Consider the following 110,000-nt stretch of genomic DNA (forward strand, 5'->3'; position numbering starts at 1 on the left):
GGGCACATTTCATCAGTCTGTGCATATGTGTGTGTGGCCTGGAATAACAGCCTTTCATATAACCTTGCCACTGCTCTAGGTGACTGAATAACTGGTCTGGCTCAGCACTGTCTAGTCTCAAATGTGTGTACATGTGTGTCCTTGATGTTATTTCTAGACGAAGGCCACAAATACCCTCTAGGCCAAAGTATGTACTCATTATTCTGGACCATTGTGTGTGTATGTGTGTGTTTGTGTGTTCTGCGGCGTAGACCCTCTATGCTGACACGCCCCTAATTGTTATTATCTCTATAATCTGTCCTACGATGAATCACACAGCTCATCTGCAATTATTCAAACCCTGTGAATGAAAACAAAGCAGCAACAGAAGTGTGTACCGGGGACGTTTGATGGGATCACCTGATGACTCAGGTAGCGACACTGATTGCGGAAATGTTGGATTTGTTTCAGTATCCGCACGAGGGTTGTGACTTCTTCACCTCAGAGGTGGGAGGAAGACACTACGGCAGCAATAGTAAAGAAGCGATAGACAGGAATGAATCCTGTAATAATAATGACGAAAAAGGGGAAAAAAATCTTTAAAGCTGAAATGTTTTTTTTAAACCTCCTCCAAAACTCCCAAAGATACCATGATTAATCATGCCGCCGAACAGTGGGAGTGTGTAAGTGTGCATATGTACACATGTGTCAGTGCGTCTGAGTTCTGTCGCCAGGTCTCTGACGATCCGCATCCCACACACACGCCGCGTGGCACCACCACGCAGCAGCAGTGAGCTTCCCCCATATGTACAGTATGTGATATGTTTGTGATGCATCAGTGTAGGTTTGTTTGTTGCTCATAGCATTAAATATAAAGAAATAAGTCACACAAGAACTCGCTGTGTAGTAATTCAAGAAGAAGGATGATGGACATTCAAAGAATAGTTCAAGATTTTGGGAAATATGCAATCACTTAGTACCAGCATCTTTTTTTTTAAATTTTGTTCCGGATGTGGAGAGAACCTATAGAAAAAGCGCTGCACCCACCATGTTTTTTTCAGAGGGCTCCGCCGCTCCGAGCACTTCTAGTTGAACATTTTAGAACTTTTCAGAAATAAACAATAGGCGCTGGTGTTGTCAGTGTTGCTTCATTTCAGGGAACAGATCATATATATTCGATGGGACGGGACTTGTCACCCTGGTAAGACAGACTATGGGGGAGAGACTTTTTCTGCCTGTGTCTATCTACACAAAGCTGTGTGATATGTCAGACACAACACCTAAGACAGAAAAGCCCATCAGATCGTCTGTTGCTGCCCTGTGCTTTTATCCCCATACATACGCCATAGAAGCAACACCCATGCAAGTTGCTTCAGCGCCTTATAGATGAAGCACTGTTTCTGTTTCATGTGTGTTTCATCACGGCCCCACCTATTTAGGAGACAAGTGGCAAGTCTTAAGGCTATTGATTCCAATGGGAGAGGTAAACGTGAACACGGATTATGACATATACCTTCACCCAATAATCACTGAAGTCAATGCTGGACCTGTTTTTCATAAACCACATATCTCCTGGACATTCTGACATTAAAATGACCTTCTTTCAGACGGACGGATTAGGAGAAAATTAACTTAGTTTGAGACATGTTTCCGTCTCAAATAAGTCTTGAGAGATCTTACCTTCACCAATGCCTCATATAAATGAGTTTTGTACTGCTAAATATGGCTGTTAGCTGTGAAAATATCTATTGTAAGCAAAAGAAAAAATAAATAATGTACATATAACCTATCATCCATCCACATGACGCCCATTTAGGAGACCAGCAAACCATTTAATTCCATTGGCGCTGCCTGAAATGCAATATCTTTTGTATAGTGATAGGGATATTTTGTTACCTTTGGACAGGTATAGCTGTTTCCCAGTGTCCAGTTTTAATGCTAAGCTAAGCCAGCCAGCTTCAATGCAAAGATGTGAAACAAATTTACGCGGCGGAGTGAACACGACATAGTGTCAACAAAACTATTCCTTTACAAAAACAATTTCAAAAGTTATGAAATTATACAATGCAAATGAATAACAATGCATTTAAGAACATCAAGTATAAGTCACTAGCATTTACTACAAAAATAAGTATAGCATTCGTATTTTCAAGGATCAACTTTTTTTTTTTTTTAACATCACAATTCAAACAAGAATACCAGATTCCCCTCTTGGTTTCCTCGTACGAGGCTCAAAGGTCCTTTTGAGACATCTCTATCATGCAGAATGGATCTCTGTTATGACGTCATCACACACTACAGGTGTTTTTCAAAGTCTTAAGTATAGCTGACAACTGAAGTGGAGTGAACCAATAGACAATTTTTATTTTGAGGAAATGAATCAGTTCCCTCCGCCGGCTGGTTCCACTGGCTCTTACCAAGCGAAACTGATTTCATAGAAACAATTTAGCCAAGGCCCAGAGATAACACCTTGACCTGAATTCATTAGAGCACATCCCTTTCAGAGCGTCACCATTACACAGGCTTTAGAAGTCAAACCACTCCATCTGGGCTCTTTCCTGAGAGAAACCAAAAAGTGTGTCTGTGAGAAAGAAGAGCATTTTCAACCCCAAAAAGATTTTCCATATGAATAAAAGATAAACAATTGAAGAGAAAAAAAAAGAATAGAATATAGAAGTTGAAAAAAAAAAGTCACTTTTGAAATGCAGATGAAGCTGACCTCTGAAATAGTCTTGCAGAAAATGAATGCAGGGAAAGATGTCTTTCAAAGTGAGGGGTGGAGGCTGAGATTGCATGGAACTGAAAAATATATAAAAAAGCAAAAAAACAATTTAAACCCTCCAAATACCCTAGCATTGTTTCAATGACTTGGTGAAGTATGTAACTATTGATTAGCCCTTTTAGACCAAAACGGTGATGAGGGCTAAACCCATATAGGAAACCCTCCTTTCTGTCTTGCTTTGAATGCACGTCAGACACTTTTATGGGGAGGATGTCTGTTAAGTTACCTAACCTACAGTATGTACTCAAAGAAAGGTCCAAGTTCTTACCATGTTATTGGTTATATTATGGAAGAGTGTTTACTTCTATGAGAAGATGAAGTGAACTTTCATAAAAAGAAAAAAAAGAAAATCATGAGAGTGAATTGCGGGAACAGCAATCAGGTGAACTTGTGTTCTCTACTCTCCAAGTTTGATGTCAGCGAATAACAGCAACATTAAATTGAGGCGCTAACGTTAGCTCGCAGCACATCTCTTTCTAGTTGTTTTTTTTTTACCTTTATTAATTGAGGGGGAGTACACTGAGAGAAATGCTGAACACCCTGATCACACTCACACAGTTACACATTGTGGAAGCTGCTCAGTACAACCAAAGTCTGATCTACTGGCCACTGAGCGGCTCCGGCTCTGAGTAAGGTTGGGTCTTGCTCAAGGGAACCTCAGTGGTGGAGATGAGGGAGGGCAAGCGCTATTTATTCACCCCCCCCCCCCCCCAGATTTATCCCGCCGACCCTCCAGTCACAAGCGTGCTTCTCTAACCTTTAAATGTAAGCATGAGCGTCCACAAAATACAACTCGCACATTTAAAACAAGACAACGATTATCTAGTTTTCAGTTATGGTTTAGTTATAAGTCTAGTCTAATGCAAGATGGAAAGAAATGGACTGACATTGATTACTGATTAAGTATTCAATTCAAAATGAATCAAGTTAATAAGGTGGGCATACTGAGAAATATGGATGCACATCCCTCACTTAATACTACAGTATTCAGCAAAGCCACAGTATAAATAGTATTTTATACTTGAAAAGGTATAAAAGGACACACAGCTGTATATTTTATTACACATTACGCAGCAGACACATCCTAAAGGCGTATGTTTACATCATAGGCCAAATCTAACCGTATAATACTGTGGCTGGGTTACTTGCCAGGCAGCAGAACCAAAGATCAGGGTTATATTTTCTTTTTCATGTTAATTTAAATATTAACTTATCTTAAGATTCTGTAGAAAATATTCCATTCAATAAATATTGTTTGTTTTACCTCATTCTGTTAGTAAATATGTCATAACTATGAGTCATGTTTCTATTATTATTGCTGCTACTATTCATATCATCCTAGCATATCCACTGCCATACTTATTATTAGTCATATTTCTGTTATTATCATAGTTGTTAATGTTATTGTGGTTGCTGTGCATTTCTGGGTCCCTCACTCTCTATCCTCTGTATGCGGTCAGGTAGCAGGGCCACTTTAGCAGAATTTTGCTTTGGGCCCCAAGGAGGGAAGGACCGGTTCTGCCTTTGGCTCATTCTCCTTTAATCACTAGGTTATTATGGGGCCAGAAATCTGCAGGTACTCAAAGCATGTGTGGCAAGCATGTAAAACCTCCTCTACACAGAAGCAAGATACATTTTATAGCTGTTTTGCCTCTTTTTGTGGTCAGTTTTGGTCTCTTTGTAGTCGTTTTGTTTCATTTTGTATTTATTTTGAGTCTCTGTAGTTTTTTTGTGTCTCTGTGTAATCGTGTAATGTTTCTCCTCTCTTCCTGGTTCTGTATGTGTCTCTTCGAGGGACATTTTCGCAGGTAAATGCCAGGGGGGCCCCTGTCCCTTTTGGCCCCTCACACTGTGCCCAGTAGGCCCGCTCAGAAATCCGTCCATGCATTAAAACACAACTGCAGCTGATTTCACCGTGTGCCCACCTGTAACCAGAAAATGTAACTCATAAGTGTGAACAGCTGTTGTGGTTCTACCGGATGACGACTTGAGAGCTTGTGGCCTTTTGTGCTCTGCTGTACGCTGCCACTGCCTCCAGGATAATCATAGCTGGCATCCTTCTGGGAAAGTGGCCCTGATTGGATAATAACATTAAAATACCATACCATTTCTGTACATTGTTATACAAAGAGCCTCACAGTACAATCAGCGTGGGTGACTGTGGAAATGTTAGGGCTATGGCTCTAGCCATTGAGCTATACTGAGAATAAAATCCTTGTTATTTTTCTGACAATACCATACTAAACCCATTCAACCGTAGAGAAAAGGGAACATATAACCATGCTAAGTGTGAGTGTCTTGCTTTGCCTACTGAGCTATACGCAGAGATGAACAGTACTTGTCCGGGGAGTGTTAAATAACAGTATTCCATTCAGTGGAGAATTGTTAAGTCCAATATCAACAGATTTCCGTCTCTTCGCCATGCTTTGTTTCCTTCTGCTCTTTCCCTTTCCTCGCAGAGTGAGTGCCCTCGCAGAAAACATGCCATCTCTGTGCCGATAACTCCAAATCTTGTCTGGGTCTCTGTGGAAATCCCATTTACCTGACAGTCTTGAAACAGTGCTGGTCCGTTTGTGCTTTTCTCTGCGATAAAGATTCCCATCTGGGGACTGGCCTTTGCTTTGATAGACAGAGGTGGGGAGGAGGGAGTGAAAGGGAAGGGGGGGTGACAGGGTTGGAACACTCAGAAAAAACCCAGAGTAAGCAGTCAGAGTGATGAAAACATATTGAATGCTAACGGAGGAAAATTACCTAGAGTCAAATTGAATTCCAGTCAGAGTTGCAGAAAAATGCACAGAAAGGAGAGAGGAGGCCCCTCCAATATGCCACTGTGTTTTCTTTATATTTTTATTTTCAAATGCTGCAGCCATTTGAGTCGTAATTGCTGGATTTGTTTGAATATTCTGAAACACCGTTGCTATTTAAATGCTAATAGCGCTCGCTAATGTAGACCACAGAATAAAGGAATAAAAGAAGTAAAGAAACGTCCGTCCGCATCAAATCATGTTTGAAGTCTGCGCTTCTTCCTTCAATCCGCCCTCCCCTTTTTTGCTTTCCTGCTCTCCATCAGCTCCCTTTCATCTCTTGGTCACTGATTTTGCCGGCTACGAGATTGGATTTGCTAATTGGAAGCTAAGTTTCTATCTCGACACTAAACCCTCCCCCAATCAGTGATTACCTCTAAGGGAGGCCATTTCCCTTTAGACCTTTCCTCCTTTTTTCCCCCTTCTCCGTCTTTCTCTTAGACACAAACTCTCAATGCAGTTTTGAACAAAGCTGTCATCTGTACATCTGTGAGAGCGGGCTGCGTAGGAGTGAACATGTAATGCGTGTGCTCGTATAGAAGGAGCGGTTGTCATTAAAGAGCAGGTCTAGGAAATAATTCATCATGAAATGGTTGGCTGTTGATAATTTGCATGACAGAGGGATACAAAATGATGGCAGCATGCGGCCCCGGCTCCCCATAAATCACTCTGAGCCATCAGTCACCAAGCATGTCATCTATCCCTCTGAGAAACATGCACGCCTTTTGGCCATTTGGTACCCAACATGGTACCAAATCATCCTGAATTCACCAAGCTATGATCCTTATGTTTCTCTATGGATGACAGTATTGAGGGGAAACCTAGGGAAAGGGCCCTCAAAAAGCCTTAAGTTAAATGTTTCTTTTGTATCTGCAAATTCTACATTGTTAGCAATAAAGAAACACTATTCATCATGAAAACATTCTAAACACTTTTTTGCTTTATTCCACATTGTTCACACAGGAGTGTAGGTGCAACCGGCGCCCAAAGATGATTGTTCATTTTCTGGATTAACTCGAACTGTCAGTTTGATTAAACGTAGAAAATGCAGCCTGCTGGAAGCAGAGACCTCAAAATGCCTTCACCCCCACAACAGGTCACACCCAGGTGTGAATCCTCCAAGGCACCCAAACTGTTCATTGGCTGAATTGACCCCCAGGTGATGACATCATCCGGGCCTATATAAAGTGGAGCCCCCCATCTCTCGCTCTCTTTCTACTGAATCTTTTCTACTGGATCTTTCGACTGGATCCTCCTGCTCTTCTCCAACTCTACGCGTCCCTGCGGATCCAGGAGACCAGCTGCCCGCTGTCCCCTCGGCCCTGGACCTGGCCTATGGCGTGGGATCACCACGAAGGTTAACCAACCGGTTATCCTCAACTGAGCACAGCACAGACGATCCGAATCCTCTTTTGCCTAAGAGCCACAATCAGACAAGAACTACCACGGAGCTTCCTTTCTTCACCCAACCACTGGCATCAAGCAATGCGCAACATCTCCTATCTCATGGACTGGTAACTAATCACCAACTGGGCATTACTACATGTTATAGGACATTATGGACGATTAGATACCATTGTAACTTTGTCATACGAACTGAGAGATCAGGCTTCCGGCCTTGTGTAACAAAGAGAATGTTCACACCTTCTCTGAGCCCCACCTCTTCTCTTTGTCTCTCTCTCTCACACACACACACACGCACACACACACACACACATACACACAAACATACGTTTGCTGTTAGCTTTAGTTAGTTTATTGTGTTTTGTTTGTTGCATTTATTAATTTGTTAATAAATGTTTGTGTTTACCATATGTCTGATTATTTAATATTACACAAAGATGAATGAGCCAGCTTCTACTAAGAAAAGAACTTCTTAAATCCTTCAACTAATTAAACTATTATATTTATCGGTGTTTAACCCTTAATTAGTAGTTTAATATATTTTTATGAGACTTTAATATTAGTTATCACTCCGTCTATGACGGTGGTGCCCCGAGGAACTCTGGTTTGACTAGAGTCATTTTTATTATTATCTTTGATAATTATTGGTGATAACTAATATTTCCTTGATTAACGGTAAGTTTATTGAGAGTACTCAATCTCATAATCTGAACGTGAGTCAAGGCACTATATTTGATTGGTTCTCCGTGTGACGTTTTTAATAAATTGAAGTTATTAATTTTTAGTAATTTTTCTTTATTAATTTTCCTTATCAAATATTTCATTTGATAGTCACTATTGATCCAATTAAACCCAAAGTACCTACATTGGTGCCCCGTGTGAGGGTTAGTTATGTTGGCTTGGCAATAATTCATAATTGTGTGATATTAATATTCGTCATATTTTTGGACATTTTACAATTTTTGGATTTTTCATCCAAAATTTTCCAAAGTCGTTCCATTTAACCCCACTTGTCTTCCACAGGAGTAGATATCCAGCTGTACTTACAAACAAGTACAAAGTGGTGTTATTTGATTAATTCCAAATTTAGCTAAAGCGGTTTGAGAATATTGATAACCTCTGTAAGCCTGATAGTTACCCTTAAGATTTTGCTATTGCTGCTAGCTATTGAAGTTTGGTTTTGCATTTGAATATCACATATTCAATGCAATCTAATGAGTCTTGTCATAAGTTGTTGCTAAATTAAGTGCTCCTTCCCCTTAACTCATAGCGTGCCCCCGGCCCTATGAACCCGAGAGTTTGAACTGTTGGAACTGCCTTGCATTTCAACCTGAGTGGAGATAGATAGAGCCACAGTGTGCTACCAGCCCCTGTGAAATAAAGTTACATGCCCAGCTGTTTCTTCCACGTGTCTCAGCTTGAGTAGTACTTTATAGATATTATTCCCTGACTGACTGCCCTGCATCTCAGTTAGTGTAAATTCTGGTCCCAGAACCACATGGTGCTGTAGTTGCCCCTCCCCGCGCAGGAAGCAAGCTACCCACAAAGTGTAGATCAGAGGAACTGTTGTTTTAGGCTAGTGTACTACCCAATTTACATCACAAGGTGTCTGCCAAGCAACACCAGAGCCAAAACAATTGCATTGTTGTACTAGACAACACGTTTTTATCTCACCTTCCATTTTAACACAATGGAGAACCCAAGTGTAGAGAATTTCATTTCTTCCCTAGCACAGGGCCTTAAACCTGGCTACCCTGAGTTCATTAACACATTGAACTTAAGTGAGTGCAGTAAAGAAATAGACTCCCTTCTCAGCGACACATCTAAAGGGTCAGTGTTGAGATGTTTGCTCCTGAACTTTCACCGGCAAATTAACATTGTCTGTCAGAGCAAAATAGCATTAGAAAAGGAGATAGAATCCCTTAAAGCTCAAAATGCTAATCTCATCAGTGAAGTTCAGATAGCAAATCACAAAGTCCTGCGTTATTTAGAAGATTTGCACTCAGCAGAGTCACAGCTCTTCTCCCACAAAAAGGAATTGTTAGGGCTTAGATCAGAAACTCTTGCCCCACCAAAGTCGTTCAGCCTTGCTGATTCTGGCTTTTCAAATTCAAATTCCTCCCTCAATGAGAGATTAACGCCCTCTCCAGAGCAGACCAAGGAAGTTCAGTCCTGCTCTACCTCCTCACAGCATCACTTTGAGAGTGATGACAGAGCTAGCATAGTCTTGCCTTCACAAACGGTGACCTCACAATGTCCCCGCCTTGAAGAGCTTGAGCTTCTAGCTAAAGATATGGACGTGTTTGATCCAGACAACTGCGATCATAACATTGAGGACCATTTTAGGGAATTAGATCAAAATCTAATTGACCTGCCCAATGCAACACAGAGAGAGAAAGTTAAACTTGTGTGGAAAACCAGCTCAAAAGCTGTCCGCAAAGTTATACAGTCTCAACCTGCCAGAGTCAGAAATGACTACAATGAGCTCCGTCATGCACTGACAGAAGAATTTGCTTCTACTGCAGACGAAATCGCTTCTTTGGTTGCAGCTAGTCAAATAAAACATTCCCGTCAAGAGAGTCCCAGAGACTATTACAGACGTTTGAGACACGTATACTTCCAAGGAAGGAATGCACCAGGCTTAGAAGAGAACCCAACTTTTAAGTCCCTGTACTTGCAGAATCTTCATCCTTGTATACGTACACACGTTATTCTTGAGACAAGAAAAGATAACCTCTCTCTTAACGAGGTTAGGAAAATAGCACAGGTGGCTTGGGAAACTGTTGTCAATTGCAAAGCAAGGGAAACAACATCTGCTTCCAGCAGCTCAAACACCGTGAGGTCACACAGACCTTCTGTCTCAGAACCCCATCCTCAGAACAGATCGAAAGGGGGGGACAAAACACAGCATAGGGACGCAGAGCGTAAACGCCATGTCCGCCAGCTGCCACGGGATAGTCATGCCCAGAGCAGGAGCTGTAGAAGGCCATACTCTGAGATCCTGGCCCAGCATAATGACCTGCCAAACCACTGCTCAGATGATGACCACAGCATCTCTGACCGCAGCTCAGAATCCGACAGTGACAGCGCCTCTGAGTGTCTTTCTGTACACGGCTACAGGCAGCGTTACAGCCCTGAGCCACGAGTTAAGAAGAACTTCAAACAACAGAGCTCCAGAGTCCGCTCCTCTCGGTTTTGTAGGTAACAGTCCTTCTGCACTGATAGTAAGATTAATGCAATCTCAGCAGCCTTACTTTTCTTACAGTTAAATTGGTAAACTTTGATTTGTTAGCAGCCGCAGCAAACTCAATAAGACCCAAATTGTAATTGGACTTAACACCTTGTACAAACTTTGCAAATACTTTTGGATCAACTCCTTGTATTTTGTAATAAGCTCACTGGTAAACACTAGTTTAGGACACATCTTGGATTGACACACCAATCATACAACTGTCCTCATGCAACTGACAGCTGCATCTCATCTGTATCTCACCCCAAGTCATTTACATAACTAACACTTCTGTTCTCACTAACCTGAAGAGTAGCTGAGAAACAATGTTTATTATGTATTTCGTATAGTGCCATTGTCATGTTTAGATTTAGTTTTGTAGCTTTTGTTCTTGCCTAGTCGAGATATTAGTAGTGTTTAGCCAATTCCCAGTTGGTGAAATAACTGCCCAAAACGTTGCAAACACTAAATGAACTGACAAATGAACTCTGTACATCTATGGACTGTGAAAGATGCCCTTAAAACCGCACATCGGGTGCAGTCTCAAGGACATCGGGGGGATATGTAGGTGCAACCGGCGCCCAAAGATGATTGTTCATTTTCTGGATTAACTCGAACTGTCAGTTTGATTAAACGTAGAAAATGCAGCCTGCTGGAAGCAGAGACCTCAAAATGCCTTCACCCCCACAACAGGTCACACCCAGGTGTGAATCCTCCAAGGCACCCAAACTGTTCATTGGCTGAATTGACCCCCAGGTGATGACATCATCCGGGCCTATATAAAGTGGAGCCCCCCATCTCTCGCTCTCTTTCTACTGAATCTTTTCTACTGGATCTTTCGACTGGATCCTCCTGCTCTTCTCCAACTCTACGCGTCCCTGCGGATCCAGGAGACCAGCTGCCCGCTGTCCCCTCGGCCCTGGACCTGGCCTATGGCGTGGGATCACCACGAAGGTTAACCAACCGGTTATCCTCAACTGAGCACAGCACAGACGATCCGAATCCTCTTTTGCCTAAGAGCCACAATCAGACAAGAACTACCACGGAGCTTCCTTTCTTCACCCAACCACTGGCATCAAGCAATGCGCAACATCTCCTATCTCATGGACTGGTAACTAATCACCAACTGGGCATTACTACATGTTATAGGACATTATGGACGATTAGATACCATTGTAACTTTGTCATACGAACTGAGAGATCAGGCTTCCGGCCTTGTGTAACAAAGAGAATGTTCACACCTTCTCTGAGCCCCACCTCTTCTCTTTGTCTCTCTCTCTCACACACACACACACGCACACACACACACACACATACACACAAACATACGTTTGCTGTTAGCTTTAGTTAGTTTATTGTGTTTTGTTTGTTGCATTTATTAATTTGTTAATAAATGTTTGTGTTTACCATATGTCTGATTATTTAATATTACACAAAGATGAATGAGCCAGCTTCTACTAAGAAAAGAACTTCTTAAATCCTTCAACTAATTAAACTATTATATTTATCGGTGTTTAACCCTTAATTAGTAGTTTAATATATTTTTATGAGACTTTAATATTAGTTATCACTCCGTCTATGACGGTGGTGCCCCGAGGAACTCTGGTTTGACTAGAGTCATTTTTATTATTATCTTTGATAATTATTGGTGATAACTAATATTTCCTTGATTAACGGTAAGTTTATTGAGAGTACTCAATCTCATAATCTGAACGTGAGTCAAGGCACTATATTTGATTGGTTCTCCGTGTGACGTTTTTAATAAATTGAAGTTATTAATTTTTAGTAATTTTTCTTTATTAATTTTCCTTATCAAATATTTCATTTGATAGTCACTATTGATCCAATTAAACCCAAAGTACCTACAGGAGACATAGCAAAAAGCAGCATCTGAGCAAAGCAGCAGCTTCGGGCTTCCAACAGTGTCTACGAAGGAGGCGTTCGGGCACAGCGCTGAGCGTAGGTCAACTACGTTTTGGCAGCGCTCACAGCCCATAACATAATGGCTGTAGATATGAGAGTAAAATACCTTGAGGCACCACTTAAACCGCAGCGGGGGAGGAATTGTGAGGTGAGTGGAGTTGAGATGTTCCTGCATCGAGATAACGACAGAACTGCCAATGATGGCGTGGACTTTGAAGGAGTCTGGGAAGTTGTAGCCGCTCAGAAGTAGAACTAAAACTTAATGCCTACATTTAGATTGACCGCAATACACCAACATTAAAAGAGTTAGCCAGTGAAGGAACGCTTAATACTCAAGCAGTAGTGGAAGTATTAAAGTAAAAGTAGCAATACTACAGTGTAAAAGTCTTGCATTCCAAAACGTACCTGAGTAGAACTAACAGTACAGTTAAATACTTTAATATGTCATTGTTAGGATTGCGGCTGGTCAGTACAGCAAAAGAATACCCAGGCCGGATTGTCGAGTGTGTCATTTTTGGCAACCTGGCAAGCACTCTCCACTCTCGCCTTATATATTGTGGCCGACCAATGAGGAAGAGCCCATTCCCCATGCTGACATGCTCTCCTTTTAACAAACACTTCTTTTCTTTCTCCATTATCCCCACAATATTCTACCTATATAAACACACATCCATTCACAACACAACCCCAACAAAAACACACTACAACAATAAAACACCCCAACCCTTCAGCACACCCATTAACCACCACTTGGATTCCCCCGGAACTATAAATATCGTGCCTGTTTCCTGGGGAGGGCTTATACCCGAACATCCTGGAGAGAAGAGACTGGTGAGTACATTTCACAACCACTTTACTGCTCCAAATACACACACACACACACACACACACACACGCACGCGCACGCGCACGCAAACGCACACGCACACGCACACGCACGCACACGCACACGCACATGCAAACGCATACACACGTACACAAAAACATATATTAGATTAGTCACATCATGTCATCTTAGGGTTCATTTACCACACAAATGCACATTAATTCTCATGTCCCTCTTTCTTATTTAAGTGTGCAAAACATGCAATGGGCAAATCCAATAAAGTGCAACTGCTTTACAAAAGTGCCTTTGCAATTATTAAAGTGCATGTATCCTGGTTAAAGTGCATTGTGCAATATTACCCCCACCCAAACTCAGGCTCCAGGGAACGAAGTCCTCTTCGTTACAGTCATACTTCTATTCAGAACTTTATATGGAATGTACAAAACACGTCAAGGACGGAATATGCAAAAGTTCAAGATATAAAATAAAGAGATGGAAAAAATGAAATTGCAGCAAACCATATAAACATGAAATGATAAGAGAGACACACTGAAAATCAAAAATGGATAAACAAAAATGAAAAGACAAAAATAAATAAACACAATGGTAGCACAAAGGTGCCAGGTAAGAGACATTAAAAGAGCAAGGACCTTGAGGAAGATGTCAGCATTTATTTTATTTTTTTTTAACTTTTCTGTTCTTTTTTCCACGACCTTCAGTGACCAGAAATAGTTGGCAAACTGTCAATGTGAAAGAGGGAGAGCTTCCATTCAATTTATATCATAGTTTATTAGTTTATTTATATAAAATATAATAATCTGAATATGCCAATTAACTGGTAATTTAAGTTATAATAACTATAGTAGAGTTAAAAGTACAAAATATGGTTCTGAGATGTAGTGGAGCAGATGTATAAAGTTGCATAAAATGGAAACACTCAAACATAGTACAAGTACCTCAAAATAGTAGGCAACTTGGCAAGGCAAGGCAACTTTATTTGTATAGCACTTTTCATACACAAGGCAGACTCAAAGTGCTTCACAGCACAACATGTCATGAATTCAAATGCATTACGGAAAGACAAAGAGAATAAAACCACAGAGAATAATCAAAACAGTGCGGACGTTAAAAGTGCAAAGATTTAGCACAAAGGCAAGGTGAACATAAAAGTTTTCAGTCTAGTTTTAAAAGTGGTCAGAGTGGGTGAAAGTCTCACATCTTCAGGAAGTTTATTCCAGCTGTTTGTTGCATAATGACTGAAAGATGCTTTCCCTTGATTTGAGTTTACTCTGCGAACCACTAACAGATTGGTCTCAGAGGATCTTAGTGATCTAGAGGGCTTATGTAGTGGGAGCATATCAGTGATATACTTCGGCCCTAGACCATGTAGTGATTTATATGTGAGCAGGAGGATTTTGAAATCAATTCTCTGATGTACAGGAAGCCAGTGTAATGATTTAAGAATTGGTGTAATGTGCTCACATTTTTTGGTCTTTGTTAGAACTCTAGCAGCAGCGTTCTGAACAAGCTGTAGCTGCCTGACAGTTTTTTTTGGGAAGACCTGCAAGGAGACCATTACAGTAGTCTAGGCTACTGGTTACAAAGACATGGACAAGTTTTTCTAAGTCTTGAGCTGACATGAGCCCTCTAAGTCTTGTTACCTTTTTGAGGTGATAGTAGGCCGATTTTGTTACTGATTTGATGTGACTGTCAAAATGTAAATCAGAATCCATAATAACCCCAAGATTTCTGGCTTTATTTGAGGTTTTCAGGGACAGTGATTGAAGGTGTTGGATGACTTTAAACATCCAGTGTTTGACCTGCTCAATGCACTGCCACAGTAGATCTATGGGGCGATAGTCATTTGGTGATAGCGCTACATAGATTTTGGTGTCATCGGCATAGCAATGGTGGTCAATGTTATTATTTTGCATGATTTGTCCTAGTGGGAGCATATAGATGTTAAATAAAGTCGGCCCCAAGATTGAACCTTGGGGGACTCCACAAGTTACGTTGGTTTGTTCTGATACAAAGTCGCCAATGGAAACAAAATAGTTCCTATCTTGTAGATATGACTTGAAACAGTTTAAGACTGTGCCTGAGAGCCCCAGCCAGTTTTCCAACCAGTCCAAAAGTATTGAAGTAGTAAATTTAGTATGCGTAAATTTAGTATGCGTACTTCATTATTTTCCGCCACTGCACTTGCACTTTTTAATTTTCTTATACTTCCTACTTCATTGTAGTGGATAATATTGTACTTTATAATCCACTACGTTTATCTGACAGCTACAGTTAGTTAGTGTGCAGATTAAGATTAAACATCTGATGAGATTTATAAAATGTAATGTAAGCCATTAAACATTTACCTGCCCACCACACAGATATTATAGTGGAATAGAGTAGTTAAAATGAGCTCATTTTTGAAAAGTTACAGCATTATATTGCTGCTTTCATTTCAACGGATGAGAAATATTAATACAATAATAAAAAAAACATTATGAAACTCTGAGAAGGGCCTTTCTGCTGCATGGTAAGTACATAAACAAGAGGAATGTAGTCATACGCATCTATGGTTACCCATTAAATCTTAATGACTTTCAACTCGCTGCAGAAGAAGAAAGCGCCAGAATCAACAGTTCACTCGATAAAACAGTAACATTGAACAGGAAGTGTTGATTGCTCCATGGATATCTTCCACTCTAACAGTCCGGACTGTTTGAAGCATGAAGACATTATGTATCAGTACACTAAGGCTGCATTCAGACAGACTTTAGACATGTGAGGCCTAATTCATTTCAATGAGGCCAATGCTTTGCAACCAACACAGAGGACTGGCAAAACAAGGTCAGACCCGGCTTAACTTTTGCTGCAACCAAATGCAACCTCCAAAAAGGTACTACACTGGCCAATGAAATATGTGCAAGTACAAATTCCTGGTCATTATTGGGTAAGATTTGTAAGGTTATGTTAGCTTTAATATTAATTTGGTGATCGGTTTAATGAAGGATAAGTGCAACAGTCACAAAAGCGAAATCCATCCTCATAATGTTACAGTGTGTACGCTCAGCGACTAATGAGCCTTCAAGCTCCAATACATTATTCAAACTGGCCTTGCTGGTTCGTATCATCTCTACCTTAACATCAACACACCCCAACCAACCCCTCTTTTTGCCCACCCTCACCTTTGGTTGCGGTACAAAGAGAGGGGGCGAGCCAAAGAAATAGACAGAATACAAGAAAGCAAAAAGTGTTATTCAGCCTCATCATTAAAACAATGGGGTTAAAGGCTTAACCATGGCCTCTTATCAAATACCCAGTGGGTGATAAATGTGTCTTCGCTTTTGAGCAGAGGAGGACCCTTGCTGATAAAGACAACCGGGGGCAAGAGAGAGCGCAAGAGAGAGAAAAAGAAAGAGTGAGAGACGGGGAGGGAAAGATGGAGAGACTATGCAGAGCGGCGCACGGCTTATCTTCGCCTCTAATTAGCTACTGTATGTACAACTCTACAGCCGCCAGCCATGTTGGGAATTCCAACGAATTTCTCAACTGCACTCTTGTTTTTGTTTTTTTCCCCATACATACACAGGGTATGGAGGGAGTGGGAAGTGTGTGGCTGTTTGTATTTTTGTGCGTGTGAATCCTTCGGCCTTGTTTGTATGTGCACTGAAGGTATTCTAAATGTAGGGTATAAACCTTGGGGGGGGGGGAGGAGGAAGAGGAGGTGGAAAGAAATCTAATTACAGTACTCCATCTATGAGGGGAGGAGATGCGGAGCACGCTGCTGGGGTTTCTGCTGCTCTACTCGCCTCTCGGATAGGAGACACCGGTCTCCAGCCGTGGGAATTCAATCTTCTCTGAAGAGATTCGATGTGCGTGAAAAACCTGTTCTCTCTAAATTCAACATCCTAAATGAGCAAATGACCCACATGTCTTTCTTCCTCTGCTTGCAGCAACTAAATGATGGCACAGTTGCACTCATGCGTTGAAAAATTGGCATATGTAGGGGCAAAGAGAGCCTTATTTACTATGATTTTGAGTATGACAGTGATGAGGTGCACAGGAGTAGCCATTATATGAGTAAAGAACTTCCTTCAGGGTGTTTAGGGATTTGTGTGATTGTTACCAACAAACTGACTGTATTGTACTGATTGAAAAGTCTTCTACCAAGTAGTACCACAAAGAAGTAAATTCAAGTTATCTTGTCCTTTTGTTGACCTGTTATAAAAGCTCTTTACAAAACAACCAATAAATCACAAACTTATTTGAGCATTTATTACATGCATTTTTGTAATATGTTTGTAACAATAATAATATTAAACACAAGCAAGTGCACAACTAAAGGCAATACTTAATATCAAACAAATCACTGTCAGATCAGAAACCATAGTAATTGCTTGCGCAATTAAAAAAGGGAGAACCCAATAGTGAAGTCGCCCGAGAGGGGGTCATCACGCAGAGTCAGTGTATCATTAATATGAGCTGGAATGAAGTCAACAGTTCCCAGGGTGGAACTGCTCGCTCTGATGAGCCCCAGAAAGACTAATTGGTGTCGCACCTTTCCCGTGTGCGGCTGTACTGCTGAGATAACATATAGATACTTACTGTCTAATATATCATGCATAGAAAAATGCATCAATGCGTCGCGATTTATATGCAAAGTGCTAACGCACACACAAAAACCAAAATAAACACAATTACTCAAATATCTCCCGACACACATTCATCCTACAAGAAAAAGCAGCAGGGAGAAAAATGAGAAATACCTCAGTGAGGAAAAATCAATTAAATGTATTTCTATGTCTGCAGGGGACTGTATTATGTGTCTCCATCATATGTCCCCGGAGTGGTGGGGGGGCTGCTGAAAACAGGAATCATAACCTCACCAGTGAGCTGAGCCGAATCCCCCCCAGCTGCTGTAAGTCGACTGACGCCACAAAAAGATACCTTTGGAGTGGTCAGTCACACATGTTGGTGTGCACTTACTTATGAGGATTGATCTGATGCCAAAGACACATTTGTATAACACAGCGATTCCAATTACAGACAGCTTTTCTGTAGAATGTTGAATAACAAAGACTGTGGTAAGCCGTCCAATTTTACATCTTTGTTATTGTCAGACTGCTGTTTTGTTTTGCTAAAATAAGAACCAATAAGAACTCCGCGGCAGCCAATGAAGTAGAATATCCTTGAAGAGTTTTTTGAACAATGTCCATATGTTATTGGTACAAAGAAACACTGTTAGTTCATTACAAAGGGCTTCCTGCTTTCCTTTAAGGGCTCTTGAAACCCTTTTTACACTATAAAACACGTAATCCCTCAACCGTTTCTATAACTACATTTGTCTTCCAAGGAAAAATAATATGAGAGCTGGCAGCACAAAGAGACTTATCCTTGTCAACTGCTTACTTTATGAAAATCTCAGTAGAAAATGACATTCATGTTTCATCTATGCCAATGCCGAACTGTTTTGGTTGTGGACTTTAATCTTTTTGAGACAGGAAACAGAAGTGTCTATGTGTGTGAGGTTAATGACGCTACCCATTACTGTAATGACAGTAATAATCACCAGAGTATAAGAGCACATCTGGAGGCTTCATATCACAGGGTGCAGCGGTGAGGACAGACCAACACAGGAGGGAGATGATGTGTGAATAATGCAATGCAAAGAGGGGGGAAAGAATTACCATAACCAATGTATGTCCAGAGCAGACATGATTTACCACGGATGAGAGGAAACACAGCCCCTCACTGCGCTGACAGTAAGACAAACAACATACTCGCCCTGGTGTTCTTTATTTCTTCAATATGCAGTAAATAACAAATCCTAGTTTTCTGCAATTCCTTCCTTGTTTTGATGGTTTTCTCATTTAAAAAGTCGGGATATTTTCTTTTACAAGGCTCTCATTTGCCCTGCAGGGAACTCCTACTTTATGGAACTTCCTTCCATTCCTTCATGTTGCAGCTAACATGTTAAAAACAAACAAACAAATGAGTGAATCAGTGTTTTGTGAAAAACAGAAGTGAAGTTTAGGTTTAAGTTAGAAAAATATGTATGTGCTTTTTCACGTGTGTAAAAATGTAAAAAAATAAATAAAAACTTCTGTTGCTATTTATAATGTAGTTGATTATGTATTGTGTGGACAGTCAACATTAAACATGTGAGTAAGTGCTAATCCTGTGAAGATATAGAAATTATCGGAATTTTACATATTAAAATTCCCATATTCTGATGATTTTAGGCTAATCTTTTAAAATCTTTAAAAAACACATATATTTTTTAAAAACAACAAAAGAGTCTGTAGCTATGCTTATCATAAACCTATAAAAGTGTTGGCAGAGCCAGCCCTAGACTTTTGGGGGCCCTAAGCAGAATTCGGTCCCCCCTCCACAATGTAACATGTTACCACTTCACATGGATTGAAGTTGTGTATTGTAAATATCACTTTAGGTATACAGAAAGCACAAATAGGCCCGTTAAGACTAAAGGGAGTAACAACACTATATCTAAATAGACCCTATGAATGGTCCCTCTCATTTTAGTGTTACATTTTCATTGGAAAGGGCTGAATTCTTCGTCTTCATCCGTCAGATGACACAACCACAACCACAAATATATCCAGATTGCGCTGTGCTAGTGGCAGCCTATCGTAGCAGCTCCCGGTACTTTGCAGTTTTTATTGTGTTTTTAGCGTATTTATTTATTATCTGTACCCCGCGCTGTGGATACACACTGTCCACACATCAAGATGTTTATCCACCGGTTTGGATATCTCTTAGTTAGTTTTTTCGTGCTTTGGTCTCTCCTGGTGACTGGAAGCCGTGCTTGCCCTACAGCCGGCAGTGTTTACAGTCGCGACCAGCTGATCGCCCTGTGGCCCCAAAACCCCTTCGTCGGGGAGAGACCCACAGTACCGAAGGAGCTAAGGAGGAGACAGCGAGGCTGCAGAGCAGGAGCTAAATGGAGGAGGAAGTTTAAACCCTGCATCCCTGCAGTTATTACTGGAAACGTAAGGTCCCTGGCAAATAAGATGGACGAACTGGAAGCGCTCGTAAGGACGCAGCGGGAATACAGAGAGTCCAGTATCATGTGTTTCACGGAAACGTGGCTACACCAGATACCGGACTCAAACGCCACCATCCCCGGATTCCATACAGTCCGAGCCGACAGAGACACCACCGCAAGCGGCGAGAAGAAAGGAGGAGGACTCGCCGTGCTCGTTAACAACAGGTGGTGTCACCCCGCGCACATCTCCGTGAAAGACCGGTTTTGCAGCCCGGACATTGAGATCATCGCCATCGAACTGCGTCCATATTATCTGCCACGGGAGTTTAACAGCGCCATCGCCATTACTGTTTACATTCCGCCGTCTGGCCGACGCAGCGTGTGACGCCATTAGCGCTGCGACCGCGGCACTACAGAAGAAACACCCCGGAGCATTCGTCATCATCACAGGTGACTTCAATCACGTCTCTCTCTCATCCACTCTCCCAACGTTTTACCAGTTTGTCAAATGCACAACAACGGACAATAAAACCATAGATCTGCTGTATGCAAACGTTAAAGAGGCATACAGCTCCACTGCCCTCCCTCCCCTGGGAAGGTCAGACCACAACCTCGTCCTGCTCTCCTCATCATACACGCCTGTGGTTAAGCAGCAACCAGTGACAGTAAGAACTGTGAAGAAATGGTCTCCTGAGGCCATGGAGTGCCCTAGAAGCCACCGACTGGGATGCATTTTACAAACCACACAGCGAGGACATTGATGGCATCACTGATTGCGTCTCTGATTACATTGGGTTCTGCATAGACAACACCATCCCCAGTAAAGAGGTCCGCTGATACCCAAATAACAAACCCTTGGTTACCAGCGACCTGAAGGCCCTACTCAACGAGAAAAAAGAGGGCCTTCATGTCAGGGGACCGTGCAGAGCTCAAGCGTGTTCAGAGAGAACTTAAACACAGCATCAGGGAGAGTAAGGGAAACTACAGGAGAAAGCTGGAATCCAAACTGGAAAACAATAACACCAGGGATGTATGGAGGGGGATGAGTGAGATCACCGGCTTCCAGAGGAGAGGAGGAGGAACAGCAGAGGGAAATGAACAACGTGCGAACGAGTTTAACCTGTTTTTCAACAGGTTTGACCCCAGCTCCCCCAGCAGCCCCCCTGCTGCTCCTTCGAGCAACTACCCCTTTACACAACTCCCCCACAGCTCCTCACCAGCCCAACAACCCCATCCCAACCCCCACAGCAGACACAAGGTTCCACCACCTCCTTGTGTGCCCATCACAGGACCCCCCTACAATTTGCATATCAGCCCCATGTTGGGGCTCATGATGCACTCATCTACCTGCTACAGGAAGCCAGCTCCTCCCTGGATAGACCCAACACCGCTGTCCGCACCATGTTCTTCGACTTCTCTAACGCCTTCAACACCATCCAGCCCAAGCTGCTGAAGGCCAAACTGGAGAACATGCAGGTGGATTCTCCTCTCGTCACATGGGTCAATGACTATCTGACGGGCAGGCCGCAGTATGTGAGATTACGAAACTGTGTGTCTGACCGCCTGATCAGTAACATCGGCACCCCCCAGGGAACTGGCTGTCGCCCTTCCTCTTCACCACCTACACCGCAGATTTTAAGTACCGCACTGAGTCGTGTCATCTGCAGAAATTCTCGGATGACACGGCCATTGTGGGGCGTGTAGAGGTTGGGAGGGAGTATGAGTATAGGGACCTGGTCGGCAATTTTGTCAAGTGGTGTGAGGAGAACCACCTGCAGCTGAACGTGGCAAAGACGAAAGAGATGGGGGTGGACTTTAGGAGGAACAAGCCCCCGCCCTCTGCAGTCTGCATTGGTGGGACGAACATAAACATTGTGGACTCCTACAAGTACCTGGGTGTGGTGCTGGACAACAAACTGGAGTGGACCACAAACACACAGGCAGTCTACAAGAAGGGCCTGAGCCGGCTTTACTTCCTGAGGAGGCTCAGGTCCTTCAATGTCTGCAACCGGATGCTTCAGATGTTTTATCAGTCTGCTGTCGCGAGCACCATCTTCTTCGCTGTGGTGTCCTGGGGTGCAGGCATCGAAGCAAAAGACGCGAACACACTGAACAAACTCATAAAGAAGGCAGGGTCTGTTGTTGGCTCTAAGCTTGTCACCCTGGAAGAGGTTGTGGAGCACAGGATGCTGGCAAAACTGCTGGTGATCATGGACAATGTCTCCCATCCCCTCCATTACACCCTGGACAAGCTTCAGAGCAGCGTCAGCAGCAGACTCATCCAACCCCGCTGCCTTAAAGAACGGCACAGGAAATCATTCCTACCTGCTGCCATCAGACTTTACAACGCAGCACAACAACACTGAGCAACGCTCAGGGAAATAACTCACACTACTCAAAGTGACCTATCACTGACATGCACCTTTCTCTCTCTTGCACATTAAAATCCACAATGCATATTGTAATATAGTGTTTATCTGCGATACTGTACTTTTATTTTATTTTATTGTTGTTCATATTTTGTATTTTATATTTTATCTTATTTTAGTACTTCTGATTGCTCTGTACCGCTGCTACGATGACCTAATTTCCCCTCGGGGATAAATAAAGTTATCTATCTATCTATCTATCTATCTATCTATCTATCTATCTATCTATCTATCTATCTATCTATCTATCTATCTATCTATCTATCTATCTATCTATATATATATATATATATATATCTATCTATCTATCTATCTATCTATATGATGCAGAAGGCAACCACATGGTGAATAATTGATTAGGGTTAGGAAGAAAGTTGGACTCCATTTCACCTCACCTTTGTTAATTTTCCTTTTTACACGACGGCAATCCTTCTCTATATGGTTGTGTGTTCACAATTCTCAGAAAGTGTTTGAGATTCACTTGTTCAAAGATCGTTTGTGAAATTGTTTGGGAAGAGGCTACACTCCTAATGGGGAAAAAAAACAAAAAAATGAAACTTATCAGAGATCCTTTATTATTTTGTGAGAGAAGATGATTCACTCCTACGAAAAACAACTAAAACAGAATGAACTGAAATTCTTTTTTTATTCTTCTTTTATTGTGCTTGAAACCGAAAAGGGATTTTTTAATTTAACTATGGACTGCTTCTGTTGGAGAACATTATTTGGACCTTTTGGACAATGATTTAAAAGACATTTTCTGATGCCACGTGTGGCTCATTGTGCAATACACTGCAATAAGTTTTTGAAACATATTCGAAAACAATACTTTACTCTTATTTCTGTCAGGCCCAAAATCAGAGAACGCAGCTCTGGAAGTTGCCGCAAAGAAGCAAGACACAGCAAAAAACAAGTTTACCTGATTGCTGGTACCTAACTCACTCTCATGGTATGTTTTTTAATTGAATCCCAAATTCTCCCTGTGCTGTGCATGGGTTTGGGAGTGTGGTGTAAATGGTAAAATTAGGTTAGATGGTCAGTATGCAGTATGAGTGTAAACAGTGTAAATCACCTGGAGTAGTCAGAAGATTAAAAAGGTGCCGTACAAGCCCATTTACCATTTAATGAAGTGCAAGACAAAAAGTTATTTAATGTCAGTATGCATTTTCATTGCAATTTTTCAAGGCATCACCAAAGTAATTAAGATACATCCCGTGGAAACCATGAATATCTGTGCCAATCTGTCAAGTAGATGTTTCACTGCATAGGTAAAAACTCTGACCTCATGGTGGCGCTACAGGAAAAGTCTGGAGAAAAGTCATTAAGATTCATCTTCTGGGTACCAAGACTATCTTTACCAATGGCATGGCAATCCATCCAATAGTTGCCACAGCATATAACTAAAAACAAAAAAGGCCAACCTTATGGTTAAGCTACAATCTGGAGCAAAGCAGTGGGCCGATAGCCTCGCGAGCTCTATTGTTTTTTACTTGCAGATCGGTCTGGTAACTTGCAGCAGATAAAATTTGGAGAAGTTTGCCTAAGATCAATCAGCGTTGGTTTTGAGGCGAGTCAAAGTGTGACGCATCGGGAAGCGACTGTTCAGTGTAAGCATGCCGGCTTCCATGGATGAGATGAGTGCAGCTATCTGCTTAGCAACGCTTTTTTCTCTTGTGTCCTTCTGGTGGAATATGGACCGGGCACCCGAAATTGTGCCTTTTATCAGTAAATTCACATTTCACAAACGGCAAATATCCTTTACGAACATGTTGTTTACTTTGCCTTGACGCTCTGTTAGTATGTCATACGCTTTGTTGATCTGATTGGTTGATTTGGCCTGTCCATCACTAACATAGGTGGTGATAGACAGATGGTTTATTTCCACCTCTTCCCAAAAGATCTTCAACCGATAGTTCCCAGATGGAAATGCAAATTATGCGAATCAATCCATCTGGCAGTCAGGTTAGTGGACCAAACCATCAACCAACAAACCAACAAACCTGTATGTCTCTCAATATAGCCATGTTGCTAGCATACCTCTATCCATTTTTTATCTGCTTACCCTGGGCTGGGTCACAGGGGCAGCAAAGAATTCCACATGTATCTCTTTGCAGCAACATTCTCCAGCTCTTCCTTGGGAACCCCGAGGCATTCCAAGGCCAGACAACATATATAATCTCTCCAGCCCGTTCTAGGCCTAGCCTGGGGCCTCTCACCAGTTTGAAAACCTTTAATTGGAGGCACTCAGGAAACATCCTCATCAGATGTCCGTACCACCCCAACTGACTACTTTCGATGCCGAGGACAAGCAAGTTCCCTCCGAATGTATGAGCTCCTCTATACGGCTGAGCCTAGCCACCCGATGGAGAAAACTCATTTCGAACTTGTATCCATGATCTCATTCTGCCGATCACTACCCAAAGCTCATGACCACAGGCGATGGTCAGAACGTAGATGGGCCTGTAAATTGAGAGCTTTCCCTTACGGCTCAGCTCCCTCTTCGCCAAAGCGGTTCTCTACTGCAACTGCTCTATGCCTGAAGTCTGGGATAGTGCCTGAAAACTTTAAGCCATGGATTCAGAGTGTAGACTGTACAGCATCAGTAACCAAGACACTCCTAGTAGGAGATATTAGAGAGCAGAAGGAACATGAAAGAGATACTGAGGGATCAGAGGAGAGCAAAAACAACACACAGACAGAGGTTGTTTTATTCAATAATAACTGCTTTGATTCCTTCTGTTAATTCATCAATTTTTTTGTTTTAGATTTAGTACATTTAACTGACTCATCAAGAGCTGCTAACAATGACCAAACTGCGCTGAACTTCATCGCCTTTTTTGTCATTTTCATATGAAACGTTGGATTTCCAATTATGTTAATCACTACAATTGTTATAAACACGCCAAAATGAAGGATAACTTTACAGTAACACTGTAATTCAGTAGAATCCAGTAGACATTTCCGGATGTTATGTATGGGACAGTACTGGGCTGAGAAGCTGCATGAATGTGATGGGTAAAATACAACATGACATGATAAATCACAGGCCGCATCAAATCACATCCCTTCTCTTGCTGCAATCTGAAGTACCGCATAATGCACTTACATATATGAACATGCAAACATGAGAAAGTCATGTAGTGTACGCAGCTTTAAAGCAAGCTTAGCGTGTCTGTCATCAATTATTAATAACCACGCACATGTATGTATATAGTTCATACAGTATGTGCCCTGTATGTCGTCTGAATTTATAATTGCCGGCAGGACGAGTGTGAACAAGAGCGTGGATGAGAAAGGACACTTGCTCATATCGTGTTCTGCTCATACAGTAATACCCTCTATCCCTGCATATAAAAAGCCTGTACGGATTGCCCTTTAAATCTTTAACCAGTGTTCCCTGAGAGGAGCAATCAATTATGAGGGAGAAGGTTCATCAGACCAAAACGGGCCAACATGGTTAAATACATGCTGGAATAATGGCTCGATAATGGGATTAAAATCATTCCTCAACAGTCACCTTGATGCATGATTGAGAAGCATGTCTGTATGAGTGGTTCTGTCAATCAGAAGTGGCCGGATAGTGTGTGTGTGTGTGTGTGTGTGTGTGTGTGTGTGTGTGTGTGTGCGCTCCCTTAAAGACGTATTGTCCTTGTGAGAGTATCCCAGTCTGATACCCTTGTATCAGACTCTTATAAGCTGACAACAATGGATTTTGATTAAGGAATTATTCTTCTTAAAAGAGAGCGAATGCATTAATGAATTCAATTATGTGTGTGCCAGGAGCTGCTCCTGCAGTTCTGGCTAGCGGCACATTAATCCTCTGGGCTGGGATCTTAACTGTGCTTTGGTTAGATATGCTAGAAATGAACAGGTTTTATAGGAATATTAGCGCAGAGGAATTAAGACAAGACAATTTTATACTACTTCACAATGGCCTTAATCCATCATTACGGAAAATACTGCAGATATTTTAGGGGTTTAGAAGATGCTCGACTTTAAAAACATTAAAGCTCTACTTTATCTCTTCTTTGACTTCTTACTTAAAGTTAGGACATTGCAGATAAACAGAAATATACACAAATCTGGTTTGAGAAGACATGGTAGTTGGAAGAGACAATGCATACTCTGTCATGTTGAAGTGCCCTTGAGCTGATACTGGACAGAAACCTGCTTAGTCATTGTGATTTGGTCTGCATAAAAACACAGTAACTAGAGGAAAAAAAATTTGATATTAAGCTCTGCTGTCTTACCTGCCTTCTTGAACTTGTCCAACAGATTTTGTCTGACTACCCTCTGGAGGTTGAAGTAGTCGTCTTCCTCATCCGGACTCTTTAGGTAGAGAGGGATGTGCTGGAACACCAGGAGGTGTTTGGGTTTGGGTTCCTGAACAGAGACAGATTTGAGGGGGTTGGGTTCATCATCGATCTCCAAAGACAAAATTCAATTGTTGCGTCAAATGGCTTCAGACGGCAGTTATTATCCTAACGTCCAGACATGGCAAAGGAAGACATTATCTAGCCGAATGTCCTCATAAATCAGACAAGAATAGAAACGTGTGAGTGATGCCATTCTACCGTTGCGGCTCTGCTCAGCTGCTCCTCCAGCCACGTCTCCTGGGCCTCCTGTAGATGAGGGCAGGCCGAGGCGTCATAGAAGAACTGGGAGTTCAGAACCAGGCAGAGGACTCCACCCACCTGAGACAACACGAGAAAGAAGAGACAGAGAGGTTACCTTAACCTCATTCATTTTTCAAACAATAACAAAAACTTGGCTAAAGCTATCTCAAAGATAATGTATTTTGTTTTGCTGTATGGTCATATCTGTAACTGCACTACATTCAATTCTCATGTGTCTTCTTTTACTGTTTGCAGGGCGAGGTTTGATAACGGCATTGTTACTTATTTTGATCCCCAAAGGGGATTTTACACATGATCGGTCCTACTGTCGGCAGTTTGCGTAACGCAAATTTACGGATAAAAGGCACACTTTTCAGATGCCTGGTCCATATTCAAACAGAAGGATCCAAGAGAAAAAAAGCGCTAGCGGGCAGCTTGCTCAAAAGCTGCACTCATCTCATTCGTGGAAGCCATTTTGTTTACGCTTCTTGTTGCGTAACACTTCAAGCCACCTCAAAACCACTGCTGATTGGACGCCTCCACATTTTCGATATTGTATGTTACCAGACTGATCTGCGAGTAAAATACAATGGAGCTTGCAAGATCAAGATGGTCTCACGAGGCAAGCGCCAAACATAATTTTGTCTATATCCATTGCAAACGATCGGTTCCCTCCACAACTGAACAGCATGCTACATGACAACACTAGCAACATGGGATGGAACTGCCAGCCTTGATTTATATAAACCATGTGCAACTGCACTGCACCTTTTTGTACTGCTACTAATTACACATTCTGAGATGTCTGCTTACCCAAAAGCTGAAATAGTCATTTCCCCAAGCACTGCAGTACTGCTCCAGCGTCCTGGGAGTGGGGGTGTTGCCCAAGTCATGGTTCCCACTGACAAACACCAGCGGGATAGAGGGATCTGTCCCCTTCAAGGCCGCCTTCAGGTCTCGCTCCTGACCTTCTCTGAATGGAGTGTCTGGGGAGAAAAGGGGAACTCATTGTCACAAGGTGAACATCGGCTCAATTCAATATCCTTGAGGCAAATTAGGTAGCTGTAACAGACATCCATACAGAAATAACAAAACAGCATTGACTTGGACCATAAAAATCCATACTTGATTATTAATATTGATAATAACACCTCACCTGGACAAAATAGAGTCAGAGAGAAATCCACATGAATGTTGATGAGAACTGTCAGATTGAGAGTGTGAAGGGTACTACAGGTGAGAGTCGCCTGAGGGAAGGGGGATTATTTGGATGATAATGATGACAGCTAAGAAAATGATCAATAGTCTGCACATCTCGACTTTATATCACCATGGTTACTGGCATGATGAGTGGTGTTCTGGTAGAAGCCTTCCCCGGTCCACCCGGCCAAACCTGAGCACTCTGCGGAGCACTTTCCAGATTCACTGGTCCAAGACACGTGAGGCAATTGGTTTTACATCTTTACAATGTGTTCATTTGTTTGTGTTAAAATCAAGAGTACTACGCTTAAGGAGGAGCATATCAAATATTCAGTTCCGGTATAGGTAAAGGAGAGAGAACGGGTGAGACTCAAGAATATTTATAATATAGAATGTATATTAAACAAAGCTATCAGCCACTTCTCTTAAGTTATTCCTTCCTCTCCCTCTCCTCTCTTATTCCCTTTCCTTTTTATTCATCTGAGTAATTATTTTACTGGCCTACTTTTGGAGCAAACGTTTCCTTGGATGTTTGGATAGGACTAATTACATAAGAGCCTCTTTTTTTTCAAACAGAACATCTTGTGCATGACATAGCTAGAGAATGCAGAGTTTACAACGCATCCAGATAAAAGGCAAAACATCGTTTTCACCTGTCTCTCTTCTATAATTAAGCCAGCCTGTCAGTCTTCAAATTGTCAATACAACACACAAACATGCACTCAAGTACAAAAGGACGCATAAAGGCCTTCTTCTGTTATGTATAACAGAATATGCGTGACACTTCGATTACTGCATTCAGGTTTGGCGAGTATTTGCTTCTGTGCAATACATATTAATTCCCTCGCATATAACAAGAAGAACAATAAGGTTAGTGCTATAAAATGTTCACACATTATCACTAGCAGTCAACAAAATGTAGCACCTGATTGGCTAGCCTTAACGTGTGCGGACACCTCAGGGTGAATCTTGTTAATTATTTGAGCTGCCAGTACAGCTCTAGCAAGTCTCTTGGTCAATATCTACTACTAGGGAATGAAATATGCAAGTGCTAATTTACAGCATGTCTTTACACAAATTACAGAGCGCTATAGCTGCCTAGTAGGGTTGGGCAATATGGCCACATTCCTATATCCTGATATAGGTAATTTCATATCTTGACAGTGACATATATCAAGTTATAGCATGGTATTTCTAGTAATTCAATAAATACATAGACTATATGAAATAACCACATGGTAAAGCCTATTTTTGTACACTCCATGTTAACGGAAAAATACCTTTATGATTTGCTCCCACATGCAAGGATACCAGCATAGTCCAAATTATGTAAATATTGTAATAACACAGATCAGTCGCTGGTTTTATGGCATTGCAATAGAACTATATATGTCGTCATACTACTGTCTGGTGTTTTGTGCACAAACCGGTGACCAAACATGACAAAATTCATGCATAAAACATAAAAGGTGCATTTTGTCTTGGTTTTATAATAACGGTGGTGATACTGTAATTATGTAATTTATATGAATGAATTCCTCCATTTCGTTCTAGAAAATACATTTTGTGCCGTGAAAAATACATTTTGTCATGCATAGGAACTTAACAATTCAGTGTTATTGAGGATTATCAAAAAATGAACAGTCTGAACGATGGTTTACAGCAGATGTTGTGTGGTGCAGTTTGAGAAAAACTATACATCTGGTTTGATCTCTGGGGAGCTGACAGTTTGAAGCAGAGTCTTGATATAAATGATGACAGCTGAGACCCTGGCAATGTGAACTCATTATTCCACAATCACAATATTTGACCGTTGCCACAATTGAATACAAACAAAGGCAGCCACACTAATGAAGCTGGGATGGAGAGCAGGGGGCACAAAGGTTGTCATTTGAGAAGCTGAGGCAATTGTTGCAGCTGCTAGCTCACAACTAACTCTGCTGTAACAGACAATTGGATGCCGTAAGACTTTAACCATTTATTCACAAGTGGAGACTTTGTCTTGTTTTTATTTTTATAAGGTCAGTTTCTCCAAGTATTTAACACGCTTAGACAAATCTAGAGGTCACCTTGTCAGCTGCTCCAGTGGAGCTTGTTGGTAGCTAAAAAAAAAAAAAAAGTGTTTCATGCTTGACTGCACGAGTGGGAATGTGTGTAATCGAGTAAGTGGGAAGCAAGGTGGGGCTCATGTAGCATGTAGCCACATTTTACTCTTTTTGGATCCATCGAGTGAAAAAAAAACTGGTAGCCACGGAGAGAGGCAGGGACGCTGGGCAGCCTTCTGCTTCCTCACACCTCCAGCTGCCTGCCTTCCACTATAGCCATCCACTAACATAGCAATAACCATGAATCTTCCTTCGGCAATGCACAGTGTAAAGCAATCCTCAATGAGACAATACCTCATCAATCTACATTTGAGACACCTTGCTTTAGATTAATGGGGAGTGGTGATGGGCATGACAACATGTCTGTTTAATGCATGTAGGTTGTTTAGGTACAGATGTCCTGCCGCAGTTGGGAAGTCTAGAATGCTTATTCATTATAAAACTATATTAATTATCTGGTTACATTTCCCAGTTGACATGACCTCCTTCACTTCCCTTAAATGCACAATGAGAAGGATTTTTTGTCTAAAAACATGAAACATGTAAAGATTTATACAGCTGTGGTTATCTTAAACTAAAGTGAACACAAACAGAAGTGGACAAGCTTTCTCTCGTTTAATGTTATAGCGACTTGTACTTATATAGCGCCTTTCTAGTCTTCTGACTACTCAAGGCGCTAATACACTACTTGTCAGATTCACCCATTCACACAGACATTCACATTGATGCCAATGGATCTACATACCATCTAATCTAACCATTCACGCCACATTCACACACCCATGCGCAGCACAGGGAGCAATTTGGGGTTGGACACTTCGACATGCAGACTGGAGGAGCCGAGGATTCGAAACGCCGATCTCTCAAATGGAGGACGACCCGCTCTTCCTCTGAGCCACAGCCGCCCAATGGGGATGCCTGACTGCATCTTGTGCTTGCATAGCGTTACAATTACGTAGTGACTCATTCCAGAATGCAACTACACCTGAAATCCAGGTCTAGCTCAAAGCGACTGCTTCCACGTACATCTGTGGTAACCCCGCAAATAGTATCTAAAGTCTGTGGTAAACACTGTACTTAATTCATGTCTGACGGAAATTTTGAAACAAATCAATTAAACTGAATTTAGATTACACTGATGCATCTGCAATGGGACAGACAGACAAGCCAGCCACCACTTGTATCTCTGTGGTCTAACGCTAACTGAGGGTTAAGATTAACAGGATTATATTCATGAGAAGTATAACACATTCTACCTGTATCCCTTAAACATTAAAATGAAAAAAAAATGAGAGAAATGCATTTATGATCTGATTTTTGGGTTGTTAGAAATGGAATTCTTACAATTTGACTTCAGGACATCCCTGTATTCTCTTAGTAAAAGTCCCATATCTGTTCCTTGACATAGCTACATTTCTTTATACACAGGTGCTATAAAAACACATTTCAGGCAATATTTGACTACAGACATGCTGAAATTCATATATTTTTATCGTGTCAATTCAGAGATTTTCCAAAGTAAAAGTCTCTTAAATTGAATAATAACAAATCAAATTGAAATACTTATGGAATCACAACACTAAAATATCACAATACATATCGAGCACCCAGGTAAAGTGATTGTACTGATTGGAATAAAAGCCTATTGTCCCAGCCCTACTGGTAATAGTGCCATACAACATTATGCAAATGACCACTTCCTTGGCAAGGGGTCGAATACAAGGGGGAGCAGAGGATTTGTGATGTGAACTTATTTCCTTAAGTATGCCCCGATATTTCAAAAACGACAATTAGCGTGCACAAACAAGTGATAAAATGCTACATACAGCAAAGTTTATTTCATCAATGTGTAGAATTCCTCATACACAGGAAATATTGAAGGCTCATGTAACATTTTCATTTTATGCAAACATTTTCACGCCCTGCTTTTTTCTTTTTGTGTAAACTATATACAGAGCAGGTTATATGGAAATGAAAACACAATGCTGGTCTCTGCTCTCTCCGGGGCTCTGACTGAGAGGCCTTGTTCATTTAATGAGATTGCAACACAGTGATTCTCAAACCTTGACAGGAGACTTTGGCAAGTTCTTGTTGAGCCTGTCCAACACTGTAAGCACTTCTCTCAATCGTGAGTCGAGACTGCACACACACCTCGGTGTGTGCGGTCTTGCTGTCGCATACATTTTCTACACTGAAACAACTGTGTTCTCAGAGTTTGAGGGAGACCTATATTTGTGACTCACTCAAGCATGTACCTGCATTGACTGAGGTGACACTGGACGACAGTTTATGACATGGTGGTATGTGGAGTCATTAAATTTATCTCACAACCTTTCACACACAACTTAGTTACTTTACAGTGCTGGATTGATCCTGCCCTGACCTGATACTAAGAATTGGTACTTCAATCCGTGATCTTGGCACATTTTATATTTCCTTTCTGTGCTTTCCTACTGTGTTATAGCCAACTCAACCTGCTAGTTTTGCAGCGCTGGACCTTCAATATTTGGATCAAGAAGCTCATGCAAAATGTGTGGCGAATTACGTGGTGTCGAATTCTTATTTCAAAGTGTCTGATAAATATTTAATCATCTATATTATAATTTGTCATATTTAATGAAATAAGGTGTTACAAGTCCCGCCAACCTCCATGCAGCTGGCCAATCGCGGCAGGAAGTTGTGTGAATGTTGGATTGTCTTGTTTAGGAAAATTAAAGAAATAGCCAGCTGCAGCTCCAGTTCAAATGTGGGCAGATGGGGCGACTGAAACTGTTTGATCATCTGACAAGCGCGTCTGATTCAGCATTCCAGGGCCTACTAGATGCATCCCTTTAACAGTTTTTCAGGCATGTCCTAACTTAGAGACCTCAGGACAAACCAAGAGCATGCTGGAAGAACTACATATCCCATCTAGCTTGGCAACGTCTTGCAATGTCCCTGGAGGACTTGGGAGCGGGTGGCTTGTGCTATCTTAGGGCCTACTCACACTGACCATTTGTACCTAGTTTGACCAGGGCTTGGAAATTTCCCATGATATTTACAATAGTTGTCGTACTGGATCTTTGAACCATGTGTCTCCTGGGCCACTATGAATTGCTGAAGAATGGAAATGGTAACAGAGAAACATTTCTTAACCTCTACAGTATGACCCTTGGAATTCCCAAAATCCCCACTAAAATCAACTGAATAAGTCACTGGATAATCCCATTGGATAAACACACAGAGAGCCTCCCTGTTCACCCACCAAAATCTAGCCTTCATACTCTTCTCTCCTCTGCTTCACAACCCCTCCAAGATTCTCATTTGATCTGCCTTCAACAGCTATTAAACAGGTCTCCACAGTTACAGAGAGGGGACAGGGGAGTCCCAAGGTAACCTCTACTTCACCTTTATGAGTTTTACACACACGGAGATTCAAACACATGCTTGAAGACTTCTCCCTGCTGTATCATGTGTAACATCCTTCACGAACCCCCAGAGATACCGCTTGGATCCTTTGTAGTGCTCATTAGGAGAGTGTTAAGTCCAGCATGTTTCTCTAATCTAATCAGCTCTCCATCTCACCCCCTTTTCCCCACCTCCTCCCTGCTCTTTATCCTCTTCATTTGTCAGCTTTGAAAATAAGTAAGAGAGGGGAGATTGAAGAAAGTCCTTGAGATGAGAAAGCATCTCTTGGGGGTTAGCTTGGAAAGGAGAGAGGGAATTGGGCTCAAGGAACATTCTATCAGTAAAGGTCTGGATGAAACAAGGTTGTGGGAGCAAGATTGTCTGGTTTGGGGGAATGAGGTTGTACTTTGTGGTCTGGATGGTCACCCTAGATTTGTAAAAACTTGAGGAAACTCTCAAAAGACTCTTCCTGAAGACCCATACTAAACTTAACCAATCAAGATCAATCCCTAACCTTAATCTTTTAAGGTCAAGGCCTAACTTTGACCATTTTGCAAGACTTTCGTAAATCTTGGGTTACATGGACCAATGTGGTGGGATGCAAATAAAATAATTTGAGTCCATCTGGGTTCCTCTCCATCTTACGTGAAATAACATTGACAAACGCGATGACATTTCTATAGTTTGTTACAGAACAATAACAAGACCAACCAGACCTTTTGATTCCACCAAACCAGATTTAATTCACATGGATGCTTCAAATAGATTCATCAGAGGCGAGAAGAAATGTGTTTGTGTATGGTGTCAGACTTGCAAATGAAGGCTGTCAAAATAAGGTATGAGGCATGATACCACAGCTGTTTACTAAAGAGAACAGACAGGAAAGGAGAACGTGAGAGCAAAAGGAGAGGAGAGATAGAGAGTGAAATCCGTGGGAACAGAAATACAGTTGCCAATTTCCTGTTGCTGACAGGCAGCAGTGTTGACAATGCCAGTTGACAGCCAGCTTCCCCTGGCCACCACCCATTCATTCTGAATTGTAAATAAACAGTTTAAGGGGAAATGTCAGGCGAGAGACGGAAGTAGCAGCTCTGGCTATAATATCTCTCCCCTCTTTCCTCCTGATGCAGAAGCCCAGTTGCCAGGCAAGTGACGGACATGGCGAGTAATGAGGATGGCATACACAACCTGCTCCATTTGGGCTGACAGTAACAAGGGCTGACGCTGCGGCGTTTAAAGGTCCTCAAGGCCCCAAGGTTTAAACCCAATGTTTACACTATCTACTGTCCCACTGCGCATCTGAAATAGAGCTTGCCACGAACTATAAATGCGGCTGATCAGAGTGAGACAGAGAAGGGATATGGGAAATGGATGGCGGCCATGTTTTGGTCCAAATGGGGCAGACATGGAGATGATGAGGATACTTGGACGCTTACAGCAAGACTCTTAGATGATATGGGATGACAGCTCCAGGAGTGATCATGGCTGTCACCTCGCAGCTAAAATTGGTGGTCATTATGACCCCCAAAAAGAGAGAAGAGGGAGGCAAGTGTTACTGTGTGACTAAGCCAAGTCAAATCTGTGTTGCATATGAATAGTTTGCCTTGAGTCAAATTTTAGAAACAGGGGCCAAGAACATTTTACGGATGACATAATGCACTGCATGTACCTATATATTCTGCTAAATAACCTCTTCAAATCTGGATCACTACCAAATATTTATATCACGATCTGATCAAACATGCAAACAAACGCACTGAAAAACACTGACATGCAGAGATGGAGAGAGAGAGAGAGAGAGAGCGAGAGAGCGAGAGAGCGAGAGAGCCAGGTTCTGCTCTTTTCTCTCTGTGCCCATTCCTTGAGGCCAAGCATCCAGGCAGGCACCTCATGCTACTCCCTAATTGTCATGCAAAGGTAGTTTGCATCAGTTGGCGGCTTGTGGCTCTTTTTTGCTGAACATTAACTCTGCAGTGTGTCCTGCCGGCCGTTTCCACTCACCCCGTTATCAAATCAGGCAGCTGGACATTAAGAAACACGCACACCGCGCTGTAGTTATTGATTTCATTGCACTTCATAAAAAAAGCAACCGCTTGACACTAATGCCTGTCAAGCTCACACAGTCAAGTTCTTCTACGAAGCACAGGTATTTTACTCTATAAGGAGAATCATTTCACAGGTTACAACAGTTGACAGGCTAGCATTAATCATCATATCACCGTCCCTTCTGAAATAGAGACAGAGACAAATTTTAGCACTGAACACAGTGTGAGTTTCAGTTCCAAACAAGGTGGAAATGAGCAACAAAGTTTTAATTTAGCTTACTAAACCAGCCATCTCTGGAGGTAACCAACTATTTTCCAAAACCCATTCTGCTCTGAAAAATCTGTTTGTCTGGCTAGACAGTGAAAGCATCTGGTGGATTGGGGAAACCAGCTGCCACTGTGGCAAAAGACATCAGCTTGTTGTCCCGGTTCCAAGACATCTAACACGTCTAACTCCCAGCACAAGAATGATGGAGTGAAACCACCTTTATGTAAACAGCAACCAAGTGCTTTATATAGATTGATATTGCATGCTGTCACGGGGGTGGGGGGGTCGCATGTTTATGTTTATGAAACTGATTTTACAAACAATGCAGAAAACTAACTTTTCTACCTCCCAGCTGCAGCACCTGTAAGCGAACCATTTTGTAGTCAAATCAATGGCCGAAATCCTCATCAGCACAGAAACTAAAGTTGCCTGAGAATTGCCAGAAGCTCTGTGTTTTTTCACAGATAAATATCGGCTGCTGTCATAGGGGAGTACAGTGTTTACTCGCTCTGGCTGGGAAACACAGAAGTCTAATAAATACCTACCTCAGTGAGAAATATTCTGTAGCTGAACCATCCCAAAGCTGATGTTCTTCACATAGTGCATTAATTAGATCTGGATTGTCTCAGAGGGCAGCTGAGAAATCAATATAACAGACAAATTCAATTCTCTTTAAATACTGATGAATGTTAAAAAAGCTTGCTCGGCTTCGGCTAACTACAGATCTGAGAATCTGCAGTGAAAATTAAAGACTTGCAACATTTTGTATATCTACACTCTCCTGCAGCCACACAGTTCAGTGTAACACAACACCTTACCATCGTACGAATTCTTTCCGTCACATATTTTTTGGTCAAATGCCATCAACTACTTTTCCCAGAGGTGCATACGCAAATTGCACAAAACCTCTCTGACCCGCTGTACAGGGGTCATGAATAGAGAAATGTGCCTGAGGCTCAATAATAACAGCTGCATTCGCACAATGAGATTCAGATTACACTGCATGTCTACTTGGAATCCTACAAGACAGAAAAAAAGCATGACATTTTAATGGTTTCAGTCAGAAACACTGTTGTCAGTTGTACAGTATATATATTTGATATTGGCATAATAGCTCCTTTCAGAGCAGCTTTCCTGCCTAATCAGAAAGTCATCTCATGCTGGGCAGGTCAAAAACGTAAAACCCAAAGTGGAAAGAGAGCGAGCGGGGGCAGGTTTAACACTGCTGATAAGTCTGACCTCTACACTACACCTAATAAAGCAAAGTTGGAATATCCGTACCAAGCCTGATGTGGCACAGATATGTAGTATGTTTGAACAGAATCCCAGTCCATATTAACAGTTCAGCTCGCAAAGGCAGTGAAAAACACTCAGAAGATTAGTCTACATCAAATATGCTGCGGGTAAAGGCTGAGGTGTGGTTGGAGGTGCATCGATTAAGGTAGATGAAAAGTTCAGGTGTTACGGCTCAGTGACGGACCTGACACACATAGCTGATTTGTACCTCCTCAAAAATGTTGCTATACGTACGGATGTCAGAGGCTACGGAGATATCGCCTGAAGACTGCCAGCACACTGCCCTAAAGGGAATGTAACTCTACTTCTATAGACACATGCACAGGGCCGTAGCAGTCATTGAACATCCCTTGCAGTGACTTCAGGTGGCTCAACGCCGTATGTGGTGTTATGTCGTAATGTCGAACCAAATTTCACAAGCACGAGTTCTGCCCAAAAAGGTTTAGCTGTCCATATTTAGCAACTCAGTCACACTATGGTGAATGAAATGCCAGAGCGGAAAGACCTGTCTGTGGGTGTTTTGGTCAGCTACAACACCAATGGAGAGAGAGTTGCGTATAAAAGGGGGTCAGTGTGTCAGTGTTGCTTCACCGTTATATCCATCCAACATGCTAATGCACATTTAGCCCAGAGTATCCAGGCAGACACATAGCTTACACACAGCTAAAACACAATTTGCTAGTACTCAAACTCTCTTATAAATGACTCTAAATATATTTATATTTTAAACTGTTTAATCGGTTAAAATGCGTTTAACAGGTTACGAAAACAGCTGACAACAACTGATGATCGGTTTATCTGGGTGGCATAGATGAGTCAGGCTACATCCACACAAATACATTTTCCCTTATACCGTGCAGCCTGACTGACATTTGAAAAAGATGGCGCAAACACACGTTCGCTTCCTGATTAGGTCTTATCAGTCACGACTTGTCCTTCCCTTAATTTTGACGCCCTCGAGCGGTTAAAGTAGACTTAGTTCAATTAGTCACTACAATTATTTGACTAATTCATTGGATCAGATATCGGATGAATTAGGACGATCAAGCATTCCGATCCAGTCATTTCTTTTTTATTAATATCAAACACAGCAAGTCAATGAAGCCATTGTTTGTTGGGTTTCAGGCAGCACCTATATTTAAATACTACATTTTAAAATATCTGTTTGCAGTGAACTTTACATGGAAGTGTTATTTATTTATTTTTGCTGCTAATGTTCACTTTGTTATTTGTTAATAAATAATATTAAGTACTTTTATATCTGTGTTAATTTGTTACCTTGTTTTTAAGAAGGCTAAATGTTTATTTCAAGCCTGATGCCTTCACTCACATGGCAAGGTATACGGTTCATTCATTCAACAGTAGGATCGGATCGGTATCGGGTATCGGCCCATACGCTCAGCCCAGGTATCGGTATCAGATTGGAAAAAAAACTGGATCAGTGAATCTCTAGATGCCGGTGTGTATGAAAACTTTTATGTTCACTGGCCACGAACGTCAAAGGTCGGCAAGTGTTTTAGAAAGAATAAAAGACCTGGTTTGATGGCTGATGGAATAGTACATCATTAACAGTGTTTGGGAGGTGGTTGTTGATTACTTTCTAACATTTCTCAGAACTATCCTTTGATCCCTTTGATGAAAAACAAGATATCAGCTTTGGGCGCTGAATCTGACAACATGCAGCTTTTGGCAGTGCTGAATACAAACGAGGCATAAAACAAGATGATTGGTGAAACAGTGCGTGGAGCATGAAATCACAGCTTGTGTTTCTAAATAGTTTGCTGTTATCTGAAATTTGGGAGAGCCATTTCAAACACTTTGAAATAAGTGCAGCATTTGCATGAGCCTGTGTGATGTACCAGATGCCATGAAATAGCACTGGTGGTGGGACCTCTGCTGTGTCATTTGGTCTCACTAAAAGAGGCCGGGCAGAGTTTAAACTCACGCCACTGGTATCTGTGAGATCGCATTAAGTCCTCCAACATTAGGCGGATAATTGGCGGATACAATGCTTGAAACCAGCATCTTGTTTGTCCTTGGGAGCATCTGTTAGCTGCTGAAGCTGGTAATAAGTATGTGTTATTGTAGTTTCTTTACAGGCCTCAGAACTCAGCATGTTTGTTTTTTTTCACTCGGGGAAGTTTCATGTAGTATTTTCATGTTTAGCAACAAAAGTAATGTACTTCAAAACAGCGTTTCATCACGACGCAACAGCAGGACCCAGAGAAAAATATTGTCATTCTCAGATTCGGACTTTACCGGTTAAAAAACTGTAATGACAACCTTCATTTTCAGGAGAAATGGCAGCAGTGATACTCTCACTGAATTCTTGAAATTTACTAAGGGCGCGCTCACACTATCCTCCCGGACCGAGACCCGGACTTTAGGGTACTTGTCCCCCCTCCCTCTCCCCCCCGCGCCCCAGCCCCGTTTGTACTCACACTACCAGGGCCTCGGCCAATGCTTCTTGCTGTCCACACGCCTTCAAGCCGTAACACGTCACACGCATGGATCACGTGTGTGTGGCTTTGTTTACAAATCTTTCCACAGACCTCAGAGTTTTTGTACGTCTTGTCAACTGTTTTTGAATATTTTCATCCGACCAAATCTGCAGTAAACACTCCACCTCCGCATCACACCAACATGAACCTTTCACCGCCATTGTTGTTGTTGTTAAATGTCCGCGCATGGTCCGTCCTTCTATTTACATGTCCGAACAGGCGGACATAACGCTACTGCCGTAGGGCTCGTGCTCGTGCGCGTACACGTGCGCACGCTCGTGCTCGTACATGTGCAAACGGCTCCGCTAAAGCCCACCTATTTCAAGCGGGCCGTGGAGGGCCAGCTGGCCCCAGTTGAGTGCGGAGCGGGTGCGCTCACACTACTCAAAAGGTACTAGACTTTAGCTGAAAAAACGGTTTTGGCCGCGGCCAAAAGGATAGTGTGATCACGCCCTAAATATACTAAAGGTTTTCAAGTGAAGTGCATGTGTTTTTGTGCTTTATCCCTACCTGGCATGGCATGGACCAGGTCGCCACAGAGCACCATAAACCTCGGCCTGGGTCTGAGCTGGTTTACGGCCTCCACGGCCTGCTTGGTGAGCTCGATTTCCTCGGCCCATTCGTCCCCTCCGTCGTCACAGTCGCCGTCCCTCCAGGCCTTCATCAGCCCGAACTGGGGATCCGCGGCCTGGATGAAGCAAAATGGCCCCCTCCACTCACGCTCTGCATCTGGAACAAGAAGAGAGGGCTGACATTGAAGTATGGACTTAGCAGGTGCATTGACAGAGATGGAAACTGGTTATTACAAAAACCCCACTACAATTAAACTTTGTTAAAGCTGCATCAGGTAACTTTACGTGTTTTTGTTGTTGTTGATGATGTTTTTGGTTTGGCTCATTATTTTTGTTTGCTTGTTTGTCAGTGAGATTTCGAAAAATACTAGGGATGCACGATATGGATTTCTTTTAACAGCTACTGATAACTAATAATTACCCGTTTCGCATGGTCTCTAAGGATAAGATAACCAATGATTTCCAGGGGTGAAACGATTCTCCAAACTCACGATTCGATCAGACTTTTTATTGTAAGATCATGATTTGATTCACTGTTTCGTTTTAAATATTTTTTTTCCAGCACTGACGCATAAGCCATTGTTAGACTTTCAACTCTTTATTCATAAAGATCAACAGATCGTTGGTTTTGTGCCCTATCAACTGTCATTTACATTATCAAATTCTTCTTTAAACAGATGCTGCATGGTATGAAATGTGATAAAACTACCATACATTCTTTTTAAATGTACTACACCAAGGCCATATGGTCAAATTAAAAAATATAAATTTGAAAATGGGGGCTGATCCAGCTTTTGATTTTGATAATCGAAATGGAAAGCTAATTTTGAATGATTTTTGACAGAGAATTGAAATCGTGACGCCCCTAGTACACATAACTGCGTACACTATATACTCGAACTCACGTGCAGACATCGTTGCCGATGAAAGGATTCAGTGTGTCACAGCAGTTTCACTATGATCAGTCGAAAAATCCCACCTACACTGAGGGGGAACTATCCGCAGTGGAAAACCAAAAGAGAACATACTGGGAAGTACTGATGCCAAAGAATGTGAGTCAGAGCCGTAGTTGAAATACGAATTTAGTGTGAAATTAAGTAGCCTATACACACAGACTATCTAGATAGAAATGTTCTTGCATGACAAATACATGGAGAACAGCAATTATTACTGATTTACATGTCAGCTATAATTATAAGTGCCACTGTACAATGTGAGAATATGCATATAATTCAAACTCAAATTTAAACAAATTCAAAGGACACACTGCTTTCATTAGCAGCTGACCTACGGATTTATCTGCCGGGTATTAACTTCACATTCTAGCACAGCATCTGAACATTTTCATCTCAACATGTTTATGTGCACAGAACACTGCACATGGTAGCATGCAGAAACATAAAGTGATGCGGTATCATCGCAGCATTAGTCATTCAGCGGACTGAGGCCTGCTGTGAAAGCTTCATGTAGAAAGCCTTATTATACTATTCATTTTTAAAATCAACGCAACACTTGATGAGTTGAAAGTGCTGTGAAGATCCAAAAGGGAGGGATTGTAATGTACAACCTTTTTGTTAAAGCTGTACAAGCTCTACACCATGAGTAACTTCTGCTAAATAATTAACAAACAGCTACATGTTGGAGCATGAATGGCAAAAACAAACAAGTGTTTTACGTAATCCTGAGTGCGTAACAGAAGGGCACTACGATCATATTACTCTCAAATATTTATTAACAATGCAGGTCCTTCCTGTATTTCCATGTATAGATAGAACGGAAGCAGACACTCAACACGGCATGGCTGATGGTAGTGACAAGGTCCGACCCGAAGGACACGAGAGAAAGCCCGGCGAAGTGATACGGTAATGGAGCCCATTGTTGCCTGCAAATGGACAGATGCAAAGAGCAGGTGTAAACAGTTTTTGTTCCACTTTCTGTAGTTTCCGGAGGATGTAAAAGCAGCGCTGTAGTTACACATGGATGTCGCCATGGAGAGTCTGCATCTGCATTCTGCACAAATCCCCTCACTCACACTCAGCAGGGAGAACTAGCTGTTCAGCATCCTCTGTGTCTCTCCCAAATGAGTGTATGATAATTCTGTCCTCCACGGAAACTTGAATGGAAAAAGGCAACAAAGAGTGTCTTGTTCCTGAGAGACAAGCAAGTAAAAGCTTAACAATGACCCCCCCTGTGTAATGGAACCGCACTCTCCTTTAATGATTATCATCATAATTATATCTTCAAGCAAATTACTTAATAATGCCTTTAGTTCAAACTGGCCTGGCCTTGATCTTAACTTATGACTACACGGTGAGGACTGCTGATGAATTTTGAATTTGAACAGCTGCCATGATCACTGCAGTATAGAGTTAAGCTTCCTGCTTTTATCTCAAGTCCATGACAGTCCATCAGCATTTACTTCAGACACCGCGGACCAGATCTGTCTTTTAAGCAGATTAAAAACTCTCATCAGCACATCTTGAAACCTAACAACTTACATATATCCACTGGTGGGCTCGCCTCGAAAAAATGCCACAAACACTCCCTCTTGGATGTCCTTTATGGTAGAGAAAACATGAAAAGTGCCCTCAAGGGTGCCCTTTCGATTAAGTAAATGTGATGCAGTCTCCTTAAGTGTGCCCTTAAATGGAGAAAACGTGATAGGATGCCCTCTAGGCTGCACTTACACACAGAAAAGCGTGATAAAATACCCTCTAGGTGTCCTTAAAATTAAAAATGATGATTGATACGCAATGTAGCACCCTACATATTAGAAAATTTTCTGCATGCTGGTGTCCCACTGCATGCTGCTGGTGCTCTTTTTATTCCCTGCCAACAGTCCTCCATTGCACGCATCATTAAGTTTTCAAATCACACAAATGCATGTAAAGGTGCATGTACATCCCCTATGCAAGTTGGTCCTGCACCTGACTTACGTGCTTCTTTGTAAGAGGTCGTGGACAATCTGTAAAGATTTCACAAAGCTGCAAGGTACACTCACACAACTCCTGCAAGCTTTTTGTTACACTGAGCATACTTAACAGCACAATGTCTCTCTCTGGAGTCAGTTGTGTGAACTATTTCACAGACAAATACAAAAAGAAATTAAAAAACACACACACATTAGGACTTGCAGAAGCCGACAGATCTCCCATGACAGGAGATAAGAGGCAGCAGCCTTGTGTGGCTGCGCTGGTCGAGCACAACTTCAAACATAAATCGCACTGATTTCTCACATGGCAGATTGTACACTCCAAACAAAATTAATCATCATCTGAGATGAAAGCTCCCCGGTGCTTGCTTTTTGCAGCAAATAATAAAATACTCAACATTTCAATTTCCTCCCTTGAGTTCCCCTCATACTAACTTGTTTAGGTGCTAAAGAACTAAACAGATGAGAAGGAAAGAAAATAATGAGCATGTTAGTGCGATCACTGTAATGGTTTGAATCCTTCCTGACTGTAGAGTTGAACCACTTCAGTAATGAAACATTTTAGACTCATTTAATCTACTTAACTGAGGTCTGCCATGCGACAATAATCCAAGTTATGCTTGTATGACTCCTCCTCAAAAATGCAGATGCAGTAAAATCAGAGGTCCTAAATATAGACCCACACTACTCAGGGTAGTTCAAACAAGATTTTTTTGTTTTCAAAGTTTACTCATTGAATGACCACCTGTTACCAACTATTACCTATTTGATTTGTTTAGATTTGAATTTATTTCAAACATATTAAAATAGAAAACAGAAAAGGTCATCCAGAAAATAATAATTACACATCTAGAACGCGTGGATACATAAGTAACAAATACTTCACTTTTGTTCTTTTTAATATGTCCAAATAGTAGGAAAAAGGAAACACTTATTTAATCCTGCCCCTTCTCTGTAATTCATTGTTAGTTACAGCTTCCTTTGTCATACATTTATTTGATTTTCAACTGTTTTAACTGTGCTTAACACATATCTTACAAAATACAATACTATTTTTTTCATATATTCCAAAAACAAATATATATTGTAATCACTTGCATTCATTTATTTTACCTAATAAAACATTTGAAACGTGTCGATATATTTTAGTGTCCAAAATATAAATTCATTCAGATATAATAAATAAACAAAGGATAAGTAAATAAAACAGAATTAAAAGGGCACGGTGATATCAATAGTAGGCTACAGCACTTCAAAACAACCATAGCTTTTCTGCAATGATTTAAAAACACACCACGACACTACACTTTATTTTGTAAACACAAGCTAGTCTTGCTATGGTGACCCGGCTGTTAAAACTATCAAAACTACACGAAGCTACACATAAGTCGACTGCATGTTCTCCATTAGAGCATTAACCTACTGCCTGCAACAACAACTTGTGTAACACCCAAGTTAGATAGAGCATTAGCTCGCGCATTAGCATGTTGGCTAACCGACGGGGCTAAAGTTAAATAAGCTACTGACAGTCGGCTACAGTACCTTCAGTCAGTCCGCTGAAAGTCCGCTGTTTAGCCCTGAGAAAGATGTCCTCACTCTCTGCCATAAGACCAGTCTCTTTCAGAGTTATCCGGGTAAACTGATGGGGTGACCCGTGAGCCTGTCAGTTAAGCCTCCGAGCAGGTTTGTTTATAACTGCTGGGTCGTCCCAGCTGCCGCTCGATGTCTGGTGACTATCGGTGATCGACTACTACCGCCTGTTCCTGAGTCTGTGGCTTTTCTCTGCAGCGGCCCCCAGTGTGGCTTCAACACGCAGGCTTTCCTCCCACTCTTCAGACTTTACTTTCAGATGCCGTATAAACCTTTATAAACTAAGCAACTTTAGTCGAAATTATTTTACACATTGGGTTAAAAATACAGCTCTTTGTTCTCACACAAAATGGGAGCTTGGGCAGAGACAGGGCGCTTTCAGCACCATGGAGAGAGGCGGTTCAAAATTCAGCATGCTGCACCCAGAGTCTTTTTATCTGACTGAAGAAACTACTGAGCTGATTCACCTCATCCAGACAGTTCAGATAACATCGAAGGTCCCTTTCGAGGTTTGATTTTTAACCACAACTTCAGTTACCCACAGACTAGCTGTGTCAAAGGTTTATATATACAAGTATGTTTTGCAGGTGGGGAATTGTTTTACATTTGTATGCTCTTCAGCCCCCCCTTCCACAGCACCTGTTTCAACTAAACCCGAGGAACTTGACTCGACGACATAGGGCTACGTTTTAGGCCTATTATGGTTAAAAGCAGCACGATTTTGAAATACTATTCATTTTAAGGGAAGGACATTTTCCAATGAGATTCCATTTGGGAATAAGGCTCCACACCTTTTCACCTGAAAAAGAAAAATGTACTGAGTTCGTTGTTTTGAGGATACGTATCTTATTTGCTGGTGCCTTTTAGATAGAGTACTGTACATCATTCATCATTCACATGAGCGTGGTCTGTTTCCCAGAAAGTCCCCAGGGAATGGGATCTATGGGCATCACGTCCCGGGGCCACTTCATTGTTGAAGAGCTCCGTTTTTCTAAAATGTATCCCCTGCTTTAGAAACCGTGTCAGCCAGCCACTGTCTATTGTACCACATTAAGCTACTTGTGATTTCCAAAAACAATGGGAACCTTCAGTGCCACTGAAAATGAATAAAGTGGAGAGGAACAGGGAGATTGGGAGTTTTGGGGTGCTCCCACGCTTTTCCTCGACGGCAAAACCGAACGGGGATGTGCATATTCCGGGATTTAATCATACTATTTTATAATAAACTCTGTCTCTCTTCTCTCTCTCTCTCTCTCTCTCTCTCTCTCTCTCTCTCTCTCTCTCTCTCGCTCGCTCGCTCTCTCTCTCTCTCTCTCTCTCTCTCTCTCTCTCTCTCTCTCTCTCTCTCTCTCTGTCTCTCTCTGTCTCTCTCTCTCTTTCTCTCTCCCTCTCCCTCTCTCTCTCTCCATGTGTTCCTCCTCCTCTCCTTTTTGCGCACCAGGCTCTCCCACCCTCCACTCTTCCATTCGCTCACTGCGCTCTCATCCTTGGTGCGGCTTGTGTCTCTGCCTACTCCTGCGCGTAAGAGCGCACCGATGGATATGTAAAGTGCCGCACTCCTGAAAAACGCCAAATGTGAGCCTGCAAATGCCTTTTCTGAAAAGGGACGTATAGATGCGCGGCAGAGAGCGAAAGCTGGAGAGCAGTTAGTTAGAGAAAGTCAATTTATTTCCACGGAGATTGATTTTATTCCGCGCGTTTGTCTCTGTTTGGTTGGGGGCGAGGATGGTGGTACGTTAATAAAGATGTTCATCAGCGCGGATGACGGTGCGTTGCTATTTGGATGTGTGTTTCTGGACTTTTCAGCATATCATGACCGCGCGCCTTTTGTCCTCTCTCCTAGTCGTTTCGTTTCCGCGTGAAGTTGAACGGAGGAGAAAGCAAGATGAGAGGGAAATACTTTCTCCTTGGCTTCTTGTTGCTCAAACTTATGGCTCTCGTGTGCAAGGCCGACGGGGAGCCGGGACTGCTCGGGGGATTCGTAATGATCGCCACCTCCAACGGCTCCAGGGAGGAGGAGAGCGTGTCCGAGGAGACCCCGCACACGGAGGACAAATGTCGGGGTTACTACGACGTGATGGGCCAGTGGGACCCGCCGTTCATCTGCAAAACGGGCAATTATCTGTACTGCTGCGGCACCTGTGGCTTCCGCTTCTGCTGCTCCTACAAGCACTCGCGGCTGGACCAGAGCACCTGTAAAAATTATGACACTCCGGTGTGGATGAAGACCGGGCAGACTCCCTACAAAAAAATGAAAGTGCAGGACAGCACCAAAGACAAGACGAACTTAATTGTTTACATCATATGTGGAGTAGTGGCCATTATGGCTCTCGTTGGGATTTTCACCAAATTGGGGCTGGAAAAGGCGCACCGGCCCCAGAGAGAGAACATGTCCAGGTATACGTCTCTCTCTCGTTCTCACACACCCTTTCTCTGACTGCTCTCTCTCTGTGCGCTTGTTTACAAAAGAGACTTGCAGTAGTAGCCCACGCACGCAGTTGAACGCGCGCGCGCGCAACGAGTCGTTCATTTCTTCATGTGCCATTGTGCACATCAGACGTATATATATGGGAATCAATTATAAAAACACAGCAACATAACACTGTTGCTTATAATGCATTAGGCATATTATGTTCCACTCACAGGCTGTGGTTTCTTGGCAACCAGAACAACTCATGTCTGTATTGAGACTCTTTATAGGAAAAAGTGGATGCTCTCTATGTCTCTCTCTCTCTCCACTCCAGTCTATGTGCTGTATAGCATAACATTACGTGAGCTACTCATCAGGCAGGGGTGGTTTCTTTCACTAGAGTAAGGCGGCATTGCGCTCCATTGTGTACGATTCGAGATAAGTGAAAATGCTCTTATACACCTTTATAGTGTGATCTAATAGGCAGGAGTATGTGCAGCAAAAAAATAAGACACATGAAACCAAATCTTTCTCATTCAACAGGGAATTACTTTTTTTGTTCTGGTTGGCTGCATCTTATAGTTCCATGAACAGATTCTGAGCAGCAGTGAAGCCCTAAATGCATGATTAAATTACCCATGTTATGCACAGTTCCTCATGTCTGCATCCCTCATCCATCACCACCTCTCTGTCTCTCTCTCCTCCCTCTGTCTGTCTGTCTGACAGGGCCGTTGCCAGCGTGCTGCAGGGTGGGTGTCCAGGTGAGCAGTATCGTGGGGAGGAGCCCCTAGGGATGCATTCGCAGCATTTTGTTTCCAGGGCCACAAACCTCCGTGAGTGTTTTTCTCTTCTTCTTCTTTTTTTTATACATATATATAAATATATAAATCTTGGACAGCTCATTACTGGGTTTTATGAACTATGTGTATAACTCAGAGGTGTGGGTGGGGTGTGTGTCAGCAAAAAAAAAGCTGCTTAAATGAGTCCAGGTTGATGTCAGAGGGCCCTTTATGAAGTCATCTGGAGTGATGTAAGGATACACTCATCCCAGCTGCGCTTAACTGTTTTTAAACCACGCTCATGTGTGGCGGAGAAAATCCTCAAAGATACAGTAGAGACACACACACACACACACATCCCTGCAGGCATGTTCTTATTTTGTTTGGAATGACAGCACTGGGTTTAGTTTTTATCTCGGCTATCCGTCCATTTCATAACGCGCTAGAAAGAGAATATCTGCCTGCCTTTTTCTTTCCTGCAGTTTGTCAAATCCAACCGTTATTCACTGTTTTATTTTGGTTCATGCCCACATGTAATGAGAGAAAGAAAAAAAGGGAAGGGAAGTGGGAGTGTGTGTGAGTCGGTGAGGAAGTAAGTCGTGGTGATGGTAGTGTGTTTTTTTGTGTGTGTAGGGGGACTGGGTGGGGGGGGGGGGTGAATGGTGGTGGTGGTGGTAGAATACAGAGTGTATGAATGCCATCTATTTCTGTTGCGTCCCGTGGGCTGCTACAGTACCGAGCTTCTTTGTGTTTTAACACTGACGATCAAACAGACGAATCCACACACACACTCAAATATGTACAGACACGAGCATACAGTACATACACCATCATAAACACAGTCAGCACACAGTATTCGGATCCTCTCACAGTTGCATCATATTTCTTGTGCCACAACAAAAGGCACATCTAAGATCAATTTGTTTGAGACACGCTGTGACTGTACTCACACTGGTCTTGTTAGAGGACTGTCTTTCCCTCATTTCTTGCGTCGCTATAGATGAATGGCACCCTGTACAATTCCATGTGACTGCAGTTGAGATCTCAGTTGAAATCCCACATCAAAAAGGATGCATCTTGCCTTTTTTTGACTGTATTTCACCCTTTTGGTGCACAGCACAGAAACATAAATCCATTTCAACCCAGTTATTTAATCTGGTGTTGAGCTTGAAAGTCCTAGTTTCAAGAAAAGTGAAAAGATTTGCCAGCTGGAGGAGATTATTTTTGCAGTTTTCCGATGCAAATAAATGTTTGTCAAGGATTTCTTTCACATTGGTGATTTGATTTGGCTTCAATCAGGAAATGAATAATGTTTTGCTCTAAAAAATTTAAAAAAAACTCTTATTTATGCCAAACCTGCCTCAGACAGGTAGATTTCCAAATTTTGTTAAAGTGCTGATAGCATCCCCAATTTTTTCCTTGCAGGTTACAGTTTATGTTTGGAAACTTTGCGCACACGTCACAGTTGAGTTTAAAGGTCCCATATGAAGCTCATTTTCAGGTTCATACTTGAATTTTGGGTTTCTAATAGAACATGTTTACATGCTTTAATGTCCAAAAAACACATTATGTTTCTCACACTGTCTGTCTGAATATACCTGTATTCACCCTCTGTTTGAAACGCTCTGTTTTAGCTCCTGTCTCTTTAAGACCCCCTCCTGAAAAAGCCCAGTCTGCACAGGTTCTGAATACGGGCTGTGTGCATTTCTCTGTGGATTGATTTTTTTTTTACTCTCTCAGGATTTATATAGCACCTGCCCTGCTTTACATTCTAAAAACATGGAAATTTCACTTTTTACAATATGAGACATTTGAACAATCAACATCAAACAAGCAGGTAATTCTGTAATGTGTGTTGCTGTCGAGCGCTATAACAGACAGGAAGATGGACAGTGTTTATGTAAGGAAGTGGTGGGTGGGTGGGTATGGGGTGGTTGAGTAACTCTTCTTTTTACAAGAATGAGATAAATATTTAATCCTACAACAGGCTACAAAAAGGTGACATAACCCTACTCAGCATGAAGCACTACGCCCACAGACGCCATCAACATCATGATGAGAATACATCTCATGGAAAAGGGGAAGGAAAGGTTGCATTCAATAAAATGGTTTGGTTTCAGAGAGATAGGGGGCAGAGGGCCACCGGGGTCTCAGTTTTAAAACAGTGCTTTCAATGGAAAGGGATGAATAACACTTTCAGTAGGTGTTGGGGTCCGCGCAAGTCTTTTTTCCCCCCTTCCTCGCCGTGGGAGAGATGAGATAGCGTGGTGGCCTTTTACCTGAGCGGCCAGGAGGACACCGCTGTGAAACAGCAATTATTATTTGCGATGTGGAACCTGCTCCCCTGAACCTTTTAATCTTCGGGGTTGCAGGTAATCATGTGGAATGTTATTAACCTCTGTGATCTGGTGGGATCCTCCACAACGGCCACCTCAATTGGTTTACGGGTCCCTCCGCTGGCTGAGGAAGACGATTCATAACGGGGGCATAACAAAGGGGTGGATGGAGGAGGGTGAGCGAATTAGATATGGATTTGTTGGATATGCACATGTTTTCTTGTTTTAAGTGATAAACAGACTGAGAAGGGCAAGATGATCTTTCATTAAGACAGAAGAGAGAGGCGAATGTAAAGATGAGTCTTTGGGTTAAAAGGGCCACTGTATGTGTGTAAAAAGGGAGTTTGTTCAGATATAGTGCAGGATTGTGCTGGAAAATCTATTTTTAGTACTAAGTATGTATTGATTATAGCTTATGGCGAGATTGCCCTATTACTGGCATCAATGAATCTGGTCTGGCAGGTCCTGGCTTATATAGGAGGAGAGAATTCCTTTGGGCCGTGTGTGACTGTCAGTCAGAGAATGCTATTTGTCTGTGTAGGAATCACTGATGACCACAGCTGCTTTGCTGCTTTATCATTTATATGGTCCCCCCACACACACACTTTGTTCAATGCATTTGTCAGCAGAGGTGTAGAAAAACAAGCAAACCCCTATTCCCCTATGTGTCTTGATTATCACATGTACCACACAAGTGAGTAAGTATCAATTAATACTACAAAAGCCTGAGGCTTGTGCTTGCTATATTCTGGGTCCCTGTGCATATCCAGGAACAGGCTTGTAGTAAAGGCAGAAGTTTCAGAAGAAGGCTTTAAGAGGGTAACAAATCGGGGACGGACTGGAAGTAGAGAGGTGAATGTGTGTCAATAAAGTTTACCAAAGAGCAAAAAATAAAAGTTCACTGTGAACATGACAAGATGGAGGCTCTGAAAGAACAGGTTCACCTACAATTACAACTTCAAACAAGGTATCTCAAATCTTACAGATTATGACTGTGAAGGTCCGATATTATGCTTTTTTCAAGTTCATACTTGTATTTTGACTTTCTAGTAAAAGATGAAAGCCAAATGCTCCATTTTAGTGCCTGTCTCTTTCATTTCCCACCCAAAAATGCCCAGTCTGCTCTGATTGGTCAGTGTTTCCGGGTCATCCACATCACACTCTTGCATTGCAGCCGGGGAATGACTGCAACGGCACTGTAGCAGCACTTTCTACCTATATATACTATAGTTGTGTGACATCACAACTGTGCAGAAGTCCTTCTTTATAGGCACTGTTTCTGAATACAGGCTGTGTGCCTTTCTCTGTAGAGCCTTTTGACACTTTCATAGTATTAATACAGCACCTCCACCTGTTTTCTAATAAAACAAGACATGAAAATCTAATTTTCTACGATATGGGACCTTTAAGAATATACACTTTGGCTGCTTTGTGAACCGGAACCAACCAGACCCACCAATCCCCAGGTGAGCCGGAGGGTTATCTCCGAACCCGAGGACTTTGTTTGAATCCTTAAAAGGCTGAAAAACTCCATCTCTTCACTTCCAGCATCAAAGAGGGAGGAGAAGGGAACAAGGCGAGGAGTCAAGAGATCTTAGTGGTAACACCCAGACTGATGCTAGCAATAATTTCTGAAGCGCTGAAGGACGGGGCTTTGTATCTGTCATACACTCTGTATGAAAGCTGCACTGAAGCTCTTGTTTGTATTGCCATGAAAAAAGTCTGACAACATCTTAAGCGATTACCACTGAATTCAGGGTGACTTTCTCTACAGTTTTTGGCACTAGAAATCCCGAGAGTTTCTAAAAATGTAATTGACAAGCAGCAGCAGCAGCAGCAGCGAATGTCTTTGTTACCACACTCACTGTAAAATCTAATGAAGAAGTTAGTGCTTAAATTTAATTAGAAATCAGTGTTTATCCCTGTGAATTGCTACATTTAATATTTCCTCCAGACCAATATTGTGCTTTTCAGTCCTGTAGTCCTGCTTTAGGTGGGCAGCACTATTAGTTTTATTAAGACAAACCCGCAAAAGCTACACACACATACACAGTCCTCTGTATTCACGACTCAATTCACCATTTGCAGGCTTAATTACCTCCCCAGCAGTTATAATCTTTCCCTAAACATTCTGAGATGGGAAGGATGAAATTTTTATAGGTAATTGCTTCTGAGATTGCACAGGCACGAGGAAAGGCCCTGTCTGCAAAATACTCCTGCTCCGCCTTGTAACTGTGTGTGTGTGTGTGTGTGTGTGTGTGTGTGTGTGTGTGTGTGTGTGTGTGTGTGTGTGTGTGTGTGTGTGTGTGTGTGTGTGTGTGTGTGTGTGTGTGTGTGTGTGTGTGTGTGTGTGTGTGTGTGTGTGTGTGTGTGTGTGTGTGTGTGTGTCTGTGAGTGGAGGTGTATGTTTGTGCACAGTACAGCCTGTCAAAAGGAACTGCGCATATCCGTCATTAGAAGTAGGTGACTGTGTGACCTTGTCTCCCCGGCTGTCTTCTGAGCCTTCAGTGTGTCACATCTGATTGCAGAGTGTCAGAGCAGAAAGAGGAGCTCCAGCTAGTGAACTCACACACCGCTGCACAGGCCATAGAAACAAGCAAAGAGAGGCTGCAAGAGAGTTAGAGAGAGAGAGAGAGAAAGAAAATGACAGAGCTGGAGGTAGTTATCTGGGAGGCGTCACTCCGGCAACGGCTCCTTTTGAAGCTCAGCTTCTGTCCTTGTGTTCAAACAGACAAGAAAGCAGGAGAAGTTGAGGTTACATCCCCGTGTTCGTCTTTCAGGCTCGCAGCTCGATGGAGCGGCAGTAAAGCTTCTGCTCTATCTACAGCTAGTTTTCTTTCATCAAGACAACTGAGGGGAATGTTGGTTTTGTTCCATTTTTTTTTATTGATTTACATTTGTTCAAAAAAAAAAAAGACTTACTCAGTATGCTAAATATGAATCAGACGGTTAGCTTATCTTAGCATAAACTAGACAGCCGGATGGAACTATCCGTATAAAGCACAGCTTGTTTCCATTTTGTTATTATTAGGGATTTAATAAACATGATACAGCCTGTTAATAAACAAGCTCTAGAAGTGCTGGTAGAGCCATGTTAGCTGTTTCCTTCTGCTAAGCTAGGCTAATTGTCTGTTAATTTAGCTTTATATTTTGCAATCAGATATGACAGTGGTATCGCTCTTCTCCTCTAACTCTTGACAAGAAAGAAAAATTAACCTTTTTCCCCAAAACAGTAGAACTTTTTCTTCAAGAAAAACTTAGAGCTGATGTCTGTGACATCACCAATAGGTTTCTAACAGGGAGCTTTGAAGCCTGAATGTGGTTTTAGCACTTTTTGCCATCTTGGCAGATGATACCAAGAAAATGTATATTTGGGCAATGAGGTGGAGACTTTACGTGAAGCAAGCAAGCATGCAACAAATCTGACTGTCAATCAAGACAAACATGCCCCAAAATATGCTTTGCTCTAAGTAGTAGGCTAATATATTATTCATATGGACTACAACTTTCAAAATAGCCACTAAACAGATCATAAAAAGTTGAATTGAGACTGATGCCCTGTCAAGTGGCCACAAGAGAAATACATGCTAACCCCAGAGACTAAACTAATCACACTTCAGTCCACAAAATTTAATGTCAGCTATGCATTAATAAACTTGTCTACACACTTTGGCATAATTCACCTTTCTGCTAGCTGTCAAACGTCATTAACTGTCTCCTCATTGTACCTTGCATTAAAGGTGATTTAGTTTGTCTGAATAGCTCATTACCTATTACTTTTTCAGACATCTTGGTGCAGATACTCAATGCCACAAAAGTACCTTTCCTACCACAAAAATACACTAAATGCCCAAATCAGGCTACAGTGAGCAATAAGGCAAAAGGATAATCATAGGCTCAGATTCTCAGAAAGTGCAGAAGTGTCTCGTCCTCCCCTCCAGGGCCTCATTCCTGCACCCTCTCTCTTCCTAATTATCTAAATGTGAGATCCCTCAGCAGCCCAGGGACGCCATTAGATTCCTGTTTATTAGGGCTTTGGGGCAACACAGCTGGCAGGAATCGACCAATGGCAAACATCCACTCAAGTTAAGGCACAGGGGGAAGCCAGCCAGGGAGGTGTCAACACAGCCTCGGGACGGAGGGAGGGAGAGTAGAACTGAGGACTGGAAGGAGAAAATAAGATTCACGCTCCTGTTACTGAGCATTAGCTTCCTTGTGGAAGGTAATGTAAATTGGAGCATACATTCATTTTGTGGACATTTAAAGAAATAAAAGAGCATTTTGACAGGCAGAGAGAGTGGCCTAACGCATGCCACCCGTCTCTTTCGGTCCTTTGTTTTGCATCACCCAGTGTGTAATTTCTCATCTTGTCATTTCAGTGCTGTAATAAAAGAAGCAATAGGGACAGTGAATATCTTAACATCTAATCAGACAAAACCCACCTCCTCCCCCACCCTCCTCACGAATATTAATCACTTCATTTACTCCCAGGAAGTCACATCATGCAGTTGACAGGTAATTACGTCTGTGACTGTGTGTGTGTGTGTGTGTGTGTGTGTGTTTTCGGGTGTGCATGTGTGTCCAAGTCTATGTTCACTCACGTGCTCATCATACATGCCAGTGTGTGTGTAACCTGTGGTGCTCTCCAGTAAAATCCTGAGTGTTATAAGCAACATAACATCCATCTATCTTAATCTATTTTAGATGAATTTACATCTGACTATCTGTAATAATACTGCACTCGCGGGCAATCATGGGATAAGCAGACAGACTTCCCATCTGTATGTTTGAACAGGTGGTTATCACCACTGGTTTCTAATTAACTGCTACGCTGATTCTCCTTAAACGACTATTCAAATTAATGAGTCAAGCCTTTTGCAAATATTGGGATTATTTTCTGTATGAATATAGTGTCGCACAAAAGTGTAATTATGAATGAAGATAACTCTAAACACAGTTTTTAAGTCATTGGTTTTGTCTGCAAGTCTCGCTGTTGAAGTTTCGAGAGGCACTTGGCTCGTTGAATGCATCCTCTACAGTGTATCTGTCATTGCGGAACAATAACAAGCTTTCTATCTGTCAGAAATACATTGAAGCAAGCTGAATCTCAACATTGTAAGTCTATATGCGCCCCCCCTAACATGTAGCTTTGTTACGCTGTGTGAAATCCTCTGTAATCTGCAGTTATTATCACACAGTTTCCAATAGAAAAAATAGAGCTCTAATCTTCTGTATTGCTGACCGTAATAGTATATACATTCCTGCCAATTTTCCAACAGTTTCCAGCGGTGTTCTAATAATATTCACAGTGGAAGCTTTCCCTTCATGGGGTATGTCAGTGATTCTCAACTAGGGGTAGGCAACTTATACTCCAGGGGGTTCTGCGGTTGCCAGTGAGTATGTGGAAAGACTGTGGAGCGGCTTCAACACATTTAAAAAGGACAAAAAAAAGAAATTGTGCACCTGAACATCACAGGCTGTGATTGAGAGTGAACTAGCAAGCAAACAAACAGATAGTTCTAAACAGTTGATTAAAAGTAGCCTAAAGGATAAAGGGTTTATATTTTTATCTAAAAGTAACAGATAAAAAGTTAGGTAATGGATAAACAGATTAAATAGATAGCTATTGGATACATGGCGAATGAGATAAAAGTAAATGGTTAAAATTGAGAGCTTAAAGTAATGGATAAACAATTGAAATAGTTAGCTAAAAGTAATGGCTACATAGTAAGTTACAAGTAACTGATAAATGGTTTAAATAGTTAGCTGAAAGTAAACAGTAGAAATGGTCAAGATACACAGTAAGCTAAAAGTGATCATTTACATTTTTACCGTAAAGCAACAGATAAACAATTTAAATACAGATTTAGATAGATACTGGTTAAATGATAACCTAGCTAACAGTAAATGATTAAAACTGAGAGCTAAAAGTGATGCATGAAAAATTGTAAGAGCTAAAAGTAATGGATACATAGTTAGCTAAAAGTAAGTAACGAATAAACAGGTAAACATCTGAAAAGGTTAGCTACAAAAAACAAATAAACAGTTGAAAAGGTAAGGTTAATAATCTAACCTAACCTTAGGATAATAATTGGATAATAATTTAAATAGATAGCCATTGAATAAATTATGATATAGCTAAAATAAAATGGTTAAAATTGAAGGAAGTAAGGGATAAACAGTTGTAATAGGTGTACATGGTTAAAACTAGATTAAATCACTAGAGTACAAATGCAATCTTGACCAAACCAACGTAAACACTGACACTAAGCACATTTGGGATATGACTGGTGGAGTAAATGAAGGGGTACTTGGGTTCATCTGACAGAGCTGTGGTACATCCGGAATAAGCAGAAACAATTTGGGGAACACTGGAGTACAGTCCATCTTATTACACCTTCAGTATTATATCAGCTAAGCTGTGTGTTGGCTAGTCATGTCGCCTTGTGTGTGCATTTTGGAAGTCTTGGCTTTGAAAGAGAACAGTCTGTTTTGGATGAACGGGCCAAAGCAACAGATCAATTTCCATGTCCCTAAGGTGTTGAGGCACTTTCTTTTCTCTTCCTCATGCACACACATGCATATAGACACCAAAAGGCACCCACGATTGTACAACCTCCACATACACACATATATTCTCCAGGCCTGTGTTTCACACGGCCAGGGGGCAGGCAGCAGATTTGCTTGGCGAGCTGACCGATGCCACCAGGGATGTTAAGTCACAGGCAGGGAAAGCTCATGCTGGGACCATATTTGGGATTTTATATCCCCCCCCCACCACCACAAAACCTTGTGCGCCATCAATGCCACCCCTACACACACACACACCCATCCCCAACCTAGCCTCTTTCTCCCTCTTTGTGGCCTGCGGGCTTCAGTATGGCTTGGCTTACTCACCACTCTGCCCCGAGGAGGTAGGGGCACATTGGCAGCTTTCACGCCGCTCTCCCTCCCATCCTCTTACATGCATATGGACACACACAAACACTGAAACACACAAACTCACGTACAGGCTTACAGCCCCCGCCCCCACCACCCCCCATCCTGCTGGCCGCTGGCCCATGGATAGGGGACATGTGGCTGGGCGAAATGCGTCACGATGCTGGACTCTCGCTCTGACAGATCTTGTGTCTGCCTGCCTGCAAATTACCAGCCTGGAACGACTCACAAAAATAGAGAAGGAGTTTTGTTTTCCACCTTTCTGATTGCAGCAATCGACCTGCTCCCAGATCCCCACGGCTTCTGGCTACTGTTCCCTTATCCCTTAGCATTTCTTTTTTCTTATGGCAATAGTTGGTTACAGAATTTGTTCCTCTTTCTACTCATTCGTTGTTTTTGTCGCTGTTTTCTAGATCACATTCTCACCATTTCCCCCAGAGAGAGGCAGAAGTGTTTTTCTGTCTATAGCCATTTAGCGTATATGGATGCAACAGGCTGAGACTGCTGCATGGCATATATTTTGTGCTGTGAGATTGAGAGTGAGTCTACAATTGAACAAGAAATCTCATTTCTAACCAGGACATCAACAGCTATTTTTATTTGTTTCAGGAGTTTTTCCTTCAAGAAATGTCATGCTGCTTTTATTTAGTTTGCCTACATATGACCTGACACTTTCAGCGGAAGATTCACACAGCCATTGACATAAAATTGTCAGTGAGCTGTGGAACTTTTCTTGCTCCAAATTTTTCTTCAAGGACAGATTCACTGGAAGCCTTTGTTTTTAGTATAAACAGTGGTTTTGAAAAGGTTGTCGCTTGCTCCTCCGAAAGGTAAGAAGACAGCTGTAGTCAACTTGCAATTGGACAATGGTGACCCAGTTTAAGACCGGAGCATTTAAGGAGTAGCTTGACATGTTAAAAAATATGTATTTACTTTGTTGTAGAGAGTGAAATTAAAAAATCCACCCTGATGTCTGATGTTGAAAATGACAGCCAGGTGGTTAGCATAGCTGAATCACATAAATAACATAAAGACTGGATAAAAGGGGAAATACTATTGATGTCTTGGCTATCTATCTTCTCATCTAACTCTTGGCAACAAAGCAAATAATGATATTCTCTCATATAGTAAGTTTCAAATCAACGTCTCAAACTAGTCCTGCAGAATAATCTACCTGTCCTTTGTATGCTTTGTATGTTCTCAACACTTTGAAGTCTAAATCCAAATCTTGTCCTGCCAAAATCACAGGTGAACCTGCTGACTCAATATGGAAATCTGAATTACTTTCCTACCCTTTCATTGGCCACTGTGTTTAGTCTCATGCATATATGCAAATGCACCATTTCACTATCTTCTCATCAGATCACGGGCAGCAGCAGCATGCCACTGTGTCTGTGCACAAAGCAACTTAATGAGCTTCATAATCCCAACGGGCCTTACCTTATTGGAAAATCAGAGTGCACATTAATTTAAGTGGCTGCCCAGTAATATATAATATACAGTACTCTGCCTTTGATGATACATTCAACTTTTATTCAGCTCTGTTATCCCACGTAGAGCTCCTGCATGCAGATTTAATACTTCCCTAGAGTGTGTGCCCACAGCCTATAATCATACATCTCTGTACATCTTTGCACATATGATAAACATCTCCAATCACACAAGAAAGGCACACTGTAGAGAGATGGCAATTGCTGCAGCGAGTAGAGGAATGGGAATCTTAGAGAAGCATAAGAGACAGGCTTCCAGAGGGAGAGGTACCTTTAGATGTCACTGTCAACCTTACCAGCAGGCAGCCATTGAATCAGTCCCCCTCAGGAATCTTGGGAAATGGAAGCCCCCACCCCCCTCCGATGCTGATATACCGAGCCTGAGAGAGAGTAGTCATACATGCCAAGTCTGAAAGATAGAGACTCAGAAGAGAAATAAAGCAGGGGAACAAAAATACGATGCATAGAGTGCAAGTGGTGGACCAGATATGAAAAAAGAAAGATTGTGGAAAAGGACCGGAGCCCACAGAGCAGAGGCTGAGAGCGTTTGGTGGAAGATGGAGTGAGGAGATCTATACTGAGACCATCGATCTTTCAGGCCTCTCTTGATATGAAAGTGGGAAGACCAAAGCAGATAGGATTCAGACAAAGCTCCCTGTTGTGTTTCGACTTTAAGCTCACAATGGCAGCATTCCACTGTTGTGCAATTTGGGCTCGAGTGCTTTGATACTCATTTAGTCCTGAATTGGTCAGAAGCTCCCCTGTGTACAAAGTCCCCATTTTATGTAGCATCGGCGAGTTCTGTTACTTGTCAAATGTGAACAAACAATATTGATGCGAATGTGGCAGGTGCATCGTTCTTGCATAGTATACGGGTAGAAGATGAGTCACATTGATTTCTTGTTTTTGCTGGAATACAATGAGAAGGAAGTAGATAGGCAGATATAGAGCTGGAGGTGGCAGAGACGATGGGGATGATGCAAATGTGTGAATAAGCTCAGGTAATTGGTACGGACATGTTTGTCAGCAATTCGTAATTTGTTTTCGCTCACATATTCAGTTGCTGCCAGCTTGTTTTAGGGAAATTCTGGTTTACATAGGTCCTGTTTGCATAGCCATAACCATGGTAATTGCTGAGATCTGGGAACATGACAAAATTACTATAACAAAGTCAAATGGAGTGAGACTTACAGATAGTCCTGATTCAAGATTTTTTTTAATAACACCCAGGTTGACATGACTTAATTGAAAGAAAAAAACAAAGGTGTGCCAGATCTATATTACATAACCTTCTAAGCAGGCTTTGAGTGTGTAGTTTGTTAGTGACAAAATAAAATCAGTATGCAAAAGGTGGGCTGTTAACAATGCAATCTCTCCTGCAATGCACAAAGGATATGGAGTAGCTGCTCACGACTGTAAAAAACTAAACAACTGATGCTGATGACACAGCCTTAGGAACACATCAGCATTGTTTTACAATGCAACCATTTTGTCATGTTGATTTCCTGTGTACTGTATATAAGAAGTGGACGTAGCTACTGTGACGTCACCCATTGGTTTGTGGACCACCGCTTTGAAGCCTTAAGTTTGGCATTTTGGCCGTCGCTATTTTTTTTTTTTTTCAACAGAAGTGTTGGAAAAGTGACCATATTTGGACAAGAGGTCGCTGTGCTGTGCTTAGCTAAACACTAGAGAGGTGAACTCCATATTTCAGCTGACCGTTGGACTTTTGCCGCCAGGTGAGCGGGGAGCTATGGTCGCTTGTGCCTTTCATCTGCACGTTCTGTCGACGCTGCAGTGACATAGTGCAGATTGAAAATTGGCAACGTTTCACTTAAGTTACCAGCTAAGGGCAACACTAGCGCTGAACAAGACATTTTTAGGTGATCAAAATGTTACACTTAACTCTGATGTAGGGAAAACACACTCAGAGGGTCAAGACAAAAACACAGACACCCAAATAACACCCAAAATATGTTCATGGCTATTTTAATGTGCCATGGATGCACATAGAGATGCTATCCAGCCCTAAGCATACTCTGCTTTATCGTTTATTTTACTCTAAATGGGAACATAATTTACAAAATGAACATAATGCTGTATTGAAGAAGACTTGAAACTAGTGATTTAGACCATAAACTTAGGTACTAAATCAACTGAGAAGTAGGATAATTTTCTCATTGTCTTCTATACAATCTAACTTATTCTACTTCTCTGGTTTTGCACACCCCATTATGTGCATGCTTGTATGCAAGGGTTGGCTCATGCATGTGTGTGTGCTTCTGGACTGTAGGTAGCCCTTAATGTGACATTTTGCATTCATGGCCTTTAATGCAAACCTTTCACTTTGCTGCTTTTCTGCTCCTCCTGTTATTTTAGCATCATTTTGAATTTCATCTCCCTGTACCTGCCTCATTTAGTCTACCCGTATGTTTGTATTGATTTTAATCTGTACACTCATCCCAACTGCCAGCCAAGGACTCTTTGCCCATCCCATACTTCTTTCTCATTGCCTCCTCCTCTCTGATTGTGTCCATTGTTCCAACAGGCTCAGCCCTAAAATCAACAGGCAAAAGCCATAAATTATGTATAATTCATTCCATGCAGCAATGCTTGTGCAACAAATTAGATTTATGTTTGACTACCTCCCCTGACCTACAATATCTTTCACCAGATACCCTGCTAAATTAAGGGATCCCACTGTTCTGGGTTCTTTTGTGAAAGGGAAGGCAAGCTACAATACTCCCTTTATTGGTAAAGTTAAGATACACTTAAGTCTCTGTGCATGCAGCCCTGTCTAGGATTTCAAAGTGTGTTTTTATCAGTGAAATAGTTTGATGAGCCACACACAGTATTTAGCATTTTGATATCTATGTTTAATTAAATGTGATACCTGCAACTGTCGTAAAACACTGATCGTTCACAAAATCCCTCTTTTCCAAACTGTGATTATCCATTATCCTTTACAACTGTAAGTATGAATAAGTTGCCTGGGTCCAGACAGACCTTTGAATCTGCCCACTCCAGTTGACTTGATTCATTTCACATGACATGAAACACGATCCATCCAATGTGGCCGTGCTGGGGACACCATTGTCAAGCTATTATTGGGCCTTCTCAATATCGAACAACATTGTGGTTTGTTTTACAAGCTACTCTTAAAATCCCAGTAGAAAAAGTATGTTGGCATGGCTATAGTGTCGACTTAAACCGACATTAGATTGGTGGATACTATGGTGTGATTGGATAAGGAAAATGAAATTCCCCTCCCCCATGGAAGTAGGTTAGAGTGGATGCAATGTCAGACTCTAGATGAAAACAGAGTGCAACGAGTTGACAATTCTTTCTACAGTGGCAAAAAAAAAGTGGAAATATGTCCTGCTGTGTGTACATTGCATTGACTAAATACGCGCTAGAAAGCCTTCATCTTTTGTTCAGTATCAGCTACTTATCACAGGTGAGGGAGCAGCTTCCTTCTCATTTATCCCCACAGCTCCACAGTCGAGCGCTCACCTTCTACTGACTTCAATGAGGAACTGTATAGCGGGTTGTTCCACTGCAGATAAACTAGACAGTCATTGGATAAATGCTGGGCTTTGTCCCACCCATCGGACGCTCAGCGTCTCTGTTGGTCTATGGGGCAGTGGGCTGGCCTGGACGCTCGGCTTCTGCATGATGATTGGCTGAGCTGTCTGAGGCGGAATCCTTTTTTGATTGACAGCTAAATGAGCGAATCAGCGACCTTGAAGAGTAAACATTGAGCGGAGCATTTTGCAAGTTTTTCATTACGTTGTTCTGAACTGATCTGGAGTTGCCGATCCCCAGTGACTCTGTCTTTGTTAAAAACGATTAGCGTTGTGTTTGGAGACTCTGTTCTGTCACTCTAAGGTTTCTTTCCCCAACTAGCGGCGGCAGCTGCAGAGCTTCTCCATCTAAACAGCGTGCGTAAAACGATTGTGGTGTGGCGCAAGCCATTGGAAATTGGAATGCAACCATGCCGTTGCTGCATTTAGTCTGAAAAATTGCAGATGCAGGATGTGCCATGTCACTGGCACTGATAGTGTTTTTCCAGAATCATTATTATTTACAAATCAATGCTGCTGCTTTCTAATCTTTCCTTTTCTTAATTGAATTCCCTGTTGGACGTTCACTCCTTCATTTTAACATAAAAAAAGCTCATGTGTTGTAAAGCAGTTTCCCCCTGCCATAGATTACCACAGCAAAATCTATAAAAGCAAATAAAGCAAAAGGCAGATTATGCCCCGACAGAGTCTGCTGATCTTCTAAGTGATAATCTGTTTATTTGTATATCTTGTTTGTGTTAATGGTTTATTGATGTTAAAATGCAACACCTTTAATAGCCTCTATTCTATCTATTTGCCAGCAATAACAGTTTACAGCTCTCACACAAGCCAGTGTTTGTAAAGAAGGTCATCATCATTATCTTCAGAGACACATGTTTGCACATCTGCAACCTGCCAGACATTTATCAATATCAATTCTGAGAAGGCAATCTAACACATTCTGGAGTATCCTTCTCTGGCTCCTACACTACAGCTCCAGCAACCCTGGAGTGAAGGTTTTTATATCAAGTGGTTGAATTCTGATTAAATTTGCAACACGTCTTAACATTTTATAGAGTACTATTGGTTTGAATATCAAAATATAGTCATGAAGCTGCAGCACAAGCTTTACTTTGCCAACCACCACTCTGGTGAAAAACCACCATGCCATCCCAGCATTAGCTCAGTCCTAAATTATTTATTATTTTCTGATTGCTAACTGAAAACTCAGGTTTCTCCAACACCACATCCACACTCCTACACTGTCTGCCCATCTGTGGTTGATGGAATTCCAAGACTGCTTCATCCACAAGCATGGCCATGGCTGCAACATTTGTTTATAGTATTGCTTATTTATTTTTTGGGATGATTTTCTAACAGCAGGCGCAGGGCACTCAGGTTGTTGGTGGCAATAAGCAGGGGAGAGAGAAAGGAAGGAGGAAACCAGAAAGGAGAGGGAGCTAAAGCGTGTTTTTTCGCAGGATAATTTTCCTCCCCAGAAGGCAGTGATTGGCATTAATTACCTAACAGGTGCTAACAGCAATGAATCTCATAATTAACCAGTTTAGATTTAGTTCATTTGGGAAGACATGAGTATGAGGCGGAGGGTGCAGAAGTGTGTGTGAGCATGTGGTGTGTGTATGCATGCAGAGGAGAAAACAGATGTATATGCAGTATGTATGCATGCAAATGTGTGTTTCTGTGTCTTCCCCCTAATGTATGTATATAATGAGATTTAGAGACTAATTTCTGCCTGTCAGTTGAACCCTAATGTGAAGACAAGAGCATTGCATCTGGACTGTTGCACCCCTTTGGACCTTTAGAGAATGAAATAATCTGAAATCACCATGAAATAGTGGGTTACAGAATACTGGCTATACCATGGAGAAGTGGACATTTACACATGATCCCAAAGATGCTGGGATTGGTTTATATCTGTTGGACTGTGCAGACCAGCAGGAGGTCTCTCCGGTCGCCATTTTGTGACACTACAAGCGGTCCATCCAAGTGTGAATAAACTGTAGCAAAGAAAGAATAAACTTGGTTGGCAACGATATTCAGAAATGCCATTCGATATTCAGAAATGCCAGCTCCCTGTCATGTAGTGAAGTGAAGCCAAAACATCTCGATCTCCCCTTGGTGGCTGGCTACAGTACAGGTAATAAATCCTGCCCCCCGTGTTAATGGATAAGACATGGGTCCAACTAAAAAAAATACGATCAAAAAACACAATAAATACGTTTTTCTGGAGGGGCTGACTTTTGGACATAATTACGACCGAAACGGGTCTTCTCGGTAGTGATGTTACTTGCCATGGTCCTCCCTGTTTTTTTTCACGTTGTTTTCGGCGCCATCGCTTCCTGGTTTATTTTATTTCTCGGTCAAAAGCCACTGCCTCGGAGAGGGGAGGGGGAGTTATAACCCACGGAGCATGCGCAGACGCATAACCAAATATGACTCCAGATTAGCTGTTTACATGCATGAATACCCCGGTTACTAAAGAAGTTATCTAGGTCATTAAACCTTGGTATGAAAACTCAGGTTTTACCGGGGGACGGTGTTTACATTGGGTTTTAGAAACCGGGGTATTGCCTTAATCCGAATATAATCAGGTTTTTAATCTGCATGTAGACGCACTGACTGTAGGTTTTGATGGGATTTGTTTTGCAAGATTCTTGACATTCTGCTTCTGCTTTGGCCCCTCTGATCCACAAGCTGTTCTGTTTTTTTTTCCAAACCATTCTTGGTAGATCATTTGGGTGTAACAAATCTTGCCTTGAGGCAACAAATCTTGGCTTATATTAAGAAGAAGAAAAGTCTTCCACACACATGCAGTCACATGGCATACAGTATGACTTGTTATACTGTACAATCTGTAATCGAGGCCGAGATTGTTTCCTTTAAACTGACAACTGACTGAATATGTTCCCTCTGGGTTAGTTCTTGGAGGGCTACTGGCAGTGCAGGCAGTCCCCGGCGGGGTAGGGTCATCCATATGGGGGATTTCCTTATGACCCACTTCTTACCCCCATGCTGTTGCATGGAAGCCATCTCTCGCTTGCCTGCCTCCCTGCTCTGCAGCATTCGTCAAGCAGAAGGAGGTGTCTTTGTCTGCTCGCACTGGTTCCCTCACACTCGCTGTTGCCAAGACACGGAGCGGAGCAGAAGAGCCGACAGTTACTCTGGCACTCTGCAGGACCATTGCTTTTGCACAGACCCCCACATGAATGCTACCACATAGCATTGAGTGTATGAAACAAAGGAAAAAACTAATGCATTCACATGGAGAGCAGCTGTAAACTGTACAAATGGACACTGGATGCAAACAGCCATGTGAAAATGTGCACCCACATGTGCATGCATACAGTTCAACGACTCAAATGCATCAATTGTTCTTTGCACAATTCTTTTAGCCACTGTCTTGCTCACAAAGTGACAGTGGCACATTCACGCACGCACAATACACAGTGGCGCACAATCACACACTGTACACTTTGCACCCTGCCAGTGCTTGTGTTCTCCTGCTTACAAATGGAGCAAGGCAGCCGGTCTTTCTTCAGTAACCTACTTTTTTCTCTCTTTTCCCCCTTTTTTTCTCCACCTTACATGCCTAACTCTCCGAGGGAGTATGGATGTCTCGCTCCAGTCGATTCCTACAACACGGGCCATCAATAAGTGCCGCGTTTAGTTTATATGGCTAATAATAGAACGTCACCGAGGCATCTTTTGTGGATGAATAGACAGGTCCTGCGGTAGAGTGTGGGATTCACTCATGGAGCTAATCCGTCCCTCTTAACGTGGAGATCCCTCCAGGCCACTCCGAGGTGTGTGAAAGAATACTCCCTCCCCCCCCCCAATTTTTTTTTTTTACATCTTTCATGAGCTGGAGGAAAGCAGATTAAAGGTATCAGATGCCCTTTCTGTATATGTGTTAAAGCGTACAATGCAAGTGCGCTGACCTGCTGCTAGACAAGAAAAAAGAGAGACAGGCAGATAAATCCTCGGGATACATTTGACAACAGATGGACTGAGAGAGCAGGGGATTGAGAGAAAGAAAGAGAAAGAAGAGGGATAAACAGGTACACAAATAACACGTGGATAAGAGTGTGTCGCCTACCATGTGCTGATATCAGACAGGCATATGGCAGCTAAGCTGAGGCAGAGACAGAAATTGAGACGGAGACAGAGAGAGAAGAGAGATCACTCTAAACACCAAGCCTTTCAATCTGGCCCCGCGGAGGCCTTTCCCCCTATTAGTAAACCCATGTCGCATCTGTAATAAAGCACCTAATCACGTTCAATTAAAGGCAATTATATTTTCACAACTCAGGCAGGAGCAGACACTCCAGAATCTAACACACACACGGATTCTGTTCAGTGTTTTTAGTTTAGAGTAGCATGAGACTAAATATGTACCTCACACATGGATACAAGGCTATTATGCAGCCTCTCTTTAGCCCCTTTCCCACTGGACAAACATCAAGCTTTTGTCTTTGGTGCGAAAGGTTACAAATGCATTTATTTTATTCAATGCAAATTACAGATATTTATCAGCTCCAGCTTGGATCGGCGGTGATAGAAACATGACACCTGGGTGGACATGCTAATTTTCGCCACTTTTCCAACGTGAAGCTTTGACACGCGTTGCATTCGTCGCCGACTTCTGTCATCACGGCCACAAAATCCATCAGTCTACGTCCAAGCAGCACTTCAAACATCGATTCAAACAAAATCAAAAGAAGTAACCGCCGTGACATTTTCACTGGCCTCCGAGCTGTTTTCTACTGTTTACTGACAGCTCGTCTGCGACGTGACCCGCCAGATGAAAAATCAGAAGGGCATACGCATCTACAGGAGATTGGAAAGGAGTCTATCGCCTATTTTTTAGCAGGTTCTCCCATGTATAAAAAACCCACAGAGAGACAAATAGAGAGGTACGGATTGTGGTTAGAATGTAGTTCTTGAGGAAACTTCTAAATGTCATGAAGTTATGAGTCTGCGAGGAAAAACAAATTATGTCTGTAGATGATGATAAAGCATCATGTTATCGAGCTGTTGTGCTTCGAGCCAATTTTAGAAAGTATATAACAAGGGGTTATTTGTACTCTCTAGACATACACCTAGAAGCCCTTTCTTTGTTCCCCCGAACAGAAAAAATCTGGTTAATTGCAGTCTGGGATTGATTAGATTGTTCTCATGCCGTGTGTAATGCATGCAGCTTAAGCCGTTACCGCTCGCATTTAACTCTCAGATTCGCCTGAATTCAACAATTATTGTCATGCATTTCTCCTCCTGCTGGCTGGCTGGCTGGCTGGCTGCTGAGGGATGAGCAAGGAGAAATCTGCCTACTGTCCTGTCTTGTCTTCACAGGCCAAGAAAAGCTCCTCACAGCTGTGCTCCAACACTTAAACCTGCCAGGGATTCAGCCCAAGGGCCAGGTGCAGCAGACTAAAGCTTTAAAACATAAAGCTTCTCTTCAGTGGAGCAAGAGAAGCACACTGTGGGTCAAAGACCGCAGGGGGATAAATTCTGAGGTTACGTTTAATTAAACACTATTGGCCATCAGGATCCTGCCTTCAGCACACCTGCTTTGTTATAATAGAGGCTGCTAGATTTAGCTGAGACTGATATTTCAGTTTTACCCCTATTAAAACATCGCGTTTTTTATTTTTTTTTAACAAGACTTTGAGCTAAATGCTAATATCGGCATGCTAACATACGCACAATGAAGGTGCTAAAATGCTAATGTTTAGCATGTTTAATGTTTGATATCATAGCGTGGCATCATGGTCACAATGTTAGTGTAGCATATTAGCATGCTAACTTTAAATTTTTGTAATTAGCAGGAAACACAAAGTACAGATGAGGGAATGTCAAATCTTTTTTTTTTTGAGATTGAGAAGATGGTAAGATGGTTCATATGAGTAACTGGACTGCGTTTTAAGCACAGAATTCACAAATACATGAAATTATGAAAGTTTCCCAAAACGATCTTTAAAAAAACAACAATAACATAATAGAAAATAGAGTGACTTCCTTTTCGGTTTTCCCCTGGCCTTCAGCAGACTCAAATGACGCCACTTCCTGTTGATCATGACTTGTGAAATGCCACAAATATTTAGAGGGGGGTGGGGACACAGCTGAAATGTTTTTTTTTATCTAGTATTATGAGTTTACGGTGAGAAAATGTTTTTTTTATGTGTGAATTGGAAAAAGAGTCACATAAAGAAAAAAACCTGAAGGTTTCTAATCATTATATTTCACGGTCAATTGTAGTGTTAGAGAATAGTAAGTGTTCCAGCTATTTTTAATTAAGGTATTAAATTATGTCTTTTCAAATTTCAATTATGACAAAGTGCAGGACACCCTGCTTTATAAGATAATGTATTATACAGACTTTTAATGCTTGCTGTGAATTCTCTGGACAATGGCCGGCTCCATTCACACATCAGTCGTACATTATACTAACTTTATACTACGGAGCTGGCAGGATAAAGTCAATAAAGTCTGTTTGCCCGTGGTAAAAGTGCAGTCTTGTTACTCATATGAACCATCTTACCATCTCCCCAGTCAAAAAAGGTTTTAAAAAAAATTAAAATAATTTAACATTCCCTCAGCTGTACTTTTTATTTCCTGCACAAATTGAGTAAAAAAGTTAAGTTAAAAAAGTTAGCATGTTGATATGCTAAACTAACATTGTGACCGTGAGGCCATGATTTGATTTGGACATTTATGTTCTCACATACTGTATGTACAGCTCCTCTGGGTAATTTCTGAATGAGTTCCGGTCTGCAATGCATGTGTGTCAGGGGCTATACCGTAACTACCTGACAGACTCTCACAAGCAACCACCGTAAAGCAGTGTCCTGCATGTCTTTGTCCGGGTCAGCCCTGCTGACATGTTGTCAGAGGTGTCAGCCCCCCGTGGAGACACACGTCATTATCATCACCATCTCCCACTGCCTCCCTCCCTTTATGTCTTTCTCGCTTTGTCTGTAGCAGCATGTTGCCCTCAGTTGATGGAGCGCCAGTCCCCCTGCTGACTCATAACTCTGGATGATGGGGGCCAGTATAACCCAGTAAGTCAAGGTGGCACTGCAGTGGTAGCATCATGCCAATCAGGAAGCTCAGAAACACTGCAGTGAGCTCTTGGAAATTAAAGAAACAAGTTAGACAAACACAAAGGAGAGTTTGGCCCATTTTCTGGCAAATACTCATAAATAATCAGGCCATGACTTGAAAATGGAACATATTTCTGAGAGAGAGACAGAAGATCATTGAGGAAAAACAATAGGGCCAGATGTTATTGCAGATGCTCTGTTTGCTTGAGTGGTGCTTCATCATCATGATGAATACGGGCTCTTCTTTGCCAATCATGTGCTTTAGTGGAGCAGGTATTTATTTCTCTGTTTTTGCTGTCGGTCTTTCTTTCTGTGGCCCGGTGACTAATGAGCCCTGTCACAGGGAGGAGTACCCAGTCCGTAGCCACTGGAGGTGACTGCCTGAGACACTTGCAAGATAAAATCATGTGACAGAAATCTAAGTTCTGATATTTTTGAAATGTGCTTTGACAACTTATGGGGGTCGAGCTTCATTTGGCTGAAATTAAAAGAATGTAATGAGGAGAGATGAAATGTTTGTTTGCAGGGTTGACTGACCTCTTACAGTGCAACTCTTTGAAGAACTGCACCAGTCCAACTTTCTTTCTACTTTTTTACTGATCTAGTAGGGCCGTCTTTTTCCCAAATACAAAATCTGCATAATTCCCCACATACTGATTAGAACCGTCTGTACGGTAACATGAGGCCAGGGAATGCTGGCTTACTTAATAGTCCACCATGACTTAATAAATAAAACTGATAGTGAACACACTTCATTTTAAAAAGACAAAGGCACTATGTTCAATGTGGATAGATCCCATTAGGGGCTTTACCCAGTCCTAGAGTTACTATTGGGGCAGGATTGGTTCGACTAATCCATGTTAGACTAATGCAGCCATCATTAAATACAGAGAAAACATTTGACCCTGTAAACTGGACTTTATAATTTGCTCCAAACGTTTGGTTTTGGAGAATCATTCATCAAATGGATTGAAATATTTTACAACTCGATAATGCAATAACCCCTCAACGTTGTACATTAAACTGCAGTACAAGGCAAGGATGTCCACTCTCTCCACTGTTAAAGATTCTCCTCCTTCTCTGATTAATCCATTAATTGGTCAAAAATCCACCATCACCCGACTACGTCTGCACTAATGGAAGGCTACAACCACAGAATTACCCTTTAACATCCCATCAAGCAATATTTGATATCTGGGCATCGATATTTCCTCCGATCCGAGTTGTTCTCCCTCAACTTTACCCCCATCCCTAAACCACCCATTAGGGACCCCGCATTGCAATGATCAAAATGTCATTAATTAAACAGAATTAACTACCTTTTCTCCATCACCCCTGTCCAATCAACATTCTTTTGGGAACCACTGTCCTGGATCAAGATTATATTCTGAGCATTTTGCACTTCAATGGTCATTATAGCATCACAGTTATAGTAATTACATACTACTGGTTGTCCCATTCCACACAAAGCGATACAATACACAGTAGTGTGACTTCTTGTGGATATGAAATTGTAGTTATTAGAATTCAGAAGCTTTTCTTTCCAAACAACTTTGCACGTTCTGTTTCCTACCTGGTGTTCTCCCACACATCTGTCAGCCCTCAGCAGTGCAGACAACTTATGATTTTAAGCGTCTAATAAACAGGTCTTGTTATTCAGAGGTGTTATTTGGCAAATGCTATTTGGCATTTTGTTTGCTCGAACGCCCTTCACGTGTGAGTTGTTTCAATCCACTCGTGCGGTGTAGATGCCACAAGGTAGATTATTTTTCTGTTTAAATACGAGTGTGAAGTCAGCTGCAATGACACATTATGATGCCGTTACAAATGGATGCCCCCATCTGCTATGGTTTAGGAGTTGGATGCAGATAAATATTTAAGGCAACTGCCCTCGTATGTGTCAGAAGCTGCGGGGAAGGGAAATAATGGAGTATGCTCAAAGGAAGCATCACAGGGGACAGTGATGGTCATTATCAGAATTGTTTTATTCCCACGCAGCTTACCTTCTACACAAAACTTCCTTGAAGAGAGATATTTCTAGTATAAACACCAATCAGGTCTTTATAAATATCAGTGATCTCTTACAATTGATTCAGTTGCTTTAACAATGTCCTGTGAGACTTGAGTCAATGCATTGTCCTGTGACAAGACGGTGCAAGAGGGAAATGGTTGTAGAATCCTCTTGCAAAGGTTCTTTTGTGAATAGGAGAGAAAAAAAAAAGAGGAACAATAGAAATCGATAGCACTTCAAAATGAGGAAGGTATGACGGAAGGTTCTAATCATAAAAGGGTGCAACGGAAGTCATTGTGCTTTCAAAGACTCAGGGAGGAACAATTAAGGGTAGATAAGCTATTCTCTCTGCTATCATTTCCCGCCGCCATTTTCCATGACAGACTTTTCAATAATACGGTTTCTCTGCATCGCACTCCTATCTGTTTAACGGTCAGCCCTCATGAGAATTACTCAGAGATATGTGATCACTTTTGGAATGGAGTTGGCTGCACACATTTCTCTCTAGCCCATTTCTCTGTATCTCTTGAGCATTACACGACACACTCTCCGTCGCCCCCCTCTCTCACTATCTCAACCTAAATGGGAGTGTGCTGATGCGCTAATGAGCGAAGACAAAGCTAGCAGCATATGGTGACGATAATGAGATGAACAATGTTTGGAAAACAAGGCCGTATATAAAGCTGAGGATGTGACACATTGCTTTGGAGAAGACAGACAGTGGTGTGCACTGAATGGCATACAGCAGCCTTAAGGCTAAGTTACATGGGATGTTGTATTCATGGCAATGCACACCCAAGTCCTTAAGGCAATGTTTCTGGGCAAATTAATGACTGCTGGTGCCAGTGACATGCCTTTAATATAGTAAGATCCTTTCATCATATCCCAGACGCTTAGCTTTTGCCCGCAGTTCTCATTTTGTTGCTGTGAAACTTACTGTGTTGCTCAACAACAAATTCCTTAACTAAAGCAATGGTTCCCAACTCTTTTTTCACATTTACCCCCAGCGCCGTCTCAAGTGCCCCTTCAATGACACCATCCGTCATGTTCCAAATGTTCTTACAACGGGATTTTTTTTTTTACTTTTATACAATTTAACTTTCAGGCATTGAGGCCCTAGAAAATTTTTCATTCATACTACTAGTAGTAAAAGTTATATGTTTCAACCATTTGCCCGTTACTTTTAGCTAACCATTTCAACCATTTTCTTTTCTCGCAACTTGTGGTGTTCAGGTGTAGCCTCTTTTATTTGATCATATTCTTTATTTTATCAAATTAGGCACTACACACTACAATCTTTCCACCTACCCACTAGCAACTGCAGAATTACCCCCTTGGGTACAACTACCTCTGATTGGAAATCACTATTCTAAAGTAGGCTACTCAGTGACTTTTGAAGCACCTCTAAAAGCTTTATTGTTTGGATCTTATAGGGCTGGATTTCCTTCAGCTTTAAGCATCGGTGTCAAATAGTTTCTATCTGTTAGCTTTTTGGCCCTTACACTTGCCCCCCACCGCTGACAGTGCCAGCAGGTAGTAGCAAGACCCACGGATCTCGGACGTCTGTTCTGATCTCGCTGCCTGTCTGCCTTATTCTAGCAAACTTTATTTGATGTATATATATATATATATATAAGTATATATATATATATAAGTATGTATAGTTATCTTCATCTTCATCTTTATTAATAAAGATTGAATACATTTTCTCCACATTTTCTCCACCATTCACCTAGGGGTGACTCTAAGAGCCCAAACACGCCTTCCTTGCTCAAGCCTCCATATGAACTTAGGTCACCTAACCGCCCTCCATACAAAGGGGATTTTACATCCAGCTTACAGCAAAATTCCCATGAGTTCTGCGGCCACATAGCAAGGCCCCTGCTTGCTCTGTGATCCTCGCTGTCCTCTGTGCTGCAGGAGAGAGATACGGGCTGAAGGCATGAGGTCAATATAAATGCAGTTCTTATGTACCGTAAACATACCTCAGACAGGAGAGAAAATAAGAGGAAGTTCTTGACTTACGCCTCCAAAAGGCTCACACATAACCTGCTTATCATTTTTAGTGTGGCGAAATATGCATATGCAGAGAAACAGGGGACCCCACAAACTCCTACACATGGGATGTGTGCACAGTGTCACATAAGGGTGAGTGATATGGACAAGTCAAGAACTCTCAGCTACATACACACGTCAGAGAATGCCTGTCTCAAGATGCCTTTCTTGGGCATGAATTTTCATATAACTGTTTGAGCTAATATCACAAAGATGTTTACTGTTGCTCCCAGTTACAGGCAGCAGCTTTGGACAACTGCACACGTCTCATCTTTCATTTTGAGGCTGTATTTACACAGGTTTTCATCACCGGTGCAGTCTTTTGTGTCAACATCTTTTCAACATCAAAATGCTTTGCTTGGTTATACCCAAAAACGACTCAAAAAAATCGCCTTTTTTTTTTTTTTTTACCAAACTAGAGCAAGTCTTTCAATAAAAAATGCATGCTTTTTTGATAATGCCTGACAAAGCTGTTAGGATGTGACCTAGAACAAGCTCTGAGAAGGCAAGCCGACACGTGAAGAATAAGTGGAGAGAGATGAACAGACAGACCGACAGAGCAGCAGGCAGCATAACATAGGTTGCATAACAATGACTTTTCAGTACAGTACAGCCGGCCTGCCTGTTGATATGTGGGCGCGGGTGACTGCGGGACAATGCGAACTCGCCGTGTGCTGCAGAGCAAATACTACACGAGAGAATACTGTTGCCATGACGAGAGGAAGCGAGAGATGGAGAGGGTTGAGTAATGACAGAGAGGCAGTTTTACAGCTAAAGAAAAGAAGAAGGTTTATCCATTTGCAGAGTGAGGAGAAAGAGGGAATAATAGATGAGTCAGCTGCTTACAATTTTTAGCGGCAAATCAAACAAGCGGTGAAATTACACTGTACAGCCAGTAGCAATGGAGTCAAGCCAAGCATGAGAAAGAAGCCCTCCTACATACATGTGCTCTAGCTCTCTCTTGATGTCTCTCTAATGTTTTTTTCTTCATTTTTTTTCTTGCACATACACAACTCTACATTACACATCAAGGGACACAGATAAATGCGTTGAATGTGTTGTCTAGTGTAGCAGAACAGAATATATTCTTGTCTGGGACATGAGAATAGCACAGATACCACATGTCTGCTCCCGGAGGATTGCCTCGCCGCCCCACGCTGGATGTCTGGCTTCCCACGAGGGAGAGAGAGCGCGGCTTTGAAATCATTCTGTGGTTTGGTGCCGTATGACTCGGCCTCTGCAGTGTTACGTAGCACACACTTATTGCGTTGAGCGTTACTGGCGACGCTGTCTGTTACCTGGCGATCATAAGCTCATCATCCACACGCCGTCTCATCAGTGCGGTCATACTCGCTGTAATTCTAGCATTCCCGCGCCTTCGCCCTGCAGGGTGAACTCATGTAAATATCTTTTTCTGAAAAATGGTTGCATATATTTGATAATAAATGCACTATCAAATCCACTGCTTTTCCCCTAAATTCCTTAAGCAGTACCCTCTGACAACTTATGTGAGTGATGATGAATCACGGTGATGATTCATCCAATTTACAGCCACTTTTACAAGTGGTTTAACACTTTAACAAGCAGCCAGTGTTGTGAGCAAGTCTTAATAAAGAATGGTGTAAAGGAAATTATTTTTCTTTCTGGGCAGCAGTAATCTTGCAAGGCCAGACGTCCATCTTGTCAAGCTCACAGAGGTCTGAAGAACATCATCAAAACTATCCTTTAGAAGTCTTCTGGCAGACATTCAACTGGCTGTAAGATAGAAAAACATCTGTTTATGGAAACCCCTGTGTACTGACAGTTCATTCGTAAGTGTTTCTGCATGTTTTCACAAAATAAATTATTTGCGCTGGCCTAAACTTTTCACACCAGGCATTGTTTTCAATGGAAAACATGGCTCACTCACTCACTCACTCACTCACTCATCTTCAACCGCTTATTCGGGGTGGGGTCGCGGGGGCAGCAGCTCTAGCAGGTGGTCCCCAAGGCCTCCTTCCAGCTGGATGTGCCTGGAACATCTCCCTAGGGAGGCGCTCAGGGGGCATCCTTACTAGATGCCCGAACCACCTCAACTGGCTCCGCAGTGGCTCTACTCCGAGTTCCTCACGGATGGCTGAACTTCTCACCCTATCTCTAAGGGAGACTCCAGCCCCCCTCCTGAGAAAACCCATTTCGGCCGCTTGTACCCGCGACCTCGTTCTTTCGGTCATGACCCAACTTTCATGACCATAGGTGAGGGTAGGAACGAAGATTGACCGGTAGATCCAGAGCTCTGCCTTCCAGCTCAGCTCTCTTTTCATCACAACGGAGCGGTAGAGCGACTGCAACACCGCCCCCGCTGCTTCGATTCTCCAGCCAAACTCACGCTCCATCGTCCCCTCACTCTTGAACATGATCCCGAGGTACTTGAACTCCTTCACTTGGGGTAAGGACTCATTCCCTACCTGGAGTAAGCAATCCACCGGTTTCCTCCTGAGAGCCATGGCCTCAGATTTAGAGATGCTGATCCTCCTCCCAGCCATTTCACACTCGGCTGTGAACCGATCCAGTGAGTGCTGAACGTCACTGACCAATGATGCCATCAGGACCACGTCATCTGCAAAAAGCAGAGAGACGATGCCCCTCACCTTGACTGCAACCCGTACAGCAGCGCACCCAACCCCAGCGGTTCCTCCTGTGAGTGGTGGGCCCACAGGCTCCATGTGGTTAAACAACTGTGTAGGGGCCTTGATATCCCATCTGGTATAACATCCAAAGTCTCAATTTAACTTTGTCCTTTACATATACTGACAGACGTTTTACTTTTATTAGCATCACATTACTTTACCTTGTTGCAAGTGATAGCCTTCTTCTTTTCTTTATATGTCTTTTATTTTTCGTAATTATGGCAGAGCCTGTCAGGGTGCGCTTCTTTGAAAAGAGAGCAGTGGAGACTCAGCTGTGCTCCAGCCTCTTGTTTTTTATTGAAGAAAAACTTCTAGCAAAGCTCTGCTAATTTGGTGATAAGCACATTTCATTTTGGTACATTTTTCACAATAAAAGTCTCTTTTTTTATTTCAAAGATTGTATTCTAAAGTAGCAAAATCAGGAAATGTTAAGTTTTCATTAGCAGGAACATATAAGTCTCTGTCAAATTGGACAATATAATATTGTAATATTAAGGATTAACTTCACCAGTTTTACCCTGTTGTACCTCCTGCACTCACTGCACAGACGGTCCATTCTATGAGGTATGTTTAGCACCAATATAAAATTTGATAAGTGCATTCAGGCTTTCAGTTTTCTTCTCCTTTTTATTATTGTCTGTAAAATCAGGCAAAGCCTATTGATTTAGTTAACCTCATCACCTTTAACCCAGCACTTTATACTTTATACTGTCATCTATACAGTACAGATTGGCTGTGAAAGCACCAAATAACTGAAATAATTAGACTTTCTTCTTTTCTTCAAATTCCTTCAATTTCTTATACAATGGATTTTTCAATGAACTCTGACTTGACCCTTTTTATTGCTACATATTTATTCGTATTCTGTTGCCAGGGCTGCTTGTATGGGCCAGTTATATTTTTAAAGCTTTGTTGAAAATTTTCAATGAAAACATAGTAAGAACTAGACTATACTTTAGTGCTGGTCTGGATCCATCATTCTGGGAAAGGGAAAAAAACGCTTGGCTTGTTTGTGTTTTCTTTTTAACCAATCACAGTTGTCATAGGCAGCTGATAGCAGAGAAAGCAAATGGGAGGATCCGGCACTGCATCGGATGTCAGGTTTTATCCGAGCACTGTATATCCCGTAAACCAGACTAGCTGCAGCCCTAATCTTGGGGAAATATTCCAGTAGCAGGAATTACAAATGGCTGATAGTTAAAAGACTGCAGTGACCTTAGTGAATAAAAGTGTTTTGGTTCAGCTTGGTAACACACTGTGATCACACCGGCCGACTCCCTTTCATCATTCTGATGGGCATCCTGGTGACAGCTGTCAGTCATCCCGGGGAAAGTATTCATAGCGGGATGATGTCATCAGGGGGTAGTGTTTGTTTTCATTCTGTGTGTGATCCTTTTCACTGAGACCAAAAACACAGACTTGTTTTTTTTTCACAAAGACAGATCATGAAGCGGTAGAAGAATAGCTGGAGCTTTTATTTTTTTCTTAAGACTGCATGAGGCGAGGTCAGTAATAATATGTATTTTGGTTCAAATTTGCATCATCATTGTCCTCCTTGCCTACCGAGAGCTAACAGTGTTTCTATAAACCTGAAATAATTCTAGCACTCTGTAAGAAAGGAGAAGTAGAGGAGAAAATATATATAAATATCGTGGATTGTTTTTCACTCCGAAGCAGAGGTGTATTAGAGTAAATTACGGAGAAAACGTGGGACAGTGTGATTCACAGGGACCAGCAGTAGACAGCATTAATTTAGACTGTGCCAGACTTTTGTCAGTCAAATCGGATTTGGCTGTTCATTGACCGTTCATGTTGCATTCAACTTTTCCTTCCTTTTTTTTCATATAAACTATCAAGCAATGCTGCCAGATTTCCGAACAACTATGGACAGATTGGCAATGTGCAATACATTTGTTTGCCACAACAAAAGCCAAAGACTTTATACTATTGTATAAAGTTGCTGTGTGCTGTAAATTGACCACTTCTAAGCAGAAGGCAGAAAATAACGTTATCTTGGAGGCTGAAAGGGCAAAGGCTCTCCAGTGAGGAGCGCTATAGCTACTATATACTGCACACTGTTTGACAAATAGAAGCAAACGGCTTGACTTGAGTCAATTGAGATTCTTTTAGCACCAAGTTTTACAGACTGGATCACTTCAAATGTTGGGACGTAATGTGCCAAACTTCTGAGAATGTCTCCAATAAATCCACAAGCACATCTACAGTATTGTAACCAAATGTCCTAGAGTACTGCTACAGTGCCTTGTATGCCTTTGTGAGACGTTGAATTGCTGTTGAATTATGTTATTTCAAACTTGATGTATGGATAATGAAAATCCAACATTTTTAAAAATCGGATAGATAAAGAAGGGGGTTTTAAGTACTCTTTTTTTATAAATGTAATAATTTGAATCATCTGCTGCTATTGTTCCCACTTTCTTTTAAAAGAATAACATTATTGGTAGAGCTAGATAACAAGCTCGATGCCACTCTTGTTTTTAACGCTTTATATGGAGCCTCCACCTGCACAGGTGACAGTAATGCTGAGCTTAGCTTTGTACAAAAACTTGAAAGGCTAGTTGTTTCCACTGTTTCCAGTCTTTGTGAAACTTAAGCCAACCTGCTGATGGCTCCAGCTCCATATTTAGTGTATGTGCGAATGGCATCAATCCTTTCATCCAACTCTGTGCCAGAAAGCAAATAAATGTACTCCCTCAAAAAACTGTTGCTTTAAGCCAAAATGCTCCACTGTTGCAACCAGATGTTTATCTGTGGCTCACTGAAGTTGTCATTTGAATTGCCAGCTTGTCATACCCTCAACAGCCAACAGCCAGCCAACTTGGCAGAGGAGACATGTGTCCAGTTTAATAAAGTGTGCTCATACTCTCTCGTAATAGACTATTTCAATCTTAACAGATTTGTATTCATTACCAACGCAAATCATTTGCATACAATCACTATTCAGTATACTATACAAATGTAAGGTAGTCTCTTTTTGTGCCACCATTTCCATGTATGTATTCACTGTGAGCCAGTTCATGGCAGAGTGCCTGAAAACAAGGAGGTGCTCCAGTGCTTTGATGGGATATTGAATTATGAATTGAGAGAACTGGTGACCTCGTTCCAGCCATTTTGGCCTCTTGTGAAAAATAAAACAGAGGACCAGTTTTCATCGTGTCTGGAGTGAATGTTGTTTTCTAAGACATTCTTTTAGATGCATGACACAAAGCCTTCGGCTGTTTACATTTACAATTGCTCACGCGGTAAGCCAGATGTCTAAATTAACTTGCATCCCACGTACAGTATCTTTTCCTTTTCAGCAAGTACCTGGGACATTTCATCACATCATGGAATCTTGTCTCTTATTCATTCTTCTGCACTGCCTCACGCTGATCTCACTCTGATGCTCTTTTTAATGGTCTATACTCCCTCTATCTTGTCAGTCAGAGTATGTGTGGTTTGACTCAGTGCCAGGGCTAAGTAATTAATTAGTAACAACACAACTTGATTGGCCTGACAGTTGGACTTTGCAAGTTTAAGGCCTTTGAGCGCACCTCGTGGCTAAACAATACCGCTGAGATGAAGCAGGAAGCAAATGGAGGAGGGAATCAATATTGTCGAGCTGTGGCCACATGATGTCCCCTTCTGTTTGCCGTGAAGCAACAAAAGGTCATCTGTATGAGTGCCTACAGTATAAGTAGGCTGAGAGGAGAAAGATGAGGGGAAGAGTTTGGATTTATAGGACTGTGTCAAGATTGTCTCCTCTTTTACTGTCCGTCTATTTCCTTGTGCTTTCTGCCTGAATGATTTTGTCGAGCTCCCTCTGTGCTCCACACATCTCTCTTTTGTTTCTCTAGCAGCGACTTTTAACTTTTTTTTTCTCGCTCTCTTAATTCTTTATGCATCCTCATCCCCTCTCCCTTTTCTCCAATTTCACTTTTCTCCCTCGCATTTCTTCCTCGTGTTCTCTTTCTCTTAACTTGTTCTCTCTTTATTTTTATCAAGTGGCAGTATTTGGGGCTTTTAACAGAATGTATTCACTTAGCACGGATCCTTCGCCTTCAATAACAGGAATTTGCAATTATCCTTCAGACTCAGCACAGCGAGAGAACAATGCTGTGTGTCCTCTGAATCCACACATATTTTAACATTCGGCTGCGGTTTAAAGTCAGACTGTGCAGTTCTACGCCATTTCCCCACTGCTCTTTTACAACTCTGTCGAGCTGTCGCCGCCTCCCAAGCCTTCATATCCATCTGGTTACTGTGTCTTCAGAGGAGGGGCAGTTTGTGGTGTAGTTTTTAAGAGGGGCTGGTCTATTCACTAATCAAATATGGCTATGGTTGAAAAAACGTACTGGGGTTTGGAGGACTGATTGCCTGCTAATCCCAATCAGAACATAAAGCTTATTGAATTTCTTGTAGGCTAAATCACTAGCATATGTTTCACTGATGATTTACTGTGATTTAGAGGCACTGCATTATTTCTAGCTAAATGTGCTGCAAATATGTTGGAGAGTTGACTCACATGTTCACCTTTTGAAATCTATTTATCGCTTAATAAATTAGGGGATTACATTAGCATATTTGTACTGTATTTAATGTAAGACATCTGTTACTTCCTACACCATAAGCAGGTGGCAAAAACGAATTAATTCCTTTTAAAGCCACAAAAGGCAACTTCACATACTAATAGATGAGATGTGGAAAGATTGTTGAGTAGCTCAACTAATTGGAAAAAAAAATAGACTTGATTGAAAAAGAATACAGTATATCCACATCGAGTGAGCTGTAACACTTGAACATTGTGGTTACAATGAAGAGGGCATCAAAACTATATCAAGTCAAATAAATCTAAATTGTTTGCCAAATCAATGTATAACCAGTTGAAACAGTAAGCTAGAAGTAGATAAACTGTTGAAATCAGCTAAAAGTAATGGATGAACAGTTAAAATAGTTAGCTAAAAACAAACTGTTGAAATAGTCTTTTTTTTTAAAGATTTTTTTTGGCAGTTTTTTAATCCTTTATTATATAGGACAGACAGGAAATGGGGTGAGAGAGAGAGGGGGAGACATGCAGCAAATGGCCGCAGGTCGGAGACGAACCCATGGCCACTGCCTCGAGGACCTTCAGCCTGTTTACATGGGGCGACTGCTCTAACCACTTTGCCACTGGCCGCCCCAAAATGGTTATCTTAAAGTAAACTGTTGGAATAGTTAGCTAAGTAATTGATAGGTAGTTGAAATAGTTAGCCAAAAGTCCATACAACTTCTTCTGCAACTGGCATCCGTCAAACTGCCAGTAGCCTATTACTGTACACTGCATCAGTATTTCACCTGCAGTTTCTTCCAATTACCTTTTACAGCTGTTTATAGTACAGCTGCGGTGAAAACAATTTTTTTAGATTACGTAAACAAAGCAGAGCACAAACTCTGTAAACTATGCAGATGGTTTAACAAGTATAGCTCAATCTGACATGCTGATTTGACTTTTATCCCAAAAAACAGGATCCTGGAAACCAGACGAAACTCATATTTCATTTGTTCTTGCAGATAGGTCCGGCCCTCTCCCATACAGACAGATTTCCAGCAGCTTGACATTGTAACGACCAATCACATCAACTATTTATTTCATGTGTGGTGGGTTTAAGACAAGCCTCAATCAAAGCAAATTATTGGTTCATCCAATGTGGAAGTGCCAAAAAATGAGAGTGTACCTATGTTCCCCAGTAAATAAAAAAAAAGGTCTAATGTCCCCTGCTTTGTATGTGACTGGGGAACATTGGACCCTTTTTTAAGTAAAAAATTCCGATATTCCCCGCTTGTCACAGAAAGGGTCCTTGTTCCCAGGTCTGTTATTTTTTCCACAATCAGTGCCGAATTCCCTGGCAAATAGGGCTATGTAGACCCTAAAAGTACTCCCTAACCGTAACCCCTAACAAAATGAATTGAATCTAAATTAAATCAGCAAAGGATTATGCGACCGGGGAAAATAGGAAGCATAGGGATGACCCCCAAAAAATGCAGTTTGCATAGTGGCCAAAGGGGAGAGGTTTCATAATAAAGCAATTTTTCTCCTAGAAGAGAGTAACCCTATGTCACGTAAAAGGCCACGCCCCCTCACCGGTGAAAACTAAGGAGCAGACCTCTGTGCGCTAATGTGCAAAACAGGAGGGAGTACTCCCCATCCCCAAAGCAATTTCAGTAAGTAGCAACTGGACTTGGTTATTTGTCTAGGATGACATTTCACCTATCATCCAAGAGGCTCAGTTTATAAAAATAAATTTGATTACATTTGAAGAAATACAAGTAATATTTCCACATTTATTGATAGAATGATGGCAGAAAGCAGACAGAATGACATCAAAAAGATGGCAGTGAGCGGGTGTGTCAGAGAGAGAGAGAGACAGTCCATTTTCACCTGCATTTAACCTTAGGTGTTTGTTTTGTTTCACAGAGCTAAACTAAAATGACAGTTTATTAACGACAGAGAAAGGGATCGTTGTCCGTCATTACCTGGTGATTTGATTAGGTAGGAACATAAATGTGTGGGTATGTCACCTCTGGACACTGAGTGGGCTCTTTTACCCACTTCTCCCCCAGTGAGCTGTATGGACAAACATTCCCTAACTCTTTGATTTTTTTGCATATACATTCATCGCTCTGCAACGACGTATAGCTGTCTGACTGACTTGCGTTAGCCATTGCAGGAGGTTTCCAGGCCGGTTAACGTAAAATAGAAAAAATCGTGACAGATTATGGCGGGATTTGTATTTACCGCCAGTCAAAGCCAGCAGTTTGTTTTCACCAGAATGGGGGCGTGGCTTCATGTGTTACTCTCATCTGTTGCCCCCATGTAAAACAGCCCGTTTTCACAGCATAATTAAACCTAATTAAGGCCTGGTACAAAAAACATTCTAGTCTGTATGTTTAGGTCATATCACCATGACAACACTGAGGGTACCAGGCTAGTTTTAATTCTATTGGAGGTTAAAATGTATGAATAATTAGGGGCACGGCCTCTTGAGTGACGCTGAAATCTGTATTCTCGGACATGGATATTCTAGCTATACTGACATGCTACTGGCATGAATGTTCAAACTACTGGCAAACCTCATGTAATGGTAGCAGATGCAGCTTATCAGTGTACATATACTCTCTGGATTCTGTCTAAGACAGCACGACATAATCGGTTGCAGCTGTAGAATGATGGCAAGGGTCCATCAGCCGATGTTACTGACATGAATGGATGTGAATGTGTCCTGAGGACTGTCAAGCATAGACATCATTTCTAAAGCAGCAGATAATACAGTATAAAAAGGAGGGTGTTATGTAAGTGGATGCTTGTACTGTAAGTGGAGCTTTTAACTATCAACCCTCCCACATACTCGTCCTAAACCTGATTCAAACCCTGTTGTGTGTCCTCTCCCAGAGGGTGGTCAGATCAACAACAACGTGGGACCCGGCTCAAACATTGGACAGCAGCACCCTTACCCTGCCCTCAGCCAGCTGGCACATGTCTATGAACAGCAGCATCAACAGCAGCATCACCAACAGCAGCAACAACAACAGCAACAGCAGCAGCAGCAAAACAAGGATCTCAACAAGTATGCCTCCCTGAAGGCTGTGGGTGAGTGTCTGTCAAGTTCTCTTATTATCTTTTAATTTCAAGACTAACTGAAGAATAGTTTTACAGTATGAGATAGGGGGTGTACTTGATGTTGCGCTAATGGTAATAAAAAACAGGATTTTACCAGTCATTGCTGCAAGCTCTGACTATAGCAGTGTTTGGATAGGCATGGATGGACTTCTTGACTACTGGACTACTAACGGGGCACAGGCTCAGGAGCCCAATGAGGCAGGGACCCCCTGTCCTTCTTCTTCTGGTCAGTATGTGAAGAGACACATACTGACCACAAAGATTTTCAAAATAACTATAAAGAAAATTCAGAAGAGCTTTCCAGCACAAAGTCAGTTGAAGAGGTGAAGTGTATATAACGTCAGTGGGGGTGAGGCTAAAACAGACTAGGTAGGGAAATGCATACTACATACTGATGGATTAGGTTTTCTATATTTAGGTGAGCTGGACCAGATAACATTCACTTAATGCAGATAGGTGCTGCTTTGCCCTCACTGTTCGCTGTGAAGTTTGCTAGAAGTGATGCAATGTAGCCCCGGTGTGTTTTACTGCGCCAGACTAATAGCCTTTTTAGAGCTATATTTTCTGTGAGCAATCGGTCATATTGTAACTTCGTAGGCAATTTTGCCTTGTGTTTGCAGATGAATTCTGCATGCAGTTAACACACTAGCCATAATTTAACTCAACTCCTGGCATTTGGTGTTTTTCATCACCGCTGCTTTGGACAGGAGTAATTGGAGTAACTGGAGTAACAGGCGAACAAGCTTCAAAAGTGATGTGTTTTCTTTTCAAATAAGTGCTGTACAGATGTGGATGTTAAGGTAATTTCCAACAGTAACTAATACATATTTTAAAAAAATTTAACGTGTTAAATTTGAATAAGGAATAGGTTGGTGTCGTGCTAGGAAAAGTGTTTTAAAGAAAACATAATTTTTCCCCCTACACCGGCTTTCAGGGAAATCCCACTTTAACTTGTGTGTAAGAACTACAGAGACACATAACAACTACAAAGTGACACTTAACAAATACAAAAAGACACAACAACTACAAAAAGACACATAGCGACTACAAAGAGAGGCATAACAACGACAAAAAGCCACATCACAACAACAAAGGGATGCATAACAACTACAAAGAGACAACTACAAAAAGACACATTGCAACAACAAAGAGATACATAATAACTACAAAGAGACACAACAACTACAAAGAGACACATCACAACAACAAAGGGATGCATAACAACTACAAAGAGACAACTACAAAAAGACACATTGCAACAACAAAGAGATGCATAACAACTACAAAGAGACACAACAACTACAAAGAGACACAACAACTACAAAGAGACGCATAACAACTACAAAGGGATACAAAACAAATACTGTAAATGCATAACCACTACGAAGAGACACAAAAACAGACAAAGCAATGGTCAAAAAACAGAGAAAAAACAATTACAAAAGGACACAACGTTACTAAAAAAGACACAAAACCACAGAGACATATGTAACAGAAAACAGCAACAAAAAGAGGTTAAACTATAAAGTATGTGTGGGGGCATCATTGTCACAATGACTCACAGGGCCTCCATGTAACCACCTGATGCACCCTGAGTCGGCAGTGAATTGAGGTTTTTATCAATTACCTGTTTTGCTTTCTTCATTATGGTTTACTGAACGTTTTGTGATCCGAACACAAAGCATCTTTTTTTACAGAGGTCTCCAGGAGCGATATGATTCAGTCCTGCAGGCAGATCTGACAGGTGTTATTGATTGCACTACCAAACTGAATGCGCTGTAAAACCGAAACAGCCTGCTCATCAAGCTGTTTGACAGCTTAATGCTTGCAACCAAATTCAATGAGCTCAGTTGCCAGTGCAGCTGATTTGAATTCCCCTCGCCATGCCCATATGCTACTGGCAGTGGCATCACTATTTCATAACCTGAATTCATTTGAGACTGACTTGAATATTTCAGCGTGTGGTTGTCAGCTTGTTTATGCTGGACAGATACCCCAGGTCACTCACGCCACAAATCATCCACAAACACATCTCAACATAAATAGCTGCAAGAAAATAATTTTCAAAATCTGTAACGATAGTGTAGTGTAGGTGTGGACTTTCTCTGTATTGTAAATCCAATTGTTACTTTCTGCATTACAGTGTGGTGCTGAGGGCTGTGACTCATCCTCAGACATGTTGCAGTAATATCATGCGTGTTTATGATGAGCACCGCTTTTTGCCCTGCAAGCAAGAAGATGCTATTCAATTAGCAGTTTAAACAGCAAAATTGAAAACAGAGAAACAGATGAACTGTAAGTGATAAGTGGACAGATTTTGGAAAAGAAAGAAAGCCACTCAAAAAACAGAAATGAAAATGGTGAAAATAACACTGTCATCCTCAGTCCTGAAACCAGGAAACTGTTGTCATATTGTTTGGTGGTGCATTTCTGTTCATTCCCAAATATAGACATCACACAACAGATATTTTTACCTGCAGCTGTGTTTGATTGCAGAAAATTGTTCAGTTACATGAAATGCAAACGAAAGACATCTTGGTGTCTGACCCAAAAGGATCAGAGAACAAAGGGATGCTATCACAACTCGATACTTTGCTCCAATATTCAACCAGGAGAGAATGAATCCATTTTAGAAGAGATGCCAATTTCTCCACTGACAGGAGCTTCAATAGACCATGATGCAGTGCAGCCACAATTTGAGTAAGGGACAAAACCCTGCTGTTTCCCAACTGGAAAAACTTACTCTCTGATGCTATGTTACAGCTTTCCTTTCATCTCAACCGCACATTAAACCAACAGATTGATGCAGCACACGCTCTGGGGACTGAGGATGGTATTTTAGGAAATCTCTAAATGTAGGAAAAATAGATGTGGCAGGTTGGAAAAAGGAGGTAGTTCAGCTAATTCTAGGAAAATGACTGGAAGAAATAAGTGAAGTATTACAAATTGAGCATGTACTCTGTATAGTGAAAATATTCAAAGATTTATTTTTCCTTTGAAGAACTTTATTTTAGCCTGGCATCGCCATGTGCAAAAATGCGAATTTTTTTAGATAAGATAGGCATAATGCACAATGAAATGTAACAGACCACTTTGGAACACTGCAAAGATTATGGAGTTTCAGTCAAAAGCTACTGGACTTGGTTATTTGTCTAGGAAGACGTTTCACCTCAAGTCCAGTTGCTTTTGACTGAAATTGCTTTGGGGATAACGATGACCTGGACAAATGAGAACATTCACAGGCTTATAATGCAGTGAAACTTTTGTATTTTTAACATCGGGCCTACAAACTATACAGTGTAAGCACATAAGCACTCCATCCAATCCACACTGACTGCGTCTTCCAAGACAAGCATGTGTCGAGTTGGGAGAACTGGTTGGTCTCTGCCGTCTGTTTGCAGCTACTGGGGAGCTGAGTTTACAGTGACTGGCTCCCCACCCCCCTGGGGAAATACGGTTAATAGGCTGAGTCACAGTGGAAAAAATTGCCAACTCCCAACTCACGGGGGGGCTGTGGTGGATATACTTGGCCCTTACTGACAGAAGTTCTTTAATTTCATGGTGTCACCAGTTATCCATTTTCGTTGGCATCTACTTCACCCTCAGATTTGTATTCTTCCAGTTTGACACCGGTCACATGATAGCAACACCATCAACTCTACATGTTAGAACTCCACCATTAAAGGAACTGACCAGCCATCACACACTGCAACTCTTTACAAAACTTCCATTCAGCTCTTCATAGAAAATAAAACGGCCCACAGTCTGTTTCATTAAAAAGACACCGTTGTGCTCTCTGGCGCATCTCTTTTCTTTACTTCTTAACTAGGGATAGGCCGATACATACATACAAAATATCGGCCGATATTTGTATTTTTTAGGTGTATCGGCATAGACCGATGCAGACCAATGCAGGCTGCTGTGTTCGCCAATAGTTTTGTCCTGGCATTATTTACAGACAAGCGTCCGAGGGCAACTCTGTCTTGCTGGAGACGCCTTTTTTTAGTTCAATAAACATTCCATTTTTTAAATTGAGACTCCAATCATTTGTTATCATCATTCTTTAATTTTTAAGATTTTTATGATGTAAATTGAGGGAGCAAAAGAAGTATCGGCTCAAGAAAACCTGTAGTCTGTGTCCATAAAAAAATCGGTATCGGCATTGGGCCTTAAAATCCATATCAGTCGATCCCTATTCTTTACTCCAGAACACTTTAACCAACTTCTGTCTAACCAAAGGACAATTAGGCAGTGATGGTCAGTAAATTGATTTGATTATGCTCAAACAGGCAGGAGACGGTGATATCCTCCCGAATTAATGCCGTTCTCTTTTTGAAATAAAGAAGCTTCGTACTACAACATACTTTTCCAGGGCTTTAAAGTTTTGAAGACAAGCAGCAGTACTGACATGTTCAAAGAGTAGTGAATGCCTGAAAGGCTAGAAACCAATCTCAAAAGCTCTGGTAATCTCTGAAAAACGGCTGGAAGTACTAACAGTTACAGGATTACAAGTTAAAGGATAAAATGTGCAAAACTACCAGTGTGGTTCACATTTGTACTGGCGATTTTACAAAAGCAACCTCTTTGCGAAGACTGAATTGAGTCCAGACATTCAAACGTTTTGGCACATCGGACAATCCTCTTCAGCTCCTTTTGAACCCACTTCTTTCTCTCTGCTTCTTTATATCTAAAATGGCCCTCATCTTCCCGTCACCACTTCTCCTGAACCATTTTCCTCCCGCTCTTATCACCTTTAATGTCTTGGCTCGATTTTCTCTCCCTCGTCTTCCTCATCCAGTCCTCCTCCCTCTGCGCTTCTCTCGCTCCCTGTCCCTTTATCATTTCCTCTCACCTTTCCTCCTGCTCCTCCCCTCCCATCTCTCTATTTCCCATCGTCTTTTTCCTTCTTTCATATCTCTACCTTTATCGTCCGCCTCCTGCCCTCTGCTCTGCATTTTCCCTCACCTTTTCTTTTCGCTTCTTTTGTCTCCCCTTTACACACACCATCTTCTCTTCACCCCCCAGATCCCCCTCCTCCTTAAAGAATCACTGGGCTTCTAATCTCGATCCTCCCATATAGCGGCTCATAACTGATTCCTTTCCTGTAATTGAAGGAGGCACCCCCCCTCTCTTGGGCTCACACATGACTGACAGATTTTCATTCCACAAGTGGTATTCAGAGAGGATCCTACAGTATGAAATGATTGGAAAGCTGTCCAGAGATACACGGCACAGGAGCCCGGGATTCCAGTAGGCAAGCTGCCAGTCCAGTGACGGGAACATCACAAGCAAGCTGTGAAAAATGTGTGTGTCTGTGTGGAGTAAGAGAGGGGGGAAGACTAAATGACAGCAAACAAAACCAAAATGCCAGAAGTGGCTATTTCAAAAGTCACCTTTGTGTGAGCGTTAGCTAATCTTGAGCAACATAAATGGATTTTCCTTTCCTTTTCATTTTCTGCCACACAGTCTTGTGTTCTTGCTGCCTGTTGACCTCACGAGAAATAGAACTGAGTCTAAGATCAACACCGTTTTCCCAACTCACTCCAATTGCCTTTTTTTCTTCCCTTTTTCTTTAATTGCCTTTGCTACTTTTCCAATTGTCTACCCTCAAGCTGATAAGCCACTGTTCTGTCAATCAATAGCCACCTCCACTGTACCCCTGTGCATCTATGTAAGGTCACTTTATCGAGTTCTAACTGCAGCCAAGGCAAACGTCAACTAATAAAGGTCTCTGGATGCAGACCTGTAACTCAGACCGGACTCAGCAAGTACAAACGACCAATTATGGTCTGATGCACACGCTAAATTGTACATGCCTTTTAAGTTTTTCATGGGTAGTTTGCAAAGTAAATTCTGCCCAGTACTGTACTGTTGGTGGCATCTGGGTTAGTATTAAAGCAATGAAGAGAATGAAACTATCACCCAATAAGCCTTTCATTCATAGACTCCAGGCTTCCACAACTGCTACTGTTTAATGCAGTGTTTTGTATGCGGGACTCATACTTAATCTTAATGTTGGGAAGTTGTTACTAAAGCTTTTGATTTGAATTGAATTCATGAATTTATTTCAGACATGTCAAAAAAAAGAATTCAAAATACAAAACTATACAACATTAAATTAGTTCACAAATAAGAAAAAAAACGTGTAACATATGTACAATTACCTCTGCCTGAAAAGGAGTAGGAAAAGGTTTTCACTTATTTAATCCTAACCCTTTTTCACAGTAATCTATTTCATTTAGCTGTTATATGTACAATTTGTAAATCTAACTATACATTAATAAATCTTATACTATTTTATAAATAACAATAATTATATAAAGTAATATAATGTAATTTATAGGCCTACATATCAACATCCATAGAAGCACATCTACATACACACACACATACTGTATATATATATATATAAATATATATATATATATCTTTTGTTTTGTTTTTGAGAACATATAAATTATAACCATATGTCCTCCCACCTCAGCTGCTATTCAATCTTCTATAATCCTCTTTACATGCAGATGAGTTTCAAATATGAAACACGGACAGAGAGAGTTTCATTTTTTTTTTTTTTTTTATTGATTTAGGTCAGCATGAGAAGTGAAATCTTAACATGCTGATGTCTAGCAGGTATAATGTTTTCCATGTTCACCATCTCAGTTTTGCATATAGTGTGCCCAGTACGGGATAATGTATGTCATTATTGCAAATTAAACCTCAAATGACCTGCACGCTCTACATTACCCCACTCAGTACATGGCTACTTACTAGAGAATATTCATATTTTTATCCAAAATATTGATTTCAAAATGGTCCTCCTGAGTCTGTGATCAGAACTGCGTCCATAGCAACAGTTTGTTATTCATAGCAGCGATCTGCTACTCAGAAATAACAGACCGCAGAATGCTGTCATTTCAACAAAGCTGTGTAATCACTGGCTAATTAGCACTAGACACAAAATTCAGATGAGGCTGATGTAATTAGTCATTAGTTTTGAATTTTAATTTGGTCATAAGCCAAAATATAGGACAAAGTCAAAGGTGACTGGGATACAGGCAGAGGGTCAACAAAGTCATTACATTGCCTGGACACCGTGAAAGTTTGTACCAAAGTTCATGGCACTCCATCTAGTAGTTCCCAAGACTAAAAAAACAAAAACATCAACCTCCTGGTGGCACTAAGGGGAATGTTAGGAGATCACAAAAGTCAGTAGGAGCAATCCTTTGGGAATCATTAATGTGAAACGAAATTTCAGGGCAATCCATCCAATAATTGTCGAGATATCGCAGCTGTAGACCAAGACAGACTGCTGCGAGATCCGCTAGAGTGGCCAAAATGTTTACGACCATGAGATGTCCCATTCTCTAGTGTTTTATTACAAAACACAAGCAGTTTGCACCTGTGTCTACAATATAACAGCCCATTTGATGTGCCACAATTGCCCATAGTTCAGCCTCTTGGCTGACATGACTACAGTTCCACAGGCGAGTTAGCAGCTCCTACAGAGAGCGAGTTAACATTCTGTGCCAACATTGACTATCTTTATATTAAGAGCATTTTCCTGCCAGAGAATACAACCATTCAGATGTTAAGTGTTGACTTTTCAGAGTGAAAAAGCCTCACAGAAAGCATTTACTTCATCATAGGACAATAAAAGTCCCTGACTAATGGATGATTCTGGGCAGGGCGGCAGCACTATGACAGGACTATCTAAATCATACCAGGAATATATTATGTTTTGACTTATTGTAAAATGTTAAAAGAGGATTTTAAGACTTTTAAAACCATTAAAACCCTCAATCACCTAGGCAGCAGATAACCTGATTGGGTAAAAAGCAGATTGACATATCGGTCTAACCCTAATAAAGTCATGATGTAACTGACACTGAGGGAGAGGTAGTGCTTGATTTTCTGATGCATAATCTGTGTTCCTCTCTGTCGGATGCTGGCCTTTCTCAGGCAGAGGCATGCAGAGCCCATACTGCGTAACAGCGGTGTTTTCCATTTCCACTCACGTACACTGCTGGATGTGTGCACCGTTGAGCTGACTGCCGCCGGATTGATTCACCTGTCGCCTGAGCAGGTTTGTCCCCAGGGGCGGTCTAGTGGCGACTCGGCGGGTGAGATGGCGCTCTCCCGCCCACCCCCCCTTTCCTCCTCACAAACACCTCTGCTGTCCCTTCATTCGTTTCTCTCCCCATTCACAGAGCGATAAAGTAGATTTATAGTTACAGCGGCAAAGCAAACTGGCTGAGTGTGTTAACTTTATCTTCAAGGACATGGGAGCAACAAGGGCTAAAGAGTAATGACTCGGCTGTGAACGTGAATTTGACAGGAAAAACGGTCACATTTCACAGAGATAAGAGAGACTGTAGCTTGGTGACAGTGACTGACAGAGGGAGGAATAACTGTTGGGCATTAAACGTGACTGCTCCAAGGCTAAAGAGATACACACACACACAAACACAGAAAAATATGGGAAGAGGCTTACACCAACACGTAGAGCAGTGAGGCTTGGGAGATAGATACTGTACGTGTCAGTGTCTGTTGGCTGTGACTTTGAATGTGCATTTATACTGTCTATATATAAATATATATATATATATATATATATATATATATAAGGTACATATAAACACAAACATATTTCCTCAAATCCTTTACCCATTATATGTCACTGTAACTTTGGCTTTTTGACTTTTTGACAACCCCTTAACTCATTGTGTTTCGTTGGCTGGAGGAATGACGGACGGAAGGCTTAGGTCTATTTCTGTGCCACCATTTATTGTCTGCGTTAGAACAGCATATACAGTATGTCTTGGTCAGTCACACATCTGGCCCGACACACTTCAGGTCAAGCACACTACGTACTAAAACGGCATTTGGAGAGCGCAGACCTCCATTAAGGCCAAATGCCGTATCTCACAATGTTAACAAAAGCTGTCACAAAAATGAAAAATTTGTGTATCAACCCTATGATTCAGATGCGCTCCAAAATTGAATGTTCATACGGGGTACATTTTGATAGGTATTCTAACTGGGAAAATTAGGCAGCTACTCGCAACATCTACTGACAGAGGGCATCTGTGAGCCAATAAACCAGCAAGACATCCACCGTACAAACCCTGTTACATATTCATAAAAAAGCAATACCCTATATTTAAGCAGAACACAAGGTCGCAAAATCTTGGCTTTAAAGTTATAACCCGCAAGATTTTCATCTAGTTAATTGTCATTTAGGTTACTATCTATCAAAGAGTGAGTTAAAACAGTGGTGATCATATGAGCCACTAATGAAAGAATGTGTATTTGCTGCTTTGCCCAGAAATACATTTGAGTATCTGTGGCGACATTCCCGCTCAAAATCCAAATGCAATGCTCTGTTAGTGAAGCTTTTCATTAGTCGTGCAACAGATCATCATCCCTGTCAAGTTTAGTAATAAAAAGAAAGACATTAGTGGATAAAACCATGACAGTGTGTAGGCACTGTGGCACAAGAAAGCCATATGACAGTGGAAACACATCAGGCATGGCCACGCGTCCAGAGGAACGCAGAGCTATGTGACGATAACCGCTTACTTCATCACAGCAGACTGGGAGATGAGAAGTTCGGTGCCCCAGACACGATCCCTCTACGAGTCACACAGGCACTCATCTTGCATAGGTACTGACACTGTCTCGTCTGCTTTTTTCTTTTTTTTTTGCTGATCTGAAAAATGATCCGATCCGTGACTCTGATCCAAGGGCAGGTCCATTTCATTAATGCTGACTCTCAGTGGAGGATCAACAGACAAAGAACCAAAAACCTAATCGAAGTGAAGAAGAGAAAATTATCAAGAAGCATAGTGAACGTGAATGTGACAAGATAGAGGGCTCATCAACAGTTACATCTTACCGCCAAAGAGGCTGCTAAAACAACGTATCCCAAATCTTTCAGATTATAACTTTAATACATGTGAAAAGGGAACTTCAATGACTTGAGCTACAGACGGTTAAATGTACAATGTGCGTGCTGCCATGTTGAAAGAATAACCGTTATAGTGTGTGTTCTAATGGTTTTTCCTGCATCTACTTTGTCAGAAGTAAAAAATCTTGAACGCTGAGTACACATAACCAGACTTATAAACTTGTTTCCCCCCAAATTTCCTCCCTAGAAAGGGCAGTCAACACGATCTTCTTGTAATCTTTTATTTGTATGTCAAAAGGGAGAAGACAATGCACCATGCTCTTTTTATCATAGTGAACATCTTCCCACCACACAGAAATGAGATGTTTTCTTGCCTTCATCAGAAAGAAAGAGGCGAGGTGAAGGAGACATTCTGGGCTTACCTTTTGATTTCACTCCCCCGGTGGCATGACGGGCCTCTTTACGCGGGCGTTGTCAGTAGCCCTTACACCGTGCTTGGTCAGTTTACAGTAGATGAGGGTAGGCTGACTAACTAAGTTAGAGCATATGGGGTTTGTTCTACGACCTTTTTAGATTGTGGGAGTTAAAAGGGATGGGATGTTTTCTATCCAAACTTCTGCCAGCGTGTGTGTGCGCTCACATGTGCATGTCTTTGTTTGCAGCTGATCTGCAAACTTATGAGTCACTCTATAAAACAGCTTTATTTTCTTTCTTCTCCTAGCAAAACGGATACACTAAGGATATTGATTTTTTCCCACGACTGAAAGTCTAAAATGAGCAAACAGACAAAGTGAAGGAAGCAAATTAATTTAGATTTCAACATTCATCCCAAGATCTACTCTTCGACTCTTTCATGTCTACTTAACATTTTCATTAGCTTTCCGTTTCTCTCTCTCTCTCCCTCTGTCAGCTGCCAAGTACAACGGTGAAGTCTACAACAAGCGTCGGTTGATGGTGGAGCTGCCAGCGAAGGGTGGGCTTCCTCTCCAGCCTATGGGCAACTCCAGACCCTCCATGGGCAACATGTCGTCGATGACCCCTCCGATGACTACCAACCCCATGGCTTCTAACCAAATGGCCTCCAATCACATGAACCCCACCATCACCCAGATGACCTCCATGACCCCAATGACGTCTATGATGCCCATGACCTCCATGACGCCCATGACTTCCCTCACTCAAATGACCTCCATGACCCCTATGACTTCTATGACCCCAATGACCTCCCTGGGTCCAATGACTCCTGAGCCAGTGGCCACCTATGTCACTGAGATGCCCAACATCTCTTCCGTCTCAACCCTCCCAACAGAACGGCACATAGCCGGTGTCGGAGGAGCAGGAGGGGGACTCAAGCTGAATGGCCAGAAACCCAAAGGCAGCCATGGTCATGTGGGTCATGTGGGCCACAGCTCTCACAGCTCTCACAGCTCTCACAGTCATGGTCACAGCCACAGTAGCAAGCTGGTAGGACACGGGGCTACCTCCCTGGCACACATGGCGGGAACCATGCCAGGTGGCACATCCCTGGGTATCTCCAGGGCCGCAGAGAATGCCATTGGCTCCAGCTCGGCTACAATGGGCCGTTCCATGGCGTACAGTTCCAACACAATTGCAGCTGGCCACGGGATGGGGCTGGGGCTAAAGGCCTGGGATGGGACTGAGACGGTGGGCCGGAGGAAGACCTACGGGCACAAGAGGCCTCAGTGTACCGTGCTGGAGCCCAACCAGCTTCACAGCACCAGAGGCCACAGCCACAGCCAACACTTCCTCCCCACACAGCCCTACTTTGTGACCAACAGCAAGACAGAGGTGACTGTGTGAGCGAGGAAGAACGGGAGAAAAAGAGGGGGGAAAGAATGCATGTGGAGTGGTGGCACAGGTAATCTCTGGTTGGGGACACCAACCCCTGCGTTGTTACAGGTGCGGATCTATGTGTGTGCTTGTGTGGCTCGTTGGTATAATGTGGTGGGACAGTGACACTGTGTCTGAGTGGTCCTTGTTTCACAAACCGAGTTCACCAATCAAATCACTGAACAGACCTTTGTTGTCAAACGGATGGCGTCCAAGTTGGTGGCAACTATAACCATAATATCACAGAGCCTACAGAGAAGGGACGTGTTTACACATGGTGATGTTAGAATGTTGTCTCACAGCTAATATCTACCGTACTTTGTAATATCTACAGTGCAACACACAGATGATAGAGTGGCAAACTGCTGATAATAAAATGGAATGGCTTTTTACGAACCAAACCTGAGAAGCAATATAAGGGATTAAGAGTAAAGCACCGAAACATCGTGGGAAAGAAGAAACACAGCAAGCTTACCCACGAACCTCGCAACAAGAGTTTTGCTCATCTGCCCAGCAACGCGTCGAATGGTTTGAAAGAAAAAAAACACTCTTTTGATTCATCTCCCAAATATCCTGAGGGCTTTGAAACAGACATACGTGTTGAAGGCGCTGGGCTTTGGACTGCAGACATGCAGGGCTTTGTACTGTGGCTATTCAGAAGCGCCTTCATAAGATCTGCAGCTGAAGGTCGGCCCTTTTCAATGAGGCTCCACAGCACAGAGAATGGAGGCTGTCACACTGGCATTGTTCTTTTCTGATCTCGTCTGTGTGGTGACAGCTGGCCCCGAGGAGGGATAAGGAGGCAGGGAGGCAGCATCTGGAGGATGCTGCAGCTAGCAGAGGCTTCACGAAGTACACACACGCACACACATATAAATACAGACACACATTTTCACACAAACACACAGAAACATAAACTGTAGAAATACTGCAAAACAGGGTTTGACCAAAATTATGTTTTTCTTAAAGAATACCAATCATTTTAGAATTAAGTTACACATGGCTGATATTAAGTTTAATTTGTGCCTATTGGTTATCTTTAAATGTGACGGTTTGCATTAAAAAATGAACTCAGTTCAGTGCTTCCCCGAAATTATATTCTTATCAGTGAATTTAGTCCTTTACAGTTTTCTGAAACTCTCAAATAAAATTCAAGAAAATTCAGAATGATTGTATTGCACAATAGTTCAGGTAAAGTTCTGAGAAACAGTTGTGCAGTATTTTGCTTTCTTGCAAAGAATTGAATCAGAAGATTGATAACACTTTTATGCCTGCACATTACAGCATTACCAGCCGCCTAGCGTAGCACAAAGACTAGAAACAAAGCGAAACAGGTCGCCTGGTTCTGTCCAATAGTACAATAACAAACTCATTTTTTATCAGGTATCTAGTTTGTTTTAGTCCAAACGAAAACTAAAAAACTTACCTTGTGGAGCATGTGTCAGGCTAAAACATGTTGCACGCACGCACACACACACAATATGGGTCAATTGAGCAGCATATGCTAACTTCTGAAGGTGTTATCTCTGCATAGAATGTTAAACTTCTCTAGTTTCAGACAAAAGCAAGAAACAACTTTAAAAAGTGGGTATAACAGTAATTAAAAACAACACATTTTCTTTAGCTGGTAATAAAAGACACTCCAAAAAAAAAAAAAATGGATTTGCTTCGATCACTCACTGTTTTCGGAAAAGAGCAGCAGCAGCAAAAAAAAAAATGCTTACATTTCTCAAACATAAGAATAAATCCTCAAGTCTTAGAAAGAAGCCAAATCTCCTAAATGCTTTTCCGAGCCTATTTGCTTGTTCTGTAATGATGTGATTTATTAGCAGCCACAGTTATCATTTTGACCTTGTCATCTGAAGTGCTGCTTCCACGTCTACAATGCTCTTTACACTTGCAATTAAAATACATGTTTAAGCCATCAGATTGTAAAAAAGACAATGCATAGCCACAATTTAAAAAATAAAAGAGAGACACAGTGAGGATGGATTATGATTGGACTGCTCAAACCATCTGTGGGGAAGCATCTGGCGTAACAGTAAATGCGGTTATGTATTAGAAATTTGTGTGCAGCTCCCACCACAGCACAAGCAAACAAAACAAAATTAAGAATGTAAATATAAGAGAGGTGTACATGACAATCTGGTGTGAAAGGAAAATGACACTGGATTTTCAGTGTGACGCATTTTATTGGAAGCTCCAACAGAGCTCAGTTTGATTAGTTTGGCTCTAATACTGCAGATTCTGAATAAAAAAAAAAATTAAACCACTAAGCCAGTTGAGTGTGAGATAAGGGGTCTACAGGGGATGTTTCTGCCTCATGCTGTGGAACCCCCTGCCGCCTCGAGGGTCACAAGACAGGAAATCTGACACCAAATCGAAAAGCATGGAACAGGATTTAAGAAGTCAATCAGAGCATTAAAAATGTGTCACCTTTACACCCACAACTAACAAATGCACGCGCACACACACACCCACACACACACACACACACACACACACACACACACACAGAATACATTACATGGTGGACTCTGCTTTCCTTCTTTTCCCACAGTGCCAAGTGGCAAGTGTCATCGCAACAGGGAGACAAGTCAATACTATTACTGCGCCTATATGACAGACTGTGAAACTCCAGACCTTGGCCCTTTGTAGCGATAACTGATATTATGCTCTATATATACATATATATATGTATATATATATATAAATATACATAGCATTTTTCTCTCTTAATCTCTTTCTTTTCTCTTTACTTCTTTTCACCCATTTCCTTCTTCTTTGCTCTCTGCGAGGAACAAAAACGGGGCTGTGATGAATCTTTTCTGTGATAGTGGAGTACAGTCATGATGAGACAGTGAATAATAATAATCCCCACTCCCCCCCCCACCAACACCCTCCCACCCCACCTTGAAAGGCATGATTGGTTTCCATCGTGTGCATTGTTCCAGCAGAAATATAAGTGATTGATTCCGTGCCAAAAAAAAATGTAATTCAGTCTGCAATTTTGTACCATTGTGTGGGCTCTGTGTACACTGCGCACATTCCACTTTTTATAACTTTTTTCTACGTGGGTTTTGTGTATGTGTGTGTGTGTGTATGTGTGTGTGTGTGTGTGTGTGTGTGTGTGTGTGTGTGTGTGTGTGTTCGTGTGTGGGTGTGTGTGTGTGTGTGTGTGTATGTGTTTGAATCCAACTCTGACATATGATTATTGTCTCTGAAGGAGTCAAATCTCAAACATTCAAGCCAAACAAAATTAATCATATATAAATGGAGTTCACAATCCCTTAAACCTGTTTGCTTTCGATGGGAATCCTTTGCAAATTTCATTGTTTTCCCCCCTCCACTTAGTATTTATTTCCTCCTTTTCTTGACAGCTGGTTATGTTTGCGACAGAGTTGAGAAGCAGGTCAATGTTTGCTCAGGATGTGCATTATCCGACCCAATTGACTTAATCCAGCAAGGCAGAAACGTGGAAATATGAACCTTGCTTGGCATCACGTACCGCTCCATCTTTAAAGCTCATTCAGCTCTACAGAAGCAGCCACTGGAACAATTGGTAAATAGGCAAGGCAGTGGAAACAGTTGGTAAATAAAAAAATAAAAAAAACCTCATCCCTCACGGTAAAAGCCAAAATAAACTAGCGGAGAATTGGTTACGCTGGCTGGGTCGCGGTTGATAGGGTCAGGCCCACAGATGAGTGAGTTCAGGAGGCAGTCATGTCTGACATTTTTCATCTGACGAGTCAGTCAGACAAAAAACGCCACAACAGCGACCAAAGGACACAGTTTGCAGACTCACAACAGCCAGCTCAGTAACAGAGCCAGTAGGAAGGCTGCAACAGTGGGCGCATTAATGAAAACATTTGTTGAGATACTCTTGTTTCTCTATACTTTGTTAAAATGTAGTCTTTTTACTAATTATCAGTACTGGCTCAACATACTTTAATTATAAGTACATCTAGTGGCTAATAAATGAAATATTCCTCCTTATTCCTCCTTAATTTGACATACATTCTTTTACACTGTGTCTGAGACGGACATCCTATAGGACAGCAGCATAAACTATCATGAATAGGGTAAAGACTGAATCACTTCATTATGGTATCATATATTAAATGTATGATACAATGATTTTACACCAGCAACTTAAACTGTGAAATCAATTCATTTCAATGGCTTTGCCATGGTCAGTGGATTAACTCAAAGAGGCAAAGTAAATCCATGTAAATGTATAGTGTTCAGTCAGACTTTAGTGAAATGTGACCTCAAAGGTGGAGATTCCAAATTGGAGGAAGTGTTGCCAACTTGGCCAATTTCTTGCTAGATTTAGTGACTTTTCCAATCATCTTTGCAACATTATTTTCAAAAAGCAACTGGCGACAAATTTAGCGGCTTATTCACACCATCAGGGAAGAGGTGAGAGATATATTGAAATAGCTTATACTTACCCTAACACTGCCAAATGGGTTCCAAAATTAGGGATGACCACTCAGTGTGAACTCATTGCTCCAAAGCATTCAAGTCCTGAGGGTTTTCAATATTATTCTTTTTCTTTCTGTCTGAATGAAAGTCAAATGAAGAGTGGAGGTGCAATTGGCCTAATTATAGGAATCAGACCCATGTCACAGGGTGCAGCCATTCACCGGCAACAGAAGCAGGAGCAAGAATCAGAACCAGGATCAGTCAAGCATGCATCCTGAAGCTACGTGGTATTAACTCTTGCTGGACGTACTTTGCCTTGTGACCTGGAGAGCTAGCACTTACACATTTGACATTATGTTTTTCTAAGAATGCAACATTGACATTTACACCCATCTTTTTGACATTAACCAGACAAGAAAAGTGAGCTCTATCTCAATTTCCTTGCGGGAGTCATCCCGAAGGGATCAATAAAGAGAAATCTATGTCTAAATCTATGTCTATCTATGAAGTCACTTTATTCAATCAAAAATTCAAACACATACTGCAGTGAGCGCTACGTTCAGCCTTGGATCTTTTGTACCCTTGATTTACTTTGCTATGAAGCATTAAAGATCAATTACCTTGGTAATACAAGCTAGCTAGCTGGAGCTTTGTGAAGTTTGTATTTTTACGTCAAACATTTCTCATCCCTAACTCTTCAAATATGACAGCTTGATCAGTGGCCCTCGGGGTCTGATACCGACGCACAATCCACCCATTAGCCTTTGTACAAGACACACTGGACTTTCAACTGCAAGGCCTGGGAGGAGGTTGAGGTGGATGAACAGATCATTCAAACACAGGACTTTCACCCAGGAGACCACTCTTCATTTTCCATGTGAAACCAAAAGTAAATGTTGACTTATTTTACCTAGCGTTACATACGTGACCTACGTAAGTCATGTACTTAATGTCACGTACGTAAGATCTCTTCCTAAACCTAACCAAGACGTTTTGTTGCCTTAACCTAACCATACCCTGCACACAAATTGAAGGGGTACTAAGTGTGTTAACAAATTGACGCCAAGCAGTCCTGACCAAGCGGCTGTGATGAGTTGGGAGTGAGAATGACTTGCCTATGTCAGACTACATGATTCTTTTTTACTATATATTTTTCTGCACTTACTACCTTTTCTTTGGCGAGGTCCACACTGCTACTGTACACTGTGTTCCTTGCTGCTGACCCCCCACTGTTGTCCTGTGGACAGTCATATGTGCCCGCCTCTTTCCACCCGACGGCGGAGAGCTTTATCAAAAACACTCTGGTTATTGATCCCCCAGACTGCACCCCTCTTTGTGTACGCGCCCAACCAACTAGTAAGCGTCGATGCAATGCAACGACAATGATCTCTGAATGACTTCCCACCTGCAAAACACTGCCGACTGTGCTCTACCCGGTCTCTGCTTTGCCCTGCATTGCCTGAGCCGCCTGCCTCTCATAGCCATGTAGCCACCGCTGTGCTAATTTTCAATGTGCCCTTACTGTAGCGTTTTAAGTCTTTCTCTATATGAATTCACATCAAAAAGCAAACAACGAGAGTGGCAGATGAGCATAAGAGATTGACTTCAATGAATGAGACAGGAAAAGCTAGAGGGTAAAGCCTTAACAAACTAACTTATAAACCCACAAAATACACATTAACAAGTACTTGCAATGACAAAATTGGCAGAAATTGGCAGGTGAGACGTGAGATGAAAACTGGGATTTTGGTTCAACTTCTCTCTTGTTCAGCAGAGCAGCGAGCCGCTGGGAGAAAACCACACAGTGGAATATCTACAAGGAATATTCAATAAGAGACAGCAAAGGAGCTGTACTGGGACCAGTGGCCAGGGGGGCTTTTGCGAGTTCTCGCTGTGGTCTTTAATCACCGAAACCCTGAGAAACATGAGGGGAGAGCTTTGTTGCTGTGACAGGGACAGAGTCCACAGTGGCACACAAAGACAGAAAAGGGACTTAATGTCAACACTTGATAGGGAGGAGGCTTTGAATTATTGATATCACAAAATGTTGGCGGTGCACGGCACCAGTGCTAACAGCTCCACTTGGAAAGCTGTGAATCAGAGATGACTGTTGGCTCACACACACACACACACACACACACACACACACACACACACACACACACACACACACACACACACACACACACACACACACACACACACACACACACACACACACACACACACACACATTGTGTTGTTACAGTATTGTTACAGACTCTCAGACTTGTTTTTGATCATTAATGCAGTGGTTCAATATATTTTCCAAATCAATCACTGATTCCTCCAGACAGATTGGCCATTACTAACATGCACTGGAACATGTATTTGTCAGCGCCTGTCGGGCTGAGTGTTTCTTTACACTGTGTATCCCATTTAAGCTAAAGATGTGAAGCATGGCTTGTTCTTGATGTCAGTCTGAATCAGGACAATGCAGTTGTCTGTAAATATTCATGTCTCGGTGGGGAGGTATAGTGAAGAAAGTCTTTTTTCCCCCTTTTAATCACAACAGATAAAATGCAGTATACTCTCTTCATTAAAGAAAAGAAAGAGCCGCGTTCATACGATCAGAAAGTGGGATATGTACAGTCCATGTGGGATGACACTAAAGGGCTCAAACACAAGTTACATTTTTACCAGGTTTTCCTTCACTCTTTTCTATGCTTTATTGTCGCTGTTTGCTGAACTTATAGCGTTGTAAACAGCCTATGAGGTGCAGTGTCTGTATGATCAAATGAATCAATATATCAGTGTATTATCAAAGGGGGGTTTTGTCAGCTATGTTTACGACTTTGTATAGCATCAGTCCTTATGCGCAATGTTTTCACCAATCTGGAGCTTCTGCACACAGAGACAGAGGAGATGCAGTGTTTGTTGTCCAGTAACGCTCAACATCTGTTAAAAAACAGTTTTGCTCCTATGGTGTGCTTTATGTGTATGATTTTTATCATAATACTATATTAAATATACTTGCTGTTAGAATTAACGGAAGGATATCAATCACAGCGGATGTGAAAAAATACTCTGGTTATTGACCTGTAACCTTTGAAGAATCAATAAGCTATTTGCAATATGACTACTATCCATTAGAGAGCATATCCTTTTATAGAATAACTCATTGATTAACTCATGTTGGTGTTAATCATGCATTACATACAAAGTTATATGAGATCCAATTTTCTATTTTTGATGTCCAGACCAGTTTGTGGTATTTATGCATATGTGTATATGGATACATATGGCCCCAACACTGCATTTATGCGTGATTAGTAAAGCATATTTTCTATGGTAGAGCCCATCTCCCACTTTTGTTTGCACAGTAGCTTATAATATGCACCGTGATGCCCCATTGTCTGTTTAATGACTTTATAATTTGTGACATTAAGTTATGAAAAAGCTGTATTTTGGTATTAGAAAAAGAGATATAGCAGACGTTTTGTCCCAGAAATATATTACCATAGTGTTTCTATGAATTTGTCTGTTTTCTTTATTTTGGGAGGGGGATGATAGGGATATTTTTGTTCTTCTTTTGTTGATGATTTGCCATCTGACAGTATATCACCATTGTTCTATATACGACTTTCTTACGTGGCAATAAAAGATGACTTCTGTAAAAAAAAAAAAAAAAAAGGTTCTCTCTTTGCCATCCTTTTGTGTCTCTTTTTATTCTCTGTTGTTTCTTCGTCCTTTTGTCCTCAGGAAGAGATAGTGTATAGTCCTTCAACTCCTCTTTATTCCCCCCACTTTTTCTCTTCATATTTCTTTCCCATTTCCCTCATCTTTGTTTCCCTTGGCTCTCTACTTCCCAGCAAACATTTGATGTTAAATAGATGTTGCTGGACTGATTGGACTTCTTCAAAAACACATTTATATATAGCAGCAAAGCACAAGTTGAAGCAGCGTTCATAGTCAGCTACTTCCTGTTTGTTTTTTAAGGTTGACACCTAAATCTCTCACAGCTGTCAATTCAAACAAACTCTGTGTCTGTTTTTTCCTATTCTTGTCCGTTGAATGCTGCTAAATTAGCACATATTTCTCTTTTTTCTTCACAATGAGCATTTGACAGGTGGCAATGTGCATAATCCACCCTTTTTATTTAAAAACAATGTAAGGTTTTAATGGAATAAAACCCCTTGTTACTATATATATGGTCTGCATTTTTCAGCAACAGTCTTTCAATTTATTTACATTCCGTATAGTAATCTTCATTGTTAGTGGCGGGATTTGCCATTCCCACACAGGATTTGAATGACATATCTTTGTGTGGGAGTTTGTAAATTCATCTTGATATCAGCTTTACTGTTTAATTTTTTCTTGTGAATCCGTAACAGAGCTGAATTAAGTTACTGCCCAACACTGTGTCCTAACAGCAGGCGAGCATCAGACTATTGCAAGCTGTAAAATCTAACCCTGAAAAACAGCTAAATGTCCCGCGCACCAGTGGACTCCCAATGTGTTTAACGAGGAACCTGCGCCGTCACTTTACAGGTCACTTTACAGGTCACTTTACAGGTCACTTTACAGGTCACTTTACAGGCCCCATCACTTTACAGGCCAAAAAGCTGCTGGAAAAATTGCCATGAATTGTATTCCTTTATAAAAACAATGCAAGTGTGTTTGGCTGGGCTGTAAACAGACACACTATTTGCTCTTTTGTTGTATTTTTAAAGAAGTAGCTGCTCAAGGAGAGTAGAACTCCAGGGCCTGTATTATAAAACCAAATTTTTTTAGGACTTAATTAACACTTGCCTTTATACTTTTTTGCATGTAGTTGTATCAACTCTCTCCTCTCTTTTTGGAGTTCAAGGGATTGTTTTTGGCAGTATGCCTTTCATTAAAAATAACTTCAGAGATAAAAGGTCCCAGGGAAGATGAAATGTGCCTCATTTTACAAAGTCCCTATATTCAGATCGTCATCTATCTATAAAAAAAATTCCTGGATTCTCCCCTCTCATACCTCTTCCCCCTGCTGGTTCTCCCCTTGCATGTAGCGTTGAAGCCAGAGAGTTAATGTGTCCTTGAGCTTCTAAGGTAAGATCACCGCCAGACAAAATAAATCCTACTGTTTGGTTTGTGAATATTGTTGTTTTTTTTAACCTTCAAATGAACCATGCATGCAAAGTAAAAAAAAAAAAAAAGAAAGATAAAGTAAAAAAACAACTTTTAACTGCACACAAATGTTGCTCTCACACCCATCCAAATACAAACACAAACCCCAACAGACACACACATTCACACAATTTGAGTTTACACTAATTACTCCGGCTGCCAGTGCTATTGGCAGCAAGGAAACAGTCCAGGGAATTTAACTCAACAGAAAGCAAACCTCTCGTTTCCTCCCACTCCCCTGCCAATCCCTCTCTACCTTGCCGAATTCTGCTCAGTAGAGTGGAACACAACAAGAGCTTTCTGTGTTTTTAAGCCATCTGGCACTGATCTAAACTTCTACCGTCAACAACATTGTCCTCATCATCAACATACTATGATCACAACTATCCTCGTCATCCATCCCAATCAAGCACCCTCTTTATAACCAAAGTGTTACACGTGTGTGGCGACGGAAAAACAGTCTTTCCCTGCTTTTGGTTAAAGGTTTAGCAACTGCATTTTGCCTGTTGAGTAACAGTTCCTAAAAGACCATCGCAGTCATCGGGGGGCACATGAAAACTCAAAACTGATGGAAGCTTCATGATATAATCGTCACTTTAGTTCAAAATCAAAACATACATCCAAGTATTTAATATTTCCCTAACACATTCATGTTTTCATTAATACAGAATGAAGTTCATTTTCAAAATTATGTAAAGTAAAATAGATGATAAAGAAGGGTATTCTTTAGGGCGGGGCTGCCTTGTGTTTGATAAGTTGCTACTATGGTGTTGTCCGGATGTCCATATTTTTCCTCCTAGAACTTTGATGGTCCAAATATGGTCACTTCTGGCTCCAATAACCAAGATGTCAACAGCCAAAAGGGTAGTCCACAAACCACTAATGATGTCACAGTGGCGACGTCCACTTCTTATATACAATCTATGAATGTAACTCACCTCACTCTAGGTTCAGAATTAGTGCAATAACCACAGACGCACCACAAGCAATAAAATAATTAGATTAGTAATTGCATCATTCTGTTTGTACATTTTTTTTATTGTTTTGATCAGCGTGTTTAAGTGTGGAAGAAGGGATGGGTGATGGTAGGGCTGCCATATTCTTTTGGAGGGTGGTAACAGGGTTAGACCAGTTAATGGAGTAGTTGGAGATTTTAGAAAATCTTGTATATTGTTTAAGGATTTTGTGTAATGAGACATGGATTCTGTAACTAAAGTAAGATGTCATCTGCGTATAAACTTATATAATGGTTTATTCTGGGGGAATTTCCATTTCCTGCTTGCTGCTCCTCATTGGTCTATTGCTTGGATGAGATCAATGTGCATATCCCCTCCAATGATAAATAAATACATTAAGTGAGAAATTAAAGATCTGAGGAATCTGTGAAAGAAGGAGGGTGGTGGGTGGTTGAATTCTGGTGCCTATAAATCGATGGTCCTGTAGGTTTCTTGAAGTATATGTCTGGATTTAATTAATTTACATGATTAAGTATTGAATTCCTTTAGCTTGTGAGCAATCCAAAGTTATTCCATTTTAGGAAGGTCAATGCACAAATTATCTGAGTGTGTTTTGTGGACCTGGAAGCGAAGGTAAATAATCAATCTCATATTGTAACACTTTGGTATTTTCAGCTAGATACGTCTAGCTATAAGTCAGCTAGAGGATTTCACTGCATGGCACATCAATTATGTAGTGAAAACAGCACACCGCTTTTTCAGAAATTGCATGTTATTCTCATGGCCCCAAGGCCGCAAAAAATCAGTGACTACGAAAATGAACCATTCTCTTCCAAAGCTTCAGACCAGGAGGAGTCCGACTCTAATCTGTGAAGAGGAAACAATGTACAGCCTGGAGGGATACCACTGACAGCGACACTGGGACTTTCTTTGTCGTCTCGTACACCGATTGTTTGAACTTTGAGATCCAACAGAGCTTCGCTTTACAGCATAGTAATGTTGTCTGTTTGAAAATTAGAAATGTGCCCTGATGGAGTATATCATGCTTGATTCTTTTAAGCTTTTTTTTCTTCTATTTTACAATTTCTATTAAAGTCATGTTTCCTTCTTCATATTAATCTTGCATTGCAGATTAAGGGTACATCCACACGATCGAAAACAACCTTTTTTTTCTCTGTCGTTCTTAAAAAGTTTTCCGTCCACATGGCTCAAGAATCTGCGTCCACAGGAAACCAGTGAAACCAGCTAAGAATGCTGTAATACACATGCCAGGCCTGGATGTGGCCCTGTAACTGCCACAGAAATCCACCAACAAAGGAGAAAAAGAGAGGGAGGGCCGCTGTTGTGTTTAATCATAATACAAACATCAGAGACTTTTTTTGCAAAATCTGGCGACTTCCCACATCCTCATCCATCCTAGAGAGAAATCTAGGGACTCTTTATGGTGTTATTGGAGACTTTTGTGGTGTTTTGGACTTAACGATGTGTGAATCACTCTGTAGTAAGAGCCTGTCTCGCTACTTTTTGCGATGTTCTTGGCAACTTTATTTATAAAAAGCCAATTTAGCGACTTATTCAGACCATCAGGGAAAAAGGAGAAATATATGGTCGGCCAAATTCATTTCCATCTATGTGTCTCAGAATACAGTTCAGTATACAGTCTATAGGTCCGTGTCTCTCTCCATGCAACAGCACTGTTGTTGTTGTAGTAATGTGACGCCACAGGGTTTAGAGGTCGGATGTGAAGAGATGACGGCATTGTTTGACAAAGTATGTGGTTCGCCGTCCAGACAACAACGCCACGGGGGGCTTTCTCAAATATTCCCACTCTGGGACGTGGAGACAAAAAAATACCGTTTCAGGCGGTCGGCCATAACGATACAAAAGTTTTGCGTTTAATGGAAAACGCATCTTTGTGTAGAAGGGCCCTAAGAGGGCTTTACGAAAAACTTTGAATAAAATTAAAATAAAATAATATGACCAAAATAACAGTTTAAAGAATCCAGAGTTAAATGTGTGATGTTGTGCAAGTTAAAGAGGCTGGACGAAACGCATTATCAGAAATAGACAGACTGTGACAAAAACAGAAAAAAAATTAAGACTCTTAGACAAGGAATGATATGAGACAGTTATTTTTATGGTTCTATCCTGTAATGCAGATGCCTCAAAGCAAATTGTGAACGAAAAATGGAAAAATAAATATTAAGAAAGGAAATAGATAAGAAGAAAAGTGAAAGATTGGACAGAGAGAGGAAAAAAATACAATAAATTCACTAATAAATGCAGATGTAATTAGTTTTAAATGTGTCTATTTATTCTGTTAAATACTGTACATGGATATAAAAGATACAGTTCATCCCTGGGACATCTGACTCACACTACACCAAATCACATTTCATAGCAGTTGTGAATCATTACCATAAACCAGCGCAGCTCTGACCTTTAAACTATTAATGTTAGTGGCCAATAGACATCTGATGTGAAGACCTCGATGTCAAACATGTCAGTGTGATTGTAAAGCTCAACTTGAACAGCGTAACTAAAATCAGTGCCAAGCATGTGATGGTGTGCACACGGCACATCAAAAGGTTGTTGTTTTTTTTCTCTCATGACCCCACTACACCGCATTATCTTATGAGTAAGGCAATGTATTATAGGAGTACCCTTCACACAAAGTTCAGTGAGTCATCTTGTCAAAAGGATTGACCTGCCAATCACCCTGGAGACGGTTTCTCCTCTTCTTTCTCTGTCTCCCTCTCTGCCAAGATAATACAGTATTCAAACACACACAGAGAAAGAGAGTGGGCTCTCAGGGATAAACTGCTCTATGTTAAGCTGGGCTCCTCTCCATGCTCTTTTCAAGGGTATATAGTGTGGAGTAGTTGAATAAATAAGTTCTTCTTTTTAGACCCTTCTTTGTCAAGACTGCACTTGTTCAGTCTTGCTAGTGTAAATGAGAGCCAGTGGGTATTGTGGGTATTTTTCTGATAGAGTACATCAATCGTTGTGAGGGCCATTTTCAATGTTCATTTTATTTTACTTTTTGATCGCTTTTTTTATTGGTGCATTGCGGCATACGGCAGGTAACATAGGACAAAACAAACCAACAAAGGCTTAACTGCAAATGTTGTGCAGCAATTAGCAGAGCCATATGTATCTCCCTCAGGAGCTGGTGGGGACCAAAAAAGAGCAAAAAGTAGTGTGACTATTTGACCTAAAACACGGCATGAAACATGATCTAAAATGATTGCTAATGACATTCTGCATCTATTGGATGTGTAAATTGGCAACTCTTAGCTAACATGTTAGCCATGTATCATTTACATTATAAAATGGTAATGTTTTTACAGCTTGTTGTTTTTGCCTCCAACTGACCAAAACCTCAATTCAAAAAAGGTTTTGAGAAGCATGAGTGTTTTCTGTGATGCTGCAGGTTACAGAAATGCTAGTGGAAACCATGGGATTAAAAAAAAGGATTAATAGGTAGGTACACAGTACACTGGGTTATTTCACCCTTGAATACACATGCTTTAACACATCATGGTGATATGGTGGTATCAGGAAATGACTCCTAGCAGAACGCTGTTCATGGTATACCATGGACTAACCATGTAGAATTGATTTTCTGTGGGAGTCTTGCTGCTGAGCACAGCATCACTCAGAGGAACTTAAGTGCATACAAAGTGCAAGTGCATGTTCCCCAGGGTGCAACACTGAGATCCACAGGTGAATGTCCTTGTCATGGACATTTTTCAGTTTCATTTTTTAAAGACAAAGGTAGTTTTG

At 41.6% G+C, this 110,000-nt stretch overlaps 2 protein-coding genes across 2 annotated transcripts; one reads left to right on the forward strand and one right to left on the reverse strand.

The window, feature by feature from the left end:
• Positions 1–22,898: 22,898 nt before the first annotated feature.
• On the reverse strand, positions 22,899–44,979 carry cpped1 (calcineurin-like phosphoesterase domain containing 1; the record flags this gene model as incomplete). The annotated part of the gene is made up of 6 exons (XM_083932596.1): positions 44,844–44,979; positions 40,308–40,526; positions 27,809–27,981; positions 26,954–27,073; positions 26,630–26,762; positions 22,899–22,906 (listed from the first exon to the last, which is right to left on the reverse strand). Exons 1-6 carry the CDS (start codon positions 44,905–44,907, stop codon positions 22,899–22,901), a joined length of 717 nt encoding a protein of 238 aa, XP_083788722.1. The 5' UTR covers positions 44,908–44,979.
• Positions 44,980–46,716: 1,737 nt separating this feature from the next.
• On the forward strand, positions 46,717–95,649 carry shisa9a (shisa family member 9a; the record flags this gene model as incomplete). The annotated part of the gene is made up of 4 exons (XM_083932693.1): positions 46,717–47,288; positions 48,028–48,134; positions 83,694–83,891; positions 94,739–95,649. Exons 1-4 carry the CDS (start codon positions 46,777–46,779, stop codon positions 95,647–95,649), a joined length of 1,728 nt encoding a protein of 575 aa, XP_083788819.1. The 5' UTR covers positions 46,717–46,776.
• Positions 95,650–110,000: the final 14,351 nt, after the last annotated feature.

The sequence above is a fragment of the Echiichthys vipera genome (genome assembly GCF_963691815.1).
Source record: "Echiichthys vipera genome assembly, chromosome: 18".
Taxonomy (NCBI): domain Eukaryota; kingdom Metazoa; phylum Chordata; class Actinopteri; order Perciformes; family Trachinidae; genus Echiichthys; species Echiichthys vipera.